At 40.8% G+C, this 144,179-nt stretch overlaps 1 protein-coding gene and 1 pseudogene across 1 annotated transcript; one reads left to right on the top strand and one right to left on the bottom strand.

The window, feature by feature from the left end:
• The first annotated feature begins 51,710 nt into the window (after positions 1–51,710).
• LHFPL1 (LHFPL tetraspan subfamily member 1) lies at positions 51,711–111,441 on the top strand. Its single transcript, XM_055564716.1, has 3 exons — positions 51,711–51,844; positions 60,578–61,220; positions 111,260–111,441. Exons 2-3 carry the CDS (start codon positions 60,770–60,772, stop codon positions 111,439–111,441), a joined length of 633 nt encoding a protein of 210 aa, XP_055420691.1. The 5' UTR covers positions 51,711–51,844; positions 60,578–60,769.
• Positions 111,442–114,112: 2,671 nt separating this feature from the next.
• On the bottom strand, positions 114,113–114,252 carry LOC129640513 (uncharacterized; annotated as a pseudogene).
• Between the last annotated feature and the right edge of the window lie 29,927 nt (positions 114,253–144,179).

Genomic DNA, 144,179 nt, shown 5'->3' with positions numbered 1-144,179 from the left:
AGGAGTAGCACTCAGTCATTTCTCCCACACTTGGCCTCCATTCAGTGGGCGGACCTGACTAGCTGCTTACATCCTCTCCCTCCTAAGGGAGAAGGGAAGTTAGAGATCTCCCTGGTGAGTGCTGAGTTGCCATCTGCGCATAAGGTTTTATAGTGGAGAAACAAACACTCTGCTTTCTCTCAACTTCATTGTAATAAATCTTGGCAGAGACTCTCTCAGAGAGAGAAGAGGAAAGAGGGAGTAGAGAGATACAGAGACAGAAGAAAAAGAAAACAGAGGAAAAGGAAGAGAGGAAGAGAAAGGGAAGAGAAGGGATACATTGCCATTGCTATGCACTACTTTCCTGTTTGTGCTTTGTATTTGTAATACATGGGTCCTAAATGCCACAAAGCTATTTCCTTCCCAATGACTAGTAGTAACAATTTAATCCAAATGGTTTGTTTATGAAGGGAGAATAGGGTCTTTTGTTTCCTACCTACCTGGTTATATTTTTAAGTGAATTCTTGAGTTAAAAAAAAAAAAAAACAAAAACAGCAACCAAACTCTAGTCAATGTTCCAATAACCTACTCCTTTTTGCCACCCCCTGCCTTTTGCTGCTCCACAGGTAAGCTGTGCTCTCATCCACAGCAGGGGCTTCCCAAGGCAGGGTCTTCCCTGATGGCTCCGTGGTAAAGAATCCTCCTGCAATGCAGGAAACATGAGTTCGGCCCTTGGGTTGGGATGATCCCCTGGACAAGTGAATGGCTACCCACTCCAGTATTCTTTCTGGAAAATTCCAAGGACAGAGGAGCCTCACAGGCTAAGTCCAAGGGATCGCAAAGAGTCAGACACTACCGAGCACACACATGTACATGCACACATCCAAGGCAGAGCCTTCGTCATCAGCTGAGGGTTGTTGTGCCCTGGCCAGGCTATAGCGACCACACAAACACGTCAGCCTTCACCACCAAGTCTCTCTTGCTATTGCCACTTTCTTGACCTTTGTCTCCAGCAGATGAAGGTAAGGGAATTCTTTTTTTTCAGCCTTTGGTACAGAAAAGGAAATAAAAGTTAAGGAAAGAAAAGAACAGGAAAAGAGAAAAGGAATATGAAAGAAAAAATACGAAAACCCCTGTAACAGTTGTCCCCAGGCTCCATCCCTAGCTCATGTGACCTTCTCTGCTTCTTTGCTCAGAAATTCATTAAACAAATGATGTTCTAGAGGGAAGATGGGGGCTGACATGTATATACTGCATCACTAAATGTGCACTAAGTCATTACAGACTTGTCCAACTCTGTGCAACCCTATGAACTGTAACCTGCCAGGCTCCTCTGTCCATGGCATTCTCCAGGCAAGAATACTGGAGTGGGTTGCCGTGCCCTCCTTCAGGGGATCTTCCCCACCCAAGGATCGAACCCACGTCTCTTACATCTCCTGCATTGGCAGGCAGGTTCTTTACCACTAGCGCTACATGGGAAGCCCATGTATACACTACTGTGTATAAAAATGATAACTAGTAAGAACCTACTGTGTACCACAGGGAACTCTCCTCAGTACTCTGGTGACCTAAATGGTAAGGAAATCCAAAAACGAGGAGATATATGGGCTTCCCAAGTGGTGCCAGTGGTAAAGAATCTGCCTGCAATGCAGGAGATGCAAGAGACACAGGTTTGTTCCCTGGGTTGGGAAGATCCCCTAGGAGGAAGGCATGGCAACCCATTCCAGTACTCTTGCCTGGAGAATCCCATGGACAGAGGAGCCTGGTGGGCTACAGTCCATGCAGTCACAAAGAGTCCGACACAACTGAGCATGAATGCATGTACATATATATGAATATAACTGATTCACTTTGTTGTAGAGGAGAAACTAACACAACATTGTAAAGCAACTGTACTTCAATTTTATATTATTATTTGTTCAGATGGTAATACTCTGGATATATTTGATTAAATATTAAATTTCAAAAAAAATTAACTTTAAAAATGATGATTTTTGTTTTGAGGCATAACCTTTTCATTCCCTATTGTGGGGTCAGGAAAGTATTGATATATGATATGACGGAGATTAGACAGGCAGTGGAATTCTCTGCCTGGGTTCTCATTCCAGGACCTAGCCCAGTGCCTGGCCCATAGTGCCAAATCACCTCCCTTTCTTAAAAAGCTTGAGTACCCTGTAGCAATGCCACCATTCCTGGACTGTTCAGAGTGTTCTAGCACTATGTGATATGCCAGTAACATCTCATTGGGAATCCACTTTTCTCAAAGGTGTTTGGTTGCGAGGGAAACAGATTCCCATTAACAGGCAAAATATGTTGCTTCACACGCACATATGGACTCACTTGTACACATTCATTGGGGTAAACAACCCACACCTAATGAAAGGTATTCTACCCCCTATTCTATAAGAAGCCTCAGTTCCTTGTCCAAAGGTAACTGCAGAGCCACTGTTAAGTGATCCTTGTCTCACAGGCAAGCTTTAGTGTGGAAAGGAGGTGGGCTCAAGTTGCTCCTGGTTTGCACAGGGTGCTGAAGTAGAGGGTCCCCAGTACTTCAGAGTGGGAGGCATCAGGCCTTGGGCTCTCATGGGGATGATAGCTCTGAAAACAGGTACGAGGAGAAGATGGGAAGCATCACCTGCTTTATTATAGTCTTACCTCCTTTGGGGTGTGACTCAGATCCTGGAATGGAATTGTCCAATGAAAGGAAAATTTGAGGTCCAGAAAGGAAGGGCTTTGTCTGAGGTCACACCCCCCCACACACACACACACAACCACAACACACACACATAACCATAACACACACACACACACACACACACACACACACACATATATATCTTTAGAGGCAGAGCTGGAATGCTAGCCCCTAGGTCTCCAGCTTCCCAGGACAGTGTTCTTAATTCCCTAGCATCTCCACCAGTCGAATGAGCCAGGCTAGGACCTCTGCTCTTGGTACCTTCCACTGCTACTCTATTCCCTGTGTCTGGACTAGGAGCCTTACAAATGTCAAGGGTCCCTCAAAGAGAGGATTTTTCCTCTCCGTTTAGTCAAAAGATGATAGAGTTTGGGGGCCTGGAGAGAGAGTTTTCAAACTGTCAACTGCTCTGAAACACCTGAGATGATAATCACATCAGTCTTTCCCAACTGTTTGTTATTGACAAAGTCTACCCTTTTGTGAAAGGTCTACAACTCAGCAGAATTTTTTGTGTTTACATGATGGCTTTCCTTCCAATGCAGTCCTAAATCTGGATGGAAAGCACTGTCTTGTTTTTTTTTTTTTTATTATTATAATGTTTCTGTTTGATTATAACGTTCATATACATTCCCTGGCAAAAGTGAATATTGTGGAAGAATATTAGGGAAAATATAAGTAAACAGATGCTGTGCTTAAAATAAATATGTACGTATAACCGAATCACTTTGCTGCACACCTGACACTAACAGAACCTTGTAAGTTGACTATCCTTCAATTAAAGTGTTAGTCGCTCAATTGTGTGACTCTCTGCGACCCTATGGACTGTAGCCCGCCAGGCTGTTCTGTCCATGGGATTCTCCAGGCAAGAATTAGGTTGCCATTCCCATCTCCAGGGGATCTTCCCCAACCCAGGGATCGAACCCAGGTCTCCTGCATTGCAGGCAGACTCTTTACTGCCACCAGGGAGCCATACTTCATTTAAAGAAAAAGTTAAAAAAACAACAACAACAAACTTTTGCCAACTGTTAAGAAATCCCTTTTCTAGACACAAGAGGGAGCTTTTACCTAAAATGAAAATAAAGGCAGTTTAATGCACATTCTACCATCTTTATTTTCTTTTCATTGAAAAAATTAAATTTGTGATCTTTGAAAACACATTTGTTAAATGATTGTGAATACATATAACCCTAGAGATGACAGGCTCCTGAACTTCTGTGACCTCTCGTCAGCAATTCATATGGTTGTCTATTCCTCTCCTTAAAGGTTCTCCTTCCTTGGCTCCTGAGACACAACTCTGGCTCTGGGTCTACTCATAACTTTTTTGATCATTTCTCTCTCTTCAGTGTGGGTGCTTTCCCGATTCCCCCAGCTCTCTTCCTTCTCATTCTGCAACATCTACACACTTTCCTTGACTGACCTCATGCATGCCCCGTGGTTTCAATCCCCATTATGTACTGATGAATAAGTCACCACATGTACCTCCTGCTATTAAGTCCATGCTGAGGTCAAGACATGCATATTCACTTACCTACTGAACATGTCCAAGAGCACAGAAGCTGCCAGAGGAAAATAAATCGGTTGGCCTGATCCAAGACTACAGAACAGCTTGGTTAGGGAGTCTCTGAGTTTTCAATGTCCTGTATGAACAGTGATATTTTTGAAATGGAATAAACAGCAAAACAGCAGCAACAACAGCAACAACAAAAATCCTTTAAATACTAGAACACAACAAAAATGATGGTAGACAGCAAAAAGGATGATGTTTCCCATCTTCTTTTTTACAAATACAAAATGTATCACTTAGAGCTGAGTTGTCCAACTTAGTAGTCACTAGTTCACAGGTGGCTATTGTGCACCCAAAATGTGGCTGGTTTGAATTGAGATGTAGAGTATATGTAAAATACATATCACATTTAAAAGAAAGCAGAGTATCTCGTTAATCTTTTTATTTTAATGTTGATTCTAGAACAGCTCCCGGCTCATACGAAGTGCTCAATAAATGTTAGCTGCTACTATTACTAGACATTAATTCTAATCATTCCAAATTTCTTGTTGTAACCAAAACCAACCAGGCACTTTGATGCTTCTCTACCTTTGTGACTGCTGTTTCACCTGCCTGGAATCCCCTATCTTAAGTTCTTTCCCTATTAAACTCTTACTCATCTTTCAAGACCTGGCTTCAATGTCTTCCACCCAGTGTTTGAAGCCTTCCTCATTACCAGGGGTCATTTTCTCCTCTGTGGCATAATTTACATGTTGCTATTATTGCACACATTATTATAGTACAGTTACATTTGTAGTATAATTGTGTGTCTGTTTCCTCCATTAGACTCTTAAACTCAATAGGCACTGGGGCTTGTTTGCTTTCTCTTGATATCACCAGAGTCTAGGACATTTGCCACGTAATACGTGCTCAATGGGCTTCCCTGGTAGCTCAGTTGGTAAAGAATCTTCCAGCAATGCAGGAGACCCCAGTTCGATTCTTAGGTTGGGAAGATCCCTTGGAGAAGGGATAGGCTACCCACTCCAGTATTCTTGGGCTTCCCTGGTGGCTCAGATGGTAAAGAATCTGCCTCAGATGGTAAAGAATCGAGACCTGGGTTTGATCCCTGGGTTGGGAAGATACCCTGGAGGAGGGCATGGTAACCCACTCCAGTATTCTTGTCTGGAGAATCCCCATGGGCAGAGGAGTCTGGTGGGCTACAGTGCATGGGGTCTCAAAGGGTAGGACATGACTGAGTGACTAAGCATAGCACAGATACTCAATAAATGTTTTCCAAATTGAAAATTAAATTCGCTGATCAAATCATCTGTCTTTACACATGAAGAAACTGAAGTTCAAGGAAGTAATGCAACATTTTAGATGGGTACACTTTGGATTCCAATGGACCAGGGGACCTTTCCTCTTGCCTCTGAAGAGAATAGGCAAAAAGTGATCTCAGAATACAAGTGCAGCAAATAGAACTTTAGATTAACCTAGATCTTTAAGTTTCTCTACTTTGTAAGAAAATATCATGAAAGAGAGAATCCAAAACCCTGATACTGAATTGAGCATTTTGTGCTAAATCCCTTCAGTCACGTCCGACTCTGTGTGACCCTATGGACTATAGCACCCCCAGGCTCCTCTGTCCAAGGGGATTCTCCAGGCAACAATACTGGAGTGGTTGCCATGCCCTTTTCCAGGGAATCTTCCTGACCCAAGGATCGAACCCTCGTCTCTTATGTCTCCTGTGTTGGCAGGCAGTTCTTTACCACTAGTGCCACCTGGGAAGCCCCTGTATCAAAACTCCTACTAGTTTCGGATTTAGAATATTGGTTAAGAATGTCATTTTCATTTATTACCCCACTTTAGCTGGCTAGTCAGCAAGATCTGCAAGTGACTGAAGAATGTAGGTTTCAATATTGCTGTACCCTTGATGGCAAGAATACCATAACCCTGGATGCTAATTCTTACTGTGCTGCTAAACTACTTAAACTTTAGTAACTGTTTTCACATCCATATAAGAGGGTGTTGGATCGGATGATCTCTAAAGTCTAACAAACTCCCCTGTGACTGTGACTATGACACGATCCTTCATAGACAATGAGACTTAGTTTTAGAGCTTCCTAGAAAAAACATGCATTTCCCTTAGGGATACCTTTAGTTTTCTTATATCTCTGAGGTTAGCAAATAATTATGGAAATACCTGATTGAAATGGCATTTGTAGATTTACTTTCACATGCAACATTTCAGTCTGTAAAACCCCTGTGAGGAAAATAAACTGGTTGTTATACCAGTTCTGCAGATAGTAGTGGTGATGATGGTGAGGATGATGATGATAAGAGCTAATATTTTTTATTGAGTGTGCTAGTTGTTTTTAGAATTCTGTATGTATCAATGGTACCATCTTGTTACTCTAGATATGGATTCTAAAGGGCCATAAGATTAAGTGATCAAAGTTGGTAGTGACAGAACCAGTACTTGAATCCAAATCAACTGTCATTTCTATATTCTTATATCAATTACTCATTTTCCTGCAGTATACAATTTCAATTTTTTTTTGTACCATTGAAATTATCACTTTTCATGATAGCCCTTCACAACCAGAGGCTACTGCTCTTTATCCTGTTAACTTTCTCTTCTTTCCTAAATGAATTACATTTCTGGTCACAGAGCTGGAGCTGTCTCACCTCGTCTCATGAAAGTTAATTCTGTGGACCTCTTTCTGACTCCCCATTCAGTGATATCACTTTGGTGGCTTGAAATAGCCCATAGTGGGAGATTTTAATGTCATGGAAATATATAGATGTTACAAATAGAGACCACTTCCCCCCCTGGAGAGCCAATTGTTAAAATTTACCAGCACATGTCTGGTTCTAAATGAAAGAGAGAAATGCTTCAACCTTGTTCTGGGTTCCACTGGACAAAGTGGTCATCTGTATTTGAATAAAGATAGCAGTGTAGTGCACAGCATCTGTCTTAGTCTGGAGAAAGAGAGGAGTTATTCTTCCTTTGAGATGCCTTTGGTATATTTCCAGATACATCTAGACTTGAAGAGAGCTAGTAGAGCTCAAGAAACAATTTACTGCTCTAAATTGTTACTATTCTCCTTTCTGTTGACTCCTAAAAACTGCCAAGGTGGAGGCCCTGATCCATTGTTGTATTGGCAAAGATTTTTAGATAATCTGCTTTAAGCTACTTATATCAATTAGGGTAACACGGTCAGTAAATGGTAATGCCTGGGTTTCTTAATGTCCAGTGTACTTGTACAAGATATGATTTGAAAATATTTGCAATATGTATTGATAGTCAGTGGTATACGAATGACAAAACTTACATTGTATAAACAATCACTCTAAAGATGTTTACTTAATGTTCAGTCATCAGAGTCCCAGCATGTCCAACTGTTATACATACTCACATTTAAGGAGAAATCTATGCCCTTTGTCATATTTTGGAGATGGAACAATCTCTGTCATTCTCTTGAAGATAGGAGTAATGGAAGGTTTGATTTGATAGTGCACAGGACTGACCACAGAAGTACCTCATAACATACAGCTCAATGAATTATGTTCACTTTCATGAACTGGACTTCAGATTCTTCCCCCAAATTAGTCTAGACCTACTGCCTGGAAAGCAAAAGCCCTGGATCCCCCAAGATAGCCTCAATTCCAAAATTTCTGTCTGGCTCTAAGTCCTTACACCAGAAAATAGGCCCTACTTTTTGGTTCATGAAAATACCATCATTGTATGCACTGGGAATGGGACTGTTTGGCTGGAAGAGGAGAAAACTGTTCATCATTATTCATATATTTCATTTGGGTATTATTTGGGGGAGTTGGTCTGGATGAGTAGGCAGAGCTCATGAGCTGGAGAGATAGAGACATGAGGGAAACCAGAAGAAAGTCACTTGAGCTCATGCCTCAGGCAGGCCTCTTCTCGGCAGCTCCTCCTCAGGAGCTGGTCTGTGGCCTCCTCCCCAGGACCTGCATGTCTGGCCACATGTGTGTCCCAAGGGGAGGTCCGCCTATTAGACACAGTGCAGGCAGTATCCATGAGGCCCCTCAATCCAAACCCAACTCTGTTGCTGTAGCCCCTTAGCCAGTTTCCCTTGGGGCCTCATCTGGGCCCAAGGCTCTGAAGAAGAAGCCAGATGACTTAACCTCTGGAACCATGAGAAGCTTAATCAGGAGTGCTTATGAAGACTTTGTTGTTTAATCACTCAGTTGTATTCAACTCTTTTGCGACCCCATGGACTGTAGCCCACCAGGCTCCTCTGTCCATGGGATTTTGTAGGCAAGAATACTGGAGTGGGTGGCCATTTCCTCCCCCAGGGAATATTTCTGATCCAGGGATCAAACCGGAGGTCTCCCACATTGTAGGAAGATTCTTTACCATCTGAGCCATCGAGGAAGCCCTTGTGAAGCCTAGTTACAGAAAATATTAGGGGAAGGCTCAGAATATGATTGATGGAATGAAAACTGAGTAGAATTCCCCTCTCTGGGAATTTTTACAAGGCAGGGGCATGAAGACATTTAGGAAGAAGCAAACAGTGAGGTGGAAGGTCAGATGTGTTTGGATGAAGAATAGCTAAACCAAACCCCTTCTCCCTTGAGTGTTTCTCTGAAGGTGGAGGTATGAGGACAGAACTTTCTGGAAAAGAGATGTGTGATAAAAGGCAGAGCCTATCAGAGGGTTTCCTGATAGAGAGACTGATTATCAAATATGCTCATGACTCTAAAGATATAAATAGAGAGTGGACGAAGTCCTTTTTTATTGAATTTTCTTAAAATTTTCAAAGCTGGCATTCTTCAGCTCTTTCTAATTGTAAGCCACATTATAGGACCAGCTCGTTTGTAACTCTCTTGATCTCCTACCACTTGTCCTTTCTCTGTCTTCATATTTTTAAATATGGGCTTTGTATATCCAATCCCAAGGCTCACATGTGTCAGCCTCAAACAGTCCTTAAGCCAAGCAGTCAGGTGATTTATAGATGCCAAGTTGAAGAATGTTATATTCTTATGAGGTGGAGAGGTGTGACATAAAGTGCTAACTAGAGTGAAAAGAGCAAAAACAGCACAAGAAAAAGGCAAGGCTTGAGGTTGGGAATAGGCAAAGAAACAGACAAAACCCCAAAGCCCAGGGGAAAGTTTAGGCTGTAGGCAAACACTGAAATTAATTCCAGTGATATTTGAGGATGGATGAGATAGCTGTGGGGTCTGGTGAATATACTTAAATGCTTACCTAAAGGAACAGAGAATTAGGAAGCTGTTGCCAAAATTACACGCAGCAATGTTTGTTTCTCTACTTGTTTTCTGATTCATAGAAGTAAATGCTTGTTTGAAGGAGGAGGGGGGAAACCATCATCACCAGAATTAATCCAAGTGATACTGAATTCTGAATGAATTATAGACATGCTTTGTTTTATTGTGTTTCACAGATACTGTACTTTTCACAATCTGAAGCTTCGTGGGAACACTACATCAAATAAGTCTATAGGCACCATTTTTCCAACAGCATTTTCTCATTTTGTGTCTCTATGTCACATTTTGGTAATTCTCAAATTTTGTTTCAATTTTTCATCATTATTATACTTGTTATGCTGACCTGTAATCAGTGATCTTTTATGTTACTATTGTAATCATTTTGGGGTGCCACAAACTACAGTCATATAAAACAGCAAACTTAATAAATATTGTGTGTGTTCTATTATCTGAGACTCTGAGTCTGAGACAAAACAATATTGAAAATTAGGCCAATTAATAACTCTAAGTGTTCAAATGAAAGGAAGAGTCACCTGTCTCAAACTTTAAACCACAAGCTAGAAAATTTGATTAAGCTTAGTGAGGAAGGCACGTCAAAAGCCAAGATAGACCAAAAACTAGGGCTCTTGCACCAAACACTTAGCAAATTACTAATAACAAAGGAAAAATTCTTGAAGGAAATGGAAAGTGCTACACCAGTAAACACTTGAATGTTAAGAAAGAGAAATAACCTTCATTGCTGATATGGAGAAAATTTTAGTGGTCTGGGTGGAAGATCAAACCAGTCAGAATATTCCCTTAAGCCAAAGCCTAATCAAGAGCAAGGCCTTAACTCTCTTACTTCTGTGAAGGCTGAGAGAGGTAAGGAAGCTGCAGAATAAAAGTTTGTAGCTAGCAGAGGTTGGTTCATGATGTTTGAGAAAAGAAAGTGTTTCTGTAACATCAAAGTGCAAGGGAAAGCAGCAAGTGCTGATATAGAAGCTGCAGCAAGTTATCTAGAAAATCTAACTAAATTCATGAGGGTAGCTATGCTAAAAACCAGATTTTCAATGTAGATGAAATAGCCTTCTGTTGGAAGAAGATACCATCTAGGACTTAGAGCTAGAGAGGAGAACTCAGTGCCTGATTTCAAAGGACAGGTTGACTCTCTATTTTGGGGCCAGTGCAGCTGGGGACTTTAAGTTGAAAAGCCAATGTTCATTTACCATTCTACAAATCCTATGCCTTCAGAATTATGCTAAATTGATTCTGCCTGGAACCTATAAATGGAACAAAAAAGCCATAATGACAGCACACGTTCAGAGTATGGTTTCAGTTCAGTTCAGTTCAGTTGCTCAGTCGTGTCCAACTCTTTGCGACCCCATGAATTGCAGCACACCAGGCCTCCCTGTCCATCACCAACTCCCGGAGTTCACTCAAACTCACATCCATCGAGTTGGTGATGCCATCCAGCCATCTTATCCTCTGTCGTCCCCTTCTCCTCCTGTCCCCAATCCCTCCCAGCATCAGGGTCTTTTCCAATGAGTCAACTCTTCGCATGAGGTGGCCAAAGTATTGGAGTTTCAGCTCAGCATCAGTCCTTCCAATGAACACCCAGGACTGATCTCCTTTAGGATGGACTGGTTGGATCTCTTTGCAGTGCAAGGGACTCTCAAGAGTCTTCTCCAACACCACGGTTCAAAAGCATCAATTCTTCAGCACTCAGCTTTCTTCACAGTACAACTCTTACATCCATACATGACTACTGGAAAAACCATAATCTTGACTAGACGGACCTTAGGAGAAGAGCTAATGCCTGTCCTAAAGCTCTTTCAAAAAAATTGAAGAGGAAGGAACACTTCCAAATTCATTCTATGAGGCCACCATCACCCTGATACCAAAACCAATGACAACACAAAGAAAGAAAACTACAGGCCAACATCACTGATGAACATAGATGCAAAAGTCCTCAACAAAATTTTAGCAAACAGAATTCGGCAACACATTAAAAAGCTCATACACTATGATCAAATTGGGTTTATTCCAGAGATGCAACAATTCTTCAATATACACAAATGAATCAATGTGATACACCATGTTAACAAATTGAAAGATAAAAACCATATGATAATTTCAATAGATGCAGAAAAAGCCTTTGACAAAATTAAGCACCTATTTATGGTTAAAACTCTTTAAAAATGGGCATAGAAGGAATCTAGCTCAACACAGTAAAGGCCATATATGATAAGCTTACAGTAAACATTATTCTCAATGGTAAAAAACTGAAAGCATTCCCCATTAGATCAGGAACAAGACAAGGGTGTCCACTTTTGCCATTATTATTCAATATAGTTCTGGAAGTCCTAGCTACAGCAATCAGAGAAGAAAAAGAAATAAAAGGAATCCAGATCAGAAAAGAAGTAAAGCTCTCACATGTTTGCAGATGACATGATACTGTACATAGAAAACCCTAAAGATAGTATCAGAAAATTACTAGAGCTAATCAGTGAATTTAGTAAAGTTGCAGGATACAAAATCAGTACACAGAAATCACTTGCATTTCTATATACTAACAACGAAAAATCAAAAAGAGCAATTAAGAAATCAATCCCATTCACCATTGCAACAAAAAGAATAAAATATCTAGGAATAAACCTACCTAAGGAGACAAAAGAACTGTATATGGAAAATTATAAACACTCATGAAAGAAATCAAAGATGACATAAACAGATGGAGAGATATTCCATGTTCCTGGATAGGAAGAATGAATATTGTGAAAATGACTATCCTACCAAACACAATCTACAGATTCAATGCAATCCCTATCAAATTACCAATGGCATTTTTCACAGAACTAGAACAAAAAATTTCACAATTCATATGGAAACACAGAAGACCCCGAATAGCCAAAGCAGTCTTGAGAAAGAAGAATGGAGCTGGAGAAATCAAGCTTCCTGACTTCATGTTATATTACAAAGCTATAGTCATCAAGACAGTATGGTACTGGCACAAAAACAGAAATACAGACCAATGAAACAATATAGCCTAGAAATAAACACATGCACCTATGGGTACGTTATTTTTAAAAAGGAGGCAAGAATATACAATGGGGCAAAGCAGCCTCTTCAATAAATGGTGCTGGGAGAACTGAACAGCTCCATGAAAAAGAATGAAATTAGAAGACTTCCTAACACCATACACAAAGATAAACTCAAAATGGACTAAAGACCTAAATGTAAGACCAGAAACTATAAAACCCTTAGAGGAAAATATAGGCAGAACATTTGATGAGATAAATCAAAGCAAGATTCTCTATGACCCACCTTCTAGAGTAACAGAAATAAAAACAAAATTAACTGGAACCTGATTAAACTTAAAAGCTTTTGCATAGCAAAGGAAACTATAAGCAAGGTGAAAAGAAAACCCTCAGAATGGGAGAAAATAATACAAATGAAACAACTGACAAAGGATTAATTTCTAAAATATACAAACAGCTCATACAACAACAATACCAGAAAAACAAACCCAATCAAAAAGTGGGAAGAAGACCTAAACAGACATTTCTCCAAAGAAGACATACAGATGGCTAACTAACACATTAAAAGATGCTCAATATTGCTCATTATTAGAGAAATGCAAATCAAAACTTCAATGAGATATCACCTCACACCGGTCAGAAAGGCCCTCATCAAAAAGTCTACAAACAATAAATGCTGGAGAAGGTGTGGAGAAAGGGGAACACTCTTGCATTGTTGGTGGGAATTTAAATTGATATAGCCACTATGGAAGACAGTGGAGATTCGTTTAAAAACTATGATTAAAACCACCATATGACCCAGCGATCCCACTCCTAGGCATATACCCAGAGGAAACCAAAATTGAAAGAGACACATGTGTCCCATTGTTCATTGCAGCACTATTTACAATAGCTAGAACATGGAAGCAACCTAGATGTCCATCGACAGGTGAATGGATAAAGAAGTTGTGATACATATACCCAATGAAATATTACTCAGCCATAAAAAAGAACACATTTGTGTCAGTTCTGATGAGGTGGATGAAACTAGAACCTATTTTACAGAGTGAAATGAGTAAGAAAGAGAAAGATAAATACTGTATTCTAATACATATATATGGAATCTAGAAAAATGGTTATGAAGAATTTATTTACAGGGTAACAGTGGAGAAACAGACATAGAGAATAGACTTATGGACATGGGGAGAGGGGAGGACAGGGTGAGATGTATGGAAAGACTAACATGGAAACTTACATTACCATATGTAAAATAGATAGCCAAAGGGAATTCACTGTATGGCTCAGGAAACTCAAATAGCAGCTCTGTATCAACCTAGAGGGGTGGGATGGGGAGGGAGATGGGAGGGAGCTTCAAAAAGGAGGGGATATACATATACCTATGGCTGACTTATGTTGAGGTTTGACTGAAAGCAGCAAAATTCTGTAAAGCAATTATCCTTCAATAAAAATAAATTAATTTAAAAATTTATAAAAAGAAAAAAATGCTAAATTTTAAAAATAAAGTGTAGTTGGGCTACTCCAAATCTTGCTTCCAGGTAAATTCTCCTTCTATTATTCATATGGTTGAATATTAAAATACAGTTATAGCATTGTAGGGTGACTGCAGCCATGAAATTAAAAGACGCTTACTCCTTGGAAGGAAAGTTATGACCAACCTAGATAGCATATTCAAAAGTAGAGACATTACTTTGCCAACAAAGGTTCGTCTAGTCAAGGCTATGGTTTTTCCTGTGGTCATGTATGGATGTGAGAGTTGGACTGTGAAGAAGGCTGAGCGCTGAAGAATTGATGCTTTTGAACTATGGCGTTGGAGAAGACTCTTGAGAGTCCCTTGGACTGCAAGGAGATCCAACCAGTCCATTCTGAAGGTGATCAGCCCTGGGATTTCTTTGGAAGGAATGATGCTAAAGCTGAAACTCCAGTACTTTGACCACCTCATGCGAAGAGTTGACTCATTGGAAAAGACTCTAATGCTGGGAGGGATTGGGGGCAGGAGGAGAAGGGGACGACAGAGGATGAGATGGCTGAATGGCATCACTGACTCTATGGATGTGAGTCTGAGTGAACTCCGGGAGCTGGTGATGGACAGGGAGGCCTGGCGTGCTGTGATTCATGGGGTCTCAAAAAGTTGGACACGACTGAGTGACTGAACTGAACTGATAGCATTGTAAACATAAAATTTCATAAGATATAACTTCCAGACACAGTTGTTGGTTTTGTTAGCTTTGGTCTTCTATAGGCAACTGTGTTAAGTAGCAGTATTTGCCTAAGTCTTTGCGCACACTGATTTCTTAAACAGTTCTCTGTTGCTTATTTGTTGTAAATATGAGGAAACTCCACTTACAACAGAAATAATGGAAGTGATGAGACTTCTTATAGATAAGAGCAGGAGAATGTGTTTTATGGTGTCCTTTTCCCTTTCCCTATCTCTCCTCCTCTCCTTTTGCCTTTCCCTACTTCCCTCCCTCCCCTCTCCCCTCCCTACCATCCCCTCCTCCTGTTCCTCTTTCTCTTCTTTTTGCTGCAGGAGTCCTCATAAACCCTAAGTTGTTCATTATCTTCTAAACAACTAGACCTTTCTAAACCTGCCCTGCTGTGTAAAATTCTGTGTATTTGGACTGGCTATTAATGCATCAATGCTCTAACATAAAAGTGTAATCTATATGAAGGAATATATAGTTATTTTTAAAATAGTTTTTTGAGTATAATATCTAACAGATATAAGAAATTCCATAGAACAAATGTATAAGTCAACCAGTTTTTATGAGGCAGACAACTTTAAAACCACCACCTAGGTTAAAAAATAGAATTTTGCCATGTATCTACCCTGCCCACAACCCCTTTCCTCTTCTCAAAAGTAATCGCAATTCCGACCTTCATAGCATTACTTCTTTCTTTATAAGTTTATCACCCAAATGTTATTCCTGGATTGGGAAGATCTCCTGGAGGAGGAAATGGCAACCCACTCCAGTAATCTTGCTGGGAAATCCCATGGACAGAGGAACCTGGCAGACTACAGTCCTTGGGGTCACAGAGTAGGACACACAACTGAGTGACAAAGACTTAACTTAAGCACTAGTCTAGTTATACTTCCCTCTCTGCCAGAAGTCTCTCTCTCTCTCTTTTAAAATCTTTATTGAATTTGTTACAATATTGCTGCTGTTTTATGTTTTGGTTTTTTGGCCATGAGGCATGTGGAATCTTAGCTCCCCAGATCAGATCAGATCAGATCAGTTGCTCAGTTGTGTCCGACTCTTTGCGACCCCATGAATCGCAGCACGCCAGGCCTCCCTGTCCATTACCAGCTCCCGGAGTTCACTCAGACTCACGTCCATCGAGTCAGTGATGCCATTCAGCCATCTCATCCTCTGTTGTCCCCTTCTCCTCCTGCCCCCAATCCCTCCCAGCATTAGAGTCTTTTCCAATGAGTCAACTCTTCGCATGAGGTGGCCAAAGTACTGGAGTTTCAGCTGTAGCATCAGTCCTTCCAAAGAAATCCCAGGGCTGATCTCCTTCAGAATGGACTGGTTGGATCTCCTTGCAGTCCAAAGGACTCTCAAGAGTCTTCTCCAACACCACAGTTCAAAAGCATCAATTCTTCGGCGCTCAGCCTTCTTCACAGTCCAACTCTCACATCCATACATGACCACAGGAAAAACCATAGCCTTGACTAGACGAACCTTTGTTGGCAGAGTAATGTCTCTGCTTTTGACAATGCTATCTAGGTTGGTCATAACTTTCCTTCTAAGGAGTGAGTGTCTTTTAATTTCATGGCTGCATGGCTGCAGTCACAATCTGCTGTGATTTTGGAGCCCAGAAAAATAAAGTCTGACACTGTTTCCACTGTTTCCCCATCTATTTCCCATGAAGTGATGGGACCGGATGCCATGATCTTCATTTTCTTAATGTTGAGCTTTAAGCCAACTTTTTTACTCTCCACTTTCACTTTCATCAAGAGGCTTTTGAGTTCCTCTTCACTTTCTACCATAAGGGTGGTGTCATCTGCATATCTGAGGTTATTGATATTTCTCCCGGCAATCTTGATTCCAGCTTGTGTTTTTTCCAGCCCAGCGTTTCTCATGATGTACTCTGCATATAAGTTAAATAAACAGGGTGACAATATACAGCCTTGACGTACTCCTTTTCCTATTTGGAACCAGTCTGTTGTTCCATGTCCAGTTCTAACTGTTGTTTCCTGACCTGCATACAAATTTCTCAAGAGGCAGATCAGGTGGTCTGGTATTCCCATCTCTTTCAGAATTTTCCACAGTTTATTGTGATCCACACAGTCAAAGGCTTTGGCATAGTCAATAAAGCAGAAATAGATGTTTTTCTGGAACTCTCTTGCTTTTTCGATGATCCAGCGGATGTTGGCAATTTGATCTCTGGTTCCTCTGCCTTTTCTAAAACCAGCTTGAACATCAGGAAGTTCACGGTTCACATATTGCTGAAGCCTGGCTTGGAGAATTTTGAGCATTACTTTACTAGCATGTGAGATGAGTGCAATTGGGCGGTGGTTTGAGCATTCTTTGGCATTGCCTTTCTTTGGGATTGGAATGAAAACTGACCTTTTCCAGTCCTGTGGCCACTGCCGAGTTTTCCAAATTTGCTGGCATTTTGAGTGCAGCACTTTCACAGCATCATCTTTCAGCATTTGAAAGAGCTCAACTGGAATTCCATCACCTCCACTAGCTTTGTTCGTAGTGATGCTTTCTAAGACCCACTTGACCTCACGTTCCAGGATGTCTGGCTCTAGGTGAGTGATCACACCATCATGATTATCTGGGTCGTGAAGATCTTTTTGGTACATTTCTCCTGTGTATTCTTGCCAGCTCCCCAACCAGTGATCAAACCCAGGCCTCCTGCAGTGGAAGGCTAAATCTTAAACATTGGACCACCAGGAAATTCACCATATGCCTCTTTTTATTTCAGGGACTATCCTCCTATTATTGTAATTTATTTGTTGAATAAATGGTGTCCTTCGTCTCTAGAGTTTCCCACAGTCTTGATTTCACTTGATGACATTCTCTGTTGCAGTTTAATATGCTTCTCAATCCTGAGTTTCCTGTAGATTAGTAGTTAGTTCTACAGGATTAATCAGATTTGGGTTTATTTGTGTTTTTCTTTTGGCTTCTTAGGTAGTGGTGTGTTCTATTTGGAGGTACACAATGTGGGTTTCCTCTCTTTTCTGTCATTTTAGCTGCCATTAATGAGCAATGTCATCAGGCTTTAGGTTGATAATATTTCTGGATGTTTTGATTGTTAGAAGATAGTTCTCTAAAATAAGGAGAGAACTGTGGGAACAAGATTCCCTGATTTCTCACATGTTGATAAATTTGTTGCCTTTCTATTTGAAAATCAGACTGGGTATAAAATCTTTGTCTCAGCTTTTCTTTCCTTGAGTATATTAAACATGCTATTCCTTTTCCTGCTGGCATAATGATTGTTGTCAAAGTCTGACAACAATCTGGCTTTCTCTCTTTTATGAGCAATTTTGTCCTTTCACTGACTTTTTTCCCCTTAGACTCTAGTAGTTTTACTTGAATATGTCTCATTGCTTTGACTGGGTCAATTTCCTTTTATAGTATGCAGTCTCAAATTCTATTTCAGATATATTTTCATGAACTATACTTTTTTGAAATTGTTGTTTCCTTCCTTTGATTGTCTTCTTTGAAGATTGAGAGCCTATGAAGAGTGAAACAATTTTGAACAGCTGCTTGAGGGACATCAACATAGGGGTGAAGAAATAAAGAATTGCCAATCAGTATTTAAAGCTGAACTGAGATTAAATGGCATTCACTTGTAGTGGAGCCAACTTTGTATTGCAGAACTCAGCAGATATAAACAAAACAGATGTTTGGGTATGGTGACAAAGCAGATAGCATGGAATGGTAAGGGATCGAGGGATTCTAGGATGCTACTTATGGAGAAGGCAATGGCACCCCACTCCAGTACTCTTGCCTGGAAAATCCCATGGATGGAGGAGCCTGGTGGGCTGCAGTCCATGGGGCGCTAAGAGTCGGACACGACTGAATGACTTCACTCTCACTTTTCACTTTCCTACATTGGAGAAGGAAATGGCAACCCATTCCAGTGTTCTTGCCTGGAGAATCCCAGGGACGGGGGAGCCTGGTGGGCTGCCGTCTATGGGGTCGCACAGAATTGGACACGACTGAAGCAACTTAGCAGCAGCAGGATTCTACTTAAAGTATAGCTGGAATAATTACCAACATATTCATTGCACAAATAAATGAAAAAAAAATCTAGGTATTTCTGGGAGAGTTTCAATTTATTACTATTTTACTTAATTTTTTGTTTTCTTAAAATGATTTTCTATATATTATGATTCTGAAGTGTTTACTTATTTATGGCTATACTGGGTCTTGATTGCTGTGTGTGGGCTTTTCTCTAGTGGTGGAGAGTAGGGGCTACTCTCTAGTTGTGGTGTGCAGGCTTCTCATTGTGGTGGCTCCTCTTGTTGTGGAGCACAGGCTCTAGGCATGCAGACTTCAGTAGTTGTCATGCGTGGGCATTGTTGCCCAGCAGCATGTGGGATCTTCCTGGACCAGGGATCAAATCCTGTGTCCCCTGAATTGGCAGGTGGATGCTTTACCACTGGACCACCAGGGAAGTCCACTGTTTTATTTCAAATGAAGGGAACATAAATTTGTAACTCAGTGGGGGTTAATTCTTATTCATTTGTAAGAATGTTCATAATATATCAACAAATCAGAAAAGATAACCTTGATAAACAATCTGTCTGGATTTTTTGTTTCAAACAAAAATATTCTGTATCTGTATGTTATATCAGCTAGGTCACAAAAATAGTCACACATGGATTTTTGTTACACAGTAATAATGTCAATGAAAACAGTGCCTGGGAGTCAGGGCTTTTTAGTTGGAAATTCGTTCTTATAAGTCACATTGGCAGATGTCTCAACATTATTTCTACTAAATTTTAGGTCTGTGGCACTGAAACTATCACTCAGAAAGTGAGCAAAGTTGATCTTTGTTCATAGGCTATATTTCTGAAGTAGGAATTCTTCAGTTTCTGTTTATTTTCTACATTTACACTTACTTTGAAGTAATACTAGACATAATTGTAATGTTAGAAAAGTGTATTACTTTTTGACCTCTCTTTTCCTCATAGTAGTGGTAAAAGGGCTCCTTGGTCAAATACTTTTTCACTCTCCTGTAAGATTCCCGGTGTTCCTCTTGTCATATCTGTACCTCTTGTCACATCTGCACAATAAGCACCATTGATGTTTATTGGTTGGTTTTCTTTGCCACTTTCCCCTAGTTGTCTGTTAAACAAGAGTTAAGATACTGATGTCATCTCAGATAAAAATGTTTATGTCCACATGGTCTTGCCCTGCATGGCAGAGGAGGGAGGAGCAAGCTAGATATACATCAAATATATATCCAAAGGAATTCTGCAAGCAACTTTAGAATCTCACATGAAGTTTTATTATTTCCAACCACAAACTCTTGTTCTTTCCATACCTGCAAAGTCCATTCTTTCTTGATGCCCTCCCTTGCAATTGTCCAGGCAGTAGCCATTTCTTGCTTGCTTTGACAAGAATGGTGAAATGCAGTTGGGATGCTTCACAGTGAGCTGAATAGGATCTTAAAGTGAGCTTCTTGACTAATTTGCTCAGCCTGCAACAATCTTCTTCTAAAGGATCTCAACCAATTTCTGTCTCTATCTATTGTTAAGATGCATTTTGGGGCTACTCTCCACAGATGACTCCAGGATGCTGATGTTTTCACCAGGAACACCAGTGCCTAAACTCTTTGTTGGACCAAGGTGACATTGTAGATGCTGAATTCTTTGTTGTAACAACACTGCAGGTACTTGCACTTAGAGTACTGACACTGTATTAGAGGTCGTGCATCATGTTTCTGCCAAAGCTGTTGGCACCCATGCTACTGATTCTTTTGTTTTCAATGTCCTATGGAGATTTACTGCAGTAAAGCAGCCTCCTTGCTAAAGGGTTCAGACTCCAGTCTCCAAGGCCTGGCCTAAAATACAATCTGATAAACACCATGCTATAGTTAAAGTCTACCTCTCCTCATCCTCAGATACTAATTTATTTCTGTTGAGTCAGATTTGTTTACTTTCCCATACAACTGTTTCCCAGAAGAATCCTTAGGTCCTAGAACAATATCTTTTCCAGCCTCACCAATGATCCTGATAATGCTCAGATTGTATCTGGAGCCCCTGTTAACATTCTTCCCCTTCCCATTAACCCCAGTAAAAAGTTTGCTGTCTTTATTTAGAGTCTGACCCCACCCAATAAACAGCCTGAGCAATTGACACTCCTTCCAGTGAGAGCTTACACAACACTAAGTCATTGAGAAGAGAGAAAAGTGGAGCCATCTGGTCTTGTTTATTAGCTCACACAAGTTGCCACAGCCCTGTTGATACTGTCCCTGTCTGATGACTCATGGGACCCAGCAGGAAGCTGCTATTCAGTGCCTGTTTGGGACATGGTCATCTTTCTGTTGGGACATTGGTATATTTTATGAGATGTCTAATGGTCCTATCTTAGACGCACATCCCATAGCCATTTCCTTTTCAGAGTCATGAGACCTCACTATCCACACTGCCAAGAATCGGGATGCAGGCCTTTGTTTTTGTTATCCACATACTTCTTGCTTTCTATTTCCATTGTCTCATAGCTCAAGGAACTATCCAGACTATAGGAAAAACCCCAGTGGCCCCACCATTCACAACCCTTACAAATTAATTTAACATACTTCTCCCATGTAGTTTAGCCAGAGTCAGGGTAGGGTGAGGTTCACAGGAACATTTTAAATATCTGTTAGAAAGAACTAAAGAGCCTCTTGATGAAAGTGAAAGAGGAGAGTGAAAAAGTTGGTTTAAAACTCAACATTTAGAAAACTAAGATCATGGCATCTAATCCCATCACTTCATGGCAAATAGATGGGGAAACAGTGGAAACAGTGACAGGGCTTTATTTTTGGGGGCTCCAAAATTACTGCAGATGGTGACTGCAGCTATGAAATTAAAAGACACTTGCTCCTTGGAAGAAAAGTTATGACCAACCTGCTACTGCTGCTAAGTCGCTTCAGTAATGTCTGACTCTGTGTGACCCCATAGACAGCAGCCCACCAGGCTCCCCCATCCCTGGGATTCTCCAGACCAGAACACTGGAGTGGGTTGCCATTTCCTTCTCCAATATATGAAAGTGAAAAGTGAAAGTGAAGTCACTTAGTCGTGTCCAACCCTCAGTGACCCCATGGACTGCAGCCTTCCAGGCTCCTCCATCCATGGGATTTTCCAGCCAGGAGTACTGCAGAGGGGTGCCATTGCCTTCTCCAATGACCAACCTGCTAAGTCGCTTCAGTTGTGTCCGACTCTGTGTGACCCCAGAGACGGCAGCCCACCAGGCTCTGCCGTCCCTGGGATTCTCCAGGCAAGAACACTGGAGTGGGTTGCCATTTCCTTCTCCAGTGCATGAAAGTGAAAAGTGAAAGTGAAGTCGCTCAGTCGTCTCCGACTCTTAGCGACCCCATGGACTGCAGCCTACCAGGCTCTTCTGTCCATGGGATTTTCCAGGCAAGAGTACTGGAGTGGGGTGCCATTACCTTCTCCATGACCAACCTAGACAGCATATTAAAAAGCACAGACATTACTTTGCCAACAAAGGTCCATCTAGTCAAAGCTATGGTTTTTCCAGTAGTCATGTATGGATGTGAGAACTGGACTATAAAGAAAGCTGAGTGGCGAAGAATTGATGCTTTTGAACTGTGGTGTTGGAGAAGACTCTTGAGAGTCCCTTGGACAGCAAGGAGATCCAACTAGTCCATCCTAAAGGAAATCAGTCCTGAGTGTTCATTGGAAGGACTGATGCTGAAGCTGAAACTCCAATACTTTGGCCACCTGATTTGAAGAACTGACTCATTTGAAAAGACCCTGATGCTGGGAAAGATTGAAGGTGGGAGGAGAAGGGGACTACAGAAGATGAGATGGTTGGATGGCATCACTAACTCAATGGACATGGGTTTGAATAAGATCCAGAAGTTGGTGATGGACAGGGAAGCCTGGCGTGCTGCAGTCCATGGGGTCGCAAAGAATCGGACATGACTGAGTGACTGAACTGAACTGAGAAAGCCTTGGAATAGGTATCTAGCATCTGCTTGAAACTTTTTTTTTCTTTTCTTTTTTTGTATATATGGATAGGTAGCTCCCCTGGTGGCTCAGACCATAGAGTCTGCCTGCAATGCAGGAGGACCCATGGTCGACCCCTGGGTTGGAAAGATCTCCTGAAGAAGGAAATGGCTACCCATTCCAGTATTCTTGCTGGAGAATTCCATGGACAGAGGAGCCTGGTGGGCTACGGGGCCGCAAATAGTTGGACATGACTGCGCGACTAACACTTTCACTTTCAGTTCACTCTTATTATCTTCAGCTTTGAGATTTTTAATTGAAATTGTGACCACAAAGTCCCATTTGTAAGTCTGTAAATTTTCCTTCAATAAATGTCAATCTTCCCCCTGAGTATAGCAAAGTGCATGTACTTCCCTAACTCTTACCTGTTCTCTTAGTAATAGTCCTCTTCCAAGGCTGGAGAGGGCCCTTTCTAGCATCCTGAAATGCAGGCACACTTAGTGTGCTGGGGATGGATAGCATTGTGTGACTACCTCAAGGGGAATGCTGGTCAGAGATAATGAGAAAAATAAAATAAGGAAGCATTTTATTTATTGTATCATAGGGCAAACCAAGGAGAAGGCAATGGCAACCCACTGCAGTACTCTTGCCTGGCAAATCTCATGGATGGAGGAGCCTGGTAAGCTGCAGTCCATGGGGTCACTAGTAGTCGGACACGACCGAGCAACTTCACTTTCACTTTTCACTTTCATGCCTTGGAGAAGGAAATGGCAACCTACTCCAGTGTTCTTGCCTGGAGAATCCCAGGGATGGGGGAGCCTGGTGGGCTGCCGTCTCTGGGGTCGCACAGAGTCAGACACGACTGAAGCGACTTAGCAGCAGCAGCAGCAGCAGCAGCAGCAGCAGCAGGACAAACCAAGGCTATGTACTTTAATTGCTCTCATTTACATAGTCACTAATTAGTATAAATAAGTCAGTTGTTAACATAGAATTCCAGGGCAGATAGTAAGCTCCTATATCCCAGGGATGCAAACACCTTATTTAATATCTTGTGAGGGATAGGTAAAGAAGGGCATGAGACTGGCACTATGGAGAATACAGGTAATAGAGTGCTTTGTAAATAGCAAGTTACTGCAGCAGGCTACCTTGCTCATTAGGGGACTATATTACTAGATATAGACCACGCTCAGTTCAACTTTGGGATGCTATCAAGCACAAAGTTCACAGAAATTATGGGAATTAAAAGATTTGAAATGTGTGTAACAGACCTTATGGGTAAGATCCAATGACTGGGGTGTACATGTGTATGTGGCAGTATTGCAAATTTTTGAAATTTTGCAAGAAGACAAGGGTGTCTGATTAACACTCAGAGGAGATAGTGTGAAGAAGTGTACTTTCTCAAATGTAAGGTGACCATCTTATTATTGATTGATTGATCAATTGGCAGACTTTCCTTTTATCCAGCATCACCTAATAATGTGTGGTAACACAGGGTGGAGACTCCCTGACTGATGTCTAACTGTGCTGCAATCTTTTAGTGACAGTGCCCTGCAGCCCTTCAGCCCAGATGACTGTCTCCTTTGGACAGTCTTCTCAGTTCTTGGAACAAAGCCAAAGGAAGCAAACCCCAGGGTTTTCAGGGAACCCTTTGGTTCATTCAACCAGGAAGCCCCACACCAGGACAGTCTCCAGGTGTCACACATGTGATATGGTCACAGCATTCAGGGAAAATCCAAGAACACATTTAATCAGAAGGACAAGTGAAACATGGGTTCAGTGGAAGGAGTAAGCCAAGACATTGAAACAAGGCTGCAGAGTGCACATCTATCAGTGAGGAAACCTTTAAACCTTCCAATGATGCATGATGGGAGTTTGGTCTAATGAACTATGAGACATTATTCTCTGTTAAATAGTAGGAATTCTTTCCACTTATAAATAAAAAGAGGAAAATAAAAACAAGTTTCCACATGGATCACTCCCAGCTGTATATGGTGCCTTGTAAATGTCTAGTTAGGTAGTTTCCTGAGGATTCATGGGGATTTTTCCTCTTAAGGTGAGATCTTCTTAATTAGGTGGCCTAAGAGTGTGAAGGCTGCCAGGAGGAGAGTCAGTCATCTTGACCAAGGGAGTAATAAGACAGATAATGGAAAAGAAGTTTCTGACTTTTCAGGATCCACAGGGGATTGATCACCTTGGCTGAACTCATGATGTGCTGCTGTCCAAACTGAAGGAACAACAAAGCAAAAAATAACTGTGAACACTAACTAACAGGCTAATGGTGTAAAAAATGGCAAAGGACATTTGAAAATTCTTTCCTCCACAAAAGCAATGAAAAAACAGGTAAAATGTGTCAGAATCAACTTTTGCAGAGCTCTGGAAATTAACAAAAAGTTTATGGCAACTTTGGAAATGTTTATTTAAGAAAAGTGGCTAAATCTCGAAACAGTGAACTTGTGGTGTTTTAACATCTCTTATTTACACTGCATTCTTTCCAACTCAATGGTAGTCTTGAAAACCAGTAGTTCATAATCACAATAAAAACCAATGTAATGGGAGCACTGGAGGGAGCAGGACAGTTTTGGAGCTCCTTCAAAGTCTCACTCCAAGAGAACTGCTATTATTTGACTGATCCTGGAATGGTCCTACTTGCAAGGATATAGTCAGAGCTCACATAGTCCTAAAAGCCTTTTTTTGAGGGTATTTGTCAAAAATATATACAGGCATTATTTAACTTCAGTATTGCCTTAAGTGGTGGATAATAGGGCAAAAAAAAAAAAAAAAACAAAAAACAAATAACAAAAACAAAAAACAAAACACAGGCTAACCAAAATCTTAAAATGAAAAGCTGGAGAATGAGATGTCAAATGGACTTTCATGTTGATATATGGCAAAACCAATACAATATTGTAAAATTAAAAAAAAAAAAAAAAAGAAACAGTCAGTCAGCAACATCAAGTTTAAAAAAAAAAGTTCTTACGTATTCCTGAAAATCTAGATGGCCAAACACATTCCTAGACTGTGAGCAGCTCATCAAAAGACTGAGAAAGCCCTAAGTACTGAAAAAGGTAACTATATAGGTAAATATAACAGATAATTAAATATATTTTTGTTTATAATTTTTCTATATAATTTGAGACATTTATCAGTCAGTTATTATAAATCTGTGTTGATGGGCATACCATCAGTTCAGTTCAATTGCTCAGTTGTGTCCGACTCTTTGCGACCCCATGGACTGCAGCACACCAGGCTTCCCTGTCCATCACCAACTCCCCAAGCTTGCTCAAACTCATGTCCATCAAATTGGTGATGCCATCCAACTATCTCATCCTCTGTCATCCTCTTTTCTTCCTTCAATCTTTCCTGGCATCAGGGTCTTTTCCAATAAGTCAGTTCTTCACATCAGGTGGCCAAAGTATTGGAGTTTCAGCTTCAGCATCAGTCCTTCCAATGAATAGTCAGGACTGATCTCCTTTAGGATGGGCTGGTTGGATCTCCTTGGAGTCCAAGGGACTCTCAAGAATCTTCTCCAATACCACAGTTCAAAAGCATCAATTCTTCAGTGCTAAGCTTTCTTTATGGTCCAACTCTCACATCCATACATGACTACTGGAAAAACCATAGCTTTGACTAGATGGACCTTTGTTGGCAAAGTAATGTCTCTGCTTTTTAATATGCTGTCTAGGTTTGTCATAGATACCCAGGACAAATGAGAACACATGTCCATACAAGAACGTGTACACGAATGTTCATGACAGCATTATTCAATAGCCAAAGAATGGAAGCAACTCAAAAGTCTATTAGCTAATATATGGATACAACAAAATGTGATATATCCATACAATGGAATATTTTTCATCCACAAAAAGGAATGAGTTTCTGAGACAAGCTAAAATATGGATAAACATTGAAAACATTATGCTAAATGACAGAAGCCAGACAATTTTATTTCATTTACCTGAAAAATCCAGAATGCAAATCCATAGAGAGAGCAAGTAGATTAGTGGTAGCCAGGGGCTTGGACAGGACAGAGAAGTGTGCATGCTAATGGGTGAAAGGTTTTTTTTTTTTTTTCATAAATGAAAATGCTCTGATATTAGTCACTCTTTCATAACTGTAAATGGAATATAACCTTAAAAATTGTGAATCATTGTATTTTATACCTTTAAATTATATAATGTGGTGGTGGTTTAGTCGCTAAGTCGGGTCCAACTCTTGCAATACCATGGACTATAGCCTTCCAGGCTCTTCTGTCCATGGGATTCTCCAGGTAAGAGTACTGGAGTGGGTTGCCATTTCCTTCTCCAGGGGATCTTCCCAACCCAGGAATCAAACCTGGTCTCCTGCATTGCAGGAAGATTCTTTACTGACAGAGCTATGAGGGAAGCCCAAATTATATAATATTGTACATCAACTATATATCACTTTAAAAAATAAAAACAAATCAAACAAAAGTAAAGGTGATAGAATAGGTAGGTAGACATTGATAAGGATGCATCTTTTAGGACACATGATTTCACCTTGGCCAACCACATGACTGAGGTTCTGATATTTAAAAAGTATAACATTTGAAAAATATAGTAACCATTAGTATCCCTTCATGGGATAACACCTGAAGGGCACCATTCCTGTGTGGTGCCAGTACACTTAGAATAAGATTTTATGGCTTAAGTGAATATGGAGTGATAATCTTGATTTTTGTGGGGGTACAAGGAAGAGGTTTACCAAAATTCTGGCTTCCAGTCAAAAAAAAAAAAAAAAAGCCAGCATGCAGAGAGCCTCCTGGAAAGGCAAACTCCTTGTTTAGAGGTACCATTGGCTAGACCTGAAGTTAGGGTTCAAGAGGAAGCAGAATGCTCAGATTAAAACATTTTGGGACTTCAGAGTGTATAATCATACGAGGAAATCTCTATGTCTTCATGAGAAAATCTCTCTAATGCATAGTGCACATTTCCTTTAGCTAACTACGTGGTACTATTCTCTGTCTTAAAGATAAGAAAATTCATCCCTTTGCCAAAAGGGGGAAGAATTAAGACAGAGGAATCTACCACATTGAGGTCCCCAGTTGTTCATAATCTAAATTGCGAAGCCCAAATGCCAAGTCTGCTCCTAAGGGAATCACTTGGTCTGACCTAGAGGGTACAGTATGCTATTGAGTGATAGTTGCTCAGTCATGCCTGATTCTTTGCAACCCCATGGACTGTAGCCTGCCAGGCTCCTCTGTCCACGGAATTCTCCAGGCAGGATTACTGGAGTGGGTTGCCATTTCCTTCTCCAGGGGATCTTCCTGACCCAGGGATTCTGCATTTCTTAAACATTAAAGAATAGGTAGACACTGGTGAGAAAGTCTTTTAAGTTTTTAGGACCCACCTTGGCCGATGAAACAAATAATTTTTCGAAATAAAAGAAAACAAACATTTTCAAAACTGAAAAATAGCAACAAAAGTATTGACTGCAGGGAACACACAAGAAGGCCACCACTCCTTTGTGTGATGCCAGGACCTATTAGAGAAAACTTTATGGTTTGCATGCTTTACATAGTGAGGTCTGAGGAGTATTGATTCTTGTGTGTATGTAGGAGGGAAGGGGGTTGATGAAATGAAAATTAGCTAGGAAGCTAGCAAAACTCAAGACACAGAAGGCCTCCTTTTGGGAAGGCCAACTCCCTATTAGAGGATCCATTGGCTAGACCCAAGGACAAGGTGAGCAGAGGGCCTGGAATAGGTAGTCACTAGTGAGAAAGTTTTTTCATCTTTCTGATCTGTCCTGAATATTTGCTTTAGTAAAGCTGAAGTGGTCATCTTTTATTAAAAGATAATAATATCTTCCTCTCACTAAAAAAGAAAAATAAAAATGTAATTGAGCAACAAAACAAAAAATACATGCACAAACACTGCACACTACTATAACTCACTAAAATGGGGGCTTCCACATTGAAACCTACCAAAGATGTTTTTATCTCCTTAAGATGTGGTTTGTTTGTTTGTCTCCTGTGGAAAGCCTACCAAAACTTAGTTTTCAGTGATAGTGTTTTTATTGAAGGCTCCCTTTACTCCCAAGGGAAAACATTGGGAAACATTCCTTACCCCTGCCTCCCTGGTGGTCCAGTGGCTAAAGCGCCATGCTCCCAATGCAGGGGGCCCAGGTTCAATTCCTGGTCAGGGAACTAGATCCCATAAACTGCAACTAAGAGTTTGCATGCTGAACTAAAAATATCCTGTGTGCTGCAACTAAGATCCAGCATAGCCAAATAAATAAATAAAAAATAAATATAAAAAGTAAAAGACAGTAAGAAGAGCTAGGGTGAAAACCAGGAGCTTATACACAAGTGGCTCAATAAACTATAATTTGTATGTACTCTACACTTTTTACACCTTGATGTGTATATTGAAAAGTCAATTTTTATAGAAATTACATAGAATACGATAAAAAAACACCTGGAGCCTCCATATATGGTAATTTCACAAAAGGAAAATCATGTTAAATGCATCAAATATCAGTTGCTTTCTTAGGAATAATGAAGAAAAACTGATGCAAGCTTCAGTTAAAGGTACAATCTGTGTGTGATTCAAAAATTTGATTGTCATCTCTTATTCTGGAGAGGCAGCTGTTGCTTTGTGTAACAATCCACATTTTAATAATTTCTAACCAAGCTTGGACCAGATGACCTTCAGGACAATTGGCCCATTAATCAGCAGGATGCCTCATGATTATTTGATGTCATTCAGCTCTCTATTTTCACACAAAACTCTATTATTAGCCTTATTTCTATCAAAGAGCCACAGGCACAAAGCCAGCTATGGTCAACCTGAATATTTGCATTTACAGGAAGATGTTGTTCTGCAAAGGATGGAAGTCATTGAGAACTGAAGCTGGCTGTGGTATGGGAGATAAAAGTGGAAGTGCATGTCATTGGTAGACTTATTGCTGCAATATCTAGTTTTCTTGCCATTGCATTGGCTTATAAGTGGTCTTCCCTTTAGGTAGTCCTCTCAGAGATTACTTTGAAGGGTTCCCCTCAATAAAAGGGCTCAGGAGTAGTCTTAAAAACTAAGTACTCAGATGTGGACAACAATGTTCACTCTGAAAGCAGAGTTATGTTAGTTCAGAGGGCCTGACTTCCAAAAAAGTTAATTGCAGACATAACAAGAATTCTTATTTTTGTACTTTTCATTTTCCCTCACAGAAAAGACTTTGAAGACCTCCATAAGCCTTGAAAACAGCCAACTCTGGATTTTAAGGTCACAGAACACTCTTGGCAAAAGATGAGATGAAGGAGGCTCAAAGGGTTGAAGTTCCTTTATGCTCCATTCTATTTCAATGGTAAGCAATATCACAGACCCTTACAAAAGGACTTAAGTTGTTGAAGTACCATCTCATTGGTCAGAGGTGATTACATAGGAGCAGTGGGAGATTTTAGAGAAATGGCCTCATGAATGTATATGCAAGACTCTCTAGTACTCTACCAACCTCCTCTGAGGGGGGCTAGTCAGACCCATGGGCGATTATAGAACCTGCTCTTTAGTCCACTCATTTATGGGAAAAATAACAAAATAGCTTAGTAGCACACACCTGACTTCTAGAAGGAACTCAGGTCGTCCTCTCTCACTCTACAAGAGGATACCTAAAGGGAGACAATGGATTGCGGGGCGGGGTGGATTGGGGTGTGGCCAAAAGAAAGGGCTATGATGCAAATGGTAAGCTAAAGAGAGCAGGGATGGCTATACTAATATCAGACAAAATAGACTTTAAGTCAAAAGCTGTTACAAGAGACAAAGAAGGACATTGTATAATGATAAATGGGTCAATTCACCAAGAAGATATAGAAATTATAAATATTTATGCACCAACCTCAGAGCTTCTAAATATATGAAGTAAATTTTGACAGAATTGAAGATAGAAATAGATAATACAACAAGAATAGATTTGAATACCCCACTTTCAATAACGTAAAGTACAATCAGGAGATGAGTAAGGAAATAGAGGACTTGACTAACACTGAAGACCAACTAATTGATCTAACAGAAATGAACAGAACATTTCATCCAACTTAGCAGAATATACATTCTTTTCAAGTACAGATGGAACATACTCTGTGATAAATCATAACTTAGGCCACAAAACAAGTCTTAACAATAAGAAAGATTGAAATCATACAAAGTATCTTTTCTGATCATGATGGAATGAAAATAGAAGCCAAGAGCATAAGGAGAACTGGGAAATCCACAAATATGTGGACATTAAGCAGCACATTCTTAAACAACCAATAGGTCAAAGAAGGAGTCACAAGGGAAGTTAGAAAATACCTTGAGACAAATGAAATGAAAACACAACATACCAAAATTTATATGACACACCAAAAGTAATAGCAGAAGTTTATAGTTGTAATGTGTACATGAAAAAGAAAGATCTCAAAATAACAATCTAACTTTACATATTGAGAAGTTAGAAAAACAAGAGCAAACTAAACCCAAAGCTAGCAGAAGGAAGAAAACAATAAATATTAGAGACAAAATAGAGAACAAAACATAATAGAAAAAACAATGAAATGAAGTTTGTTTTTTGAAAAGATCAACAAAATTGACTAACTTTACCTGATTTAACTTAGAAACAAAGAGAGACGATTCAACTAACTAAAATCAGAAATGAGAGAGGAGATATTAGAGATAATGGCAGAGAAATAAAGAAAAGGTTATAAAAGGATACTCTGAAAATTATGTACCAAAAGGTTGGATAACTTAGAAAAAAATGAATAAATTCCTAGAAGCACTCAACCTACCAAGACTGAATCATTAAAAAATAGCAAATCTGAACTCACTGACAAGTCAGAATATAGAATCACTAATCAAAACTTCCTAACCAAAAAAGTCCAAGACCAGATGGCTTCACTTCAAATTTTTACCAAATATTTAAAGAAGAATTAATACCAATCTTCCTAAAACTATTCTGAAAAACAGAAGCAGAGGGAACACTTCTAAGCTCATTCTATGAGGTCAGCATTACCTTTATACCAAAGCCAAAGACAACACAAGAAAGAAAACAGATCAACATTTCTGATGAATATTGATGCAAGAATTCTCAACAAAATACTAGCAAACCAAATTCCACAGCACATTAAAACAATTATACATCATAAAAAGGTGAAATTTATTCTTCGAATACAAGGATGGCTCAACATACAAAAATCAATAAATGTAATAAAACACGTTAGCATTATGAGTGACAACTACATGATCATCTGAATTAAGGCAGAAAAAAAAGACTAGACAAGAACCAGCATCCTTTTATGATAAAATAAAACACTCAGCAAACCAGGAATAGAAGTAAATTACCTCAGCATAATAAAGACTAGATATGAAAAACTCTTAGCTAACATTATACTTAATTGTGAAAAACAGAAAGGTATCCCTCTAAGATCAGGAACAAGGCACAAATGTTCACTCTCACCACTTCTATCCAATATAGTACTGGAAGTTCTAGCCAGAGCAATTAAGCAATAAAAATAGGTAAAATTCATCCAAATTAGAAGAGAGAAGTAAAATAATCCCTGTTTGTAGATGATATTTTAAATGTAGAAAATCCTAAAGATTATACACAAAGACACACACACAAACTGTTAGAGCTAATAAGCGATTTCAGCAAAGTCGTTGGATACAAACTCAACATTCAAAAATATGTTTCATTTCTGTACATTAACAAACAATCCAAAAAGGCAATTAAGGAAACAATTCCATTTAGAAATAGTAAAAAATTTAAGAATAAACCTAACCATGGAGTTGAAAGACTTATATACTGGAAACTACAAAACCATGATGAAAGAAATTTTAAAAGGCACAAATAAATGGAAAGTCAGCCATGTTCATGGATTATAAGACTTAATGTTGTTAAGATGTCCATACTACCTAAAGCAATCTGCAGATTCAATGCAATTGTTATCAAAATCCCCATAGCAACTTTCCATAAAAGGAGTCAAATAAGTTCATTACATATTATAGTTATTAACTCTTTATCACATATATGATTTGCAAATATTTCTCCCATTCTAGAGGTTGCCTTTTCACCCTGTTGTTTTACAAAAGTTGCTAAGTTTGATGTCCCATTTATCTATTTTTGTAGAAAAAAAAAGTTATCCTAAAATTCATGTGGAATTTCAAGGGATCCCAAACAGCAAAACAATTTGAAAAGAAGAAAGTTGGAGACCTCACACTTTCTAATTTTAAAACATATTACAAAGCCACAACAATCAAAAGTGTTACTGACATAAAGACAAGCATATAGATAAATGGAATAAAATATACAGTCTAGAAATAAATCCTCATGTATATGGTGAAATAACCTTTGACAAGGGTGCCAAGACCATTCAATGGGGAAAGGATAGTCTCCAAAATGTATTTGGAAAACTGAGTATCCACATGAAAAAGAAGGAGGTTGTATACTTATCTTACACTATATACAACAATTAATTCAAAAATGGATTAAAGATGTAAACATAAAATCCAAAACTATAAAACTTCTAGAATAAAACATAGGGGGAAATCTTCATGACATTGGATTTGGCAATGATTTATTATATAGGATACTAACAGCAAAATAGTCAAATAGGACTATACCAAACTTAACTTTTATACATCAAAGCACGCAATCAAAACAGAGTGAAAAATCAACCTATGGAATGGCAGAAAATATTTGAAAATTATATGTCTGCTAAGGGGTTAATATCCATAATATATAATAAACTACTGCAATTCAAAAATATCAAATAACCTAATTTTAAAAATGGGCAAAGTACTTGAATAGACAATCTTCCAGTGATGATGTACAAATATCCAACAAGCATACAAAAAGATGGTCAACATTTCTAATTATCAGAGAAATGCAATGCAAATCAAAACCACAATGACATTGCAATCATTAGGATGGTCACTATTAAGAAAACAAAACCACTTTTCCAAAGAAAAATACAGATAGCCAATAAACACATGAAAAGATGCTTCATATCACTAATTAGTAGAGAAATGCAAATCAAAACTACATTGAGCACCAAGCATCCTGTATCCTGCATGGAACCTGGACTGGTGATTCGTTTCTTATATGATATTATAAATGTTTCAATGCCATTCTCCCAAATCATCCCACCCTCTCCCTCTCCCACAGAGTCCAAAAGACTGTTCTATACATCTGTGTCTCTTTTGCTGTCTTGCATATAGGGTGGGATGATCCAGAGGGATGGTATGGGGAGGGAGGTGGGAGGGGGGTTCAGAATGGGGAACATGTGTACACCCGTGGTGAGTTCATGTTGATGTATGGCAAAACCAATACAATATTGTAAAGTAATTAGCCTTCAATTAAAATAAATAAATTTAAATTAAAAAAAAAAAAAACTACATTGAGGTATCACCTCACGCCAGTCGGTATGGCCATCATCAAAAAATCTACAAACAATGAATGCTGGAGAGAATGTGAAGAAAAGGGACCCCTCTTGCAGTGTTGGTGGGAATTTATTTTTATTTGTGGATCATTTATTTTTTTTAATTAATCTATTTTTTATTGAAGGATAATTGCTTTACAGAATTTTGATGTTTTCTGATATAGCCACTATGGAGAACACTATGGAGATTCCTTAAAAAAACTAGAAATAAAACTACCATATGACTCAACAATCTCACTACTGGGTATATATACCCTGAGAAAACCACAACTGAAAAGACACATGTATGTACCCGAGTTTTCCTGGCAGCACTATTTACAATAGCTAAGACATGGAAGCAACCTAGACATCCAGCAACAGATGAATAGATAAAGAAGATGTGGTACATATATACAATGGAATATTACTCAGCCATAAAAAGAATGAATTTGAATCAGTTCTAGTGAGGTAGATGAACCTGTTATTCAGAGTGAAGTAAGTCAGAGAAAAACAAATATATTAATACATATAAAATATGGAATCTAGAAATATGGTATTGATGAACCTATTTGCAGGGAAGGAATAGAGACTCAGATACAGAGAATGGATTTGTGGACACAGTGGGGGTAAGGAAAGAGTGGGATGAACAGAGAAAGTAGCATTGACATACATACGCTATGTGTAAAATATATAGCTGGTGAGAAGTTACTATATAACACAGGAAGCCCTGTGTAGCGCTCTATGATGACCTAGAGGAGTGGGATGTGGAGAAATCTGGACCCTTGTGCACTGTTGTTGGGACTGTAAAATGTTGAAAGCATTATGTAAAAACATTATGGAGTTATAGAATTTCAATTTTGCAAAATGAAAATGTTCTGGAGATCTTTTGTACAGCAATGTGAAAATATTTAACACTGTTAATATTAGTCACACATTCATGTCTTTTTGTGATGCCGTGGTCTGTAGCCTGCCAGACTCCTCTGTCCATGGAATTTTCCATGCAAGAATAGTGGAGTGGGTTGCCATTTCCTTCTCCAGGGAATCTTCCCAACCCAGGGATCAAACCCAGTCTCCCTCATTGCAGGCATATTCTTTACCATATGAGCCACCAGGGAAGCCCCTTTTAACACTGTTAAGAAGTGAAGTCGCTCAGTTGTGTCTGACTCTTTGCGACCCCATGAACTGTAGCCTGCCAGGCTCCTCTGTCCATTGAATTCTCCAGGCAAGAATACAGGAATGGGTTGCCATTTCCCTCTCCAAACACTGTTAAGATGTAAACTTAAAAATGGTTAAGATGGAAATTTTATTTACGTGTTTCTTACCAAAATTTCTTTAAAAAATCAAGGGCTCTGAGATCTGACTGACTGAAAACCGGTCATTGGTTTGAGTATGTTCATGAGCTGAGAGATCTATGACAAGTATGTTATAGTGGTGTTTCAGTATTTCCAATTATTAAAAAAGAAAATAACATAGTACCTCTCACACAAGTTTGCTGTCAGAAGCAAATTAGATAAACTATGTCAAAGCACTTAACCACAGTACTTACTAGATAGTATTTGTTAGCAATGATTGCTAGTTCAGGACACCATTAGGCTACAGTTCTAGAGTAAGGGTTTTTATGTGATGAGGAAAGCAAAGCCTGAACTCTGATGACGAACATACTCTTTTCTCACAGGCCTTAGGTGAGTCAGAGAAGCAGGGTCATGAAGGTGTACAGATAGAATATTTCTGATACTCTATCTCCTTTAAGGCAGCCAGCTACATCTCTGGTTGGCCAAAACTTTATCTATTTAATCCTCTGAATTTACCAGAGAAGGAATTAAAGGTGTTAGGAGCATACCCCTAACTTTTAGAAGGATCTCAGTGCTCCCTCTTCTGCCTGCAATGAGGGAGACCCAGGTTCTATTCCTGGGTCAGGAAGAGCCCCTGGAGAAGGAAAGAGCAACTCACTCCAGTATTTTTGCCTGGAGAATCCCATGGACAAAGGAGCCTGGTGGGCTACAGTCCATGGGGTTGCAAAGAGTCAGACATGACTGAGCAGCTTTCACTTCACTTCTAACTCCACAAAGAGGAGCATTCCTGAGGGTCAGAGGAGACAGGGTAGTATGGTGTGGAGCTTAAGAACAAGTTTAGATTGACAGAACTTGGGAACTACCCCTTATCTATGAGATCTTAGGCAAGATTTTAACCCAGCTATGCCTCAATTTCCTCACTTGTTGAACTCGTGTTGCAAATGTGTAAAATCCTCACTAGATTGTTGTGTGGCTCAAATGAGATAACCTATGCAACACCTAGCATAATGCCTGGCACAGATAAGCATTCAATAAAATGTAGCTGCTAATGTTAGCAAGGTGATCCTTGGGCCACAGTTCTGGATAGTAGAGCTTTTGATGTTATGCACTTGGAACCATTGAACTTTCATGTCCTTGGAACAAGCATATCATATCCTCACTCCATTGCGTCCTTGGTTGTATTCATGTCTCTGGAGCATTTAGTGAGAATTGGATGGAAGCTCATACCCTGAACAGGACTAGAGAGGGTAGTTGGACTACCTCTGCTCTAGATGCAAAGAAAAGTACTCTCTTTCCCTGAGTTAGAGGGTTCCCTGATCTTTGATTTTAGAGGCCCTGGGCCTAGCACAGTGAGGCCAAGAAAGCTGCTTAGCATATATTTAGCATTATAAGCCTTAGACCTACAAGGAGCCTTAGGAAGATGGTATCCTTAGGTAATTTCCATCTTTGCCCCTTCTATCACTATTTTCCTATAACATTAGTCTGCTTTTTTGTGATTATAACTTTGGTTGATTGGTTGGCTGCTAAGTCGTGTCTGACTCTGCGACCCCCATGAACTGTAGCCCACCAGGTTTCTCTGTCCATGGGATTTCCCAGGCAAGAATACTGGAGTGGGTTGACATTTCCTTCTCCAGGGGACCTTCCCGAACTAGGTTTTGAACCCAGGTCTCCTGCATTGGCAGGTGGATTCTTTACCACTGAGCCTTATTGACAAATAATTCACATATCATTCAATTTACCCATTTATTTTTTTTCAATCAGTAGAATCCTTCCCCTCTCAGCTTTATTGAGATATATAAATTCACCCATTGAAAATGGTTTTCAGTATAATCACAAAGTTGTGAAACCTCACCATCATCTAGTTTTGTAATATTTTCATCATTCCTAAAGAAAACGCTGTACCTATTGAGCAACCCTCTATCCCTTCCCCCAGCCCCTAGCGAACAACAATCTTTCTGTCTCTGTAAATTTGCCTATTCTAGATATTTCATGTAAATTAAATTATATGATATATGGCCTTTTGTGTCTGGCTTATTTTATTTACCATGTTTTCAAGGTTCATCCACGTATCAGAATTTCATTCCTTTTATATGGCTATACTATAATTTGTTTATCTGTTCATCAATTGATGGATATTTGGGTTGTTTAAACCTTTTGGCAATTATGAAAAGTGCTTCTGTGAATTTTCATGCACAATTCTTTAATACTTGTTTTTATTTTTGGGAAGAGGGCATATGGGTAGGAGTAGACTTGCTGGATCATATGGTAACTATATGTTTAACTTTTTGGGGGAATTGCCAAGCTGTTTCCCACAGTAGCTGCATGATTTTATATTCACACCAGCTTATTGATCATTTACATATCTTCTTTGGAGAAATATTCACTTAAATCCTTTGCCCATTTTAAAACTGGGTCATGTGTCTTTTTTTCCCTTGAGTTGTAAATGTTCTTTATATAGTCTGGATACTAGGCCCTTACCAGATATATAATCTGTAAACATTTCCTTCCATTCTATGGGTTGTCTTCTCACTAACTTGATAGTATCTTTTGATGCACAAAAGTTTTTAATTATGAAGTCCAGTTTGTATATTTTTTTCTTTTGTTGCTTGCTTGTGCTTTTGTTGACATGTCTAAAACACACTGCATAATCCAAGGTCATGAAGATGTATCTTTAAGTATTCTTCTATGAACTTTATGTTCTTTAGCTCTTATATTTAGATATTTAATGCATTTGGGGTTCATTTTTGAACATGGTGTGGAGTGAAGTAGGGGTTCAACTTCTCTCTTCTACACATGGACATTCAGTTGTTCTTAACCCACATTTAATTCCTTAAACATTCTGAACATTTTTATGCCTCTTAATTTTCTATGTCTTCTGCCTCTGCTTTCCCTCTGAGGAAGTTTCTTACCTTGGCTCTTTGCATGCCTGGCTCCTTCTGATCTTTTAGGTCTCATGTCAAATATCACCTCAGAGCCTTTCTGAACTACTTCACCTAAAGTTGCCCTTATTCATACCTCAACACCTTATCTTATGACCAAATTTTATTTTTGTTTTAGACATTATCATTTTATTTTATTAGCTCACTTGTTTGTTTGTTTGTTTTCTAAATTTCTTCTTCACTAGAATGTGAGCTTGGTGAGAGCAAGGATCTTGTATTTCTGATACACAACACATGGTCAACACTTCATTGTAGAATGAACAGAGTGGTCCCATCAGTAGTATAATACTGACAACTATGTCCTCTAAGTCATTTTGGAACTTAATAAATGATCTGTTCCCGCTGTGCATGAGGCTGGTTTTTAATTTTCTAAAATCTTTCCCTAGATAGGAAAATTAATTCTGGGAAGGATATAAGTGACTCCCCAAGGTCAAACAGAGAGTCTTTCATTTGTGGAGTGATTCCCACAGCATTAATTTAGCTTGTGGTATCCCACAAGAGTAGAGGAGGAAGGCACAGGAGAGACTGTTCAAGGCCAAATCCAAGGTGCTTGAGCCTGCTTTTAGCCTCCCTGCTGTTTCTCGATATGTCTCTAAACTCAAGGAAGAAAACCGGGTGGTACTGGAGTTGATGGCTCTTTGCCAAGCACAGCAAGCATCAGTTACTGAGTGGCCCATTAAAACTCATTAAAAATGAAAGAGACTTGTTAAACAACCTGGAAATACTGTAGTGAGATTGGTTTCTCACAGCTCATCCCTGGTTACCTTAGGACAGTGGTTGATCAATAAAGCACTTAACACTGAAAGATTTTTAACCACTCTGCTGCCTCAGCCTCCATATCCCCACATCCTTCCTGAGCCTGTTCTTCCTGAGCCAGCTCTGTTCTTGAGAGGTTGTGGTGTGTGGGAAGCAGGATGATAAGGGGAGGACTGAGCAATTTGTGTCTCCTTCATAGGTCCTTGTCTCTTTGCGTGAGTTCTCAGTCGCTCAGTCCCATTTGACTCTTGTGACCCCATGGACTGTAGCCTGCCAGGCTTCTTTGTCTATGGATTTCTCCTGGCAAGAGTACTGGAGTGGATTGCCATGTGCTTCTCCAGCGGATCATTCCTGACTGAGGGATCAAACCTGTGTCTCCTGCATTGCAGGCAGATTCTTCTTTACCACTGAGCTACCTGGGAAGCGCTCCCCGCCATCTTGTCTCTTTGTGAAAGTTGCTCAGTTGTGTCCAACTGTTTACAACCCCATGGACTGTATTGTTTCTTTACCCATCCTTTTAATGTGGAGATAAACTTTATCAGGGTTATTCATGTCCTCAGCCCTCCTATTTGACAAACACCTTGGTCTTATAATCTACTCTTGGGGCTTCTGTCTTCCACATCTGAACTTTCAGTATAGACTTCCCTCTGAGCTTCAGGTTCATATAAACTATCTATTTACTATGTACTAGTATATTCCAGAGATGCTTCTAACAGCCAAGATGAACTCAGTTATTTCCAGTTCTTCGCTATTCATCACCAAAGAGAAAGGATGTAGGGAGGTCACAGTGCAATCTGCCTTTATTCTTATTTTAATGAAGGATGTCTCCATGCACCTGGTTTCTCAAAGCAGAAATGTAGGGTTCATGCCACGTTTCTCCCTTTCTCTCATACTCCTTTTGACCCATCCCCTCTGTTCCCATGCAACCTGTCTTCTGTCTCCAAGTCTTTTTCTGAATATATTACTTAAGAGCTCCCTGGTTTTAGGAAAGTCATTTAACTTTTATTTATTTATTTTTAATATTTCATTTATATTTTTGGCTGGGCTGGGTCTTAGTTGCAGCACATGGAATCTTTGATCCTCATTGTGGGATCTTTAGTTGCCGCATGTGAAATCGTTTTAGTTGTGGCATGTAAACTCTCAATTGTGGCCTGTGGGATCTAGCTGCCTGACAAGGGATCAAACCCAGGCCCCCTGCATTGGGAGCATGGAACCTTAGACACTGTATCACCAGGAAAATCTCCCCATTTAATTTTTCTAAGCTCCAGTTTTCTGCCCTGAAAATGGAGGTAATGTCTACTTTATAAGGCTGCTGTGAGGAACAAATTTACTATTCAAATTTAAGGGTCAATTATTAAGTAAAAGGCAAGTTCTGCTTGTGAAGATGAGGCAATGTCTGCCCCTAATTCCCAGCAAATATCCATGATGACAGCCTTGGAGGCAGGTCTTCTAGATAGAAGGCATTTTACTTTTAATTAATTAATTTTTTTTGTAGTTCTTCTTTACCTGGTGGCTCAGTGTAAAGAATCTGCCTGCGATGCAGAAGATGCAGGAGACCCAGATTCGATCTCTGGGTGGGAAAGATCCCCTGGAGAAGAGCATGGCAACCCACTCCAGTATTCTTGCCTGGAGAATCCCATGAACAGAGGAGCCTGGAGATCTATAGTCCATGGGCTCGCAAAGAGTCAGACATGACTGAAGTGATTGAGTACCCACATGTGGATAAAATTTTATTTTCATCTTTAAAATATATTGTTTTATCCTTAATAATAATGCTCTTTTTTCTGATTTTATTTATTTTTTTTTAATTGAAGGATAATTGCTTTACAGAATTTTGTTGTTTTCTGCCAAATAGATGAGCCTATGATGTTCCCAGAAAGCAGGTACATTCCAGGAAGAGAATGAGCAAAGTTTTTTGGCTGACAATTGTGTTTTACCCACAACTGCCAGGAAAACATGGTATATACTGCAGGTCTCAAGGCAAATGCCCTCGGGTGGTCTACCCCAGCACCCAAACACTCACCCAGAGAACAAAGCCAAGGTTCATAAAGCAGGGCTTTTCTTATTGTGTGGTCCTTCCTTCCTGCAGCTGTTGCTTCATGGGATTTTGTGGGCAAGTAGACTGGCTCATAGTACTGTCTCTGCTGGCCAGCCACTAGCCCTATCAGATTACCTCTATGGAAAATGCTGTCATATATTTCCTGAGCTCTACATCTCATTTCCTGAGCATTTGGGGGTTATCCTGTAACCCTCACTTTCCCTGCAGCCTCTAAGACTGTACTGAACTGGCAGGAGGCACACTCATCGTTTTAGTTCTTTTCATGTCCTTCTGGAGTATGATAGCCCAGGCGTTTTGGAGCAGCCCAGCTGGCTACACCAGTCAGCAAAGCCAGGGAAGTGTAGTAATGCTGCAATAACCAATGGGATGTCCAGAAACCAATCTTTGGGAGTGAGGTCCCCAAATTGCCAAAGCTCCATGACTTGCTTCAGGGATCAGAGACAAGGATAATAAGGATTTCTTGGTTCTGGAATGCTGCTTCTCTTGTTTCATCAAAACTCTTATACCTCAGATTATCCCCTGGGGAATGAATCAGGGTGGTTTAGAAAATCAGTTATCCTATCAGAAGACACTCCCCACATGGTTTGGCTGGCTGTGAAGACAGGGGTTTACACTGATGGCTTTGCAGTGAGAGGCGAGATAGAGAAGGGCAGAGGAAATACTGTTGAGAGACTTGAGAGAAGACTTTTTGTTTGTTTGTTTGTTTGTTTGAACTATGTGGACCATCATTTAGAACATTGCCCTAGGAATAGAATTCTAGTCACTTTTTTATTTGACTGATGCATGAGAGTAGACCTTCTGTTCCTAGGCAAGACAATTTCATAATTAGTCAGCATTGGGGTACCTTGAATGCAGAGGCTCAAAGGGAAAGGAAAAGTGAAGTTTAGTGATTGTAAATGTAAGATGATTATCTAGAACAGATGAAAGCTTTGAGGAAGACCTGGACTGCAAGGAGATCCAACCAGTCCATCCTAAAGGAAATCAGTCCTGAATGTTCATTGGAAGGACTGATATTGAAGCTGAAACTCCAATTCTTTGGCCACCTGATACAAAGAGCTGACTCATTTGAAAAGACTCTGATGTTGGGAAAGATTGAAGGCGAGAGGAGAAGGGGACGACAGAGGATGAGATGGTTGGATGGCATCACTGACTCAATGGACATGAGTTTGAGTAAACTCCAGGAGCTGGTGATAGACAGGGAAGCCTGGCATGCTGCAGTCCTTGGGGTCGCAAAGAGTAGGACACAACTGAATGACTGAACTGAACTGGAAATGCTAATATTGCATTTTTTTAAAGAGAAGACCGTTTTCAAATATAAATCAGATAATTGCTTAAACTAGGAAGTGTATTCTCATTGGTCTGATCTGGCCAGACCAGAAAATCAGGTCAAGGGTCAAAGACTGGTGAAGATAATGACTTAGATTAGGTCAAGGCAGACTAAGTGATAAAGTACTAAACCTCAGTTTACTGCTAATAATCTGTGAATAGTAGTACCTCAGAAGCCCTGAGATAAAAATAAAATGATGGTTACTGTTTCCTTGTAGCTGCTCCTGTTTTCACAGCAGTACATATGAAGTTGTGTGGTCTTAGAGACCTAGTGGGCTTCCCTGGTGGCTCAGCTGGTAAAGAATCCACCTGTGATGCAGGAGACCTGGGTTTGAGCTCTGGGTTGGAAAGATCCCCTGGAGAAGGGAATGGCTACCCACTCCATTATTCTGGCCTGGAGAATTCCATGGACTGTAAAGTCCATGTGGTCACAAAGAGTCAGACACTACTGAGAAACTTTCACTTTCACTTTAGGCTTCCCTGGTGGCTCAGATGGTAAAGAAACTGCTTGCAATGTAGGAGACCTGAGTTTGATTCCTGAGTCAGGAAGATCCCCTGGAGTAGGAAATGACAACCCACTCCATTATTCTTGCCTGGAGAATTCCATGGACAGAGGAGCCTGGTGGGCTACAGCTCATGGGATAGCAAAGAGTCAGACACAATTGAGTGACTAACACTTTCACACTTTCACAAAAATCCTTGCAGCATCTGCCCTCTGCTCACCTCTCTACCCTTACCTGGTACCACTCCTGCTGGGTTCACTATGTTCCAGTGCCATTGGCCTTTCTGTTCCTTAGCATCCCAAGATCCTTCTGCAGAGCCTTTCCATTTACAATCTTCACTCAATTTCTTCCACCTCTTCTCTTACTTCTCATTCTTAAGCTTGTACACTCCAAGCCACATGAGAGAAGCTTTCCATGATTCCTCTATTTAAAGTAGGTCTCTCTCATTTATTCTTTGTCGATTTTTTGATGATGGCCATTCTGACCTGTCTGAGGTGATATCTCATTGTAGTTTTGATTTGCATCTCTCTAATAATTAGGGATGTTGAGCATCTTTTCATGTGTCTCTTGGTTATCTATATGTCTTCTATGGAGAAATGTCTATTTAGGTCTTCTGATCATTTTTTGATTGGTTTGTTTGCTTTGGTGATGTTAAGCCTCATGAGCTGTTTGTAGAATTTGGAGACTAATCCCTTGTCAGTCACATCATTTGCATATATTTTCTCCCAATGGTTGAGTCCCTTTGCTGTCTACCTGAAACTATCACAACATTGTTAATCAGCTATTCTGCAATACAAAATGTTTTAAAAAAAGTAGATCTCCCTCAACCTCATCACTCTTTCAGTATAACTATTTTTTAAATTAGTCAGTATTCATCACTGTTTATTATTATCATGTTTTTTCCACTTGAAACTATCACAACATTGTTAGTCAGCTATACTCCAAAACAAAATAAAAAGTTAAAAAACAAAAATAAAGTAGGTCTTCCTCAACCTCATTACTCTATCAGTATCACTATTTTTAAATTACTCAGTATTCATCACTGTCCATTATTATCATGTTTGTTTGCTTGTTTAATCTTTTGCATCTCTTTGAGTCAAATGTAAACATCACAAGGGACCCTGTCTATCTTTAACTCTTGTGTTTCCAGCACCTAACACAGAGTCTGGCACACATTTAGTGGTTAGGAAGTAATTGTCAGGTAGCCTTTCTCCAAGAGGGAAACAACAGCATGAGTGATGGATCTCCCCACCTAATATATAGGACTTTTTAAGAATTTTGTTTGCTGACAAACTTTTTCCATATTTTTTTTCTTTTTAAAAGTTAATTTCCATATAAACATGCTTAAAGAAAGAAACTCATAGTAGTTAATATAATACAATTTAGTTTAATTTATACTGCACAAGATGGACTAAAAACATTGTACATTATTTAAGTTTTTTTAAAAAAGGATTGTAATCTGTTTTTTAAAAATTTATTATAAATATAATAAAGATTCTCTCTCAGAAGTTGTTAAAGCAGTCAGTAATATCCATAAACAATTTATCTTTGGTTTACTTCTTAATAATACACCCATTGAACTCTAAAGACTCTAAGTTGGTGCAGTAAAAATTTTTGATATGTTTCAGTGTTGGCTGAATAGTGTGTTGAGAGTGGGGAGACATCTGTGTGCAACACATAAGCAACTATGGTAGCTATTGTATTTTGGTTAATATTGTATACAACTTATAAATCTACACAAACCAAGACTGAAGTAATTCCCTGAATCTGAGTTCCAGTAATGTGTGGGATTTGGATTGCACCAGCTGGTGAGAGTAGACTGTGTATGTATCTTTCCAACTCCACTTTCATTGACTTCAAGTTGGTAGCTTGAAATTGGCCATGGTGGGAGTATTTACACCATGGAGATCAGCAAATGTCACCAATGAGGGCTGTCTTGCTCCCATGACACCAAAAACCAGTTATTAAATTAAGTATTTGCCTGCCCAACACATCACTAGTTAACACTAATAAGGTCATCGTCTGAGGGTAATAAGAAAACTCAACAAAGAGTTGTTAGTTCTAATTTTTATACAAAAAAAGAAATGTAAGTTTCGTCCACACTGTGAAAACTCCATTAATAGCTGAGTCGATAAAGAAGATGTACGTATCTATATACAAAGGAATATTACTCAGCCATTTAAAAAATGAAAGCTTGCCATTTGGGACATCTTGAACAGATCTAAACAGTGTTATGCTAAGTGAAATAAGTCATATAGAGACAGACTAATACTATATCATTTTAAGTGTGGAATCTAAAAACTAAATCAAATAAGCATACAAAACAAAACAGAAACATACTCATAGAGAACAAGCTGGTGGTTGCTAGGAGGGTGGGAGAAGGGGCAAGTGTTGGATGAAATAGGTGAAGAGAATTAAGTGTACAAGGGTAGGTAATATGCTACATAAGGAACATATAAATAATACTATAATAACTTTGTATAGTGATAAATGTTTGCAAGATTTATGGTGATCATTTTGTATTAGATTTAATACACCTGAACCTAATATAACACTGTACATAAACTATACTTCAATAAATTTTTAATCTCTTGGTAATGTAAAAAAAAAGAAATATAAATTTCATTTCTAGGTTTTCAGTCTGGAACTGAAAATATAGTATAAGCAAGGTGTAGCTACTGTATCCAACCTGCATGAGTGACAGGTCATAGGGTCTATGTGGTTTTAAATTTGTATGCAAAGACCATCCCCATGGAAAAGAAATGCAAAAAAGCAAAATGGCTGTCTGGGAAGGTCTTAAAAATAGCTGTGAAGAGAAGCGAAAAGCAAAGGAGAAAAGGAAAGATATAAGCATCTAAATGCAGAGTTCCAAGAATAGCAAGAAGAGATAAGAAAGCCTTCCTCAGCGATCAATGCAAAGAAATAGAGGAAAACAACAGAATGGGAAAGACTAGAGATCTCTTCAAGAAAATTAGAGATACCAAGGAAACATTTCATGCAAAGATGGGCTTGATAAAGGACAGAAATGGTATGGACCTAACAGAAGCAGAAGATATTAAGAAGAGATGGCAAGAATACACAGAAGAACTGTACAAAAAAGATCTTCACAACCCAGATAATCACGATGGTGTGATCACTGACCTAGAGCCAGACATCCTGGAATGTGAAGTCAAGTGGGCCTTAGAAAGCATCACTATGAACAAAGCTAGTGGAGGTGATGGAATTCCAGTTGAGCTCTTTCAAATGCTGAAAGATGATGCTGTGAAAGTGCTGCACTCAATATGCCAGCAAATTGGGAAAACTCAGCAGTGGCCACAGGACTGGAAAAGGTCAGTTTTCATTCCAATCCCAAAGAAATGCAATGCCAAAGAATGCTCAACCTACCGCCCAATTGCACTCATCTCACACGCTAGTAAAGTAATGCTCAAAATTCTCCAAGCCAGGCTTCAGCAATATGTGAACTGTGAACTTCCAGATGTTCAAGCTGGCTTTAGAAAAGGCAGAGGAAAGTGAAAGTGAAAGTGAAGTAGCTCAGTTGTGTCTGACTTTTTGCGACCCCATGGACTGTATAGCCCACCAGGCTCCTCCAACCATGGGATTCTCCAGGCAAGAATACTGGAGTGGGTTGCCATTTCCTTCTCCAGGGGATCTCCCTGACCCAGGGATTGAACCCAGGTCTCCCACATTGCAGGCAGACACTTTAACCTCTGACCCACCAGGGAAGTCCAAAAACCAGAGATCAAATTGCCAACATCTGCTGGATCATCGAAAAAGCAAGAGAGTTCCGGAAAAACATCTATTTCTGCTTTACTGACTATGCCAAAGCCTTTGACTGTGTGCATCACAATAATTTAAGTTATATGCTAGTAATTATATGGTTTGTTTTTGGGGTGGTTAAAATGTTCTGGAATTATATTACAGTGATGGAGTGTACAACTTTGTGAATATACTAAGAAAACAATGTTGATGTATGGCAAAACCAATACAATATTGTAAAGTAATTAGCCTCTAATTAAAATACATAAATTTAAATTAAAAAAATAAACATACCACATTTTCTGTTAAAAAAAAAAAGAAAATCGTATTCTATACTTTTAAAGGGTGAACCTCATGGTATGTGACATAGGTCTATAAAATTGTCAGTTAAAGACTTAAGGCATATTGGAGACGCACATAAACGCAGCTTCAAAGAATAGCCAGTTAACAGAGAAACACATTTTTGTAGACTTAGTGAAAATTTGGCTTATACTGATCTCTAGTGCATTCTTCACAGATTGATTCTAAAGAACTGGCGAGGGTTGACTGGCACCTTCACAAAGCTGAAAGCAATCAGCACTTCTCTTTATTTCACTTTCCCTCCCTCTTTTTTCAACACCTTTCTTATAACAATTAACATAATGTCTGTGCTGTGGTGTGGATCTAAACCAGTAGTCAGAATTTTTTTTTAAATAGCCAGAGTGTAAATATTTTAGGCTTTGTGGACCATTAAATCTTTGTCACAACTATGCAACTCTTCAGCTGTAACATGAAAACAGCCATAGATGATACATACATGAATAAGTTATGTCTGTGTGCCAATAAAACTACAAAAACAGGCAGCCTATTGAATTTGGTGCATGGCACAGGCTCCAGCTTGCTGACCCCTTATCTAGACTGCAAATGTTGTGGGAGTGTTGATTCTGCTTGGGAAATTCTATTGTACAGAGCAGTGTTTTGCAAACTAAGAATGAGGGTGAGGTGGGGCAATGTATCAGAATCACCTGTCACCATATCTTATCTTCGAAGGATCTCTTGTTTCATACTGATCAAAGGCAAAATGTAGGTATTCCCCGGGTCCCTGACCAATACCCATTTTAGTATTATTAAAATATTATATATCACCCTGTCCCTTAAATGACTAATAAGATGTGTTCCCTTCTCCATCCTTCCCATATGATATTATGGAAGCAGGGCTGAAAAGCCTTTTCAGATGTAAATTTACCAAGAGCTGCAAGATGCCAGCAAATTTTTTTTCCCAAGCTCACTATCAATTGTTAAATTAAGAACAGGAAACAAAACTTTACCCAATAAATTTGATTGTTATTTAGCATACATTTACGTTTACATGGTATTCCACTCAAAGGAACTGGAGGCACAGGAAAAAGAGGATAAAAAAAGGTAAGTAAAAATTAGCTCTTCTTAGAATTGCAGATAGTGATGTTACCCAAATGTCAGGTGTAGCCACTAAGCAAAAGGCAATCATTATCAATGCATAGCACAGAATCACTATCTTTCTGATGTCAAAATTTTTAGCCATATCTCACACACAGTGTCTGTTAATATTGACTTATTTTTAATGAGAAAGGGTCAGCATTTCTCTTTATATAGTAACCAGTCCATTCTGAAGAAATATCAGCCCTGGGATTTCTTTGGAAGGAATGATGCTAAAGCTGAAACTCCAGTACTTTGGCCACCTCATGCGAAGAGTTGACTCATTGGAAAAGACTCTAATGCTGGGAGGGATTGGGAGCAAGAGAAGAAGGGGACAACAGAGGATGACATGGCTGGATGGCATCACTGACTCGATGGAGGTGAGTCTGAGTGAACTCTGGGAGTTGGTGATGGACAGAGAGGCCTGGCGTGCTGCAATTCATGGGATCACAAAGAGTCGGACATGACTGATTGACTGATCTGATCTGATCTGATATCTGAAGCAGTAGTGCTCAAGAGGACATGAACAGGAAGATTATAAAACTTATCTTGGGAGTTTATACTACTGAAAGTTTGACATTCAACCTATGGGGTCACCTCTTCCTCCCCCAGAAACTGCCTTAGTAAGCCATCATTACAGATGGAAATGTGGTTTATCAGTGTGCTGGAGCAGGAAAAAAATGGTTAGAAAGTGCTGGTGGAAAGTAGCAAGACAGACAAATGCATACATTCATGAATATAAGGCTATATCACTGATGAAAGACAGAAATGCCCGTGGGAAAAATTTCAACAACTTCATTAAATACTCAGGCTACAATGAATGTGCTAAACTGCTAGTTCATTTGCTCTCATATTCTGAATTATAACAGGTCTGATAACCTCCATAGCATTCTGCGAAGGTAAGTGGGCCATTATGGAAGGAAAGTTTCTTTGGATCAGTCTAGTATGCTCTATTGGGTACTCTTTCTGCCCCCTTCTGATGCCTATGTCAGAAGCTTTCTCTGTCTCCTTTATACTTTGATAAAACTTTATTACACAAAAGCTCTGAGCGATCAAGCCTTGTCTCTGGCCCTGGATTGAATTCTTCTCCTCCGGGGGCCAAGAATCCTGATGTCTTCACGTGATTCAACAATAACTTTTCATCTTGGGGGCTCGTCCGGGATCCTTCAGGACAAGGTAAGGATGTTTGGAGCTCTAGTTCTTTGTTCTCTTAGCAAACACGTTTTCTGCTGTGCTTTACTAACTCTACGGTGTGCTTGTGTGAATGAATGACATGCCCTGCATGAACCAAGTAAGGAGCCCTGCTCTGCGGTTCCACAGTGATCTCATACGCTTATGGCAGAAACCTTTCAGGGGGTTATACCAACCTGCCAATGCCAAGAGGCACCCAATGTCTCCTTTGGGAACCGACCAGAAATGGGCAAAGCATGTGGACCGAACTCTCCTTTCTCGGTCAAACTTTTTGGTCTCTTTGACCATTTCATAACTCCTTGGGAATTAGAAGTACTAACCTAATCTATCAGATCATAGACTTTCAAGGGACTTGTGATCTATACTGTTACTGTGTACTGTGGTTTAGGTCCCAAACTTGGATTGGTAGTCAAGAAAGCGCCTAGCCTCGCTAGGAATCGAAAGTTTGGAAGCTAGATGGAGCCCTAGCTCCAAGAACATCTCTGAGGTTAAAGGTTACTCAGATTGGGACTGCAATGGGTTTACAGGCATTCAGGTGACAAATGTTTTCCCCAGTGATCTTAGCTTGGGAGGCATTCCAGAAGGTTACTCTGATTGCACCCTGGGTGGCTTCAGAGGCAAGCAAAGTTAAGGGTGAAGAGCTGGATGTCAAGTAGGGATGCTATCAAGTCTACCCCTGGTACATCCCCACCCCATCTTGGTGATAGAACCGGGAAGGACTCGGACGGTGCCTGCGTGGGTAAGGGACAGACTAAATCCTACCGGGAAGGAAAATCTTTCGGTGTAAAGTCTGTCTACACCCCCATCTAGAGCAGGGAGGGACGCCTCCGGTAGAAAAATGGCGCTGGTCACTTTTTTTCTCTCTTACAGATGGGAGCTAACAATTCCAGCATCACTCCTTTGAACTGTATCCTGAAAAACGGATAGATTTGATCCCCAGGGCTTAAAGGAGACACACCTGGTCTTCCTATGTGATGCTGCATGGCCACAGTATCCATTGGAGGACGGCGAACAGTGGCCAGTCGAAGGGTCTCTTAAGTATAGTACTGTTCTACAATTAGACCAGTTCTGTAAGGAACAAGGGAAATGGGTAGAAGCAATGGCAACCCACTCCAGTACTCTTGCCTGGAAAATCCCATGGATGGAGGAGCCTGGTAGGCTGCAGTCCATGGGGTCGCTAAGAGTCGGGCACGACTGAACGACTTCACTTTCACTTTTCACTTTCATGCACTGGAGAGGGAAATGGCAACCCACTCCGATATTCTTGCCTGGAGAATCCCAGGGACAGAGGAGCCTACTGGGCTGCCGTCTACGGGTCGCACAGAGTCGGACACGACTGAAGCGACTTAACAGCAGCAGCAGCAGTATGCTCTATTAGGGCTTCCCTGGTAGCTCAGACGGTAAAGAACCCACCTTCAATGCAGGAAACCCCAGTTTGATCCCTTGTTCAAGAAGATCCCCTGGAGAAGTGAATGGCTACCCACTCCAATATTCTTGCCTGGAAAATTCCTTGGACAGAGGAGCCTGGTGGGCTACAGTCTATGGGTTCGCAAAGAGTCAGACACGACTGGGCAACTAACACAAAACAACACAACAGTATGCTCTATTAAGTTTAGCTAGTTACCATTCCTTCTTCTAACTCATTTTGTTCAGCCAAGTTCCCTGTTCACAAGGCAACTCAGAGGTGAAAGGAGACATATATGCAAAAAGTTGATACAAGGTAGAAGGTAATAAATTTCCTGAAATAAATATATAGTGCCAGGGACATTAGAGGTGGGAGAAATGACATCAGCTTGGAGCAGAGTGTCAGGCAAAGCTTCATGAATCTCCAGACTTCTCAACTCTTCTCTCAAACATAAAAACAGTTATTGGTGCTTTGGGATATTAAACATTGACTTTTGGTAGTGCTGCTATAATTTTTTGATAGTACTGTTATTTTTTTTTTAAAGTATTATTTAGCCTTTTCAATGTGTGATTTTAACTTTTTCAGTGTAAACTTGCAAGACCTTGGAGTCATGGATGGCCCTGTTGGAGCACCTTCCCCGTCATATAGTGGAAATCAGTTTGGGGAAAAGAGTTTATTCTGTCCTACTCCCTTCATGCATGTGTCTACTGAGTCATTTCCAGCCACGTAAATCTGCTATGTAATATACATGGTGAGATTATTTAGGGTTTGGGAAGTTAGGGAGAACCTCTATTCCTCAGCAGGCATTTGGGCAGCAAGTGAGGAAGTGAGACAGCTATGCAGTTCAAGTGTGGACATGCCTGCACACACTCATACACACACACATATACACATGCATGCACACTCGCACTTACTCACGCACAGCTGACTTGGCATCTGTGAGGATGGAGGTGGGGGATGCTGTGCCTGCTGAGCTACAAGTGCCTGCATGTCTGAGGCTGACTTTGAAGACTCCAGCATGTTTGGAGTTAATTCCCATTAGGTTAGACTCCGCCTCTCTCTCCCAAAGGTAAAGCAAGTTTTTTTCAGGCATCACTGCAAAGAGCAGCTGGAATTCCCATCCCCTCTGACAAGCTGTGAGGAGAAGTTGTTTCTCAGATGTGAGTCGGAAGACAGGGAATAAGTCAATCAGCCTTCGTGGTCAGAAGGTAAATTTGCAACTTGGGCCAAATACAATTGAAACAGCTGGATAAGAAACTGTTTGCTCTCCCCTTGCTCAGCCCCCCTTCTCCCCTTCCTTTCTCAGGCTTCCTGCCCTTTCATCTGACAGCTCAGAGAAGCTGTTTTCTTCCCAAAGGCAAACTGGTTCATTTTTACTTCCTCAAGTCTGTTGTTTGCACAGAGGCTAAGAGGAATCGGGGCTGGATTCCCGTTTCGTGTTGACACGGTGTGAAGACCTAAGAGTTAAATGCTGGTTGGTTTCCCCAGGAGAGTTGGTAACTTGAGGAGAGGAAGTCCGTGTCTCTGGGAGTGGAGGGAAGGATTTTGTTCTGACCTGTCTATAGAAATAAAAGTGGATCGGGTTTGCTGATGTGCTGGGTTGACTTCTTAGACTTGCCAAAATTGGGGTTACGGTACTGAAATGGGGTGCTTGGGTTAAACTGAAATGCAGATGTTGAAGTGAGTTGGACTGGAAGTAAAAGATTGCATTTGCTCAGTAAATATTTGAGTTCCTACTGTGTGCCAAAGCATGATGATTTCCAGAAAAACCTGAAATAGTTTAGCTATAAATCCATTCTTGAAAGGAACACTGGGCCAAATAATTCTGTTTCATGGTAGGAAACAAAGCAGAAAGAAGTCTCATGGTGAGGAGAAATCACTGAGATACTGGTTAGGGGAGAAAGGGAAGAGGAATAATGTTCTCCTTCTTGAATGACTCTGAGTCTTCTCTATTACTTAATGGGACGACATTGTCTTCTCTAGTAGATGGGAGAATTACCTATCCTGGTGTTAGGATAACAGCACAGATGATACTTCACTTGAACTCGGTGTTCCATCATCTTCATTTTATAGAGGAAACTCAAACTCAGAGGTTTTAAGTGAGCCTTTCAACTTCATCTAACTTGTAAGGGGCAGACCTCAGGACCCTATCCCAAATCTGGATTCCAAAATCTGGACTCTTGTCCATGAAGATGCTATTTCTCAATCATTAGTTTCCATCAGAATCAATTGAGGATTTTTGAAAAATGCCAATTCCATAGATTCTAATTCAGTGAATCCTAAAAGGAGGTTGGACAAGTACTGATGGTAATTCTGATGCAGAGGTGTTAGGGGACCCCATTTGAAAAACACTCTTCACATGCCAGGCTGCCTCTCATGTCTGCTGAAGTAGGAGAAGCATTCAGTGCACCTTCTTCTTAGACTGGCTAGATTCATTGAATGGAGGAGGTCAGCTGTGGTGGCATTTTATTCAGTACTGGAGGTCATGGGTAGAGGGAGTACTGGGCAACAATAGTAGGGCTGGGGCTGTTAACTTAAGGTTGTAGGGAAATGCTTTACCAGCTAATCCATTGTTGATAGAACTTAACGGTGTCTTGCCAGAGCAGGCTGGTTGGAGTAGTTCCTAACCCATGGAGGGTGTGAGATAGGCCTCCTAGCCGACCAATTGAACACTAAAGGTGGTGGCACTGGTCCAGGCAAAATAAGACCTGGGGTGAAGATCTCTGATTGATACCCCACTTTCCAAAGCAAAAGACAGACAGGGAGCTCAATGAGCAGTATTTTATTTTATTTTTACAAAGAAGGGAGAAGCTCATATAAAATTTAGGGAAATTATTCCAATTTCCACCTTTCTAATCTCAGACTCAGGAGAAAGGGAATAGCCCAGGACATAACATGGAGGTTCTTTTTATGGGCTTTCCCTGTCTCTCCATGGCCAACGTGATTATTTAGAATTGACCTTCTAGGTTATTGATGACTCAGTTGGTCCTCTCTCGGCACTAATTCCCTGGCTTCCTGCCTCCCAATATCTTACCTCCTGGTGAACATCTTCACCTCAGGATGGAGAAATGCAAATAAATGAACAAACAAACACAACACAGCTACTTTTACTAGTCTTTCTACCCCAGATTAAAAGAGGATGGGAGGAGGGAGAAGACTTAGAAAGACAATCCACAAGCAAGAAAGCTGAGGATTTGAAAGACAAGATTTAGACCTAAAGTGAGGTCTTTATAAGCATAGAGTAGAATGGTGGTTGCCAGGGGCTGGAGGAAGGGGGAATGTGGAGCTGTTTCTCAGTAGGCATAAAGTTTCAGTTACACAAGGTGAAAAACTTCTAGAGATATTCTGTACAGCTTTGTGCCTGTGGTTAACAGTATGGTGGTGTGCACTTCAAAAATACATTGCAAGGATAGACCTTATGTTAAGTTTTCTTAACACACACAAACCCACAAAACAGTACAAGGAACTTGTTTTTTCAATTTGTTTATTTATTTTTAATTGGAGGATAATTGCTTTACAATGTTGTGTTGGTTTCTGCTGTACAACAACATGAATCAGCTATAAGTATACATGTCTCCTCCCTCTCCAAACTCCCTCCTACCCCCACCCCATACCACCCCTTTATGTTGTCACAGAGCACTGGGTTGAGCTCCCTGTGTTATATAGCAACTTCCCATTAGCTATCTGTTTTACATATGGTAGTTTATATGTTTCAGCTCTACTCTCTCAATTCGTTCCACCCTCTCCTTACCCTCTATGTCCACAAGTCCATTCTCCAGGTCTGCATCTCTACTCCTGCCCTGCAAATAAGTTCATCAGTACAGTTTTTCTATATTTCATATATATGGGTTAATACATGATATTTTTCTCTTTCTGACTTACTTCACCCTGTATAACAGGCTCTAGGTTCATCCACCTCACTAGAACTGACCCAAATTCATTACAAGGAACTTTTTGAAAATTATGAATATATTCAGTGCCTTGGCTGTGGTGACGGTGTTACAGATGTAGGCATGTGTCCAAACTCATCGAGATATATACATTGAATATGCGCAGATTTTCATATATCAAGTGTACCTCAATAAACTTTACAAAAAGTGAGGTCTTCAAGTCACCACGATACAAATGGGAAGCAAACACAATTCTGGGGGTAGGTAAGTCATGAGATGATTTCAGGCATAGGAGAATCTGGAGAGATGCCCATTGGGGAGATGTATAGAGGAGAAAATTCTGGGGGAACTCAGGTGGCAGAAAATAAGGCAAGAAATACTTGGAAAGTGGTTATAGATTCTTTTTTGAGGCTGTGTCTGAAGCAGGTGGTACTTGTGGTAAAGAATCCATCTGCAGTGCAGGAGACCAAGGTTCCATCCCGGGTCAGTAAGATCCCTTGGAAAAGGAAATGGCTACCTATTCCAGTGTTCTAGCTTGGAGAATCCCATGGACAGAGGAGCCTGGCGGGCTACAGTCCATAGGGTCACACAGAGTTGGACACAACTGAAGTGACTTAGCACGCACTGAAGCAGAAAGATCTAGAATGGTCATGTTGCTTATATACCCAATTCGATACAAGAGCAAGAAATTTTTCTGGAGTAGGACTCTATTTACCCACTGAAACCATATGCCTATGCTTATTAATTATTTCTTAAAGTCTCAACACTGAGTATGATGAATAGGGTTGGCCAAAAAGTTCTTTCAGGTTTTTCTGTAAGCTGTTACAGAAAAAGCTGAACAAACTTTTTGGCCAACCCACTATTTGTTAAAGGGTTGGCTAGTAGGCTATGCACATTGTTTGGGGGTGTGAGGAGAAATGCCCATTCATATTCCCTTGCCAATAACAGTGCCAACAAATCTGCTTCTCACAAACCAGTCCAAAACCGGTAGTGTTTTGAGTCCTTTTCCATGGAGACTGGGGAGGAGATAAGGTGTTGGAAGAATTTGCTTTATTTTTCTCCACCAAAAAAAATACAAGAGCAATGTTTCCAGTTTCATTGATATTAAGTAAGTGCTCACATATAAGAAGGGATGCACAGGAGTGAAAAGTTGAGAACAAATGATTACAGGCTTGGGAAAGAGACACCACAGGGAGAGGTAGAGTGCTCATTTGGGGAGGAAAAGTCCAAAGGTAAGGTACCAGCAGGGCTTCCCCTGTGGTTCAGATGGTAAAGAATCCTCCTGCCAATGCAGGAGATTCAAGAGACACAGGTTCAATCCCTGGGTTGGGAAGATTCCCTGGAGGAGGGCATGGCAACCCACTCTAGTATTCTTGCCTGGAGCTCCATGGGGTCGCAAGAGCAACTGAGCACAAGATACCAGCAATCTGAGTTAATCTGTGTTGATGAAGGGCCCTTGTCTGGATGACAGTGGCCAATCTGTCCTCCATTTCCTCTGAGGACCTGACGAAAGGAATTGGTCTTAAGTTGGGAGTTGGTGATGGACAGGGAGGCCTGGAGTGCTGAGGTTCATGGAGTCGTAAAGAGTCAGACACGACTGAGCAACTGAACTGAACTGAACTGAACTGTATCAGAAAAAGGTTTAAAATGAGACATAAATTATTTATTGACAGTGAGAATCATCAAGCTACTGAGAAAAACTGTTGACTCCTCTTTTCTCTAGAGTTCTTTAAAAGCAGTATAGATAATCATTTGATATGTATGGCTTAGGAGTGTTTCCTACATCTTATAGGTTGAAATGACCTCTATGCATGAGTCTATTTTAGAATGACCACTGTATCCTTACTACTAGTCTCTAGTAAGGACAATAAATTTAGAACAGCCTTCATGCTTCCACCCTGGTCATTATAACTTTCCAGCCACACTCATTGCATCTCATACAGCCACTCTCAGAAACAGGCATGTGATCCATTGAGGAGATAGAGCAACCAAGGGGGAGAGACCGTGTGATAAACAAAGAGAGAGGGACAGTAGCCAACTTAGCAATACCTGGTTACTGGACCATTTAGCAGGAGCACCAGGCTGAGTTCTTGGTTTCTGAAATCCAGTGTGGCTGTGTGGTGAGGCCTTCCAGGACAGGGAAACAAAGTGATTGCTACATGAAATATACAAGAGAAGTAAAGTGAAGTATAGCATTGTGTGTGACTTTTATTTATGTGAATGTAAAAGAGACTTGGCTAGCTCCTGGGAATGAACTTGATTGCTTTGGAGGGCTGTCATGAAGGGAGGTTACTCCATGACAGGTGGTGCAGTAACTCAAAGCATTTGGTTGAATGCATTTCTCTGTGTGAACATATAACAGTGTACATGCAGACCCCACGTGGCCCATTGCCATAGGAGAAGCTGGGCTGGGGCTTATTTTGTGCTCAGAAAATATTGAGCAATGGGATCTCTGACCTCCCTTTCTTTACTGCATGAGGTCAAGCCTATGATTCAGAAAGATTTTACCTTCAGGATATAAAGATTTCATCTCTCCATTATTTAATTCCATGGTAACTTTTCACTTTATATTGTTTGAGTCCTGGAGAGAGAGCAAGAGAAAATTATCTGTGGCAGTGATTCTCAACCTGCTGTCCATGGATTATGCTGGCTCACCACACTTCTAGTCCTAGATAGAATGACTAACTCATCCATTTGGGGACTTTCCTATTAATAGTTTCATCCCTGACAATCCCACATCTCTTAGTCCCAAGTTAACTAGCATGGTTGGTCATCCTAGTTCTAAATGAGATAAGGAGAATGAGTTTTTATTGAAGTTGAAAGTACTTAATTTAAATTCTGAAAGCCAATGAGTTTTTCTAAAGCTAAACATATTTAATTTAAACTGAATTGTGTAATTCCACCTTCCTATCTCTTGGCTTCAAAATGGCATATTTAAAATGAAATGATGGTAACAGTGGTTGGTAGTCTTATAGGTTTTTAAACAGCCTGTCTTGGCACAGATGGTGATTACCTTATATCAGAAGCCCTCCTCCTATTTTAGTATAGCCTAGGTACCACTCACCGATTTAGTCCCTTTCTCTGCCTTATACTCTCTTCCCTTCTATTGGCTTTTGTCCTGGGACTTGATCTCAAGATGATAAACATTCATGGTGGACATATGGAGTTAGTTCTGACTACAAACTTGAAACATCTAATGCCCTGGTCCTGGTGGTGACATGCTGGGTAGAGAAAGTTGCTTTCCTCCTGCCTTGCCTGTCCTTCCCATCTGATTTTTTTCATCATCCTTAAACAGATTTGCCATTGTGGGTGGGAAACCATGAAGGCTTTTCGTTGAAACACTTTTGGGGTGATGAGGAAGAATATGGGGAGGGTGAAGTGAGAGGTGAGAAATGATGGTGTTGCCATTTGAGTCACTGTGTAAATTTGGGCAAGTTCCTTAGCTTTATTTTTTAAATTTATTTTTAATTGGAGAAAAATTGTTTTACAATGTTGGTTTCTGCCATACAAAATGCAAAACAGCAGGGATTATACATATATCCCCTCCCTCTGGAGCCTCCCTCCCCTCCCCACATCCCACCCTTCTGCGTAATCACAGAGGACCAGGCTGGGCTACAATAGCTTCCCACTAGTTATCTACTTTACACATGATAGTGTATATATGTCAGTGCTACTTTCTCCATTCATCCTGCTCTCCTTCCCCCACTGTGTTCACAAGTCCACTCTCTACATCTGCATCTCCATTCTTTCCCTGCAAATAGGTTCATCAGTACCATTTTTTTAGATTCCATATTTGCTCATTTGTAAACCAGGGGTACTACCTTTCTTACCAACCTGAGGAGATTGTTTAGCAGAGCACATGAAACAATGGTCTTGGAAGGGAATATGATGGTGCACCCAGCAGCTGTTTATCAGCTTGTTTCCTCTCATCCTCTGGCCTGGGCTTCTTCACCAGGAAGTGAGCTCATAAAAGAGAGCTGCTTGCATTTTCCATAATCTTACATGCTCTAATATAGCAAGCAGAGGCATTACCTCATTGCGGCCAAGCATACCTGCTTTCTAACAGCAATTACTCAAGACTAGTTTCACTTCTCCTGTTGGCTTTCAACCCTGCATCACATCTTTCTTTCATTCCCCCAACTCTCAGGCACAAAGCCTCATTCCCTGGGGCCCAGCTCGGGGCACTTTCTTCCCAAGCCCTAACATTCCAAAGTAAACACCTGCAATTTATAGTCTCTGCTCCCTTCCTGTGCAAAACACACAGCACACAATATATCTGTATTGGGAGGGGAATTGTGGTGAAGCAAGAAAAGAGCATTATACTAAGAATCGAATAACTGCACTCTGATCCAGCCAGGGTACTTCACTAGTTCTTTACCCTTGAGGAAATCATTTCCTCTCTGTATTTCTATATGTAAAGTGATAGAGGAGGAAGGTGGTTTGCACTGTGGAGTACAACAGTACTGGCCTAGGCATCTGTAGATTGGGTTTCTTATTCCAGTCTGGCTGCTTGCTAACTTCTCTGTGATTTGGGGGAAATCACTACCCACTTGCAAGGCCACACCTCCCCATATGTAAAAAAAAAAAAGGTTGAATTAGGTGATTCATTAAGATTTCTGCCAGCCTAGAAATTGGATGCTTCTCTAGAATGGTTTTAATTAAATATACATGGATGGCAGTGCCTGCTTCATGTCAGACATTGTTTGATAATAGTTGTGACATGGCTGGGAAAGGTCCTTGAGACTCTGAGTACAACTGCTACTTGTTTCTGGCCATGTCTCAACTGGCAAGGTGGTGACCCCATGGACAGTTCCTATAATTCCCCTGCCTTTAGTCCCCTACCCCTTCTCCCCTTTCCCACCACCTGTAACTTTAAGCAGTGGTGATGAATCATGAAGTTTCTGAAACAGATTCCAGCACCTGTTTGCTGGAGATGTTCACAGTGCTGTCAGCAGGCTGCAGTGTGGTCTCTGGCTGCCTTCATTGAGAAACAGGCCAGAATGCAATGGCAGATTAATGTAGTTGGGAAGGAAGCAGTTGATTTTTGACAGTGGGGTCTGTGAAAGCCATTTGTGAGCTGGGCTGAGGAGATTAAATCTAAAAAGGCACTCAGCGTCTTGAATCTGAGATGACTTGTTCCAAAGGCATCTTGAAAGGCCCTTACAGCTCGAGATCTATGTTCCTGCGGCCAGGCAAGGGGAACCAGATCTGTTTCAGAGAGAGAAGTTTTCATGATTATATTCAGCAAAGGACTGGGCAGCTTTTCTTAGTAGACAGTTTAGTGTTAAACAACTCTCATTGTTTGGGATGGTGCCTCCTTTTTTGTTCTTGAGGAAAAGTGACTGAACAGAGCTTGCTCAGTGATGAACATAAGGAATGAGACTAGGTGCCCCTTATTTTATTTACCCATTTAAACCTAACTGATGCAATATTGGGAAAGCCCAAGTTAATGCTCTCTTGGATATCCTACTAAGGTCAAATGGACACATCCTTTAACTCCATGGTGAGTGCTCCTTCCCTCTTCTCCCTTGGAGTATGGGCAGGCCCTGTGAGTGATCTTCCTTCTTCCTTCATTCTCTGAAAGCACCTTGGTTCCTGGCCCTCTTGAGGCAGTACCTCCTTCCAGGCCTCAGGTAAACAAGGTCATTCCATCAGAAATTGGGGTCTCTCTGGAGAGCCTAGGTTTGATTCAGGCCTCCCTCCTACCCCTTGTTCCAAGCTAGATGTCAAGAACTAAAAGCTCTCTGTTTGGCTTGCATTGGGCTTCTCAGGTGATGCTAGTGGTAAAGAATCTGCTTGCCAATGCAGGAGATGTAAGAGATGTGGGTTAAGTCCCTGGATTGGGAAGATCCCCTGGAGGAGGGCATGGCAACCCACTCCAGTATTCTTGCCTGGAGAATCACATGGACAGAGGAGCCTGGCGGGCTATAATCCATAGTGTCACAAAGGGTTGGTCACAATTGAAATGACTTAGCATTCACACACTTAGGCAGGCTGCACTGGAGTAGACGGAACAGTCACTAATTCACTTCTGTGGTTCTTCCATTGCAGCCTAGAGATCATAGAAGTCTGAACCAGGTGGAAGGAAGGGAAGATGGGAAAAGTGGTGGAGAGCAGAATCCCATAGGGACCCAAATGGTCCTCAAGACAATAACCTTATCCAGAAAGAAGTAAGGGCCAAGAAGCACATGACTGAGCCCTGGGGCTGGCCAGGCAGATGAAAACTAGGCTGGTGGAGCCTACATGACAACTTTCTGCATTTCGTCCTGTGAACCGACTCATCTCCCCATCCCCACCGAGAAACCTGGGACTATGAGGAGCAGCCTGACCCTGGTGGGGACCCTCTGGGCCTTCCTGTCCCTTGTTACCGCCGTGGCCAGTTCTACCAGTTACTTCCTGCCTTATTGGCTTTTTGGATCTCAGCTGGGGAAGCCAGTGTCATTCAGCACATTCCGGAGGTGCAATTACCCTGTGAGGGGAGAGGGGCAGAGTCTGATCATGGTTGAAGAGTGTGGGCGCTATGCCAGCTTCAGTGCCATCCCCAGCCTGGCCTGGCAGATGTGCACAGTGGTGACAGGTGCTGGCTGTGCTCTGCTGCTCCTGGTGGCACTGGCTGCTGTCCTGGGCTGCTGCATGGAAGAACTCATCTCCAGAATGATGGGACGTTGCATGGGAGCTGCACAGTTCGTGGGAGGTAAGACTGTGTGGCTGAGATTGGAGAGGTTGGGGAGCTTTGCAGGGGTGGGCATAGTGGGCGTGTTGCCTTACAGGGAAATCCACTCTCAGCTTCTCCTCTTTGTCCAACCCTAAGGCTGTGAATGGGCTAAGGCTGTGAATGGGCTTCCCTCGTGACTCAGATGGTAAAGAATCTGCCTACCAATGCAGGAGACACAGGTTCGATCCCTGAGTTGGAAAGATCCCCTGGGGTAGGAAATGGCAGTCCACTCCAGTATTCTTGCCTGGGGAATCCCATGGACAGAGGAGCCTGGGGTGCTACAGTACGGGGGGGAGGTCACAAAGAATCAGACATGACTTGGCAACTGGACAACAACTAGACTCTGAATGGGGGCTCCTTTGAAATACCTGGTCTGGGACTCCCCAAAGCGCAATCTACATTAGGGTTTTATTCACAGCAAAATTGTCTAGTAGGCAGAATTGATATCTGTTTTTTTGGCCCTGATTTTCATCACATTCTTTTGCCTGCAGAGTACCCATCTAACAATATTATCCAGGTCTGATTTGCAGAGGACGCAACTCTAGTATACTACTAGTATGGTATACAACTCTATACTCTAGTATTACAGTTCCCAAATAAACTTGACTTCTAAGATCCCTGATCGCTGGTAGTTATCTGAGGACCGTGATCTCATTAACACGTACACAAAGGTGCTAATTACTGAATGAGTTTAATATGCAGTCCTCACCAAAAAAATACATCTCTAATAGTGAAATGCTAGCTACCAGGCAGACTGCAGTTGACCGCTTATCTGGCAATATCTAAGGCTAGCCCTGACTGGTAGTCATCAACAGTCTATCCAGGTTTCCTCTGGCCCCGACTCACTCTACTTATCTTTTCCCTCATTCAGTCTGCCTCTAAATTTAGTGTGGGAGACCTGGGATGCTGCAGTGTGTGGATGGGCTAAGAAAGAACAAAATGCAAAAATGGCAGACAGTAGGAAAGCAATGGGAGTGGTTTCATTTGAACTGAGAAGAAAAAGGCAAGTTTAGACACACAGGCAAATACGTGTGTGAATATATGAGCTATTTTTCACACCTGGATGGGGAAATGGAAAAAAGTGCTGGTAGAATCTATGGCTGAAGTTTGTTGTTGTTCCTGAAGTTTTAGAATTCCTATTCATTGTAACTGTCATCTCCATTAGCAGCACAGTGTGGGTGACTGGAGCCAGGAAACTTCGATCCCACTTCTGGCTCTTTCACTAAGTTGCCCTGTGGTTGTAAGCAAATGACTGACCTCTCTCATGTTCACTTCCCTTCTTTCCTTGAATTGGTTCATTGGCAAGATAGCCCAGATCCTAATTACCTTCTTCTCTCCGATGACTGCGTTCAAGTAGCCTTGAGGTGCAATGGCAGTGATGAGCTAAGACCGTGCTTCTCATCAGGGACTGACTTTTTACACCCTTCACCCCCCACCCCAACCAGAAGACATTTAGTAATGTCTTTGAGACATTTATGGTTATCACATATTCGGGAGGGTGTTACTGACAATCAGTGGATAAAGGTGAGGGATGCTGTTAAATATACCACAATGCATAAGAATAAAACAGTTGTCTACTCCCCAAAACAAAGAAATATCTGGTCCCAAATGTCAATAGTGCCAAAGTTGAGAAACCTTAAGCTAACGTATTATGATTTCCTTGCCTTCTTATGAAAAGTACCGGATTCTCTTTTGTGCCACTTAAGATGATGTTTTGTTTCCCTCTTTCCTCTAAGGAAAAGGGACCAGATATTTCTTTGTTTTGGGGAGTAGGCAACTATTTTATTCTTATGCATTGTGGTATATTTAACTGCATCCCTCACCTTTATCCACTGATTGTCAGTAATACCCTCCCGAATATGTGATAACCATAAATGTCTCAAAGACATTACTAAATGTCTTCTGGTTGGGGTGGGGGGTGAAGGGTGTAAAAAGTCAGTCCCTGATGAGAAGCACGGTCTTAGCTCATCACTGCCATTGCACCTCAAGGCTACTTGAATGCAGTCATCGGAGAGCTCACAGTAAAAAAATAGAGCCTGTAAAAAAAAGCTCATTGTAAAAATTTTAAATTTGAATTAACATTCTAATCTAATGAAGTAATCCGTGAACTGAATGGGGAAGAACTTTAACTGAGTGGCAGATGTCATGCAGAGGTAACAGAAACATCAGTATCATTTTCATCTCATATGATTCTGCCATTTTATATTCCCCATTGGCTATTGCTCATAGGAACATAGTCACAGTGTTTATGCTTAGATGAAGGTCTTTAAAACTCAAGAATAAAATGCCACTTGACAATAGTCATGGAAAGAGTTAAGACCCAAGGTGTGCTACAAGGTCTCTCTCTGGACAAGGGAATAATATTGGACAGATGGCTGAATTTCCACAACTTTCCCATCTGTAATACCAGCCAACTAAGAGTCATTTTCATTTCCTTTTTAGAAACTGGAGCCTGTCAAGGTTATATCAGATGTGAAGGAATGGTAAAGCCTGCTTGAATATATCATATTTTCTAGGCGCCCCTTGGCACACAAACATTATCCAAGGTTCTGCAGAGATCTTGTGCCTCACTCCTCAGAGATGGGCACTGTTAGTGGCAGAAAGCCAAACCTGAAGAGTGTTTTGAGCTACACGGATAAAAGACATAAGAGAAAGAGCTGTGGGGGTTAAGTTGAAGCCTGTTGTTCAACCGAGGGAAATTGATTTCATTGCTCCAGGCTGGACTGCTTCTCAGCAGCTAGTGCATTAACCAAAATATATCAGGGGGAGGAGCCCATTTGTTTCAGGTTTGGTTTATCTCTGCCAGACCCCAAACCACTGAAGAGATGGAGTATCCATTAAGAACTACTCCCTCCCCTCTGCCTGATTTTTGTTCCCCAGTTTGGCGGCTGTCCACAGAGATGAGCGGTGGGAAGTGGGAGAGACAGGAAGAAATAAAGTACTCCTGGCCTGAGTCAGATTCAGCAAGGTGACCTGATGGGGCCCTTGGGTCCTATTTGCTCCACCTGCAGCCAATCCAGCTGGACAAGTGTAGGATCCAGAGAGCCTTCCACTGGGACCTTCATGCCCTCCTCTAACCAGGGAAGGAAACATCTGGTCAGGAGATTATTTCAACCCCGGGGATGCTGAGGTTTCCAACCAGCTGGCCCCTGATCCCAGAGAATAAGGTCATTATTTACATTCCCCTGTGTATACACATGCAAGATGCTTGTGAATTATCCTCTAACTTCAGTGAGAGCTAACTGAAGAAGAAATAGGTGAGAAGTAAATATAAAGAACTCTTGGCAGGAAAAAGTGTAAGATCTTGGATCAGGTTACTTGAGGGAGGCCAAGAATCTTTCTAGAGCAGGGAATGTATCAGAATCACCTGGAGTGCTTAAAAAAATGGTCTCTCTCACTCTTTCCCATACTGATATACATAGCAACAGGTGGAAGGCTACATGTTTTTAAAAATCTCCCCAGTGACTCTGATGTGTGTTCTGTGTTCCCTTTCCCCAACCCAAGTGAGAACTACCACTCTGGACTTTTTATTTTGGTTTAGTTAAGCAGATAGAATTCAACAAACCCAGACAGGCACTAATGTTTTGCTCCATATAAGGTCCTAATGCTACATGCTTCAAGCTGAATGAAATTGCCATTGGAGACAGATCACTGAGAATGTGATTCAAGGAAAGGGTGGTGTTTTCTAAAATCCATTATCTTCTCTGCAAACCAAGCATTTCCTGAAAAGTCTTGCAAACTGTCATCAGTCATCATTTAACTTATATGTACCATGTTGAGCAAGGATTATAAAAGTGGCTTTCTGTTTGGGAAATGGTATTTAAAGGAGTTAACCTATTAACAAAGACTCATGTAGAAGATTTGAAGCAGAGCAGAGAATGTGGTCCAGGCCTTCTGACTCTCAGCCCTGGGCTTTATGCACTGGTGTCATTGATTTTTCTTTATCTCTTTAGAGAGGAAGTTCTATCACAGTGTTTTTCAGAGTGGTGCTGAAGCACTTGTATAAGAATTTCCTGGTGTGCTTATTAAATGCAGATTCCTTAGGGCCTTTAAACTTCTGAAAGAGATGGGAATACCAGACCACCTGACCTGCCTCTTGAGAAACCTGTATGCAGGTCAGGAAGCAACAGTTAGAACTGGACATGGAACGACAGACTGGTTCCAAATAGGAAAAGGAGTACGTCAAGGTTGTATATTGTCACCCTGCTTATTTAACTCATATGCAGAGTACATCATGAGAAACGCTGGGCTGGAAAAAGCCACAAGCTGGAATCAAGATTGTTGGGAGAAATATCAATAACCTCAGATATGCAGATGACACCACCCTTATGGCAGAAAGTGAAGAGGAACTCAAAAGCCTCTTGATGAAAGTGAAAGTGGAGAGTGAAAAAGTTGGCTTTAAGCTCAACATTCAGAAAACAAAGATCATGGCATCTGGTCCCTTCACTTCATGGGAAATAGATGGGGAAACAGTGGAAACTGTCAGACTATTTTTCTGGGCTCCAAAATCACTGCAGATGGTGATTGCAGCCATGAAATTAAAAGATGCTTACTCCTTGAAAGGAAAGTTATGAGCAACCTAGACAGCATATTAAAAAGCAGAGATATTCCTTTGCCAACAAAGGTCCATCTAGTCAAGACTATGGTTTTTCCCAGTGATCATGTATGGATGTGAAAGTTGGACTGTTAAGAAAACCGAGCGCTGAAGAATTGATGCTTTTGAACTGTGGTGTTGGAGAAGGCTCTTGTGAGTTCCTTGGACTGCAAGGAGATCCAACCAGTCCATCCTAAAGGAGACAAGTCCTGGGTGTTCATTGGAAGGACATGCTGAGGCTAAAACTCCAATACTTTGGCCACCTCATGCGAAGAGTTGACTCATTGGAAAAGACCTTGATGCTGGGAGGGATTGGGGGCAGGAGGAGAAGGGGATGACAGAGGATGAGATGGCTGGATGGCATCACTGACTCGATGGACATGAGTCTGAGTGAATTCTGGGAGTTGTCGATGGACAGGGAGGCCTGGCATGCTGCGATTCATGGGGTTGCAAAGAGTCAGACATGACTGAGTGACTGAACTGAACTGAAACCTCCCGAATAAGAGCTGATGCCTGGCACTCTGGATTCTACATAGCCTCTCAGGCTGACTTATTTATTTTTGAAAGTATAATATGAAATATTTCAGATATATGCATCATAAGGCTTAAGGAATAGACTATTACTGCTGTTGTTTAAGTCTTCATACCCTGATCGTACTCCCCTGTCTCCACAGCAAAGGTAACTACTCACATCCATATATGAATACAGGAAAAACCATAGCTTTGACTAGATGGACCTTTGTTGGCAAAGTAATGTCTCTGCTTTTTGATATGCTGTATAGGTTGGTCATAGCTATTCTTCCAAGGAGCAAGCATCTTTTAATTTCATGTCTTCAGTCACCATCTGCAGTGATTTTGGAGCCCCCCAAAATAAAGTCCCTCACTGTCTCCATTGTTTCTGCATCTATTTGCTATGAAATGATGGGACTGGTGGAGAAGGAAATGGCAACCCACTCCAGTATTCTTGCCTGGAGAATCCTGTGGATGGAGGAGCCTTGTGGGCTGCTGTCCATAGGGTCACACAGGGTTGAACACTACTGAAGTGACTTGGCATGTATGCATGCATAGTGGGACTGGATGCCATGATCTTAGTTTTCTGAATGTTGAATATTAAACCAGCTTTTTCACTCTCCCCTTTCACTTTCATCAAGAGGCTCTTGAGTTCTTCTTCACTTTCTGCCATAAGGGTGGGGTCATTTGCATATCTGAGGGTATTGATATTTCTCCCAGCAATCTTAATTCCAGCTTGTGCTTCATCTAGCCTAGCATTTCTCATGATGTACTCTGCATATGAGTTAAATAAGCAGGGTGACAATATACAGCCTTGACATACTCCTTTCCCTATTTGGAACCAGTCTGTTGTTCCATGTCCAGTTCTAACTGTTGCTTCTTGATCTGCATACAGATTTCTCAAGAGGCAGGTCAGGTGGTCTGGTATTCCCATCTCTTGAAGAATTTTCCAGTTTGTTGTGATTCACATAATCAAAGGCTTTGGTGTAGTCAATAAAGCAGAAATAGATGCTTTTCTGGAACTCTCTTGCTTTTTTGATGATCCAATGGATGCTAGCAATTTGATCTCTGGTTCCTCTGCTTTCTCTAAATCCAGCTTGAACATCTGGAAGTTCACGGTTCATGTATTGCTGAAGCCTGGCTTGGAGAATTTTGAGCATTACTTTACTAGCATGTGAGATGAGTGCAATTGTGTGATAGTTTGAACATTCTTTGGCATTGCCTTTCTTTGGGATTGGAATGAAAACTGACCTTTTCCAGCCCTGTGGCTACTGCTGAGTTTTCCAAATTGCTGGTATATTGAGTGCAGCACTTTCACAGCATCATCTTTTAGGATTTGAAATAGCTCAACTGGAATTCCATCGCCTCCACTAGCTTTGTTCATAGTGATGCTTTCTAAGGCCCACTTGACTTCACATTCCAGGATGTGTGGCTCTAGGTGAGTGATCACACCATCATGGTTATCTGAGTCATGAAGATCTTTTTTGTACAGTTCTTCTGTGTATTCTTGCCACCTCTTCTTAATATCTTCCGCTTTTGTTAGGTCCATACCATTTCTGTCCTGTATTGTGCCCATCTTTGCATGAAACGTTCCCTTGGTATCTCTAATTTTCTTGAAGTGATCTCTAGTCTTTCCCATTCTATTGTTTTCCTCTATTTCTTTGCATTGATCACTGAAGAAGGCTTTCTTATCTCTCCTTGTTATTCTTAGGAACTCTGCATTTAGATGGGTATATCTTTCCTTTTGTCCTTTTCCTTTCACTTCTCTTCTTTGCTCAGCTATTTGTAAGGCTTCCTCAGACAACCATTTTGCCTCTTTGCATTTCTTTTTCTTGGGGATGGTTTTGATCCCTGACTCCTGTACAATGTCATGAACCTCCGTCCATAGGTTCATGGTCAGAGTTCATAGGCACTCTGTCTATCAGATCTAATCTCTTGAATCTATTTGTCACTTCCACTATATAATCATAAGGGCTTTGATTTAGGTCATACCTGAGTGGCTTATTGGTTTTCCCTACTTTCTTCAATATAAGTCTGAATTTGGCAATAAGGAGTTCATCATCAGAACCACAGTCAGCTCCCAGTCTTGTTTTTGCTGACTGTATAGAGCTTTTCCATCTTTGGCTACAAGGAATATAATCAATCTGTTTTCGATATTGACCATCTGGTGATGTCTATGTGTAGAGTCTTCTCTTGTGTTGTTGGAAGAGGGTGTTTGCTGTGACCAGTGCATTCTCTTGGCAAAACTCTGTTAGCCTTTGACCTGCTTCATTCCGTATTCCAAGGCCAAATTTGCCTGTTACTCCAGGTGTTTCTTGACTTCCTACTTTTGCATTCCAGTCCCCTATAATGAAAAGGACATCTTTTTTGAGTGTTAGTTCTAGAAGATCCTGTGGGTCTTCACAGAACCATTCAACAATGAGGATAAATGACCCTGTGACTTTGTTTTTAAAATAATATGTCTCCTTGGACATCTTTAGCCATCTGTGATCAAATGTGTTATAATCCTCTGTTACAAGTGCAATTAAGTATGCACTTGTATGTTACAAATCCATGAAGTATGTTTACAACCTATTGTGCTCACCTGTCTGAAAGGCAGGAGGGAGACTGGGGGATGGGAGGGGTGGTAGGGCAGGTTGAGAGGAGAATGTAGCCACCTGCACTGGGGCAGAACACATACCTGACAGATTCCTACTTTCTGGCTTGGTGCCTGAGAAAAATTGCAAGAAAACACCAAGCAGGTGACTTTTAAATCAAGCCTTGTTCAGCTTTTGACTTTTCATCTGTTATGAGGACAAAAAAATGTGAGGAAGAAATTAGCATGGCGAATATAAGTAGAAAGTTAGGGAAGAGCGAGAGAGATAGGCTGCTGTTTAATAATAGTAATAAATCTTTATTGAGCACATTCTATGTGCCTGGCAGCTTTATGAGTACTACTTTTTGAAACAGCCCTGTAAGTTAGAGTACTATTATTCCCATTTTAAAGATGAGGTAATTTAGGCACAGAGAGATTAAGTAACTTGCCAAAGTCACACAGCCTCTAGGGGGCAGAGCTGGAATTTGAAGTTAGGTCTAGGGACTGCTGCTGCTGCTGCTAAGTCACTTCAGTCGTGTCCGACTCTGTGTGACCCCATAGACGACAGCCCACCAGGCTCCCTCGTCCCTGGGATTCTCCAGGCAAAAACACTGGAGTGGGTTACCATGGACTACAAAACCCAATCTCTTTCTCTCTCTCTTTTTCCCCAGCTTCACTGAAATACAATTAACATAACATTGTGTAAGTGTTAGGTGTACAATACACTGATTTGATGCACGTATGCATTGTGAAAAGATTATCACAATAATGTTAGAGAACACATAAATTGCCTCACATAATTGTTTTGTGGTGAGATCATTTAAGATCTACTCTCTTAGCAACTTTCAAGAATATAATATTGTATTGTTCTCTTGCTGTTTCTCTGAATCTTAATGCCTATAAGATTCCTAGTGCCTACTATAGATACTGTTGCCAAAAAGTGATCATTTCTGGACACCTGTCTCTAGAAGAACAGCACTTCTAAGGATCTCTCTTATCAGTAAGAAAAGCATTGCCAGCAACTGGCTCTGCGACCTTGAGTAAATTGCTTTCCCTCTCTGGGTCTAAGCACCCACATCTGTAATGGAGAGGGATTGGAGAAGATACTCTCCAAAGGCCTTTCCTTCTCTAAAATTCTGTAGCTGTATTGAATGTCTAGGATGACCTCTCATCTCTACTATGGAGATCCTTTCAGAAGGCTCCCCCCTTGGGAAGTGGGAGCAAAGGAAGCTATCTGTTAGATAGGCAGAGCATACTCTGACACAGGTACATTTATTGAGCACTTATTACATACCAGGTAATAAGTAGGTAACAAGGATACATAGTTGAAGAGAAATATGGTACCTGCCTTCAAGGAATGCACAGTCCAGTAATGAAAGCAGGTGGCAGTTTTAAGGGCTTATATCACAGAATATTCTGATCACAGAAGTAAGCACAGGGTATTTCTGGAGCAGAGGGAAGGAATATGTAACTTTGCTTGGGGTAGGCACTGGGGATGGTGACGAAAGATTTCCTGGAAAAGGTAATCTGTGACTTGAACTTCTCAGCATGATAAGGTCTAAGGAGCAGGAGGGCTGAAGAAGGTGGAAGGTTTCTCCTGCCATGTTAGGAAAGGCATTTAGCTAACACAGGCCCCTGCTTGTAAAGTCAGAGCTCATGCCCATCCCAGAGATCTGAGTGTGGAGGCTGGAATACAGAACTGCTGTTCTTTTATAAACATGTGTTTTTTTCTGCCTACTCTGTGTGGAAAAGCTCATTTTTTATTAACTCTTCTCTCAAAGGGTAGACACTGAAAGCAGGAAAAGGCTGAGGTTTCGTTTCCAGTTCTGTCCTTAACCCATTGTGTATACTCTGGGATCACATACTTTGGCGCATACCTCTTCATATCATATGATTTCAGTTTATCTGTAATAAGAAAAAAATGAGTGCTGTTCCATTGCCACTGGATAAATTCCAGAGCCTAGAAAAGTCTTTTGAGTGACCAGTTTCATTTCATTTAAGGCTATCGGACAGATAAGAATGTCTTCTACTTTTAAGCATTCCACTGAAGGGAATTTCTAACCTTACTTGGTCACTCTTTTTAGTTTCTAAACAGTCTCTCACCATCAGAAAGCTCCTTCTGTTTTCCTATTTAAACTCTTCTTGTTTTTTCTTTAGGTCCATATCTTTTTCTCTGGCCTCACTGAATATTGAGAACAGCTCGTGTTTCCATTGGAGAAGGCAATGGCACCCCACTCCAGTACTCTTGCCTGGAGAATCCCATGGACGGAGGAGCCTGGTAGGCTGCAGTCCATGGGGTCGCTAAGAGTCGGGCACGACTGAGTGACTTCACTTTCACTTTTCAGAAGGAAATGGCAACCCACTCCCGTGTTCTTGGCTGGAGAATCCCAGGGACAGGGGAGCCTGGTAGGCTGCCATCTCTGGGGTTGCACAGAGTCGGACACGACTGAAGTGACTTAGCAGCAGCAGCATGTTGCCATGTTGCTGACAAGCTTAGCAAGTATGTTAAGATCTTCTTCAAAAAGGCTTCAGCTGAAGGCAAAGTGGGCTTATTAGCTTCTCAGAGTGTATACAGAGAATCCTCCTCATTGAGGAAAGAGAAACAAAGGTAAGGCCAGCAGTCCCTGGAGCAGCCTGCCTTTCACTGTCTGGAACCTTTCTGGAACCTCTAAATATGCCAGTCAGTCACCATTAATCAAATACCTGCTTTGTGGGGGCTCTATACTATGTTACGGAGAAGGCAATGGCACCCTACTCCAGTACTCTTGCCTGGAAAATCCCATGGATGAAGGAGCCTGGTGGGCTGCAATCCACGGGGTCGCTAAGAGTCGGACACAACTGAGCGACTTCCCTTTCACTTTTCACTTTCATGCATTGGAGATGGAAATGGCAACCCACTCCAGTGTTCTTGCCTGGAGAATCCCAGGGACGGGGGAGCCTGGTGGGCTGCCGTCTATGGGGTCGCACAGAGTCGGACACGACTGAAGCGACTTAGCAGCAGCAGCAGCAGCATACTATGTTAGGTTCTGCATCCACACTCGTGGTAGGTGACCATCCCATGACCTGTGGTGTAGCACTTAAGTATAGTGTTCTTGTAGTTAGACTCTCTTGGTTGTAAGTAGCAGAGACTCGAGTTCTCCAATGAAAAAGGGGATTTATTATAAAATAAGAAAAGTGGAAAATCCCATGGACAGAGGAGCCTGGTAGGCTGCAGTCCATGGGGTCGCTAAGTCGAAGACTGAGAGACTTCACTTTCACTTTTCACTTTCATACATTGGAGAAGGAAATGGCAACCCACTCCAGTGTTCTTGCCTGGAGAATCCCAGGGAGGGTGGAGCCTGATGGGCTGTCGTCTTTGGGGTCACACAGAGTCGGACACAACTGAAGCGACTTAGCAGCAAGAAAAGTGGAACTGGAAAGCCATTGACAAGGACTGAATTCCCTAACTCTTTCAGGAACAGTACGGAGTTTCCCTTCATGGTGTATCTGATTTCTGCCACTGTGTTCTCTTCTTTTACCAATCAGTTTGCTCAGCTTACCCAGAACTGATGTCTATTCATAACTTTGGATTGAACTTGGCTTCAGGTTGACACAGACTTGATTTTACCTCCTGGTGTTTTTTTCCTATCTTCTGCTCCATCTGCTAACTAGCACAACGTTTCTGTGTTCCTTGATTAACATTTCTAGAAACAAGAATCTGGCCCAGCTATTCTCTTCAGAGCATGATATATCACCCATTACTGGCCAGCCAATGAATTTGGTTGCTCTTGTGTCAGATGCCAATGCTTAGTCCAATTCACGATCACCAAAGGCAAGGGGGAGTGGGTCACAGGTTACAAAATGTAAACCTAGGCAGCAAACATGAGCTGTAGTTGACGCAAATGTCCTTAAAAGGCAATGCCAACAAGTAGACCCAGATTTATATCTCTGGTCAGAAGAGCAATGTTATCACTAAGATCATGTAGAATTGCCCTCTAATAATTAAATGACCTCAACAAAATGAGATGAAGGCAAGGGGCACAGTGGAAGGTTTTGAAAGCTAAAGAAAGTAGGAATGCTTAGCATGAATCTGGCATGGTCTCTCAGAAGTGTTTCTGGAGGAGGGGATGTGGTCCCCTGCTCACCAGTAGAAGCCTACATAACGTGTATACTTTGTGTAGATCTCAGTCTGGCAACTGATTTCAAGTTACAGAAATCATGACCTATCTTCAACTAGTAGGGACTGACCTGACTCTTAGAAAAGGCTGAATTGTAGGGACAAGTAGCTGTCTCTACCTTGTTGTTCTTTGTAAATCAGACCAACATAGAAGAGGACTCTGGTTGGAGAGGCCAACTCAGCTATGTGAATCATTGGCAAAAACATTTTGGCTGTAAAAAGTACATTGGTTGGTCTCAATCCCCAGTACTGTCCTTTTTTATGAGTTGGCCCCTTTACTATCTGTTGCAGCTCACCACCCCTGACACAGTAAAGACATCCTATTGAGTTGATAGTGTCATAGATATCTAGGGTAAAAGAGGAAAGGTAAACTCTGAGTGAAAGAGGCAGAATTTGAGCTGAGCTAATCCAGAGGGGATGTTGGGTTGACAGAGGCTTGTTGTATTTTTTTCTGCCTGTGTGTATTTTTTTTTTCCAGGACTGCTGATAAGTTCAGGCTGTGCATTATATCCTTTAGGATGGAATAGCCCGGAAATAATGCAAACATGTGGGAATGTCTCCAATCAATTTCAGTTAGGTAAGATGGTTTGTGCAAGATGGCAGTGACGGGGAATCAGTTTCTCAAAGTGCTCTTAGAGGGGCCTGTACTTGCTAGTGGTGCTTGCCTGAGTCTCTCATTGTGTTAGCTTGTGGGAAGTGGTATCTTGGTCAGTCTCATGTGGCCTTGATAATTTACAAGGACTGAACATAAATTCTGCTTCTTTAACGATGTCTTACCACACCCTTATGTACTTTTACCCAGAGTTCTGTGACCGATTTAGGGCAACCCTGTCTACAGAGAGCTTCCCTGGTGACTCAGATGGTAAAGAATCTGCCTGCAATGCAGGAGACCTGGATTCGATCCCTGGGTCCAGAACATCCCCTAGAGAAGGAAATGGCAGCTACTCCAGTATTCTTGTCTGGAGAATCCCATGGACAGAGGAACTTAGTGGACCACAGTCCATGGGTTCGCAAGGAGTTAGACATGACTGAGTGACTAACAGTTTCAGTTTTATCTACAGAGGGATTCTAAATGCTTAGAGACTGCAGATCTGTCATCCTTTGAATAAGTCCTAGAGTCTATTAGTATTTCTTTCTAGGCAACTATTTTCCAAATACAAATCAATAGTATCTCTTCTCACTCTCCACTGAGCATATAACAACAGGTAATTTGTTTTATATCATGCATTAGGAACCTAAGTTAAACATTGGGAATTGTTACTGGCATTTTTACATTGTTACTGGCATGTTAATGACAAGAGGTGTTAAATATTAAAATGGGTGACAGAAATAACTTTGGACTCTTCTATGGTTGCCAACTTCTCTGAGAATGGCTTAAGTTCATTATTGTGAATTGGGAATAGATTAGACTCTACCTGGAAGATTTCAAAATACTTGTCCAAACTACCAGGATGGAATGTCTAGGTTTCCTTGATTATTTTCAATTGTAGTAGAGGATTTTGGAACAACGAGGCCACCCATTCGCTGTAGCTTATGCTCCCATACTTCCCTTTTCTCTCTGTTGCCTCAGACTGTTTTTTGAGCCTTACCTGACTCATTTTTGGAGGGAGTTGTTTACTGTACAAACATAATATAAGAAAAGGGCTGTAGAGAATATGTGACAAAATGAAGACCCTAGAACGCATGTCCAGTGTTCCTGGCTCAGGGTGGGGCTGACTGGTAAACATAATGATTCTGCCATAGGTGAAGGAAGGAGTAAAGAAATTCAAAAAGAAACTTTGGGGGCAGGGACTGAAGAAAAAAGAAGCAAGACACTGATGCGGCTAACCAGGGTAGAGAAAGCTGAAGATTTGGCACACATCTCCTACTGGGTTCTTACTCCTATAATTCTACTTTTTTTTTTTTTTTAAAAACAAAAAATGGCTTTAACAGAGCATTTTCAGGGCACTGAAACTATTCTGTCAGACTGAGTATCTACTATAATGGTGGACACACCCAGGTGGCTCAACGGTAAAGAATCCATCTGCCAATGCAGGAACACAGGTTCAATCCCTGGGTCAGGAAGATCCCCTGGAGAAGGAAATGGCAACCCACTCCAGGATTCTTTACTGGAGAATCCCATGGACAGAGGAGCCTGGTAGGCTAAAGTCCATAGGATTGCAAAGACTTGGACACAACCGAGTGACTAACTACCTTTGTCCAAGCATATTGAATGTATGATACCATGAGTGATTTGTAATATATCCTATGGACTTTGGGTGGTTATGACTTGTCAATGTTGGTTCATCAATTATAAAAAATTTTCCACTCCATTGTGGGATGTTGACAATGAGGGTGGTTGTGGGTGTGTGGGACAAGGTGCAGAGGAGAAATCTCTGTAACTGTCTGCTCAACTTTGCTGTGAACCTAAGACTGCTCTAAAAAGTAAAGTTTATTTTTTTAACTGAAAAAAGTAACAGTTTTATTGATATAAAATTTGCATAGTATAAAATTTGCCCTTTTAAAGTGTACAATTAGTGGGTTTTACTATATTCACATGGTTGTACAATCATCACTACTACCAATTTCAGAATATTTTCACAATCCCCAAAAGAAACTCCTTACCCATTAGCAGCCACTTCTCATTCCTCCCTGTGCCCAGCCCCTGGCAACCACTGTCAATTTAGATTTGCCTGTTCTGGACATTTCAGATAAATGGAATCGTATAACATGTGGCTTTGTAGGTCTGACTCCTTTTGCTTAGCATAAAGTTTTCAAGGTTCATCCGTGTTGTAACTTGTATCAGTACTTCTGCCTTTCATGGATGAATAATATTCAATTGTGTAGCTGTATTTTATTTATCCACTTATCAGTTGATGTATGGAGAAGGAAATGGCAACCCACTCCAGTATTCTTGCCTAGAGAATCCCGTGGATAGAAGAGCCTGGTGGGCTGCTGTCCATAGGGTTGCACAGAGTCAGACACGACTGAAGCGACTTAGCATGCATGCATGCATTGGAGAAGGAAATGGCAACCCCCTCCAATATTCTTGCCTGGAGAATCCCAGGGACAGAGGAGCCTGGTGGGCTGCCATCTATGGGGTCACACAGAGTCGGACATGACTGAAGTGACTTAGCAGCAGCAGCAACAGCAGCAGCAGCAGTTGATGTATACTTCGGCCTTTCTACTTTGAGGCTATAATGAATAATACTGCTATAACAATTTGTGTACACATTTTTGTATGGAAATCTATTTTTATTTCTCTTGGGTGTAGGCACAGAATTACTGTGTCAAATGATAATTCTGTATTTAAGCCTTCTGAGGACCTTGCAAGTTGTTTTCCAAAGTGGCTGCATCATTTTACATTTCTACCAGCAATGTACAAGGGTTCCAATTTTCTAGCATCTTCACCAATACTTATTTTACATTTTTAAAATTATAGCCATCCTAATGTGTATGAAATGATATCTCATTGTGACTTTAATTTTCATTTCCTTCATGACTGATGTTAAGCATTTTTTCATTTACTTATTGGCCATTTCTATATCTTTGGAGAAATGCCTATTCAAATCCTTTGCCGATTTTTAACTGGGTTATTTGCCCTTTTTTGTTGAGTTGTAAGAATTCTTAATGTATTCTGGACACTAGACCCCTTTCAGATATATGATTTACAAGTACTTTTTCTCATTTTGTAGGTTGTATTTTCACTTTCTTGATGACATCCTTTGAAATACAAAATTATTTAATTTTAATGAAATCTACTTTTATCTAATTTTTCTCTTGTGGCTTGTATTTTTGGTGTCATATCTAAGAATACAATTAATAGTGCCAAATCTAAAGTTATGAAGATAGTTTTGGCTACTCTGGCCTCCTTGTGTTTTCCTGTGAATTTTAGGTTCAGCTTGTCAATTTCTGCAAAAAAGTTAGCTGAGATTTTGATAGAGATTGGATTGAATCTATACATCAGTTTGGAGTATATAACCTCTTTAGCCATATTAAGTTTCCCAACCCATGAACACAAGATGATGATCCAGTGAATCAGGTTATCTTAAATCTCTTTTGATGGTATTTTTTAGTTTTCAGTATACAGTATACACGACTGAGTGACTTCACTTCACTTCACTTCTTCATACAGGTCTTACAATTTGTTTGCTGACATATATCCCTAGGTATTCTGTTGTTTTTGATGATATTGTAAATGGGATTGTTTTCTTAACTTTATTTTTGGATTGTTCATTGTTAGTGTATGTGTGTGTGCTAAGTCGCTTCAGTCGTATCTGACTCTGTGCCATCCTATGGACTGTAGTCAGGCTCCTCTGTCCATGGGATTCTCCAGGCAAGAATACTGGAGTGGGTTGCCATGCCCTTCTCCAAGGGATCTTCCCAATCCAAGGATCGAGCCTGGGTCTCTTGCATCTCCTGCATTGGCAGGTGGGTTTTTCACCACTAGTGCCACCTGGGAAGCCCATGTTAGTGTATAGAAATACAAATGACTTTTCTGGATTGACCTTGTATCCCGCAACCTTGCAGAACACCTTTGCTAATTCTAATGATTTTTAGTGGATTGCTTAGGATTTATTATATACCTGATCATGTCATCTGAGAAGAGAGAAGTTTTACATCTTCCTTTCCAATCTTTTCCTTGTGTAATTGCCCTGGCTTGAACCTCCAGGACAATGTTGACTAGAACTTGTGAGAGTGCACATCCTTGTCTTATCTGTGATCTTAGGGGTAAATCATCCAGTTTTTCACCACTAAGTATTGATATTGGCTAAGCTATTTTTGGACTTTCCCTGTGTCTCAGCAGTAAAGAATCTGTCTGCAATGCAGGAGACACAGAAGACATGGGTTTGATCCCTGTGTCAGGAAGATCCCCTGGAGGCGGGTAGGGCAAACCACTCCAGTATTCTTGCCTGGAGAATCCGATGGACTGAGGAGCCTGATGGGCTACTGTCCATAGGGTTGCAAAGAGTTGACCATGACTGAAGTGACTGAACATGCATGCATAGGCTATTTTCATAGATGGCTTTCATTGGGTTGAAAAAGTTCCCTTTTATCTATTCCTAGTGTTGTGTTTTCATTATGAAAAGGTGCTGAATTTTGTCAAGTGATTTTTCTACACCTACTGAGATAATCATATGTATTTATTGATTGATTTTAATATATTAAACCAACCTTGAATTTCTGGGACAAATCCTAATTGATCATGGTGTGTAATCCATTTTATATGTTGCTGGATTTGGTTTGCTCATATTTTGCTAAGGATTTTTACATCTGTATTTGTTAACCTGTAGATTTCTTGAGATGTTGGCTGGATTTTGGTATGGGCATAATATTATTCTAATAGAATCAGTTGCTGCTTTGATTAATGTAACAATAAAATACCAGAGTGAAAAACTGGAGATGTGAGTTGCATGTAATCATTTGGCAATTTTCTGCACCAATCACCACCACTAAGGACTTAGTTCCCAAAAGGGAAATTTTGTTTATGGCTGTCTCTGTCCCAAGTTGATGGCCTTCGATTGTGTTTACCACAGGATCATTACTTTTCTCATCTCCTTTATTTAACCTTCTCTCCTGCACCATATATTTGCCTAAGGACAACAGTGCTCCTCTCCTTAGTGCACTAAACACTGTGCTGTGTGAATCCATAGGATGAGGGAATTACAGAATTTTGCTTGAGTCAAGTCCTCCTACTACCTTTTTTGATTCACTGTTGCATTCTTCCAACTGCTCATGTCTCTTATTCTTCTGAGGCTTGCATTTGCTGCCCGTATTTTCCAATAACATGCCCCTATATTAGGACCTTCCTTCAGTTCAGTTCAGTTCCGTCACTCAGTCGTGTCCGACTCTTTGAGACCCCCATGGGCCGCAGCACGCCAGGCCTCCCTGTCCATCACCAACTCCCGGAGTTTACCCAAACTCATGTCCATTGAGTTGGTGATGCCATCCAACCATCTCATCCTCTGTCGTCCCTTTCTCCTCCTGCCACCAATCTTTCCCAGCATCAGGGTCTTTTCAAATGAGTCAGCTCTTCGCATCAGGTGGCCAAAGTATTGGAGTTTCAGCTTCAACATCAGTCCTTCCAATGAATACTCAGGACTGATCTCCTTTAGGATGGACTGGTTGGATCTCCTGTCAGTCACAGGGACTCTCAAGAGTCTTCTCCAACACCACAGTTCAAAAGCATCAATTCTTCAGCACTCAGCTTTCTTTATAGTCCAACTCTCACATCTATACGTGACTACTGGGAAAACCATAGCCTTGACTAGATGGACCTTTGTTGGCAAAGTAGTGCTTTTTAATATGCTGTCTAGGTTGGTCATAACTTTCCTTCTAAGGAGTAAGCGTCTTTTAATTTCATGCTTGCAGTCACCATCTGCAGTGATTTTGGAGCCCCCTAAAATAAAGTCAGCCACTGTTTCCACTGTTTCCCCATCTATTTCCCATGAAGTGATGGGACTGGATGCCATGATCTTAGTTTTCTGAGTGTTGAGCTTTAAGCCAACTTTTTTACTCTCCTCTTTCACTTTCATCAAGAGGCTCTTTAGTTCTTCTTCACTTTCTGCCATTTGGTGTCATCTGCATATCTGAGGTTATTGATCCCGACAAACTTGATTCCAGCTTGTGCTTCATCCGGCCCAGCATTTCTCATGATGTACTCTGCATATAAGTTAAATAAGCAGGGTGACAATATACAGCTTCCTGGTTAATACTAAAAACATGCGATAACCTGTACCATTCTTGACCCATTTCTAGTCAACTGGCCAAGCATACATGACAATGACAATTCTATTAGCAGTTGTCCCCTTGTAATACAGAGGTGCCAGGAGCAATGGTAAAACATGTAATAGAATTTAAAAGAAATATTTTATGATGTGACAGGAATACCAAGCTTGTGAATACCAAGATTTGGGAATGCCAATGCTAGAAGTACAGCCTTTCTTCTTAGACCTTTCTTTAATACTCTGGAAATTCAGGTAGTGTGGAAGCATCCTCACATACCTTAGATATTGTGAGGATGGATGATAAACTAGGAGAAAAGTACCCTGAGTGTCCAGTGTCCAGGCTTTTGTTCTCTTTTCCTCAAGAGGCAGCATGGTATACAGGAAGATCATAGAGTTTGGAGTCAAACGACTTGGTTGCTATCCAGGCTCTGCCACCTATGGGGTAAAGTCAGTTGATGTTTGTGTCTCAGTTTCCTTCTCTGTGAAATGGGGGATACTAATGATACCATGGGGTTTTCCAGGTGGCTCAGTGGTAAGGAATCCGCCTGCCAATGCAGGAGATGTGGGTTTGAGCTCTGGGTCAGGAAGATCCCCTGGAGAATGAAATGGCAACCCACTCCAATATTCTTGCCTGGAAAATTCCAAGGACAGAGGAGCCTGGTGGGCTAATCATGGAGTGTTGTAGTTGCAATGAAATAAAAAAAAAAAGTGTATTGAAGGACCTAGCACAGTATTTGACTTAAAATAGGTGATGGGCTTCCTAACAAAGTAGAATGTCCTGGGGAGTAGAGTCAAATGATGGCATTACTTTGATTCTGCTCTAGGCTCTGTACCTTACTATGTGCTCTGTATTTTGGGAAGGGAGAGACTCAGAGCCAAGAAAGACATGGAACCTACCCAAGGAACAAAGCTTCTTACCCTGACTGGTCTGAGAGAGATGAAGGGGATAGGAAGGACAATAGAAGCAGAGATTTCAGTTGATTTCAACTGATGTCCTAATACACATACTTCAGCTTTGCTGTTATATTCAAATCCTCTTAGAGCTACATAACTATTATGGAATTCCTTCATACCCAACGGCCTATAAGTGTTGCATACACAAATGATCCCCATTGAGAATTTAGAGAAGCTAAATACTTCTAATGTCAGATCGCTGTTTTCAAGCAAGTTTACAAAACCATTGTATTATCTTTAGCATGTGATTCTAAGGTAAGGTCTCTTTGTACTTTATGAATGGATCACATTTACAATGTTTTCTCATGAATATGAGCTAATCTGATTCTCAAAAGTGCATGCACAGAAGATGGCAATATGCCTATTTTATAATGAGGAAATCCTGAGATATAGAGAGGTATGGCAATTTGAATAAGGTCACACAGCAAGTTGAAGTCAGAACTATGAGTGGAGCCTGTCTCCTGATTCGCTGTCCTGTGTGTATTACATTGACTCTCCCCCTCTCTATTGGTGAGTGTGCGTCTTGAATCATTTGAGATTTTTTCCACTTAAAATACACTTTAGCTCTATTGTTTTTGGAGACAAATGTCAGAAACACTACGGAAAATACCCAGTATTGCATCCTGTCTCCCCTACCCCCACCACCTGGACTCAGCCTGAGTTCCCTATCAATCTGTTAGTGTAATCAGAGTACAAATAAATAAGGCAGTGGCTGGACCTGATGGAATTCTCAAAGACTTTCAGTGGAATGAATACTCATGGGAAATTTTAAAGTGCCTCTGGGTTTGAATTGCATCATAAAGGCACCTAAATGATCCTGTAAAACTTGATCATAGAAGAAAGATATAAAGATATATAGAAAAATTTTTGTGTTCCAAATTCTAAGATCATATGCAGTCTACCTAAGGTCTCTCTCTGGTCTTCTGGGATATCTACTCCTTATGTGTGTTTTATCTTCCTGAGAGAAAGAGATTGTATGTGTGTGTATGTGTTTGTGTGTGTTTGTGTGTTTGTGTGTGTGTGTGTGTGTGTGTGTGTGTGTGTGTGAGATAAACAATCTGAGGCAGAGAGGGAAGATACAGATCTCAAAATAAAAACTTACAGTTGCAAAATATATCTCAACCCCCTTGCCTTCCAAAAGTTTGAACTCTTTCTTTCCAACCTTCTCCTGTTTCTAGGATCTGCTCTCCTATTTCTCAGTCCATCTTTCAGGTGCCCTGGGGTCCCAGTCCTCCCCTAGTGACTGCTATACCCTGCTGGAAAATCACTTACCTGGCTCTTACGCACCAGTCAAATTTAGGAAATTGACTTTCTTCTTTTTCTTCATTTAAAGAAAAAATTAACTTGTATGGAACCACACAACACCCTGAATAACCAAAGCAATCTTGAGAAAGAAGAACAAAGCTAGAGGCACCACACTTCCTGATTTCAAACTATATTACAAAGTTATAGTAGTCAAAAGCAGTATATTGTTGGGGTAAAAACAGACACATAGATCAATGGAAGAGAATACAGAGCTCAGAAATAAACCCACACATGGGTCAGTTAATCTGTGATAATGGAAACAAGAATATACAATGGGAAAAGGGTAGTCTCTTCAATAAATGGTATCAGGAAAACTTGATGTCCACATACAAAAGAATCAAACTGGACCACATCTTATACCATACATAAAAAGTAACTCAAATTGGGTTAAAGACTTTAACATAAGACCTGAAACCATAAAACTCCTAGCAGAAAAACATAGGCAGTAGACTCCCTGACATGGATCTTGGCAATGATTTTTTTTTAAATTTTACCCCAAACACAAAGGCAACAAAAGCAAAATTAAACAAGTGGAACTACATCAGACTAAACAACTTCTGTACAGCAAAGGAAACCATCAACAAAATGAAAAGGTAACCTACCAAATGGAAGAAAATATATGCAAATCATATATCTGATAAGCTGCTGCTGCTCCTGCTAAGTCACTTCAGTCGTGTCCAACTCTGTGTGACCCCATAGACGGCAGCCCACCAGGCTTCCCCGTCCCTGGGATTCTCCAGGCAAGAACACTGGAGTGGGTTGCCATTTCCTTCTCCAATGCATGAAAGTGAAAATTGAAAGTGAAGTCGCTCAGTCATGTCCAACTCTAGCAACCCCATGGACTGCAGCCTACCAGGCTCCTCCGTCCATGGGATTTTCTAGGCAAAAGTACTGGAGTGGAGTGCCATAGCCTTCTCCATGATAAGCTGCTAGTATCCTATATATATACGTAGAGAGAGAGAAGTCATATAAATCAATAATTTAAAAAATCTAGTTTAAATATGGTCAGAGGGTATGAATAGACTTTTTTCAAAAAAAAAAAGATGTGCAGATGACAGTTGTCCAACAGGTATGTGGAAAGGTGCTCAACATCACGAATCATCAAGGAAATGCAAATAAAATCCACAGTAAGATATCACCTCACACCTGTCAGAATGGCTATCATCAAAAAATACAGGAAATAACAACTGTTGGTAAGGATGTGGAGAGAAGGGAACATTTGTGCACACTGTTGGTGGGAATGTAAATTGGTATAGCCACTATGGAGAACAGCATGGAGGTTCCTCAAAAAATTAAAAATAGAACTACCATATGATCTAACAATTCCACTTCTGGGTATTTATTCAAGGGAAACAAAGGTACTTACTTGAAAAGATATATGTATCCCAATGTTCATTGCAGAATTATTCATAGTAGACATGACGTAGAAACAACCTTACCATGTCCACCAATGAATGAATGTATAAATAAAATGTATACAAAGGAATATTATTCAGCCTTAGAAAGCAAGGAAATCTTGACATTTGCAAAAACATGGATTGGCCTTGAGGGCATTATGCTAAGTGAAATATCAATCAGTCAGACAGACAAATACAAGTACTGTATGATCTGAAAGAAACAACCAACGACAAAAGATAAAAATAAATTCTTAGATACCGAAAATAGGTTGGTCGTTGCCAGAGGCCAGGAGTGGGCACTGGGTGAAATGGGTAAATGGAGTCAAAAGGTACAAACTTCTGTTTATAAAATGTATAAGTACTAGCGATGTAATGTGTAGCATGATTACTATGGTTAATGATGTCTGCTTAGTCACATCTGACTCTATGACCCCATGGACTGTAGCCCACCAGGCTCCTCTCTGCATGGGATTTTCCAGGCAAGAATCCTGGAGTGGGTAGCCATCCCCTTCTCCAGGGGATCTTCCCGACCAGGGGCCAAACCTGGGTTTCCTGCACTGCAGGCAGATTCTTTACCATCTGAGCCATCAGGGAAGTCATATTTTATGATACTATATTGTATATTTGAAAGTTGCTAAAAGAGTAGGTCTTAAAATTTCTCATCATAAGAAAAAATTGTGTGGTGATGGATGTTAACTAGACTTACTCTGATGATCATTTCATAATATGTGCATATAGTGAATCATTATGTTGTACATCTGAAACTAATATAATTTTATATGTCAATTGTATCTCAATAAAAATAAGAAATTAATGAATCATATTTTAAATAGAAAAAAAGAATCATGAGCTTGAACTGAAACCTACAAGGTGAGGGACCATGCAGATCAATCAGTGGTCTTATTTATAGCTAATAAGATCCAACAAGCACAGTGACTTTCTAAAGTTCCCACTAGGGATTTGAGACTAGCCCACTGATCCTCATATATACTACTAAGATATTGCTCAATGGCAATCTAATATCTGTTCGTTAAATGTATCACCTATCAGTAAGAAGGGAAGAGTCAGACAACAGCTGCCAGCAATAGCCAAGTGCAAATTTCCTCACACTTAAATTTGACTAAGTAAATGAAAGATATAAGCTGAGAAAGATGTTTTTATGGTTGTTAATTGAACTCTAGATATCAAATAAAGGTTTCATGGACTTGATCCATACAAATGAATCCATCTTGGTTCAACTTCAGCTTTGATGCATTTAAAGCCACCTTCACCAAGCCTTTAATTGGCTTCACCAAGAGTAGGAGCCAGAGAAGAACCCATGAAAGGATTGCCTAGTGGTAAGAGTGGGCTTTATCATCACTACACCCTTAGTTCTGTGACCTTGGGCAAATCTTTTAGCATTTGGGAGCTTATTGCTACTTCCTGGGGTTGTTGTGAGGATCAAATGACACCAGACATGCAAAACACCTAGTATAGGGTTTGGAATATAGTAACCTGTCAATAGTTGTTGTCTGGTATTATCATCATCATTACAATGATACCAGTTGCTGAAATGAAAAGGTTCTCAGTACTTTAGTTTTCAGAAAAAGCCTCTATTACAGCAGGGAGCCACTTGTACAAAGCATGATGAATAACAACACAGGCTAATAGTAGAAAGACCTGGGTTCAAATGTGAGCCCTGCCACTTAAATATTTGTGCATCTCTGGGTGCACTACTCAACCTCTCTGCATTTCCATTAATGGGGATGGATAAAAATATGTTTTTTCCTAAGGTTATTGAGAAGGCTAAGTGAAGTAAAATATGCATTAAAACATTTAGCACACTCAGCCAGTCAGTTCAGTCACTCAGTCATGTCTGACTATTTGCTACCCCATGGACTGCAGCACACCAGGCTTCCCTGTCCTTCATGAACTCCCAGAGCTTGCTCAAACTCATGTCCATCGAGTTGGTGATGCCATCCAATCTCTGTTTTCCCCTTCTCCTCCTGCCTTTAATCTTTCCCAGCATCAGGATCTTTTCCAATGAGTCAGTTGTTCGCATCAAGTGGCCAAAGTATTGAAGTTTCAGCTTCAGCATCAGTCCTTCCAATGAATATTCAGGACTGATTTCCTTTAGGAGGGACTGGTTTGATCTCCTTGCAATCCAAGGGACTCGCAAGAGTCTTCTCCAACACCACAATTCAAAAGCATCAGTTCTTCAGCACTCAGCTTTCTTTACAGTCCAACTCTCACATCCATACATGACTACTGTACATCCATACAAATCCATAGCTTTGACTGGACAGACCTTTGTTGGCAAAGTAGTGTCTCTGCTTTTTAATATGCGCAGAGGTTGGTCATAGCTTTTCTTCCAAGGAGTAAGCGTCTTTTAATTTCATGCTTGCAGTCACCATCTGCAGTGATTTTGGAGCCCCCCCAAATAAAGTCTGTCACTTTTTCCATCGTTCCCCCATCTATTGGCCATGAAGTGATGGGACTGGATGCCATGATCTTAGTTTTCTGAATGTTGAGGTTTAAGCCAACTTTTTCACTCTCCTCTTTCACTTTCATCAAGAGGCTCTTTAGTTCTTTGCTTAGGTTGCACTAAATATAACCTGCTGTTAGTAGGTAATCAGCCCATTTCTCAAGAGCCTCTTTGGAGAGGATGTCCCAGGCTTGACTTCTGGGAGGGAGGGTGGGAGGGACCCAGTCAGCTTGATAATGGCCCACAACAGAGTCTACCTAAAGGCCTTGTGTGCGCTCCCTGTTTCCTCTCTCAGAGGCCCATTTCCTCTATTTTCCCATCATTTCCTGTCATTCTTGCCAGTTCAAAGCCTTTTACGGTGACTTGGAGTTTAGCTTTTATGGTTTCAGTTTACAGGGATTTCCTGTTACCTTTCCTCTCTGCCAGTTTCCTTCTTTAGGGACGGAGTGTTCTTGTGCTCACCAGAGCTCAATAGAACAGCTTAATACATGCTCATGTCCACAGAGGGGCAGCAGAGTGTGGTAGAAATAGCCCTTGCCTGGGTTTCAGAACAGTTGGGTTTTAATTTTCCTGAGCTTACTTGGGCATGTCACTTTCCCATTCTGAGCCTTGGTTTCCCTGTTTTGACATAGAGAGCCTTGGACTAGCTGATGAACAACCAGAGGCCCCAAATACCTACTGAGCTCCCTGTCATGACCCGCCTACCTTTTTTTTAAAAAAATCTTCTATTTTATGTGTTTTCTAAAAATGTTACGCAACATTATTACATGCTTTTATAAAAAAAAAAAACACAAATCTACATTTAGCTGTTGATGTAAAGAACCAATTATCTTGCTTCACACATGCTTCATGTGGGATGAATTTGATGAGTTAAATAATATGTTTTTATTTTTTTATTTAAAACTTCCTGCCAGCCAGATACACTCCCTGTTTTTCTAAACAGTTTCTCACTTCCACATGAGCATTAGCACAATCCAAAAACCTTCACGGCATATGGGTGCAATTATCTTTTCTCCTGAGGAGGTAAGTCAATCGATTTAGAGAAGTGTTTCTCTAGGCCTCCAGTGGTGTCAGCCACAGGAATGGTGTCTTAGGGTTTCAGTCATGCAGTGCTGGCTCTCCCACCTCCTTTGTGGGGAGACATTTGATCCAATTTCATATTTACTTTGTTCTTAAAAACCAGAAGATAGTGACAAAATAAGCCAATCTACTTAAGGCAACCCTCCTAGAAGAAAGGAGCCTTTTAGTATCAGTCATCCATGGCATCATCAATCCAATGGACATGAATTTGAGCAAACTCTGGGAGATAGTGGAGGAAAGGGAAGCCTTGTGTGCTGCAGTCCATGCGGTCACAAAGAGTCAGACATGACTTAGCAACTAAACAACAACATGGGGGTGGAGTCCAAGGATTGGCCAAAGGCATTGCCAAAAGCATCTTATTGGTGGGCAGCATCAACTAGAATGCCCTGGGCAGCCAGTCCTTCCAGAAAACTTGTGGTTCAGGTGTTGCTTAAGGTTTTTCAGTTGCCCTCCTAGTTCACTCAGAGAGGAGTCTCCACCCTGAGAGAAAGCTGGGCTAGGCTGGAGGAGGAAGGAGGGAATCAGTGGATGAGGGAGAAACTTAATTCAACTGCAGATCCCTGGTACCTGGCACGCTCTTGGTATTCTCTAAATGTTGCACTGAGTAGAATGAACAAATTGTAGAGTGGTTATGTTGCCATCTTACTGTGTGGCCATAGCCAAGTGATTTAGTTCTTTATTTTTTGTGTGTTTTAATTGAAATACATTTGGTATATAACATTGTATAAATATAAGCTGTACAACATGTTAGTTTAATGCATTTATATATTATAATATGATTGCCATTGTAGTGATCACTAGCACCTATATTACATTGTGTAATTATAATTTCTTTGTAGTGATTGGAATAATTATGTTCTAGTCTCTTAGCAAGTTTGGTGACTATAATACAGTATTGTTTTCTATATTCACTGTACTGTGCATTAGATCTCGAGGTCTTATTTAATATTTGTTGCAAGTTTGTATCCTTAACATCTGTCCTATTCCCTCACTCCCAGCCCCTGGTAACCATTTTATTCTTCTTTTTTTTTTTTTAATGATTTTGGCTTTTATAGATTTCACATGCAGAGTTCAGTTCTTTACACCTATTTCCCTATGGCTAAAGTGAGGATAATTTTATCTACTTTCAGAGATGGTTTTGTTCATGAAATGACAAAGTCTACTTGAACCTGATTTATGAGAACAATGCCCAACCAGTGTAAGTGATAAAACATGAGAAAGCTGCTTTGTTAACTTCCTCCTCCCTCTCATTTCAGTAGCTAAAATTCAGGGCAAGTTTTTTCACTGACCATCTTCTATTAAAAATAGAGACAAACTTAAAATAATGAGATTCTACACATCTCATGGAATGCTAAGCTATTTTCATTTTGAATGCAATAGAAAAAATGGTGGTTCTTATAGACATTTCTGTCTTTCCTGAAATTCCCCATATGAAAGGAGGGTGCTTACCCCTGGAGTAGTTAATCTCTAGGGTGGTGTCTAGCCTGGTGACTCCAGAGTGAGTGTCATGTGTGCTAAGTCACTTCAGTCGTGTCCGACTCTTTGCGACCCCATGGACTGTAGCCCTCTAGGCTCCTCTGCGCATGGGATTCTCCAGGCAAGAATACTGGAGTGGGTTGTCATGCCCTCCTCCAGGGGATCTTCCCGACCCAGGGATCAAACCGGTGTCTCTTAAGTCTCATGCATTGGCAGGTGGGTTCTTTACCACTAGCGCCACCTGGAGGGAGACAAGCTCTAAAAAGTCCCCAAGGGCAGGTCCTCAGCTTCACTTGGCTTTATTTCCTTATCCAGTGTCCTGGAGAGGGTTTCAGATCAGATCAGATCAGTCGCTCAGTCGTGTCCGACTCTTTGCGACCCCATGAATCGTAGCACGCCAGGCCTCCCTGTCCATCACCAACTCCCGGAGTTCACTGAGACTCACGTCCTTCGAGTCAGTGATGGAGAGGGTTTAATAGGCTCATAGAAACAAGGCTGAATTGTGAACCAGTTGTCTATACATCAGACCACCATGAGGTGGCAGTAAAGTCAGGCGGATTTCTTCTTTGCCGCTTTCCCGGTCCTGCCTCTGGTCCTCCGGTCAATGAACATTATTCACGCTTCATTTCTTTGTTTCCGTTTTCCTCCACTCGATTTCCCTCTATAAACCTCTACATTGGCTTTCTTTGTTCTCCTCACCTTTAATGAGTGTTTGTCTTTCCCTGCTACTCTAAGGATTATACTGTATCCTAAACCTTTGTTTTAAAATCAGAAACCATTTTTTAATTCAGTTCAGTTCAGTTCAGTTCAGTCACTCAGTCGTGTCCAGCTCCTTGCGACCCCATGGACTGCAGGATGCCAGACCTCCATATCCATTGCCAACTCAAACTCATGTCCATTGAGTCGGTGATGCCATCCAACCATCTCGTGCTCTGTCATCCCCTTCTCCTCCTGCCTTCAATCTTTCCCAGCATCAGGGTTTTTTTTTTTTTCCAAACGAGTCAGTTCTTCACATCGTGGTCAAAGTATTGAAGTTTCAGCTTCAGCATTAGTCCTTCCAATGAATATTCAGGACTTATTTCCTTTAGGATGGACTGGTTGGATCTCCTCGTAGTCCAAGGGACTCTCAAGAGTCTTCAACACCACAGTTCAGAAGCATCAATGCTTCGGTGCTCAGCTTTCTTTATAGTCCAACTCTCACATCCATATCTGACTACTGGAAAAACCATAGCTTTGACTAGACAGACCTTTTTTGGCAAAGTAATGTCTCTGCTATTTAATATGGTGTATGGGTTGGTCATAATTTTTCTTCCAAGGAGCAAGCGTCTTTTAATTTCATGGCTGCAATCACCATCTGCACTGATTTTGGAGCCCCCCAAAATAAAGTATCTCACTGTCTCCATTGTTTCCCCTTCTATTTTCCATGAAGTGATGGGACCAGATGCCATGATCTTAGTTTTCTGAATGTTTAGTTTTAAGCCAATTTTTTCACTCTCCTCTCTCACTTTCAACAAGAGGCTCTTTAGTTCTTCTTGGCTTTCTGCCATAAGGGTGGTGTCATCTGCATATCTAAGGTTATTGCTATTCCTCCCGGCAATCTTGATTCCAGCTTGTGCTTCAGCCAGTCCAGCGTTTCTCATGATGTACTCTGCATAGAAGTTAAATAAGCAGGGTGACAATATACAGCCTTGATGAACTCCTTTCCTGATTTGGAACCAGTCTGTTGTTCCATGTCCAGTTCTAACTGTTGCTTCCTGACCTGCATATAGATTTCTCAAGAGGCAGGTTAGGTGGTAAGGTGGGTATAATTTTTTAATTAGTGGTGTTAATACTGCAGCAACCATTTCACTGGGTTCTTGTGATAAAATGAAATTATATACCTAAAACGTTTAGTACAATGTCTCCACTCAGTAAATGTTAACGATAACTGCTATTATTATACATTAGGCTGACCCAGAAGGAATTTTTTAAAAGTAAAATGAAATGTGTTTCAAAGGCAGGAACCAGAAAGAAAACCGGGGACAACTTATACACATGCTAAAATCAATTCTCTGGCTAAGTTAATGATACAGGGGTGAAAATATATGTCTGTCTATTGTGTCATATGACTTTTCCAAACCATCTTCTCCAAGCCCCATCCAGGTGAACTGGAAAGAATTGTGTACAAATGTATCTTTCAAATGAAAGCCCCTACCACTGCACTGAGCATACCGTAGATTCTCAATAAATGTTGATTCCCTCCTACTTTTTACCTAAAAGCTCTAAATATGATCTGGTTCAGGTGATTCCCCAGTGCACTGTACATCAGAATCATTTGGGCCTTCCCCCGAAAGATAACAATTCTGTACATCTGGAGTAGAGCCTAGGAATCTGTGTTGCAAAGCTCTTTTGTAAAGCTCTTCCTAGACACTTTTGGGAACTAGTGCATTAATTGAAAAGTGTTTAGCTGAGAGAAAACAGAGCTGAGAAATATTGATCATTCTAGGTGCCATGCTAAGTGCTTTATATGCGTCATCTCATTTGATCTTCACAGCTGCTCTGAGAGGTAGGTGGTGTCACTTCTATTTTCCCCATGGGGGACCTGAAACTCAGAAAGGTTAAATGCCTTGCCTAGAGATTCAGTAAATGACAGGGCACGGTTTCAAACACAGTTCCTTGTAATCCTCGTCCCAGGCCCTTCTCCCTGTACTGCAGACTTGCCAAGCACACATGGGCCTGGTCCTGTCTCTACCCTCTGACCAAGTGAAAATCTTGGTCAAACACTTCATCTGGCTGCTCATTTCCTTCCTTGATAACAATATTCCTGCCTCTGACTTAGACTTGATGAATGAATAAAACAAACAAAAGAGAATTAAACGACATAATGGATGGAAAAACTAGCTTGTAAAGTGCTATACACGTATTGTATTATTTGTGGCACTGGTTATTGTTTAGTCTCTAAGTCCTGTCCAACGCTTTTGTGACTCCATGGACTGTAGTTTACCAGGCTCTGCTGTCCATGGAGTTTCCCAGGCAAGAATACTGGACTGGGTTGCCATTTCTTCCTTCAGGGGATCTTCTCAAACCAGGGATCGAACCTGTGTCTCCGGATTCTTTACCAATGAGCCACCTGGGAGACAAGGCATTGGTTATTGCTCAGGGATCCTGGATCTCAGGAAAGTGTGTATGGCCTATATCTATTGACCAATGGAACCTGGAAGGAAATAGATGATACACAAAGCTGGCATTGCTGATATGGCATGAAGTCAATAGCTGGAATGAGGGTGCACTCACTCCAGAGTTCTGAGGTAGGTCAGCTTGCCAGGTCTGGATTTTTAGCACTTTTAAGTATTTGAATATTATGTCAAAAATAGATAACAGTCACTCAATAAGCATATTCTGGACACTTACTGTGTACAAGATGGTGAATGGAGCACTGTACATAATTCACAGAACTCAAGATTACAGTCTTCAAGGAGCTTGTAGTTTATTTGAGGAGACATTTTATATATATATATATATATATATATATATATATATATATATATAACAATGGCTATCTAATGAATTTGACCATAGTAATGTTAACCCCAAACTATAAGAATGCCGGTCATCAGAGGGGATAAATACTGCTAGCAAAGGTATACAGTGAGACCCCCATAATCTATCTTCTTTCCCTTAGTATCAGTTCTTATCTGGATTATAGAAAACAGCCCCTGACTTTCTCTCTCTCTATTCCTTAAGATACTGCACACGACTGCCCTAATCTGTCTCCCGTTCTGTGTCCAAAAGTGATGTTTCAAAACTGCAAATCTGATGTCATTCTCACTATTTGGCAATGGTTTCCCCACTGCCTTAAGGATAAACCCCAGATCCTTTACATGGTCCATAGGGACCCCGACCATCATTTCCATCACCACCCAAGTTTCTCTTGCCCAGCCACCCTGAAAATACCATGTTCTTTCAAACTTTGGCAACCTTGCATGTGTTCTGCCCTTTGATCAAAAGTACCCTTCTCACCTTCCTCACCTTGTTGTTGTTGTTGTTCAGTCGCTCAGTCTTTTCAGTCTTTGTGACCCCATGGACTGCAGCATGCTAGGCTTCCCTGTCCTTCACAATCTTCCAGACTTGCTTAAACTTATGTCCACTGAGTTGATGATGCCATACAACCATCTCATCCTCTGTCGTCTCCTTCTCCTCCTGACTTCTATCTTTCCCAGCATCAGGTGAGTCGGCTCTTTGCATCAGGTGGCTAAAGTATTGGAGCTTCAGTTCAGTGTTAGTCCTTCCAATTAATATTCGGGGTTGATTTCCTTTAGGATTGACTAGTTTGATTTTCTTGAAATCCAAGGGACTCTCAAGAGTCTTCTCCAACACCACAGTTTGAAAGCATCAATTCTTCAGTGCTCAGCCTCCTTTATGGTCCAACTCTCACATCCATACCCGACTACTGGAAAAACCATAGCTTTGACTATACAGACCTTTGTTGGCAAAGTAATATCTCTGCTTTTTAATATGCTGTATAGGTTGGTCATAGCTTTTCTTCCAAGGAGCAAGCATCTTCTAATTTCATGGCTGTAGTCACCATCTGCAGTGATTTTGGAGCCCCCCAAAATAAAGTCTCTCACTGTCTCCATTGTTTCCCCATCTATTTGCCATAAAGTGATGGGACCAGATGCCATGATCTTTGTTTTTTGAATGTTGAGTTTTAAGTCAGCCTTTTCACTCTTGACTTGTTCACCTTCATCAAGAGGCTCTTTAGTTCCTCTTTGCTTTCTGCCTAAGGGTGGTATCATCTGCATATCTGAGGTTATTGATATTTCTCCCAACAATTTTGATTCCAGCTTGTGCTTCATCTAGCCTGGCATTTCGTATGATATATTCTGCATAAAAGTTAAATAAGCAGGGTAACAGTATACAGGCTTGATGTACTCCTTTCCCAATTTGGAATCAGTCTGTTGTTCCATGTCTGGTTCTAACTATTGCTTCTTGACCTGCACACAGATTTACTAGGAGGCAGGTAAGGTGGTCTGGTATTCCCATCTCTTTATGAATTTTCCACAGTTTTTTGTGATCCACACAGTCAAAGGCTTTAGTGTAGTCAATGAAGAAGAAGTAGATGTTTTTCTGGAATTCTCTTGCTTATTTTATGATCCAACGGATGTTGGCAATTTGATCTCTGGTTCCTCTGCCTTTTGTAAATCCAGCTTGAACATCCAGAAGTTCCCAGTTCATATACTGTTGAAGCCTAGCTTGGAGGATTTTTAGCATGACCTTGCTAGCATGTGAAATGAGTGCAATTGTGTGGTAGTTTAAACATTCTTTGGCATTGCCTTTCTTTGGGATTGGAATGAAAACTGACCTTTTCCAGTCCTGTAACCACTGCTGAGTTTTCAAAATTTGCTGGCATATTGAGTGCAGCACTTTCACACAGTATCATCTTTTAGGATTTGAAATAGCTCAGCCATAATTCCATAACCTCCACTAGCTTTGTTTGTAGTGATGCTTATTAAGGCCCACTTGACTTCACAGTCCAGGATTTCTGGCTCTAGGTGAATGATCATATCATTGTGGTTATCCGAGTCATTAAGATCTTTTTTGTACAGCTCTTCTGTGTATTCTTGCCACCTCTTCTTAATCTCTTCTGCTTCTGTTAGGTCCACAGCATCTCTGTTGTTTATTATGCCCATCTTTGCATGAAATGTTCCCTTGGTATCTCTAATTTTCTTGAAGAAACCTCTAGTCTTTCCCATTCTCTATTTCTTTGCATAGTTCACTTAGGAAGGCTTTCTTATTTCTCATTGCTATTCTTTGGAACTCTGTATTCAATGGGTATATCTTTCCTTTTCTCTTTTGCCTTTCATTTCTCTTCTTTTCTCAGCTATTTGTAAGGCCTCCTCAGTCAAGGCCTTAAAAAGACCATTTGTCTTTTTAAATTTCTTTTTGGGGATGATTTTCATCACTGCCTCCTGAACAATGTTATGAACTTCTGTCCACAGTTCTTCAGGCACTCTGTCAGATCTAATCTCTTGAATCTATTTGTCACTTCCAGTTATAATCATAAGGGATTTGATATAGGTCATACGTGAATGGCCTAGTGGTTTTCCTTACTTTTTTCAATTTGAATCCGGATTTTGCAATAAGGAGTTCATGACCTGAGCCACTGTCAGCTCCTGGTCTTCCTCACCTACCTTTTTATTTTTCTTGAAAACACCCTGCCCCCTTCAAACTGGATTTGACCCCCCTCATCTGTACCCTTTTGTTACTCTATGTCATAACACTCATCACATTAATACTGTATTTCCTTGTTCTACATCTGTCTCTGGTACCCTTTTACTCATCTGATTTGTTGATCTTGCATATGTGAGAACAACATGTTTAAAGAGCTTAACACAGCGCCTGGCACATGGAGGCATTTGACCAATATTAGCTATTTCTATTCCAGTTGCAGACCTAATTAGCTGAGAAAATTCTGGATGTAGCTGGATGCAAGAAGAGGTCTATTGTGCAGACCTTAGAGAGGTCCAACACTTCCTTAGCTGTTTTTTTTAAGTTAAAAAAAAAATAAAACCTGTCTCTTGGGGAGAGTATGTGTCTTAGTCTATTTGGGCTGCTATGAGAGATACCAAAGACTGGGTAGCTTATAAACAGCAGAATGTTTTTCTCTCAGTTCTGGAGGTTGGCCAGTCCAGGATCAATGTGACATCAGATTCAGTGGCTGATAAGGAAATGCTTCTTTATTTGGTATATGACCATCCTCTTACTGTATTTTACATGGCAGAAGGGGGCAAGGGAGCTCTCCTCCTTTATTAGAAAACTAATTCCATTCATTAAGGGTCTGTCCTCATGACCTGATCACCTTCCAAAGGCTCCAACTCCAAAGGCCATCACACTGAGCATTAGCATTTAACATAGGAATTTGGGGGACACAGACTTTTAGTCTATAGTAATCCCCAAAGTTCTTGTGAGAAGCTGCTCCAAGTGTGCAGTGTGTGCTCGATTGTTTCAGTCATGTCCAACTCTTTGCAGCCCCATGGACTATAACCCGCCAGGCTACTTTGTCCGTGAGATTTCCCAGGCAAGAATACTGGCATGGGTTGCTATGTCCATCTCCAGGGGATCTTCCCAACCCAGGGATCAAACCCGAGTCTCCTGCAGTTCCTGCATTGGCAGGGAATTTTTTTTTACCACTGAGCCTCCAGTGAACCCTAAGTGTAGTTGATGGAGTATACAAAGGACAACACAGAGTGACGTGGAGGTCTTTTCAGGGGCAAGTAGAGGGTCAATCTTGGTAAAGACCCAGTACATAATTTATATTGGTCTGAGACATAATTCCTTCTCCTCACCCCCAGTGGAATAAAAAACATGAGCAGAGTAGCTGGACCTCAGGCTAGTGATGCAAGAAATAATATAAATAGGAAAAGCAGGCTGGAAAAGTATGAGGATAGATGAGAATCAAATGCTCAGTAGTGGTGGGGAAGATTTCAAGAGGACTCAATTTGTTTAGCAGAAGTTTGTGTAAAAACAAGAAAACAATCAACCAAGTCAGGACATCTCTGTCACTGTGAGGACTTGATTCTACAGAGTGCTACCCTGACTTTCTAGAAAGTGCCCTGGTCTTCCCTTGCTTTTTAGAACATCAGGTTGGACCAAGATGGAGTTGGCCACTCAGAATGTCCTACCTCCCTGGCAGACCTGACTGAGCCAGCCAAATAGTGGCTACTAGCAATAATATGGTTACCTGAACTACTGAAGATTTCAGAAGTTTTCTTGTTTATTTGTTTGATTTGCCTTCCTCTCTAACAAGGGAGCCTGAGAGGCTCCTGGAATCTTCCATAGGTTCTTGGCTTCCAATCTAAGCTCCTACTAATACTCATATTCAGTGAAGCAAGTGAGAAGAGAGCTATTCTCATGGCTTGGGTATCTTTTCACTGGGGGCTGTGGTGGGTGTGGGTACCTTTGAATTCACTGGTTTTGCTTTATCTTTGACAATTATGCATCTGTACTGAATCTAGCATAGAAGCTTCTCTACTCATTTAACTTGGTCTTGCCTGCATTAAAAATGTTTTTATGCTGCTACCTATGGCCTCCCCTGGTGGTTCAGATGGTAAAGAATCTGCCTGCAATGCAGGAGACCTGTGTTCAATCCCTGGGTCAGGAAATCCCCTGCGTAGGGAATGGGTATCCACTGCAGTATTCTTGCCTAGGGAATTCCACGGACAGAGGAGTCTGGAGGGCTACAGTCCATGGGATCATAAAGAGTCAGGCCTGACTGAACGACTAACACTTTCACTTTCATGGAGACCCTGAAGTCAGCAGTATGCTTAGCACTAAATTCAGGTCCCCATGGGAAAAAAATATGTTGAGTAAGCAAGTAACAACCTGCCCTCTTCCTCACTGCCTTCCTAGTCCACCAATTACACACACCAAGCAGCAACTGGGGCAGTGGGTTGGAGATTTGGTCTCATAAGCTTAGAGGGTGCTGCAGTGATGGAGAGAGTACCTGTTTTTCCTGAGCTGAGTCTGCTTTGGAAAAAATAAGACCCTCATGAGGAAGAGGTCTGTTGAAGATCTCAACCCAGAGTGCATTATGTTCTCAAGGGTTCTGATCTTCTCCTAATGTTCTCTCAACAAACTCCCCCTGCCTTTCTTCTCATACTCTTCCACCTTCCCCTTTAGTCTCATTGTCTTATTTAGTCTCACTGCCTCCTTTGATCTCTCTCTAGTCCTTCCCCTCTCAATCTACTCCTTGGAATTCCAAAGGAAACTTAGGTATCTCTCTGTAGCTGAGGGTCTTTCCCTCAGGGCCAGTGTAGGCAGCCTGATTTGATATGATGAAGGGTATGAAAGCCCCAGACATCCTGCATAGCTCATATCTATGCCATCCCTCTGCTCTGGGTACTGAGGTTGAGAGCACTATGCTGGTTCCCACTGCAGGTCCTTCTACATCCTGCAGTCACTCCTTCCCTTATTTTGCCTACCTAAGTCTTGAGCAGTATTTTTCACATTTCCTGGTTATTGGACTAAATTGGAGAAAAAACAAAACAAACAAACAAACAAAAACAAAAAACACAACAAACAACAGCTGTTAATATGGTTCTCTTTGCATTCTTCATCAGCCACTTCCCAACATTCTGACTCCATGAGTTGCTGTAATTTGTATTTTCTCTTTGTACAGGATTTTAGTCCTCTCTCTACAACCTGGAGCTGCTTATATTCTCAAAGCAAATTTATTCCTTCTTGCCCTACCTTAAGGCTTGCCTCCATCAGCCTCTCCTCTACCACACTAACATCTAGGTCTTTTTCCCACTGATCTCAAGTCACAAGCAAGTCTTTTCCTGAAGTATTGCTCTCAGAACTTGACTTTTTGCCAACTCTTGTGTCAAATCAAGGGCTCCCCAGGTGGCGCTAGTCATAAAGAACCAGACCAGCCAATGCAGGAGACATGAGACATGGGTTCAATCCCTGGGTTGGGAAGATCCCCTGGAGTAGGAAATGGCACCCCACTTCAGTATTGTTGCCTGGAAAATTCCATAGGCAGAGGAGCCTGGTGAGCTACAGTCTATGGGGCTGTAAAGAGTTGGACACGATTGAGCACATATGCACATGGAGTAGGAAATGGCACCCCACTCCAGTACTCTTGCCTGGAAAATCCCATGGACAGAGGAGCCTGGTAGGCTGCAGTCCATAGGGTCGCTAAGAGTCGGACACAACTGGGCGACTTCATTTTCACTTTCATGCATTGGAGAAGGAAATGGCAACCCACTCCAGTACTCTTGCCTGGAGAATACCAGGGACAGGGGAGCCTGGTGGGCTGCTGTCTATGGGGTCACACAGAGTCGGACGCAACTGAAGTGACTTAGCAGCAGCAGCAGCATGTGTGAAATCAAAACTTAATGTATCTATAAATTCCATTCCATTTCATTTAGCCCTCATCAGTTTTCAAGGTGTTAGTGGTTGCTATATTCTTTCTATATCTCTGCTTCTCTGTCTCCTCCTCCAGCCTTTCAGGAGCCTAGCATCTCATCAAATGATTCTAAAAGGGAAGACTTGAGAAACTGAAAAGACAGACTTCCCTCAGTCTTTCTCTCTCATTTTATTAAGACTTTAATAAATAAGTTTTAGTTCACAGCAACATTGAGGGGAAGGTACAGAGATTTTCTATATACTATCTGCTCCCACACATGCATAATTTCCCCAATTATCAACACCCGTACCAGAGTGGTACATTTGTTACAACTGATGAAGCTACATTGACACAACATAATCACCCAGAGCCCATGTCTGAACACTATGGTTCATTCCTAGTGTTGTACATTATATGAGTTTGGGCAAATGTATAATGATGTGCATCCATCATTATTTTGGGTTGGCCCAAAAGTTCATTTGGGAAAACATCTTCCAGCAAAAAACTCAAATGAACATTTTGGCCAACCCAATAGTATCCTACAGAGTATTTCACTGCTCTATCTTCTGTTATTAAAAAAAGCAGAGACATTACTTTACCGACAAAGGTCTGTCTAGTCAAAGCTATGGTTTTTCCAGTAGTCATGTATGGATGTGAGAGTTGGACTATAAAGAAAGCTGAGTGCCAAAGAATTGATGCTTTTGAACTGCAGTGTTGGAGAAGACTCTTGAGAGTCCCTTGGAATGCAAGGAGATGCAACCAGTCCATCCTAAAGGAAATTAGTCCTGAATATTCATTGGAAGGACTGATGTTGAAGCTGAAACTCCAATACTTTGGCCACCTGATGCGAAGATCTGACTCATTTGAAAAGACCCTGATGCTGGGAAAGATTGAAGGCAGGAGGAGAAGTGGATGACAGAGGATGAGATGGTTGGATGGCATCACTGACTCAATGGACATGAGTTTGAGTAAACTCTGGGAGTTGGTGATGGACAGGGAGGCCTGGCGTGCTGCAGTCCATGGGGTTGCAAAGGGTCGGACATGGCTGAGAGATTGAACTGAACTGAACTAAGCAATCCTCTGTGCTCTGCCTAGTCATTCCCACACTCTTGCAACTCATGGCAACCACTGATCCTTTTACTGTCTCCATCTTTTTTCCTTTTCCAGGTCATATAGTTGGAATTTTGCACTATATAGTCTTTGGGGAATGGCTTCTTTCACTTAGTGATATGCATTTAAGGTTTTCCCACATCTTTTCATGGCTTGAAAGCTCATTTCTTTTCAGCACTGAATAATAGTCCATTGTTGGAATGTACCACAGTTTACTTATCCATGTACCTAATGAAGGACATCTTGGTTGCTTCCAAGTTTTGGCAATTATGGATAAAGTTGCTGTAAACATCTGTGTGCAGGTTCTTCTGTGGCTGTAAGTTTTCAACTCCTTTGGGTAAATACCAAGTAGTATGATTGCTGGATCATATGGTATGAATATGTTTAGTTTTGTAAGAAACTATCTTCCAAAGTGGGCACACTCTCTTTTTATGCCTTTCTTCTCTTCCTCCAAGGAGGACTCTTTTCTTTGGATTACTTCACTGGAATTGTTGGCTTTCAAGCTGGAACTACAACCATGCCCCCTGCAAAGAAATATTCTCCATCAGACTCATTCCTACTCTTATTCACAACTCTGACACCCACACCACTGTTGGGCCCCATGAAAAGCATTAGCTAGTGGCTAACCCTTCCCACTTGCTCATCATGAACCGTTGACATTTGGCCAGACACCAAATCCCTGAAGAGCATAGGACTAGATCTCTAGGGAGGAGGGTCAGTTTAAGTAGCAGACAATGATAATTTGTTCTCTAAACAGTGTAGATGTAATAACATAACTTAATGCTGAATCAAAGGAAATAGTCAAACTCCAAACCAATTTGATTTGCAGCTTGGAATAAAAGGCAAAGTGTCTTGATTTAAATGTCAGGCCCACTGCTGAGTGATGATTTAATAACTCTTATGAGGGATCTTTTCACAGCAAATTCAACACTGGAATAGAATGACTCACAGAGAGGGTAGTTAGAAATGATACAGAAGAGCACAAAAAGAAACAGGATTATCTCAAGGCTTATCTAGAAGCTTTGCATAAAGTTAATTTGCAGTTAGGACCTCTTCTCTCACCCTATCCTGCCACCCAGTCTTTCTTGTCACAGATAACTATGCATGTATGTAGATACAGTCCCCAGGTGTGATGTCAGCTCACTGCAGTATTTTCTGGGGACACAGGTCCTTGAACAATTCCAGCATGCAGGCTCAGTCCATGCATTCAGGCTGAAAGGCTAGGCACCTGTGAGCCTGGCTATTTTTGAAGGTGGTCTCAAAAATTCATCTCATCCTATTGCTCTATCTTTACAAAGGTACTTAATTATTTTCTCCCATTTTAAGAGTGAGAGAGCTGAGATCCTATAGAGTTAAGAGATTTCTTCAAAGACTCCAGTTTCTTGATTCTCAGGGAATCAGCAGTTCCTTCTCAGTACCTTATGAGATCTCTCTCTTTGACCTGTCCCAGCTTCCCTGGGCTAGCACACTAGAATGCTCAAGGCTGACCAGGCCCCAGTTTCAGCCAGCTTGCCAGGTCAGTGAGGAACCATGCATAGCTGTTCTTAAGGAAGAAGAATCCATTCTTCTGGGGTAATCTTTCAGTCATCAAGATTCATTTTGGAGGTAATGCAAAGTATAAAATTGTGATGTTTGCCTCGATGACAGTTGCTCAATCTTGAAAATATGAACATTTTTGTCCAGATCATTTTTTGTGGTGGGAGGCTGCTTTGCATATTGTTGGATGTGTTGCAGCGTCTGTGGCCTCTGGTTAACTGGTCTCTGCCTATAGCAAAGGATTACTTCCAATCCCTTTTACACAGAGCTTTTAGGTTAATCTCCCAAACTGTACTTCTAACTCAGTGGTTCTTATTACCTCCACCCTGGGGACATGGCCAAGTCTGTCAATATTTTTGGTTTTCACAGTTCAGTGGAGCAGGGATAAGTTGAAGACATCTAGTAGGTAGAGCCAGGGTGTTACAATTCACAGAACAACACTACCCACCCCCATTACGACAAAGAATTCTTTGGCCTAAAATGTCAATAGTGACAAGGATGAGAAACTTTGTTCTATCATATCATTATCTGATCAGAAATTACCGTTGTTCTCCACTCCTGGTGGTAAAGATGACAGAGTCATGATCCTTCCTTGTCTAGATTCAGCTCATTATTTGCCATCTACAGCTTCTTTTCTGAAATGACTCTGAATGGAGTGCTGTTTCTGAACCATGTGATCTGCATTCTCACTTGTATAGCTTTGCTCACACCAACCTCTCCCCCTGCCCAGAATGCCCACTTCTCATGACTAAAGTCTTGTTGAAATGCTAGCTACTCTATAAAACCCTACCTGAACCTAAATCCTCTCAGCTACAAGTAATTCTTTCCTTGGATATTATGTACATTTTTTCCTTGTATGTGTCTCAAAACATTTATCATATTCATAATAGAATGGAAAATTTGAATTGGAAGCTGCCTTTAGAAATGTCTCCAGTAAAATTCCCTTCACTTTAGAAAAAGGAAATTGAGACCAAGAACAGTGAATTAATTAGGTGAAGGTATCATGTGCGTGTGTGTGCTAAGTTGCTTCAGTTGTGTCCGACTCTTTGCGACCCTATGGACTATAGCCCGCCAGGCCCCTCTCTCCATGGGATTCTACAGGAAAGAATACTGGAGTGGGTTGCCATGCCCTACTCCAGGAGATCTTCCTGACTCAGGGATTGAACCTGAGTCTCCTACATCTCTTGCATTTGCAGTTGGGTTCTTTACCACTAGCGCCACCTGGGAAGCCCAAAGGTATCATACTTTCTCATAACACTTGGGCCATAATAACGTGTATTGTTGATTCCACTCTCCTGGCATGGTTGAAATGGATAACCATGGGCTTAGTCCTGGCATTCAAATTTCAACTCTGACACTTGTAAGTTGATAAAGTAATTAAGTTTCTTAGATTACTAAATCTTCAGCTCTAAATGGAAATAATCATGGCTGTTGTGAGAATCAAATGAGATGATGTATTCAAAATGTATGGCACATAGTAGATACTTAATAAATATTTGTCAGATGAATAGAAGGATCAATTGTATTTCAAGAAATAGAATTTAGGGATTGGTGATGTTCCATGGGGCTTCACTAAAAGTTGATTGGAGGTAAAGTGTGGTAGTTTATTCACATGGCTTCCTACTTTTACATCCTTCCACAGAAAACACGAGTTCCTCTGTAGGCCATGAGACCAGTGTCCAAGCTTTCTGTGGAGTATGTGAATAATGACAGCATCTCTCAACTTGGAAATGTAGTTCTTAAAAGATTTGCTCTTTCCCCTCGTTTGCAATGCTAATGTTGTAACCTCTCTGTTCCCTCAGGTAGATAACAGGTAGGGTTGTCGGGAGAGGATTGGATAGGAGATATATTTCCTCTATTTCTCTTTGATTTCCTGTGTGATAGCAGCCTTGGGCTTAGATGCTGTTCAGTGGCTTAACTGGCATCTCTGTGAGAGGAAATTCTGCACTTCGAGTGGCAATGGGGGCACTTTGGTGTTGGCTTTTAGCCCAGAGATACCTGGTTCTGACTTGGCTTCAATAAGGCTTATTAAGACCTTTCTAGCTAGCTCTTCACTCTGGAGCTGCCCACTGTGTCAGCTTTCTTTCTGCTTAGGGCTTTGGAGTAATGGCATGCTATGCATTTATTCCTTTCATTTACAGAAACAAGTCTTTCCCTGGCCCCAGGGTGCATGGACCTAATAGAAAAAGCTCTGCCCCTCCAATGGGGGTGGGGGTGACCAGACAGGAAACTGAAGCAGCAGCTTGAGACTTCTGATACCTGCCTAGACTAGATTGGAAGCATTGCAGAGAGGAGGAAACTCTCCAACAGTGGCCCTTCCACAAAGCTGGCTCCTGCCTACTCTGTCATGTGAGCACAGGAGCTTTTCATTTGAGGAGTTAGGAAAGAAGCTCTGGTGAGTGAGTCTACTGCAAATTGACACAGGATCCCCCTCTGTATGGTTTACAGATTAAGGGTCCTGTAAGAGGCAAATGGCTTTTGGGAGGATGAGAAAAACAGTAGAGGGCAGAGAACCAGATTGAAAGTAAAGATACTTGATCTGGATCCCTGCCTGTACCTGCTATTTCTGAGAGAGTTTCTAAAGGCTTTAAATTGAGCCTCACATTCCTGTCTGTGAAGTAGGTACAATATAGCCTGTAGCCTTCCTTGTAAGGATGGCAAAACTGGAAGGTTTGCCCTTCTCTAGAATTTTCACTCTGTGAAATCCTAAGTATATAAAACCTCCTACTTTTACTGAGTGACTGAGTGAATGAAAAAGTGAGTGTCTAAAGGAAGGTATGAGAAGGTTGGAATAGGGGATCCAGATCTATTGTCTGCTTGCCTCAAGATGGTATTTTCACTTTACTCTACCCAGAGTTCTACTGTCATTGTTCATGTTGCAGTTACTCAGAAAGTTGGATTCCTTTCTTCTCTATCACATTCAGAGTTGAGCTCTGAAGAATGATTGAACATTGACTACTCAGAATGGTGAGAAGTGTACATGTATGTATGCACATTCAATAAGCATTTTAGGCAAAAGGAACAGAATACACTTATGCCTTATAGCACATTCCAGAAACAAATAAAATAGCTGGTTTTGTCATTTTAATTCAAATTTTAAGTCATAGTTTTGGGTGTTGAGGTTTGAAAATGCAAATATATCTATCTTTGAAGTATTGTTAGGCTAAATCATACTGAGCATCCACTGTTGACAGAGCATGGGGGGCATTATCAAAAAAGAAACAAATATATTTACTCTATTGAGCCAACAATCTGGAAGGAGGTAAAAAGTAAATGAAAAATACATGATATGAAAATCTTCATTCCAACATTTTGTCTAACAGGTATACTTATGTAAGTGGTATATAGATAAATTCCTGGAGGGCTACCTGGTTGAGGTGACTTGTGCTCACTGGGGTTAGCCAGGGAAGATTTCCTGGAGGTGCTGAATCCTGAAGAGTATTCTTAGGAAGATATGAATTGGTGAACAAAAGGAAAGAAGCTGTTTATAGCAAGAGAGACAGCATGAGTGATGCCTTGGTGGTAGAAAGATTATTTCTAAGGTGGGAAATTAGGGATAAATTAGCCTGGCCCTAACGGAAAAGCAAAGCAGCCTAACTTAGGGGTATTTTAGACTCATTATATAACATGCCAACCAGACAATAAAAACAAAGAAAATTAAGGGTCAGTGGGAACCATGTGAAAAGAAATAATTGGTTATTGAAAAATAAAGTGTCATGAGGGGAGATCGATAAAGATGGTGAAGTGAGAGGACTTGGGGACCACATTCCCCCCATACAAACATCAAAAATGTATTATGTGTGGAACAAGTCTCACTGAAAATCATCTGGAAACTGGCAGAAGGACTCCTGCACAAGTAAGTCTATATGAAAGATACATACGTAATTTGATAGGAAGGAAGAAAAGGACCTGAGTCCCTGGGAAGGAAGAATGCAAGGATGGAGACAGTGAGAGTTACAGATTGGGTCCCCAGTCCTGGGGTCCTATGTGTAGGAGACAAGCCATTTTGGCTGGTTGGAAAACCACAGGGTTTATTGAGGGGTGGTGGAGTAGGGTTGCAGGAAACCTGAACTCTACTCATGTGCTTGTGTACACATGCTTGCTTGCTCCCTAGGCAGGGCATAGAGAGCTCTTCTCTGGTGAGTGCCCAGTTTCTCATGAATGCCTTGCTGTGCCCCAGCCTAAACCAAGCAAATGCTCCAGCCCTATTCACTCCACATCACAACGCAGCACTGAATCTGGAGCAGCCACAACAAAGGAGAAGACTCAGCCATGGGATACAGAGGTGATCAGGTCCCAGGGCCAAGTCTCGGTAGAATAGCAGTGGCTATCATGGGTGCTTATTCAAGCAGTATATCAGAAGCAGCCTAGACCTCTGAGGAGTCCACTATAGCTCAATCCCCAATTTACACTGAGAGTTCACATGGGCCCTGCCTGCCTTGTGATATGGCATGGTAGCATGGGTGGCAGAGGCTGGAGCAGTAGTCAGCTATGAGGAACAAAGGGAACTTGTATCTAAGGCTTTGAGCAGAGAGGAAACAGTTTCAGGTGCCCATATAGGCAGCTTATTGGAGATAGTTTGGATCACTGTCTGCAGCTGACTTGAGCAGAGAGCCTGCATGAGGCCCCCTTACTTTAGCACTCTCCATCTCTGGGACAAGGGTCCTGGTTTAGGGAGAGGGGAAAATACATGCATAAAGGCAACAGAGCCAGCTTGAACTCAGACTTCAGAGCTTTTCCTCCAGCAACATGGGATTAGATCCAATCCTTGATAGGGTGGTAACAGCCACTGAGCAGAAGTCCCACCTCACACTGGCTCCAGCTCTAGCCCCTCCATTTCCAGCCCAAACACATGGAAGTGAAACAACATGCTACTAAAAAATCAATGAGTCAATGAAGAAACCAAAGAGGAAATCAGAAAATACTTGAGACAAATGAAAATTGAAACACAACACATCGAAATTTATGAGATTCAGCAAAAGCAGTTCTAAGATGGAAGTTTATAACAACAAAGGCCTTGCTTAAGAAAAAAAAATATTGAATAAACAACCTAACCTAAGGAATTAGAAAACAAAGAACAAAAAACAACAACAACAACAACAAAAAAAAACAAAGTTAGTAGAAGAAAGAAAATAAAGATCAGAGGGAAAATAAAGATAAAAAAATAGAAAAGATCAATGAAACCAAGATCTGTTTTTTAAAAAGGTAAACAAAATTGATAAACTTTCACCCAGCATCGCCAATAAGAAAAGAGAGAAGGCCCAAGTAAACAAAATAAGAAATGGAAGAGGAGAAATAACAACCGCTACCACAGAGATACAAAAAATAATGAGAATACTAGGAATAGTTATATGCCAACAAATTAAGCAGACTAGAAGAAAGAAAATTTCTAGAAACATACACTCTGCCAAGATTCTATCAAGGAGAAATAGATAATTTGAACCAACTGATCACTAGTAGTCAAATTGAATTTGTAATTTCAAAAATACTCCCTGTAAACAAAAATCCAGAATTAGATGGCTTCACATGGGAATTCTACCAACCATATGAAGAAAAGATGATACTTACCCTTCTGAAACTATTCAAAAAAAAATTGAAGAGGAAGGAACACTCCCAGATTTATTCTATGAGGCCACCATTACTCTTCCCTGGTGGCTCAGATGGTAAAGAATCCGCCTGCAATGCAAGAGATCAGGGTTTGATCCCTGGGTCAAGAAGATCCCCTGGAGAAGGGAATGGCTACCTACTCCAGTATTCTTGCTTGGGGCATTCCATGGATAGAGGAGCCTGGCGGGCTACAGTCTATGGGGTTGCAGAGTCAGAAGCAACTGAACAACTAACACTTTCATTTTACCATTACTCTTATACCAAAAGCAAACAAAGATATTGCAAAAACAGAAAATTACAGGCTAATATGTTTGATGAACATAGATGAAAATATCCTCAACAAAATATTAGCATACTGGATTATCGTTCCCATCTAAATTCCATATATATGAATAGCATTGAAACATGTATAATATCATATAAGAAATAAATCGCCAGTCCAGGTTTGATGCAGGATACAGGAAGCTTGGGGCTGGTGCACTGGGATGACCCAGAGGGATGGTATGGGGAGGGAGGTGGGAGGGGGGTTCAGTATTGGGAACACGTGTACACCCGTGGCAGATTCACGTTGATGTATGGCAAAACCAATACAATATTGTAAAGTAATTAGCCTCTAATTAAAATAAATAAATTTAAATTAAAAAAGATAAAAAAATTAGCAAACCAAATTCAACAAAATATAAAAAGTATCATATACCATGATTAAGTGGGATTTATTCCAGGGAAGCAAGAATGCTTCAGTATTTACAAATCAATCAATGTGATACCCAGATTAATAAAATAAAAAAAATCACATGACTATTACATGATTAATAGATTCAGGAAAAAAATTTTGACAAAATTCAATATCCATTCGTGATAAAAACCCTTATCACAGTGGGTATAGAGTGAATGTATCTGAGTATAATAAATACCAGTTATAGCAAACCCACAGCTAACTTATGCTCACTCAACAGTGAAAAGCTGAAATCCTTTCCTTTAAATTCAGGAAGATGACAGTGATGCCCAATCTTGCCCTTTCTATTTAACACAGTATTGGAAGTGCTAACCATAGTAACCAGACAAGAAAAAGAAAAAGCATCCAAATTGAAATGAAGAAGTAAAACTGTCACTTTTTACAGATGACACAATACAACATATAAATAAACCTAAAGTATTCACCAAAAAAACTATTAGAACTAATAAATAAATTCTGTAACATTGCAGGATATAAGATTAATATACAGAAGTCTGCTGCTTTCCTATACATTTTTAATGAACTATAAGAAAAATAAAGTTAAAAGATCCATTTTAAAACTGCATCAAAAAGAATAAAATTCTTGGGAACAGACTTAACCAAAGAGGTGAAAAACCTATACTCTGAAAGCTGTAAAACATTGATGAAGGAAACTGAAGATGACACAAAGAAATGGAAAAGCTAGCTCATGCTCTTGGATTAGGAGACTTAATATTGCTAAAATGGCTATACAACAGAAAGAAAGAAATCTACAGATTTAATGCAATCCCTATTAAAATACTAAATATTAAAACCCTAACCCTAATAAAATACTCATAATATTTGTCACCAAGCTAGAACACATAATCCTAAAATTCATGTAGAACCACAAAACACTCAAAATTGCCAAAGCAATCTTGAGAAAAAAAAGAACAACTGGAGGTATAACCCTTCCAGATTTCAGACTATACTACAAAGCAACAATAATCAAAATAGCATAGTACAGGCACAAAAACAGATAGATAGATTAATAGAACAGAATAGAGTGCCCAGAAATAAACCTACACACTTGCTTGCTTGCTTGCCAAGTCACTTCAGTCGTGTCTGACTCTGTGCGACCCCATAGATGGCAGCCCACCAGGCTCCCCCATCCCTGGGACTCTCCAGGCAAGGACACTGGAGTGGGTTGCCATTTCCTCCTCCAAAACCTACACACTATGGTCAATTAATTCATGACAAAGGAGGCAAAAATATACAACAGAGAAAAAACAGTCTTTCCAATAAGTGGTGCTTGAAAAATTGGATAGCTATATATAAAACCATAATATTTCCTCATACCACATACAAAAATAAACTCAAAATCGATTAAGAATCTAAATGTAAGACCTGAAACCACAAAATTCCTAGGAAAGAACATAGGCAGAACAGTCTTTGACATAAATTGTAGCATTGCCTTTTTTGGGTATCTGTCTTCCAAGGAAAAGAAATAAAAGCAAAAATAAGCAAATGGGACCTAATTAAACTTAAAAGCGTTTGCACAGCAAAGGAAACTATCAACAAAATAAAAAGAGAACCTGTGAAATGGAGGAAAATGCTTGCAAATAGCATGACCTACTGTGATTAATACTCAAAATATAAAAAAAATAGCTCATACAACTTAATATTGTAAAAACAAACAACCAATTTAAAATTGGACAGAAAATATGAATAGAGATTTTCCCAAAGAATATATACAGATGGCCAACAGGTACACGAAAATGTACTCAATATTACTAATTATCATAAATTCAAGTCAAACCAATGAGACATCACCTCACACATGTCAGAATGGTTATCATCAAAAAGTCTACAAATAACAAATGTTGGTGAAGACATGGAGAAGAGGGAACACTGTACATTGTTGGTGGGAATATCAATTGCTGTAGACATCATGGAAAACTGTTTGGAGAGTCCTCAAAAAATGACTGTATGATCTAACAATTCCACTCCTGTGTATATATCAGGAAAACATGAAAACACCAATTCAAAAAGATACATGCACCCCAATGTTCATAACAGCATTATTTACAATAAACAGCATATGAAAGCAACCCAAATGTCCATCAACAGATGAAAGGATAAAGAAGATGTGATATATATATATATATATATTTGGGGAGGGGGTGGTTTGCCAAAAAGTTTGTTCAGATTTTTCCATATGATGTTATGGAAAAACCCAAACATTTTGGCCAACCCAATGCAATAGACTATTACTCTGTCATAAAAATATTGATAATGTAATTCTGCCATTTGCAGCTATATGAATGGATCTAGAGAATATTATGCTTAGTGATTTGTCAAACAGAGAAAGACAAGTACTGTATGATATCACTTATATGTGGAATTTAAAAATATAATATAAATGAATGTATATGGCAAAATAGAAACAGATTCACAGATATGGAATAGAAACTTCATTACCAGTGGGACTAAGAAAGGGGGGAGTGACAAGATAGGGGTATGGGATTAAGAGATACACACTACTGTGTATAAAATAGAGAAGTAACAAGGATATATTGTATAGCACAGTGAATTATAGCCATTGCCTTATAATAAATTTTAAATGGAAGTATAATCTGTGAGAGCTTCCCTGGCTCAGGTGGTAAAGAATCTGCCTGCAATGTGGGCGACCTGGGCTCAATTCCTGGGCTTGGGTTTGATCCCTGAGTTGAGAAGATCCCCTGGAGAAAGGAATGGCAACCCACTCCAATATTCTTGCCTGGAGAATCCCATGGACAGAGAAGCCTGTTGGGCTACAGTCCATGGGGTCTCAAAGAGTCAGACATGACTGAATGACTAACACTATAATTTGTAAAAGTACTGAACCACAATGCTGTACATGTAAAACTAATATAATCTTGTAAATCAACTATACTTCAATTAATAAATGTAAATTGCCCTGAAAATCAGTCTTGACATCACCACTGACTGACTATAGTCAGGACTTGCTTTCTATAGGACTGTGATATAGGTGAAAGCCACTTTTTATTCTCAGGATTCCTCTGCCATTTTGTATCACTGGGCATCTACTCCAATTTCTGGAGTCCTATTCTCTTAAGCACTTGATTTCAGCAGTTACTTATTACTCTGATCCCTTGTGATATAATAGCTTTCTTTCTTTGGGCATTGACTTTTTCTGACGGATCTCTGAAAAAACTCAAACACTTCAAAGGAAAGAATCTACCTGTGCTAGAATAAATGATGGGTGGAGTGGATGTTTCTGAACAGGTGACTTTTTCCATTATCCTTCAGACTGAAACTACCCCTTAGAAGATTGGCCTTGATTCCAGTGCATATTTCTTCCCTGGATGTTGAAAGATTAGGTTAGAATAGAGACACATGGCATGGAGCAAGTAATTTGATTTTGCCTGCATATTTCCCCATGACACAGTATATAGTTCTTTGAAAACAGTTCATGCAGTATAGTATATCAGTGTGGTTAAAAGTGCAAAGCTGCAGAGTTAGGATGAGCAAGTGTTTATATCCTGATTCTACCACTTCCTATCTATGTGATTTTCCATAAACCTGTGCCTAGGTTGCCTCATCTTGTATAAGATAGGTAGGGATAATAAGAGTACCTAACTCCTATAGTTACTATAATGTTCAATGAGATATATGTCTAAAGAATTTAACATAGTTCTTAACACTTGATCAAGTTGTTCTTCTCATCACTGTCATTAGCATCACCACCACTGCCATTACCCACACCACTCCCATTCTGTTACAGATGTGTAACAAAATAACATTTTATAACCTCTTGCTAAAGCTAATATCAGCCATCAGCAAAGGAAGAAAGAGTGAGCCTAGTCTTATTCACTGTTTCCTACTCTCACTTTAACCCTAACATCTCCAAGAGAATGTATGAGAAGACAATCTAACCCTTATGTCTCTATCCCTGTTTCCACAGGTACCTGTCGGCTTGGCTGGGCCTATTACTGTGCTGGAGGTGGCGCAGCGGCAGCCATGTTGATTTGCACCTGGCTCTCTTGCTTTGCTGGAAGAAACCCCAAGCCTGTCATGTTGGTGGAGAGCATCATGAGGAACACCAATTCTTATACCATAGAGCTTGACCATTGCCTCAAACCTTGAGATTTGGCAGAATTGGAGAGGGTGGGAAAGAGGAGGGAAGGGAGCCTTGAAAAGAAGAACTAAGACTAGGCCAGTTGCTACCCACTTGCCAGTCATGTAACACAGTGTTTGTATGCTTTTTAACTCATCATTCATTTTCACTTTGCCTTAAATCAGTGGGTCAGTGGCTATTTACAAAATTCACCAAGGACAATAATTCTCTCAAATGTTTATCTAGCTGGTGAGGACCCACTGGCCTCCAAGTCCCAAAGTGCCCTTTCATACAAAATAATAAGAAAGATCCTCAGTTGAAAGCTGTACAATCAAGCAGTTCTTCAGAATTCTGCATCTTCTGTCACTTACCCCAAAGCTTAAACGTTGGGTAAAAACACTTATGGGCTTTCCAGGTGGCTCAGCAGTAAAGAATCCGCCTGCAATGCAGGAGACATGGGTTCAATCATCCCTGAATTGGGAAGATTCCCCTGGAGAACGGCATGGCAACCAACTCCAGTATTCTTGCCTGGGAAATCCCATGGACAGAGGAGGCTTGCAGGCTGCAGTCCATAGGGTCACAAAAGAGTCAGACTCAACTTAGTGACCAAACAACAGCATCAGCAGCAACAACAAAAACACTAGTGCAGGGACGAGCCATGAGATGAACAGGGCTGGTTCCTACTGCTCCATTCCTTTGGTCCTCCCTTGATATTTGTTGCCATCTGTAAACATCTATGAAGTGCCCCTGCCCAATTTTTTATGCCTCTCTCATGATTGTGCTTTGACTCTTCCTCTTTTTTCCTGCTTCTCTTCCTTTCTGGTTGTGACGAAGCTTGTGGGGAGAGCGACTGCCAGTGGAAAAAACAGTAATCAAGGATGCTTGCATGTAGTCTAAGATTCCTTCCTCATTATGCTTTAGATAATATTCATAAGAGTTCATTTTGTGTTCTGGCCGGGTGACTGGCATTAAAATAGTAGCAAGTATTCCCTCGTCCCTTATAGATACAGGAATGGTTTTCATCAGATGTTCTGAGCAGAGACTAGCATTTGTTGTGTGCTCAATAAATACTAATTCAAAATGATGATGACAAGGATGTTTCTGCTGGTTCTTTATTGAAATTCTTACTAGAGTTCATTTTCACTGACAAGGAAATCCACAGTGGCCTTTTGCCCCTATAGTCATTCCCAGCATGATACATGTTTCTCTGCCTGTTTCAAAGACTTTCATGTGCTTTCCCTTCCATCTGGGGTGAATTAGACATAAAAGAACACAATCCTGATGTCACCTAGGGCTGATGTATTTTTAGGCCTGGCCTCTATCCCATCTGTGCTCAAGGCTGATGGATGGTGAAGAACTTGGTGTTTCTCAGGAAGAGAATTTATCTCCCCTACTCTTCCTTAATTAATTCAGGCTAGCTCTATTGTTCCATAAGTACAGTTTTAGGGACTAGGGATGGCCTGTGACTCAAAACGCCAGTTCATCTTTTTCTATTCTTAATCACTCCAGTGTGGTTTTTATACAGCCCAGGACAGCCCTACCTGGAAGGAGAGAAATGGCAAAAAGTGTTCTCATTAGTTACAGGCCACCCTAAGAAGGGCCAATCAGGGTCCATATATTGGCCTTATGGAGGTAAGTGAATTCAAGTGTATACTCTATTCATGAGCTCATTCATTCATTTAATCACTCATTCAGGACACACTTTTTGAATATCTGTCTATATGCCACTTTCTATGCTAAGTACTGGGGGGAAAAAGATAAAAATAGTTACCCTAAAAGTGATAGGATATTGACAGACATGTAAATAAATAATTGTCAAACAGTGTGTTAAGTGCTAATAAGTGAAGGTGTGGGGGTTAAAAGTTCACATAGAGGGGCTGTTAAACCAATTTGGGGATGAAGGAGTTCATGGGAAAGATTTCTAGAAAAGATGATATCTAAGATGAGTCTGAGAGATGAATAGGGAGAGTTAGCAAAGGCTAAGTGTGTACCTTTGAACTGTGGTGTTGGAGAAGACTCTTGAGAGTCCCTTGGACTGCAGGGAGATCCAACCAGTCCATTCTGAAGGAGATCAGCCCTGGGATTTCTTTGGAGGGAATGATGCTAAAGCTGAAACTCCAGTACTTTGGCCACCTCATGTGAAGAGTTGACTCATTGGAAAAGACTCTGATGCTGGGAGGGATTGGGGGCAGGAGAAGGGGACAACAGAGGATGAGATGGCTGGATGGCATCACTGACTCGATGGACGTGAATCTGAGTGAACTCTGGGAGTTGGTGATGGACAGGGAGGCCTGGCGTGCTGTGATTCATGGGGTCGCAAAGAGTTGGACAGGACTGAGTGACTGAACTGAACTGAACTGAACTGAAGTGTGTACCATACAAGGGAACATGGAAAGCAGGGCATGGAGACTTGTCAAGACATGGCTCCATCACAAGAACGATGAATAAAGGTGTAAAAAGGAAGGTAGCAAAAGCTGAGGCTGCAACGGGAAATACTAATGGGATCTTCGAAACCAGGATAAGGAGCTTGGATTTTATCTTAAAGGAGGGCCATTGAAAGGGAAGTGATGTGAACGTATCTGTGTTTTTCAAAGATCAGTTTGACTAATGTGCGGAGAATGGAAGAAAATAGGGAGAGACTATAGATATTTCAATAATCTAGGTGTAAGATGATCAGGTCCTGAACTAAGGCAATGACTATGGAGCTAGAGCAGATGGACTAATCTGAATGAAGATATTTAGAATATTTTGTTACATACCAGAATTAAAATACCTTATTAATAATTTTATACTGATAAGAACAGATACTACATTTGATTTTAGCCAAAAGGCCAAGTAATGTTGAAATGATAATATTTGGGGTATACTGGGTTAAATAGAACATATTAAAATTTTATAAAGGTATCTAGGAAATAGATCCCATAACACTTGATGTCTAGTGGTTTTGTGATGGTGAGGACAAGTGAAAATTTTGGTAGGATCACTTTGGGATGTACACTTTCATCAAGATGGGGAATAACATAGGAATACCAGATAGTAGGGGACTGATATTTGAATTAATGGCAAGTATTTTCCCCATGAAACTGGATTAAGTATTTAAGGTAAAGAAAGTTGAGCATACCTCACTGGGAGGAAAACAATGTAATTAGGTTTGTAGCACTCCCTTTCCCCGAGAAAGATGACAAAGAACAGGTGAAACAAAAATGGAACTGGCTCAAAGTTCATTTCTATTGTGTAAGCACAATAATGCAACCTTAATTTAGGAGAACTTGGTATATGGAGAATATGTCTGTCATTTGAGAAAATGCAGATCCGTCTCTTTAGAAAAGGCAGTTGGATGAGGTCATCTTTCTTCTCAGAAGTCTAGGGAACCTTTTGGAATTCTGCAGGATAAAATTTGTGAAAGTGATGTAAGTGTTAAGTTAGGGTATTGGCAGGAAACAGATGGTACACTCAAGGAGTTTTCCTAGCTGAGCTTAATGAAGGGGCTATTTATGGTGGTATGGGTAGAATTCAGGGAATCTACTATGATGGTGGGGCATGCAGAGACGATGAATGGTAGAGAGCTGATATCACCCCAAAGACTGAAGGGGCAAAGGGAAGAAACTGTTATTAGAACCCAGCCAGAACTCTAGTGGTGCAAGAAGGGCTACCTGATAGGAGCTGTGTCTTTAGGTAGAAGAGTTGAGTGAAAAAAAGTGTCAGTCGTGTCCGACTCTGTGACTCCAGGGACTGTAACCCACCAGCCTCCTCTGTCCATGGGATTCTCCAGACAAGAATACTGGGTTGCCATGCCCTTCACCAGGGGATCTTCCCCACCCAGGGATTGGATCTGGGACTCCTGCATTGGCAGGCAGATTCTTTACTGTCTGAGCCACCAGGAAAGCCCACTGCCTAAATGTAACACACCTGGGAGGGGGGCAGGGACACAAAATCTTTATTTCCCTCTCTTTCTGCTCTCTGATCTCATACTGTTGCCCACCATTAGCCAGCCCCAGCCAGATGCCAGCTGACAAAAAAGCCTGTTGCTATAGTCCATTGAGGTCAGCCTCCTTTGGCACAGAGCATGGCAGAGAAGGGCAGAGCATGGACCTTGGGGATTTCAGAGGCAAAAGGAAAATAACAGCTCAGTGAGTGTTCTCAGTTCCTGATTTCCTTCCACATTGCTTCCCCAATGCCTCGCTGCCCTCCCTGGCTCAGATACCTGAACACAGTGTGGAGTAGCTATACCCTAGAGAGGAGACTGAGCAGAAAGGGATTAATTCAAAATAACCACTTAAAATGACTGTCATCTTGTATAAGGTAGTTCATTGGCCAGTTTCCTCTCCTTTTCCAGGGAAAGGGGATAGGACTTAAAAGGGATTTTTTTTTTCCCCTGTGAAGAAACCAGGCCCACGGGGGCTTATATTCAAAGAGGGATCCAGCCCTTGTTCAATTTGAATTTAAATATCTCATTGCCATGTCTAGTTTCTTTCCTGCCAAGTCTTGTTTTTGCATAGAATAAACATCTGACTAGCCTGCTTGTTTTTTCCCCATGTGGCCTAGAGCGGACTCTGGACTCTAAGCCAGCCTTGTCTGTCCCGGTTAAGTAGAGAGGAAGGACAGCCCATGGATTAGGGGAGGGTTGAAAGAGCAAAGGGAGGATCTGAGAGACAGGGATCTGTCCCAGGCCTGGCTGGCTAACATGCTCCCCCGCCTGTGCACACAAATCGAGTGCCTAACCATGGATCCTCTCTGTCTCTCAGAACCACTTAGATCTTGTGTATAGAGGGGTGATGGGTGGTAGGCTAGCTCAAAACCAACTGAGCATTTCTGAAGAGTCTACTTAGCAGGATATTCCTTCAAGAAGGAATGTCAGATTGACAGCACCTACCCAATTGACATGTCTGTTCAGTTCAGCTCAGTCATGCCAGACTCTTTGCAACTCCATGGACTGCAGCACACCAGGCTTCCCTGTCCATCACCAACTCTAGGAGCTTAGTCAAACTCATGTCATCGAGTCAGTGATGCCATCCAACCATTGCATCCTCTGTCCCCTTCTCCTCCTGCCTTCAATATTTCCCAGCAGGAGGGTCTCTTCCAATGAGTCAGTTCTTCGCATCAGGTAGCCAAAGTATTGGAGTTTCAGCTTCAGCATCAGTCCTTCTAATGAATATTCAGGACTGATTTCCTTTAGGATGGACTGGTTGCATTTCCTTGCCGTCCAAGGGACTCTCAAGGGTCTTCAACCACATCACAGTTCAAAAGCATCAATTCTTCGGTGCTCAGCTTTCTTTACAGTCCAACTCTCACATCCATACATGACTACTGGAAAAACCATGCTGCTGCTGCTGCTGCTGCTAAGTCGCTTCAGTCGTGTCCGACTCTGTGCGACCCCATAGACGGCAGCCCATCAGGCTTCCCCGTCCCTGGGATTCTCCAGGCAAGAACACTGGAGTGGGTTACCATTTCCTTCTCCAATACATGAAAGTGAAAAGTCAAAGTGAAGTCGCTCAGTTGTGCCCAACTCTTAGCGACCCCATGGACTGCAGCCTACCAGGCTCCTCCATCCATGGGATTTTCCAGGCAAGAGTACTGGAGTGGGGTGCCATTGCCTTCTCCGGAAAAACCATAGCTTTGACTAGATGGAACTTTGTTGGCAAAGCTTTTTAATATGCTGTCTAGGTTGGTCATAGTCTTTTATTTTATTTTATTTTATTTTTTGGTCATAGTCTTTTAATTTCATGTCTGTAGTCACCATCTTCAGTGATTTTGGAGTCCAAGAAAATAAAGTCTGTCACTGTTTCCATTGTTTCCTCATCTATTTGCCATGAAGTGATGGGACCGGATGCCATGAGCTTAGTTTTCTGAATGTTGAGTTTTAAGCCAACTTTTTCACTCTCCTCTTTCACTTTCTGTAGGGTTATAATTTCTCCACGTTGGGTGTCCCTCAGTATACTGCAAGTGTCAAGTCACTCAGGCCTGTCTTGAATGATCCTTCTCCCTAATGTCACCTCTCATTATGCCAGTCCTAGGGGAGTAGCTGCCTCCATTGATTTTCAGATGCTGATGACTTCCAGGCAGTGGGTCCCTGCCTTACAGGAGCATGTGCCCTGAACCAAAATGGACCAGCTCTGGTTTCTGAGTTTCTGCAAGAGCAGGTGGTAATATGAGGTTTGGGTTGGATGAGGAGAAAACCTGGGAGGATGAAGGCATGAGGAAACTGCTGGCAAGCAGAGATTTTATAAACTGTCCAACAGTTTGCACTAAGACAGAGGTCTGGCTCCTTCAAAATGTGATAAGGACACTTTCTTCAATCAGGTATTCACTCTTGGTAGAAATACTAATGTGGAGAAGCTTCTGGATGGTATTTAGTCCCAGGAAGTCTGTTGGTGAGAAAAAAATGGAAGTTTCCAGAAAACTAATAGTGCATGCATTTTGTAAAAGATGGAAGGTAGCACACTCAGTGGCCTGAGAGGAAAGTTGTATGGTTTCTAGAACTCACAATCAATCTCCAACCAGACCTAGTAAAGCTTTTTTAGCAAGCAGACAGAAGGAGTCTTCTCCTTACAAGGAGTCATCTCTGCTATGTGTCACTGATTTAAAAGCATTTTTCTGAGCCAGAGGGGGGCTGAAGTTGAAGGATATTTATTACTGGCCTCTCTTTCAGATATGGAGGGATGCATTTTTGGCTTCGTTTTTCATTTTGTCTACTTATGAGATTAGACTCTCCCAGTGTTGATCTCTTTTCTAAATGTATCGAACCCCTACTGTGTCCTCAAAGCTAACAGCAAATAAACAGTTGCTATGTGTGCACGCAAATGATTTAGATTTTCATTACACAGAGCTGCTGCTATGTCAGGAGGCAGAAGTAGTAGGAAACAGAATGCTTGGTTTTGACTGCAGCACTGTATCCTGCTTCTTCCTCTCTCTCCAGAAACGAGGCTTCAGGGCACAGTACTTGGGGAAGGAGGACATCAAAGCTGGCTGGCCTCCATGAGGGCAGCCTGCAATGCTGGCTCCCTTTCATGTAGTGCCTCCACTTCCGAAAGAGGTGGTGGCAACTACAGAAAGGAAACAAAGCTAGTGGAAAGATCAAAGGGAAGAAAGAGGGGTAGATGAAGAGGTAGACATGGGGATCATTCCAGAGACACAGTGCCTTTTGCCAGTGTGGCCTATTAGAATCTCATTTGGGGAAACATTGCATTTTTCCCCCTGAGATATCTCTTTGTACAGTTCAGGTTTTGGAGTCAGATAATGGTTGGGTTTTTTCCCCTCTCTTTTTTTACTTTTTTGGCCACACTGTGCAGCATGTGGAATCTTAGTTACCCGACCAGGAATTGAAACTGCATCCCTTGCATTGGAAGCATGGAGTCTTAACTGCTGGACCACCAGGAAAGTTCCCAGACAGATCAAGGTTTGAATCCCAGCCCAGATATTTGTGAGTTGTGTGTTCTTGGGCAAGTTACTTCTTTGAGTTTACAAAGCTTTCTGAGACAGCCTCTCCTGTCTGCTTCTCAGTGTCCAGAAGCTATAGGATGCACTTACCATCCAGTGGCCCCATACTTTTCAGTTTGCACTGATTAACAGTAATTTTGAATTCTGGTTCACATTAGAATTGGGCTTCTCTAGTAGCTCAGATGGTAAAGAGTTTCCCTGCAATGCAGGAGACCCAGGTTCAGTCCCTAAGTTGGGAAGATCCACTGGAGAAGGGAATGGCTACCCACTCCAGTATTCTTGCTTGGAGAATTCCATGGACAGAGGAGCCTGGTGGGCTATAGTCCATGGGGTTGCAAAGAGCTGGACACAGCTGAGTGACTAACACTTTGTTTCATACTCTTGCTACTCAATGTGTAAGGTTTAATCCAAAACCTTGGGATGGCATTAGAGATTTAGAATCTTGGGCCCCACCCCAGGCCTACTGAATCATCATCTGCATTTTAGTAAAGTCCTCTGGTGATTCTTATTCATTAAAGTTTGAGAAGCACTGTTCTATGCCAATTGGTCTCAGCTTTGATTGCAAATTGGAATCAGCTGAAGACTTAAAACCCTGCAAATGCCTAGGCCCACTTTCAGAGGTTCTAATTTAATTGGTCTAAGGTAGGGCCCAGAGAAGGCAATGGCACCCCACTCCAGTACTCTTGCCTGGAAAATCCTATGGATGGAGGAGCCTGGTGGGCTGCAGTGCATGGGGTCGCTAAGAGTCAGACACGACTGAACGACTTCACTTTCACTTTTCACTTTCATGCACTGGAGAAGGAAATGGCAACCCACTCCAGTGTTCTTGCCTGGACAATCCCAGGGACAGGGAAGCCTGGTGGGCTGCCATCTATGGGGTCGCACAGAGTTGGACACGACTGAAGCGACTTAGCAGCAGCAGCAGCCCCAAGGTAGGGCCTTGACATATACAAGTTTTGTAAGTCACCGTGTGATTTTACTTTGCATCTATGATGGAGAACCACTGATTTAAATATTGATGACTCCCAGAGTAGTATCTCTAGGCTAGTGCTGGCTCACTAGTGGGTGGAGCCCATGTCCAGAAGAGTTTGGGGCTGTTCCCCACCCACTGGTGGATGAAGCCAGGTCCTGTGGTTAGTGCTGGACTACTGGTAAGCAGAACTGGGTCCCAGTGTCTGGCTGCAGGACCCAGGGTAACCAGAGTAGGTGTCAGATCGCTAGTGGTGGGGAATGGGCAGTTCTTGACACAGCTGGGTTTGGGGCCTGGAGTGTCCCAAAGCTTGTACTGGCTTGCTAGTGAGCAGGGCCAGGACCCAGCTGGTCTAAGGGAAGGGTCTGGCCTACTGATAAGCATGCTGGGTCCACAGGCTCCAGGACTGTGGTTTTCTTGGCATCTGGTATCTGCCCCCTGGTGGGTGCAGCTGGTTTAGAGGCTAAAGCAAGCTTCTTGGAAGGCAGGGCTGGGGCTCAGGGCATTCTGGGGCTGGTGGGTGGAGCTGGGCCCTCTGGTGTGCAGGGCCTTGTCCAGAGGTGGCTGTGGGCTCAGAGGGTCTAGGCAACCTTTGTGCTGCCTAGTGGGGCTGTGTCCCTGCCCAGCTAGTTGGTTGGCCTGAGGTGCCTCAAGAGTGGCAACTGCAGGCTGTTAGGTCAGGGCAGGACTGGGTCCTGGGGCTAATAAGCTAGAGGGAGGAGCAGCAGTATCCCTGTGGTAGAAGGAGCTCCCCAAAATGGCTGCCACCAGTGTCCGTGTTTTCAGAGTGAGCTGCACTTGCCTCCTGCCTCTTGGGGAGACCCTCCAAGACCAGCAGGTGGGTCTTACCCAAGCTCCTACTCAATTATGGCTTTTGCCCTGGGTTCCAGAGCCTATGAGATTCTGTATGAGCTCTTTAAGTGAAGTCTCTATTTTCCCCAATCTAATGTCATGTTTCTGTCCCTGCTTCCTTGACCCCTGCCCCCAAATGCAAAGCCCCTTTTGGCTGAACTTTATATGTTTCATCTCTCTTTTCTAGGTCAGACTTGCTCTCATTATTTATACAAAATTCTGACTCAGTAGTAGCATTCCAGGATCCTGAACCAAACTCTAAACTCTCTGGAATATAACCTAGGAAAAAGGACCTATTTCATTATTATGTGAGCTTTAAGCTCTTGCACAGTTTTGCTTTCTCAGCCAGGACTAGCTCATCTCCACACCATCCTTTTAGGTCTGAGTCAGCAGTAGCGTAGAACATTAACTCATTAACAATGAAATCCTCTTTCCTAACTCTTGCCAGGCTAAGGTTGTTTTCAATTAGCAAATTTGGAGAGAGAGGTTTTCCCCCCCCCCTTTATTGCACAGCCCTTCCTTTTACAGGGTAACTGGGAACTCTGAACTCTGCCACAACCACACAAGCACGGAAGAGAGTCCTGGGCTTCCACACGAAAATGCAGCTCAGCTGACAGCTTAGAAGACCCTGAGCAGAGGTTCCTATTACACCATGCTGCACTTGTGACCTACAGAAGTGTGAATGAATAAATGGATATTATTTTAAGTCATGAAGCTGATGGTAATTTGTTAGGCAGCCAGAAAAACGAATACATTACTGAATTCTGTCCCAGGATCGTGAAGCTCCTGAAAGCATAGATCATGTCATCTTCATGGAAAAGGCCCACAGTCCCTAATGCAAAGTCTTGTGTCCAGTAAGTATTCCAGAACTGCTCACTGATGATAGATCAGCTCACTAGTCCAGGTGCAATTGCTCAATCTGCTCACAGGACTTAGAGTATCATTGAGCTGTTTCTCTGATTTCCTGCCGCTATTAAAATACTGACTGGAAGACAAGGACCAGAGAGCTAAGTTGCTCAGTTTCGGTTCTCTCTTCCCCTGAAACAGATAGGAAGTGTCCCTCAGGCACACACGAGTTTAATAACAATGTTGTGTGGTCTTAAATACAACAGGCTGGGCCCCTCTGGGATCTGGGAGGTGATGGGAGTGGTTTATAAAAATAAACCACGAGGCACTTTCTGCTCTCATTCTTGGGCTGATGAGCCTGATGATGAAGTTACACTTTAAACATGATCATGAGAATGGACCACTCATCTTTCAGTTCCCATTAGGGTCTTTGTCCAGAAAAAGTTTGTCTATGTAGAGATGCTTTGCAAAATGTGAGGAGGGTATAGCAACCCACTCCAGTATTCTTGCCTGGAGAATCTCATGGACAGAGGAGCCTGGTGGGCTACAATCCATAGGATTGCAAAGAGACAAACACTACTGAAGCAATTCATTAGGCATGCATGCATGCAAAATGCAGCTCTCTTCCTGTTCTTGGCAGGAAGGGCAGCACGGTGCTGGAAATGGCTTGGCTTTCCCTTCCACCTTCATTGCTTTCTTTGCTTCCTTCTTCCCTGCCCACTATACCTAATTTCACTTTTTGCTATTGAGCTGTTTTTGGGGGGGAGTGAGAGCCCCAGAGCTGCAGCAGGCAAAAACAAACAAAACCACAAAGAAACCTCAGCCTCTCAGAGTGAGAGAAATACCCTTCATTCTTATTTGAGTTTCTCACTGCCTAGAGTGTAAGGATAGAAAATAGAACTGTCTAAGAGAAGCAGAGAGCAAGACCTTTTCCATTGTGTTTGGAAAATACTGAAAAAGGGAGCAGAAAGGGGGATGAGGTGACCCTGTTTCTGTCCCTCAGCAGTCAGTCAACATTTCTGGAGTGCTGTGACATTTACTGTCATTTCATGTAATGTCATTAAATAGGGCATAAGGTGGTTTTAGTACATGTGTCCCCTGTGTGCCCAGACGTTTGCTACCTGTTCTGGTGCTCCAAAAGAAAAAGATGATTTGGGCTATGCCCTTGAGGAGCTAATAGGGTTTCTTGGGAGCATAGAACCCATGTATGAAAAACACATGCAGAAGATAAAGACAGCCCCAGGACCAGGCCACAAAACTGGGGACAGGGTGTTTGGGGGCTGGAGTAGAAGGGATGTGACTTGAGGAAGCACCAATGATGGTTATAGAGATGTGTGTGAAGGGTCTTTGTGGAATGGGGTTGGGAAAGAAGTTGGAAATGCAGTTGCATAGATGCAGGGAGTGACTTAGCAGCAGCAGGGTGAATGAGGATAAACATTCTTTGTACCCAGTTGTCACAGTTTTCATGTTCTTTTGGACTGATCTTGTTGTTGTTCAGTCGTGTCCAACTCTGCGACCCCATGGACTGCAGCACACCAGGCTTCCCTGTCCAACACCAACTCCTGGAGCTTGCTCAAATTCATGTCCATTGAGTCGGTGATGCCGTCCAATCATCTCATCCTCTGTTGTCCCCTTCTCCTCCTGCCTTCAATCTTTACTAGGATCAGGGTCTTTTCCATGAGTCGGCTCTTCACATCAGGTGGTCGAAGTATTGGGGCTTCAAGGCTAATACTTTGGACTGATCTCTGTTCCCTCAAATTTATATGTTGAAGCCCTAACTCCCAATGTGACACTCTCTGGAGATAGGGCATTTAGAGAGATGCGTGGATGTTAAGTCATTTCAGTTGTGTCCAACTCTTTGTGACCCTGTGGACTTTAGCCTGCCAGGCTCCTCTGTCAGTGGGATTTCCCAGGCAAGAATTCTGGAGTGGGCTGCCATTTCCTTGTCCAGGAGATCTTCCCGACCCAGGGATCAAACCTGTATCTCCCGTGTCTCCTGCATTTACCACTAGCACCACCTGGGAAGCCCTCTAGAGAGGTAACTAAATAAATAAAGTCATGAGGTGGGACCTGAATCCAATAGTATTAGTGTATGTACAAAAAACAAACAAACAAACAACAGACACCAGGAGGCACGTGCATAAAATAATAGGCTATGTAAGAACAGAGCAAGACATATTCATCTGCAAGCTAAGGAGAGGGGCCTCAGGAGATCAATCCCACTGACACCTTCATTTTGGGCTTCTAGCCCTCCATAATTGATAAAATAAATTTCTATTGTTTAAGCCACCCAGTCAGTGGTATTTTGTTTTGGGAGCCCAAACAGACTCATACATATGTGAAGGAAGATTGTTTGCAAGCCCCGGTTCTCAGGGCTGGATGCCAGTTGCTGTAAGTCACTTATTCTCATGGTCAAACATTTAAGAGGACCAACAGTGATGGCTATGTAAGCACTTGAAGAGACAGGCAGCTTCTGGCATGGTTCTCAGCTAGGTGACGTTTTGTAGGTCATGTTACTTATCTGGGCCATTTTTGTCTCTTCAGTGAATTAAGAAATTAATAAGAGTAACTTGCTAATGCATGGATATAAAGTTAAAGGTAAGGATCATAATAACCTTGGCATATCTTTCATAATAGTTATGCTCTATTGCTTGGCTCCCTGTTCCTACTGAGAATCCTACTGCTTTTGATATTACAGGTCAGTAAACTCTGCAGTCTTATCCATACCTCCCTACTTCTTGTAATTGATAAGTTCTTCAAATCCTAAGAGAACCAGTATCATCTGCCTTTTCGCTGGGTAGAGTCAAGAACTTAATCCATCCTATGGTACCACCATTAGGTGCTAAGAGAGAGGAAAATGCCTCTTCTGATGTGAAGGTTGAGGGGAACCTGAGAGTGGTGAATCAGGGTTTGGGAACTCTCAGATGGTCAAATAAGTGTGACTCAGGTTAGAAAACACCAAAGACTTCACTTCCTGTTTTATGTTCACTCTTAGAAAAAGTGCCCCTAGCTCTGGAGGAGGTGGCATGAAGTAGTATGACTTCTCATGGGCAGAGAGGAGCATCCCCATCCTTAGCAACCTTTGCTTCCCACTTATCAGGCATGTCTTAGCTGTAGTTCTCATTCAAACAACCTGAATATAGGTCTGTTCACAGAGACTAGGGTCCTAGGTACAAGAATGAAGCTTTGAACTCACAGGCACAGATCACCTGGTTCTACCCTGCCACTAAAACTAATGACCTCTCCCACCATGTTTGAACCTCCACTTTTCGTATACATCTGCCACCCCTCTGAACTGGGGAGGATCAAAGTCTCCTGAAGCCCATGCTAGAAATCCTGAGTGCAACTGATTAAGTGCCAGAATGATTGAACATCTTTTCCTTCAGCTTTGATGAACTTCTAACCCAGGCAGGAGATTTATTTCTGTTGTCAATGTTATTTCAGGGCTCAGGAACTAGTTGTCTACCTGGCTCCTCAGCCAGTCACAGGCAGTGGTAAAGAGAAGCCTGGCAGGCAACAAGGTCCGCTGGGGATAGTGCAGGTTATTTTAAGCTTATCTTGTTCTTAGCCAGCAGCCTGGGGTATTGGTGTCTGCACATGATTCAGTTTTGCCTGGTGGCGGTGGCAGCAGGACACTTTGCTTCAGGTGACTGGCGTGCAGGATTACAGAGATGAATTATGGGTAAAGCAGTTTCCTGATGCCAACTCAGTCTCCCGGTAGACCTAAAGGGTCAGGGGAAGATTTCAGGCAGGCAGCCTTCTATGTGAGTAGACGCAGAAATGCCAGTGCCCACAGGGGAGCCTGGTGCTTAAAACAGAAAACAACCAACTTGGCACCACAATCTATCTGGCCTGGTTCCGAGATGCAAGAAACCAAGGCCCCCATCATTCTGATGTGGCAAGACTGGCAAGGGACTGGGCAATAGGAGAGGGGCTGGTAAAATGCACAAGGAAAGGGATGCTTTATTCTTTGTGTTGCTCCCTCTTTGGAAACAGGATGGACAATTAATACCCACACCTTCTCAATACATAAAATACTAGGTGACGAGTTACTCTGGTTCCCAGAAAGTGGCTCCCCATGGCCTTAGATTTCCAAATCCTTGGTGTGTAGAATCCATTAATAACTTCCCACTCTTTCCTAATTGCACATAGGAATGCTTAGCACAGTGCTGGCCATATTTGCATTAATTCAACACATTCAATAAATGCTCTCTATTGGTGGTTTTCATACATAAAAAGTTGACAGAACCCTGTTTTCCAAATATAATCTTACTCTGAAACTGAATACACAGAATGGATAAAGGAGAACCACACTATTATACTGGTATTGGGGGAAGGGGAGGGGCAGAACTATGCCTCTGTCTTCCCTTCGCTGTTTTCTATGGGACAGAGTCAAGAATGCCAAGATTCCCTCAATGAGGATTCATTAAGTATCTATGGCTTTCTCAGCCTCATATGCATTCTGGAAAACTTAAAATGAGTAGAAAACTTTATTATGGATAGGACACAGTTTAAGATGAATGATAAGCAGATGTTAGATGCTGTTATTAGCAAGCCTCATTTTACAGCAGCACTGGGCACTGAAAGTAGTAGAAGAAATGAGAGACATTAGGGTAGATGTGTTGAGGGGATGTAGAAAGGGCCCCTATAAGAAATAATAAAAGTGTTAATAAAATGGAAAAAATTACAATAAAATGTATACATGAAAGATATATGGGGGAACCAGAGAAACATGAGGAAGGAAATTCATGGGCTGGATTTCACAGAAAAGTTTGTCTTTAACCTAGGCCTTAAAACAAATGAAAGATTTCAGTTTATACCAACAGGGGTAAGTGCTGCAGATTGAGGCTACAGGGTAAGCAAAGGCACAGCAGTGGGAATGAGCATAACAATGGCACCAGGATGGAAGAAAGGGACTGATAGTGGAGCAGCCTAACTATGTAAGTGGAAGAGGTGTGTGTGCGGTGGGTGTGATGTTGTGTTCAGAGGGATAGGATTTACTAGGCATCAAAGTGGAGTCAGATGATGGTGGTCTTTTAAAAACATTTTGTTTTATTATTTTTTAAATATTTATTTTAATTGGAGGATAGTTACAATATCATGATGGTTTTTGTCTACATCAACATGAATCTGGCACACATATACATGTGTCCCCTCCATCCTGAACCTCCCTCCCACCTCCCTCCCCACCCCATCCCTCCAGGTTGTCCCAGAGCACCAGCTTTTGGTGCCCTGCTTTAAGCATTGGACTTGCATTTTATTTTTTAAATTTATTTTCAATTGGAGGAAAATTGTTTTACAATGTTGTGATGTTTTATGCTGTACAACAAAGCAAATCAGTCGTAATTATACATATATTCTCTCCCTCTCAAGCCTCCTTCCCCTCCCGTCATCCACCCCTCTAGATCATCACTGAGCTCCCTGTGTTACATGGCAACTTCTCACCAGCTATCTATTTTACACATGGTGGTGTATATATGTCTATTCTGCTTTCTCCAGTCATCCCATTCTCTCCTTTCCCCACTGTGTCTGGAATATTACTCAGCCATGAAAAGAATGCTTTTGAGTCAGTTCTAATGAGGTGGATGGGCCTAGAACCGGTTATACAGAGTGAAATAAGTCAGAAAAACAAATATCATATATTAACATATATATATATGGGATTTAGAAAAAATGGTATTGATGAACCTATTTGCAGGGGACGAATGGAGATGCATATATATATATATTTATTTTTGGCTGTGCTAGGTCTTCATTGCTGTGTGGATTTTTCTCTAGTTGTGGAGAGTGGGAGCAGGAGCTACTCTCCAGTTGCAGTGCAAGGGCTTCTCACTGCAGCAGCTTCTCTTGTTGTGGAGCATGGGCTTCAGAAGTTATGGCTCCTGGACTCTAGATTACAGGCTCAGTAGTGTGGTGCATGGACTCAGTTGCTCCTCAGCATTTGGGATCTTCCTGGATCAGGGATGGAACCCGTGTCTCCTGCCTTGGCACATGAATTCTTTACCACTGAGCTACCAGGGAAGCCCAATGGTGGTCTTGAAAGGCTGCCAGAGAAATTTAAGAGTTGGTAGGCTGTGAGGAAGCTATGGGAGGTATTTAAGCATGTGAATAGCTCAGTGAGAAATTTCTCTGACAGTAATCTAGAGAACACATGCATGGAAGAGATGAAAGTCCACAAGTCCATTTACAAAGTTACTGCATTAACCCAGGTCAGAGGCATGTCCCTTTCTTTTTCTGTTTAATATAACTTAGTCCCTGTTGAGTTGGGTCAGACCAACTGATCTAGAAAATGACTATTTGCATCCCACTGCAGTCTATATGGCCTGCTAAAGTGGTATCCATTTTTAAAGCAAATAATGCCCTTAGTCTATAGCAAACCGGCTATCTGAATGTTTCAGATTGTTCAGTGAGTTTCAGATCAAGAGAAATAACCCAGGGAAGGTAGCTTCTAACGACATTGTCACTGAGTACTGTCTTGAACCAACACAGGTCTGCTTTGAAGCATTAAATTAATGTCACATCATGTTGGGTGGCACTCAGGTTAGACATGCAATGAGGATTTGTTTTTAAAGTATCTGGAGAAAATTACATAGTACAATTGGATTACAAGCATCCTGGGAATATTTATAGAGTTATAAGTTCTAAATAATACATTTAAGCAGCCCAGTCTATGCACAAGCAGTGAGCTGGATTTGCCTAGAGCAGTGTGATAAAATCAGGCATTAGTGCATTTATCCCCTTTTGCCTCTCTAGGCAGACTTTGCCAATTCTCAATCCAACCTCAAGTCAGATACTCCCATGAGAATTTCAATTTTACAAGTCCTCTCTAAGTTTGGGTAATAAGGCAAACAAGTGGGAATGGTGGTAAGTAAAAAAGTCACAAGACCTAGGCAAAAGAAACCCATAGAGATGGAAATATCAAGAGAGGCAGATGTGACTAGATAATAACTTTCCCTGGAGCTTGGAGATGTGATGGCAGTTGTTATGAGTGACTATGATTCCTCATAAGAGAACAAAGAATAAAAAAAATACTGAATGGGAGATGGTATTTCCAAATCATATATTTGATAAGGGGTTAATATCCAAAATATGTAAATAACTCATACAACTTAACAATTTAAAAAATCAAATGACCTGATTAAAAAATGGGCAGAGGACCTGAATGGTAATTTTCCCAAAGAAGACATACAGATAGCCAATCAGTACATAAAAAGAAGCTCAACATCACTAATTATCAGGGAAATGCAAATCAATACCACAAAGAGATATCACCTCACCCCTATCAGAATGGCTATTGTAAAAATACACAAGAAATAACAAATGTTAGATGTGCTAAAAAGAAAACCCTAAGCGCTTTTTGTGGGAATGTAAATTGCTGTGGCCACTATGGAAACAGTATGGATATTCCTCAAAAAATTAAGAATAAAACTACCACATGACCCAATTATTCTACTTCTGGATATTTACCCAAAGAATACAAAAACACTAATTCAAAAAGATATGTACCCCTGTATTCACTGCAGCATTATTTGCAATAGCCAAAATATGGAGACAACCCAAGTGTCCATTGATGGATGAATGGATAAAGAAGATACAATATATGTACACAGTGAAATGCTACTTGATCATAAAAAAGAATGAATTCCACCATTTGTGACAACATGAGTGGACTTTGAAAATATTATGCTAAGTGAAATAAGTCAAATGAAGAAACACAAGTACTGTATAATTTCATGCATATGTGGAATCAAAACAAAGCAAATGAACAAGTAAACTCAAAACAGATTAGCACTAACCAGAGGGGAAGGGAGTTGGAGATAAGGGAAATAAATGGGTGATGGATGATAACTAGACTTGTGGTGGTGATCACTTTGTAGTGTATACAGATGTCAAATTATAATGCTGTTACCTGAAACTTATATAGTAAAAAAAAAAAAAAGAAAGAAAGAAACAGGGAATAGGAGGCTAGAGTAGGCCCAAGTGCCATCTATTGAGAGATATTTAATGAGAAACATAAAATCATTCATTTTGCATGTTCAATGAATTTTTAATAAGTGAACAAATCTAGGCACTAAAGAATCACCAGTAAATAGAAATACCTGCTTGCATGGAGCTTACATTCTAATGTGGGACTGGAGCAGGCAAGAGACAAAATAAACAGACTGCCTAAATGATTTCATCCAGATTCATGGTTTTATTTACCATCTATATTTTGACTCCTAAATATACATATCTAGCCCTGATGTCTCCCTGGGACTCCAGATTTATTTACTTTGATTGCTAATTCAGTGTATTCATTTAGGTCTTATAGGCCTATCAAGTAGAACATGACCAAAACAGAATTCTTATATCCAGCCCCCCAGATCTGTTTCTCCTATCGCATACTCCATCTTGATAAATTATGTCCTTCAGTTGCTCGGATCAAGACCTGAGAGTCATTCTTGATTGTTAACTTTTCTCTACCCTCTAGTCTATCAGCAAATCTTGTAAGTTCCTCCATTTCTCACCACCTCCATGACTATCATCCTATCAAGCTGTTATCTCTCACCTGAAAAACTGCAAGCCTAAAAAACTTACTACCTGGTCACTCTTCCTCAACTTTTTTCTTCTTATAATTTATTTTCCACACAATAGTCAAAATGATCTTATATACTAAGAATTACATCACATCACTCTGGCACTTAGAAACTAAAGTCTTCCCATGAGTTTAAGAAGTAAACAAAAATGCTTTTTCCAGGACTCCAACAGAGTCTGGTCAAAATCTGGCCCCAGCATCTTTCTACAACCTCCTCTCCTATAGTCTCTTACTCTCTTGATCAGTAAGCCCCAAGTACTCTGGTCGCCTTTCTTTTTTCTTTAATTGAAGTATAGTTGATTTATAATATTGTGTTAGTTTCAGGTATACAGCAAAATGATTCAGTTTATACATACACATATTTACATATATGTATTTCATATCATTTTCCTTTATTGGTTATTATAAGATGTTGGGTATAATTCTCTGTTGTCGTTGTGAAGTCGTGAAGTTGCTCAGTCGTGTCCGACTCTTTGTGACCCCATGGACTGTAGCCCACCAGGCTCCACCATCCATGGAATTTTCTAGGCAAGAGTACTGGAGTGGGTTGCCATTTCCTTCTTGAGATAATTCTCTGTACTATACAGTAATTCCTCCATGCTTGGCTATTTTATGTATAGTAGTTTGTATCTAATTTTTTTAATATAAATTTATTTATTTTAGTTGGAGGCTAATTACTTTACAAGTCTCTTACTTTTTTTTTTCATCTTTTTTTTAAATTTTATTTTATTTTTAAACTTTACATAATTGTATTAGTTTTGCCAAATATCAAAATGAATCCGCCACAGGTGGTAGTTTGTATCTATTAACCTCATATCCATGATTTATCCCTTACCCCTGCTCCCTTTCCCCTTTGATAACCATAAGTTTGTTTTCTGTATCTGAAGTCTGTTTGGGTTTTGTATATAGATTCATTTGTATCATTTTTTTTAGATTTCCAAATATAACTGATATCATATAATTGACTTTTTCTGTCTGACTTACTCAGTATGATCTTCTCTAGGTCCATCCATGTTACTGAATAAAATATTTTATTCTTTTTGTTTTTATGGCTGAGTAATATTCCATTGTATGTATATACCACATCTTCATAAGCCAATCATCTATTGGTGGGCAGTGGGGTTTCCATGTCTTGGCTATCATAAATAATGCTGCTATGAGAATTGGGTTGTGTGTATCTTGCCAAGTTAGATTTTTCATCTTTCCTGGATATATGCTCAGGAGTGGGATTGCTGGATCATATGGTAGCTCGAATTTTAGTTTTTTTAAACAATCACCAGGTTGTTTTCCATAATGGCTACATACACCAATTTACTTTCCGATCATCAGTGTAGGAGGGGTCACTTTTTCCATACCCTGTTCAGATTTTATTATTTAAAGACATTTTGATGATGGCCATTCTGATCAGTGTGAGGTGATACCTCATTGTGGTTTTGATTTGTATTTCTCTAATAATTAGCAATGTTGAACAACTTTTTATGTGCCTGTATGTCTTCTTTGGAGAAATGTCTATTTCAATCTTCTGTGCATATTTTGATTGGGTTATTTGGGGATTTCTTGATATTGAGTTGTATGAGTTGTTTGTATATTTTTGAAATTAAACCCTCGTCAGTTGCATTGTTTCCAAATATTTTCTTCCATGCTGTAGGTTGTCTTTTTGTTTTGTTGTAGCTTCCTTTGCTTTGCAAAAGCTTATATATTTTATTAGGTCCCATTTGTTTATTTTTGATTTAATTTCTTTTGCCATGGAAGATTGATGTAAGAAAGTATCACCATGATTTACACACAAGAATATTTTACCTATGTTCTTTTCTAGGGGTTTTTTAGTGTCATGTCTTATATTTAGGTATTGAACCATTTTGAGTTTACTTTTGTATTTGGTGTGAAGATGTGTTCTGATTTCATTGATTTACATGTAACTGTCCAGCTTCCCCTACACTGCTTGTTGAAAAGACTGTCTTTTCTCCATTATATACTCTGCCTCCTTTGTTGTAGATTAATTGACCTTTTAGGTGTGGGGTTTATTTCTGGGTTCTCTATTCTGCTCCATTGATCTATATATCTATTTTTGTGCCAGTATCATGCTATTCTGATTTCTGTAGCTTTGTAGTATAGTCTGAAGTCTGCAAGATTTACCCTTCCAGTTTTGTTCTTTTTTCCTCAGAATTGCCTTGAAAGTTCTGGGTTTTTATGGTTCCATATACATTTTAGGATTATTTGTTGTAGTTCTGATTAAAATGTCATGGGTATTTTGATAGGGATGACATTAACTCTGTAGATTCCTTCAGGTAGCATGGCCATTTTAACATTAATTCTTCCAGATCAAGAGCATGAGATGTCTTTCCATTTCTTTGAATCATCTCCAATTTTCTTTATCAGTATCTTATACATTTCAGCATATAGGTCTTTCACTTCCTTAGTTTATTCCTAGGGTTTTTTTAAAACGCAATTTTAAATGAGACTTTTCTTTAATTTTATGATATTTCATTGTTAGTATAAATAAATGCAATAGATTTCTATATATTAATCTTATATCCTACTACCTTACTAAATTAATTTATTCCAATAATTTTGTGCAGAGACTTTAGAGTCTTCTGAAAATAGTGACAGTTTAACCTCTTCCTTTCCAATTTGGATGACTTTCTTTTTCTTGTCTGATTGCTATGGTTAGGACTTCCAATACCGTGTTGAATAGAAATTATGAGAATGGGCATCCTTGTCATGTTCCTGAATTTAACAGGAAGGCTTTCAGCTTTTCACTGTTGAGTATTATGTTGAGTATGGGTTTATTACAAATGGCTTTTATTATGTTGAGATATATTCCCTATATACCCACTTTGGTGAGAGTTTTTATCATGAATGAATATTGGATTTTGTCAAATACTTCTTCTGCATCTTTTGAGATGACCATGGTTTTTGTCTTTCCTTTTGTTCTCATGGTGTATGACATTGATTTTCTGCATGTTAAACTATACTTGCAACCCTGGAATGGCTCCAAAGTTTCTTGGTGTATGATCCTTTTCATATATTGTTGGATTTGGCTTGCTAATATTTTGTTGAGGGTTTTTATATCTATATTCATCAAAGATATTGCCCCATAATTTTCTTTTTGGTATTGTATTGTCTGGTTTAGGTATCTAGGTGATGGTGACTTTATAGCATGAATTTGTCAGTGTTTCCTCATCTTCAGTCTTTTGGAATATTTTGAGAAGGATAGATATAAGTTCTTTGTCTTTTGGGTGGAATTCCCCAGTAAATCTCTCCAGTCCCGGACTTTTGTTTGCAGGGAGTCTTTTTTTTTTTTTGGACAGAGTCTATTTCACTTTTGGTGCTCTGTCTGTTCAAAGTATCTGTTTCTTTTTGGCTCAGTTTTGGTCATCTGTATGTTTCTAGAAACTTGTTCATTTCTTTAGGTTGTCCAATTTAGCTGTCACACTGTTTTTTTTTTATTTTTTAAAATTTCTGTCTTATCAGATATTTCTTCTGTTTCATTTCTTATCTTGTTTATTTTGCTCCTCTCTCTTTTCTTCTTTGTGAACCTGGCTAGAGCTTTGCCAGTTTTGTTTATCTTAACAAAAAACAAGATCTTGGCTTCATTGATTTTTTTTCTATTTTTAAATTTCCATTTTATTTATTTCTTCTCAATTTACTTTCTTCCTTTTTCTGAGTTTGGGTTTTGTTTTTTTCTAACTTTTTTAGCTGGTAGATTAGGTTGTTCATTTGAGGGATTGTGTGTGTGTGTGTGTGTGTGTGTGTGTGTGAGTGTGTAAAGCCTTTACTGCTGTGGACTTCCCTCTTAGAATTGCTTTTGATGCATCCAGTAGATTTTGTAAGGTTGTATTTTCATTGTCATTTTTCATGAGGTATTTCTGATTTCTTCTTTGATTTCATCATTTTCCTATTGGCTTTTTAAATAGGATATTTTTCAGTTTCCATTTGCTTGTTCTTTTCCCATTTTTATTCCTGTGTTTAATTTCTAGTTTCATACCATTGTGGTCAGAAAATATGCTTGAAATAGTTTCTATCTTCTTAAATATATTGAGGCTTGTTTTGTGACTTATTGTGTCATTTAGGACCTCTGCTGCCCTATTGATTTTCTGTTTGTAAGACCCATCCATTGATCTCAGTGGAGTATTAAAGCCTCTTACTATTAATAGTTTTGTATTTCTGTCAGTTTCATCCTTTATGTCTGTTCGTATTTATTTATATGTTTAGGTGCTCCTATGTTGGTTACAGGAAAAGGCAATGGCACCCCACTCCAGTACTCTTGCCTGGAAAATCCTATGGATGGAGGAGCCTGGTAGGCTGCGGTCCATGAGGTCGCTAAGAGTCAGACATGACTGAGCGACTTCACTTTGATTTTTCACTTTCATGCATTGGAGAAGGAAATGGCAACCCACTCCAGTGTTCTTGCCTGGAGAATCCCAGGGATGGGGGAGCCTAGTGGGCTGCCGTCTATGGGGTCGCATAGAGTCGGACACAACTGAAGTGACTTAGCAGCAGCAGCAGCAACATGTTGGTTACATATATGTTAACAAGTGTAATATCCTCTTGTTGAATTGATCCTTTTATCATTATATAATGTTCTTCTTTGTCTTTCTTTATATACTTTGTTTTAAAGTCTATTTTGTCTGATATGACTATTTCTATCCCTGCTTTCTTGCCATTTCCATTTGCATAAAATATCTGTTTCCAAATTCTCACTTTCAGTCTATCTGTGTCTTTGACACTGAAGTGAATCTCTTGTAGGCAGCATACTGCAGGTTCTTTTTCTTTTTTAAAATCCAATCTGCCATGTATTTTGATCAGAGCCCTTAGTCCCTTGTAGTAAACTGAGTTCCTTTCTTTCTGGTTTTTGTGAATGTATTGTGTGTTTTTGAATTTCAGCTACCATGGAGTTTTAAGTATGTTGACCCATAATTATATCTACTCCCTTAATTGATAGTCATTCAAATTCAAACACATTAAAAAGATTTTTAAATTCCCCTCTCCCATATTTTGTGATTTTGATGTCCTATTTTACATCTTCACACTTTTATTTTCACTGTTTATTGTGTTAATAGTTAAAATAGTATTTACAATATTTTATTCTTTTTTTAATCTATGTACTGGCTTTGTATTTAAGTGATCTTCCATTCTTTTATACATTTGCCTTTCCTATCATGATTTTCTTTTTTCTAAAGGTTGTAGCTTCTTTTCTATTTATAAAATACCCTTTAATATTTGAGTGTAGGTATAGTATTGCTTAATTCTTTTAGTTTTTGCTTGTCTGAGAAATTCTTTACCTTTCCTTGTGTTCTAAATGATAATTTTGCTGGATTGAATATCCTAGGTTGCATGTTTTTCCCTTTCAGGACTTAGAATATATTTTGCCACTCCCTTTTGGCCTGCAAAGTTTCTGTAGAGGAATCAGTTTATGGGGTTTCCCTTGTAACTGACTCTTTGTTTTTCTCTTGCTGTCTTTAGAATTCTCTGTTTATCTTTAACTTTTGCCATTTTAATTATGATATGTCTTGGTGTGGGTCTATTTGTGTTCATCTTATTTGGGACCCTCTGTGCTTCCTATACCTGGATATTTGCTTCCTTTAGTTTTGTGAAGTTTTCAGTCGTAACTTCTTCAGATACATTTTCAATCCCCTTTTCTCTCTTTTCTTTCTAGGACCCCTATTATGTGTAGGTTGGAATACTTTATATTATCCCATACATTTCATATGTTGATTTCTTTATTATTATTTTTTTCTATTTGTTTTTTGTCTGCTGTTTTGATTGGGTGGTTTCCATTATTCTATCATCCAGGTCACTTATTCATTCTTCTGTATTATTTAATCTGTTATTCATTGCTTCTAGATTGGTTTTTATCTCAGCAATTGAGTTGGCTAATTTTTATTGGTTCCTGTTTATAGTTTCTAGTTCTTTGTTACAGTGATCTGCATTTCTATTGAGAATCTTTCTCAATTCCTTTCACATTTTTGTTACCTCCTTTTTGAACTTGGGGTCTGTTTCATTATTTCTTCTTTCATGGCATTTCTCATGTTCTTTTAATTAGGAGTAGTTCCTCCGCTTTTTAATATTACTTAAATCTATCTCCGTGAATTTAGGAGAAACAGTTATCTACTGTGGTTTTGAAGGGGTATTTTTATGTGGGAATGTCCCTGTGTAAATTGTGCGAGTCCAATATTATTGGTGCTGCTTTCTGTATGGATGCCAACCATGTCTTTCCTCAGAGTCTGTTGGCCGTTTAACCTTGATAGGGGATGTGATTGATGTTGTGGTGTCCAGAGCCTACACTGGATTTTGACCAGGGCTTCCTCGTTGCTTCATGGCTGCCACAGCCTTGTCAGGGACAGGGTCTGCTCCCCAGTTATTGGAGTAGAAGCACTGATGTTCAGTTTTGATCAGTCTACATTGCCCTCTCGTGCATGCCCTGCCCCAACAGAGGTGATTGCTGAAGCAAGTGAATCCCACCCATATGGTCACAGCCAACCTATTCACTGCCTGTGCAGATATCCACAGGTCTGCCCATAAGCAGCCCAAGGTCATGTCCCTTTCTCTGTTATGCTCATCCCAGACCTAGCACTAGGCTATGGTGTGGAATGGGCTGGTATTGGGGGCCCAGGTGCTGGCTGCAGGAGCTTAGGTACTTGTGCTGCTGCCTGGGACCTGGTGCTCTGGGGCAGAACTCTCTCAGAATCTATCCACCCCAGATCCAGCTCTAAGCTTCCATGTAGTCAGGGCAGAGCCAGAGTGCTCCTGCCAGGAAATGAACCACTGTCTATTTTCCCCAAGGGCTGTTCACCTGAAAGTTGTGTTTCTGTGATGCCACTTCTGTGCACACCAAAGTTTACTTCAGCCAGACCAGTCCCCACAATGAGTTGGTTAATAGTGGACTCCGCAGCCAGACCCACCCCTACCATGTACACACTGACAAAGGGCTCCATGGTTCTGGCTGGACCAAACCCCAGGTCCTCCATGCTGTTCCCATGTAGCTAGATGAGTCCTTTCCTAGGGCCTGTCAGTCCGAGATTCAGTGCTTAGCAGCTCTGCATAGTTGTGGCCCCAACTAGTGTGTACTTCAGATTAGGAAGTAGGGGAAAGTGGTAGACAGTGCTGGTCTCTTTCTGCCCTGATTGTTAGTAACCCAGCATGTGCACACTCACAAATAGATTTTGGGCTACTCCAGCCCCTCTATTTGGCCCAGTGGATTTCTTAGGAGGCAAGGAAACTCCCAAGGGTGAGGGTATGCCCCTATAGATTTTCTGCTCTTTACAGATACTTCCCAGGGGGCACTGATCCTGTCCTGATGACTTTTTCCCTTCTGTCCTACCTGGTTATAGGAAGATGTTTCTTGCAGATTGGTTGTTTAGGAGATCATGTGCCAGTTTCCAGTTGGTTTTCTGTGACATTCCACATGTAGATGTATTTTTAGTGTGTTTGTTGAAGAAGGTAAGCTCTGTATTCTTCTACCCCTCCATCTCAATCCCCCTCCTGCCTAACTCCACACTGGTCTCCTTTCTATTGCTGAACTATCCAAACCCTTTCCTCCTGCCCTTTGCTATTTCTCTTCCCTGTGTCTGCTGTGCTCTTTCTCTGGCTCTTCACATGACTAGCTCCTTTATCTTTCCAGCTTACTACCTCAGAGTTACCTTCCCTGACAATCTAAAATAGACCCACTTCTATTTTTTCTCTGACAATAGCTCCCTATTTGTTTCCTTCATCATATTCCTTCATCATACTTATCACTTGTATGAGTGCATGTGCACATGTGGGTGTTGTCTGCTTCTCCCATTAGGCTGCAAGCTTCATTAATGTCAGGGTAATGGCCATCTAGTGCCCAGATCAGTAAAATGTTTTGAATAAATGAATGGGTGGAGAAGGGTTTTTGGATATAGGCATCATGAAGGCCCAAAGAAACTAAAACTATGAACATTCTGGGCTCTAGATCTTCACATCAAAGACTCTTGGGATTAGGCATAAACTTTCAGGATAGGGTCAAAGCCACAGATTATCATGGCCAGGGTGCATGATGTGGCAGTTGGAACAGTGATTGTATCTATACTAGGTCAAGAATACTGAAATAACAAATTCATGTGTAGTGTGAATCTTCCCTGATAACTTATGTCCCAGGGACACAGAATTTTCTTTCATCAGAGACAGAATATTACTTAGAAGAAATAAATACTTTGGCATCAGACAGACCTGGGATTAAATATCTTCTCAGTCATTGACAAGCTGGGTGACTTTGGGCAATTTATTTAACCCATCTAAACATAAGTTATCTCATTTTCAAAATGGATATGATAACACAGTTACTGCATAGGATTATTGTAAGGACTAATGAGTTAAAATGTAGAATAGGACCTAGAGCATAATAAAAATTAGCAATGAGTAAGAGAGGAAGAAGAAGGAGAAGAAGAAAAAGAAGAAATGAGTTCTCACAAGATTATACAGTACTAGGATTCTCTCTCTATATATCATTGGTTGGCCTGGGATTTCAGGAAAGTGACTGTGATGACCCGGGCATGATTGTATGGGTTACAATCTTGAGGGCTATGGTCATAGCTCCATAACCGTATCCAAACCCAGTTAATTAAATCAAGAAAAAATAGAATCATTCAAGCTATTATAATTGTATGTCCCAGGGCTCAGACCATGGGCCATCAGTGGTTTACTAGCCCAACAGTTCCATGCCACCTGTATCCATATGGGTCCCTATAGACTGACTCCTTCTTGTACATTGAGGTAGAGATGTACTGATGTAGCATGGAATTACAGATGGCCAGGGAGCCAGGAAAAGCTTCAGTATGGCTTCCTTCAAAGAATGCCACAAATGTAATACAATAAAAAAGAAGTCACTTATCTCCTGAATGAGGGCATAAATTCTGAGAAATAATGATACTTCTAGTTGTTCTTGGTGCACAAAATAGAAGCAGCAATGAATTATCAATCCTAAAATTAGAAAGGAATATTTTCTATGAATATTTGTAGTTCATTATTGACTTTTGAGGCTCATTATATGGAAACTAAAATATGGAATTTTGTGATTACTTTGTATAATTATGTATAGACAGAGGGAGCCAAACTCCCTTTAAAGTCAGTGGGAGATATGCATAAAGAATGAGAGCTAAAATTGGCCCCTCTGTATCTTTCAATTTTGCTGGATGTAGAATTCAATATTTTAAAATGACAAAAGACTCATCGTTTTCAAATTGACTATAAAGCATAATAACAATAATTTATGTACATAGCTGTGTTCTGGGAGCTTATAGCATTTTGTAGCTGTTCTCTTAGTTATTTTCACAATGGAAAGAGTAAGAAATCGAAATCTCTGCTTTTTTCCAGCTATGGAAACTGAGTCAGAGAGTGTCCAAGTCATTTACTAGTAATAGCACAGTAGATTGTTGATACTTTTAGAATGAGAATAACAAATAATGCCCACTCTATCTTATAGTGTTGCTATAAGGGCATGTATAGGACACTTCTTGTATAGTATCAAATCATCTCGACCTTACCACCTACCCTAGCCACTCCTGCATTGTTTATTTCCTCATAGACTTTCAATCTGACACTGCTTCACATTGAACCCATTGCTCCTGTCTATTGTTCCCTACTCTGTGGTTTTGAGGACATCTTGAAATTGAATGTTCTTGGAACCACCCTTGACCAATGGAAGTCATAGTTTATAGATAAATGCTTCCCTGGTGGCTTAGACAGTAAAGAATCTACCTGCAGTGCAGGAAACCTGGGTTTGATCCCTGGATCAGGAAGATCCCCTGGAGAAGAGAATGGTTACCTGCTCCAGTATTCTTGGTGATAATAGCTACCCACTCCAGTGTTCTTGCCTGGGAAATCCTACGGACAGAGGAGCGTGGCCGGCTACAGTCCATGGTATCCTAAAGAGTTGGACACAACTGAGCAACTAACACCTTCACTTTCTTCCTCATTTTCTCCCTGGGCTAGTAGTTCTGAGACACCTGTTTGAGTTTCCTCAGCTTCCTAATTATCTATGAAGATAGTCGGTTCAAGAATGTATCATTTTTCTCTCCTTTCCCATTTCACTACTCTCTCTCTCTCTCCTTTGAATTGTTTCTCTAATATACTACCTGCACCCAAACCTTTCCCTTAGTCTCTGTTTACAGATTAACTAAGGCCAAAGAGGATGACATAAAACAGTAACATATATGAGAAAACTTGAAAACCCCAAAATGCTATGTAATAGAAACTATTGCTATGACATATAATAGTAGTCATATTTGTAGCAATTATAGTTGTTATAATTAATTTTCAATTTGAAGCTATTGAAGCAATGAAGCAAAAATTGTCAGGTCTTTCTGAAACTCTGGAATCATCATAAAAAATCAGCAGTATTCCTTTCTTGGGGTGGGCACAATGACCCCCCAAGGGATACACAGGCAAAAGAAGTATTAAGAATCAATTTTCAGCATCATTTCAACTTCCATATGTATAATTCTTAAAATTGATCTGCCTGAGAATGTGCCTGCAGTTAAGGTGTCCTACTAAGATATTTTTTTCCCACCTGTCCTTTCAGAGTTGTCCTCCTACTACACAAAAGAAAGGCAGAACATGCATCCTGAAACTTCTGATCATATAATTCATCTTCTGACTACTGCTTAGAAACAATAGCAACATTCCTGAGAAAGAGTCCTGTGAGAGAAGACCAAAGAGAGCACAGGCAAGAAATAACTTTTGTCAACCTGTTATTTCTTTTTTTAAAAATTTATTTTATTGAAGTTTAGTTGACTTAAAATGTTGTGTTAATTTCTGCTGTACAGCAAAGTGATTGTTATACATGCATGCTGCTGCTGCTGCTAAGTCACTTCAGTCGTGTCTGACTCTGTGCGACCCCATAGACGGCAGCCCACCAGGCTCCTCCATCCCTGGGATTCTCCAGGCAAGAACACTGGAGTGGGTTGCCATTTCCTTCTCCAATGCATGAAGGTGAAAAGTGAAAGTGAAGTCACTCAGTGGTGTCCGACCCTCAGCGACCCCATGGACTGCAGCCCTCCAGGCTCCTCTGTCCATGGGATTTTCCAGGCAAGAGTACTGGAGTGGGGTGCCATTGCCTTCTCTGTTATACATGCATACATATGTATATTATTTTTCATATTATTTTCTATTATAGTTCATTGTAGGATATTTTCTATACCATTTATTTTCCTTATTATAGAATATTGAATGTAATTCCCTGTGCTATACAATAGGACCTTGTTGTTTATCCATATATATAATAGTTTGCATCTGCTAAACCCAAACCCCCAATCCATCCCTCCCTCACCTTCTCCTCCCCCTTGGTAATCACAAGCCTGTTCTCTGTCTGTGGGTTTGTTTCTGTTTTGTAGATAAGTTCATTTTTGTCATATTTTAGATTCTGCATGTAAGTAATATCATATGGTATTTGTCTTCCTCTTTCTGATTTACTTCACTTAGTAAAATAATCTCTAGGCCTATCCATGTTGCTGCAAATGGCATCATTTTACTCTTTTTTTATGGCTGAATAGTATTACATTGTATATATGTACTATTAATTCATTTCATCCATTCATCTGTCAATGGCCATTTAGGTTGTTTCCATATCTTGGCTATTGTAAATAGTGCTGCTATGGACACTGTGGTGCATGTATCTTTTTGGATTATAGTTTTGTCCATGTATATGTCCAGGAGTGGGATTGCTGGATCATATGGAAACTACATTTTTTGTTTTCTGAGGAAATTCCATACTGTTTTCCATAGTGGCTGTTATCAGTTTACATTCTCACCAACAATGTAGGGGGATTCCCTTTTCTCCATACCTTTTCCAGCATTTATTGTTTGTAGATTTTTTAAATGATAGCCATTCCGACTGGTGTGAGGTGGTACCTCGTATTCATGTACCTGTTGGCTATCTGTAGGTTTTCTTGGGAGAAATGTCTATTTAGATCCTCTGCCCATTTTTTGATTGAGTTGTTTGGTTTTTTTGTTGTTGAATTGTGAGCTATCTGTATATTTTGGAAATTAAGCCCTTGTCAGTTGCATCATTTGCAAATATTTTCTCCCATTCTGTGGGTTTTCTTTTCATTTTGCTTATGGCTTCCTTTACTTGTGAGCTTGATTAGATTGTGGACCTCTCACTTCTTAATGGTTCTATAGCATCTCTTTCATGTGCTGTTAATTTCTATGTATAGATTAAAATCGCCCTTATAAAAGTGAGCCTCTGCCTCTGTACAAGTGTGGGACAAAAGATTTCTAAAATGCTTTAGAATGTGATATCCAGGACTTTAGGAAACCAGTTGCATTTAATTAGGGAAAAAAAACTCTTTCCTCAGCTTATATATGTTTTTCTTTCTTTTTTTTTAATTTTATTTTATTTTTAAACTTTACATAATTGTATTAGTTTTGCCAAATATCAAAATGAATCCACCACAGGTATTATATATGTTTTTCTAATTCTGTCAAGTGAATAATTATAAGCAATAATTTCAACAATAAAATTACTAATCTATATATAAAATTCTTAAGTGTCTTTCTTTCTGTCTACCAATTTTAAACACATTTCTAGGATAGTTTGTTTACCCTAGAGCTGAAGTAGAGCATACAAAATATGTATGTATGTATTTATGTGTTTGTTGCCCATGAGACAAATCTGAAAAATACACAGCTTCCAGTTTTTAAATTTATTTTTAACTTTTTACTTTGAAATAATTTTAGATGTTCCCTTTGTAATTAATACATATCTTGGGAGAGATACTTTGAGACTGCAAATGTCTCAGATCAGATCAGTCGCTCAGTTGTGTCCGACTCTTTGTGACCCCATGAATTGCAGCACGCCAGGCCTCCCTGTTCATCACCAACTCCCGGAGTTCACTGAGACGTCCATCGAGTCAGTGATGCCATCCAGCCATCTCATCCTCTGTTGTCCCCTTCTCCTCCTGCCCCCAATCCCTCCCAGCATCAGGGTCTTTTCCAATGAATCAACTCTTCGCATGAGGTGGCCAAAGTATTGGAGTTTCAGCTTTAGCATCATTCCTTGCAAAGAAATCCCAGGGCTGATCTCCTTCAGAATGGACTGGTTGGATCTCCTTGCAGTGCAAGGGACTCTCAAGAGTCTTCTCCAACACCACAGTTCAAAAGCATCAATTCTTCGGCGCTCAGACTTCTTCACAGTCCAACTCTCACATCCATACATGACCACAGGAAAAACCATAGCCTTGACTAGACAAACCTTTGTTGGCAAAGTAATGTCTCTGCTTTTGAATATGCTGTCTAGGTTGGTCAGAACGTTCCTTCCAAGGAGTAAGCGTCTTTTAATTTCATGGCTGCAATCACCATCTGCAGTGATTTTGGAGCCCAAAAAGATAAAGTCTCAAACTGTTTCCACTGTTTCCCCATCTATTTCCCATGAAGTGGTGGGACCAGATGCCATGATCTTCGTTTTCTGAATGTTGAGCTTTAAGCCAACTTTTTCACTCTCCACTTTCACTTTCATCAAGAGGCTTTTGAGTTCCTCTTCACTTTCTGCCATAAGGGTGGTGTCATCTGCATATCTGAGGTTATTGATATTTCTCCCGGCAATCTTGATTCCAGTTTGTGTTTCTTCCAGTTCAGCATTTCTCATGATGTACTCTCTATATAAGTTAAATAAACAGGGTGACAATATACAGACTCGACGTACTCCTTTTCCTATTTGGAACCAGTCTGTTGTTCCATGTCCAGTTCTAACTGTTGCTTCCTGACCTGCATACAGATTTCTCAAGAGGCAGGTCAGGTGGTCTGGTATTCCCATCTCTTTCAGAATTGTCCGCAGTTTATTGTGATCCACACAGTCAAAGGCTTTGGCATAGTCAATAAAGCAGAAATAGATGTTTTTCTGGAGCTCTCTTGCTTTTTCTATGATCCAGCGGATGTTGGCAATTTGATCTCTGGTTCCTCTGCCTTTTCTAAAACCAGCTTGAACATCAGGAAGTTCATGGTTCACATATTGCTGAAGCCTGGCTTGGAGAATGTCTAGGTCCTCCTTAAGCTTTTGCCCACTATTTTTACCATCCATTGGTAGATGTTGTCTGTTACAGTTTGGTGTACTAATAGTGTTTTTG

Source organism: Bubalus kerabau, chromosome X, assembly GCF_029407905.1.
Source record: "Bubalus kerabau isolate K-KA32 ecotype Philippines breed swamp buffalo chromosome X, PCC_UOA_SB_1v2, whole genome shotgun sequence".
Taxonomy (NCBI): domain Eukaryota; kingdom Metazoa; phylum Chordata; class Mammalia; order Artiodactyla; family Bovidae; genus Bubalus; species Bubalus kerabau.
Note: the sequence above shows the minus strand (reverse complement) of the source record. Positions and strands in the feature narration are given on the sequence as shown.

Excerpts from the sequence above, each read along its gene's own strand:
- LHFPL1 (XM_055564716.1), top strand. The coding sequence starts at position 60,770 with ATGACAACTTTCTGCATTTCGTCCTGTGAACCGACTCATCTCCCCATC. Across the intron at positions 61,221-111,259 it reads AGCTGCACAGTTCGTGGGAG|GTACCTGTCGGCTTGGCTGG; the intron begins GTAAGACTGTGT and ends CTGTTTCCACAG.